This window comes from Procambarus clarkii, chromosome 60, assembly GCF_040958095.1.
Source record: "Procambarus clarkii isolate CNS0578487 chromosome 60, FALCON_Pclarkii_2.0, whole genome shotgun sequence".
NCBI lineage: Eukaryota > Metazoa > Arthropoda > Malacostraca > Decapoda > Cambaridae > Procambarus > Procambarus clarkii.
The window spans coordinates 2,793,785-2,937,963 of record NC_091209.1 but is presented as its reverse complement, the minus strand read 5'-3'; positions in this window follow the sequence as shown (position 1 = coordinate 2,937,963).

The window sequence follows — 144,179 nt, the reverse complement described above, 5'->3', positions numbered from 1 at the left end:
TTGAGCCTCTGCATCTCTCTCTTGAGCCTCTGCATCACCCTCTTAAGCCTCTGCATCCCTTTTTTGAGCCTCTGCATCACTTTCTTAAGCCTCTGCATCCCTTTTTTGAGCGTCTGCATCACTCTCTTGAACTCGTGAATCCCTCTCATGAGCCTTTGCATCCCTCTCCTGAGCCTTTGCATCACTCTCTTAAGCCTCTGCATTCCTCTCTTGAGATTCTGCGTCACTCTTAAGAGCATCTGCATCCCTCTCTTGTGCCTCTGCATCCCTCACTTGAGCCTTTGCATCCCTCTCTTGAGCCCCTGCATCCCTCTCTTGATCCTCTGCATCCCTCTCTTGAGCCTCTGCATCCCTCTCTTAAGCCTCTGCATCACTCTCTTATGCCTCTGCATCACTCTCGTAAGCCTCGGAATCACTCTCTTGAGCCTCTGCATCCCTCTCACGAGCCTTTGCATCACTCTCTTAAGCCTATGCATCCCTCTCTTGTGCATCTGCATCCCTCACTTGACCCTCTGCATCCCTCTCTTGAGCTTCTGCATACCTCTCTTGAGCCTCTGCATCCCTCTCTTGAGCCTCTGCATCCCTCTCTCAAGCTTCTGCATCACTCTCTTAAGCTTCTGCATCACGCTCTTAAGCCTCTGAATCACTCTCTTGAGCCTCTGCATCACACTCTTGAGCCCCTGCATCCCTCTCTTGAGCCTCTGCATCACTCTTTTCAGCCTCTGCATCACCCTTTTAAGCCTCTGCATCACTCTCTTGGGCCTCTGCATCCCTCTCCTTAGCCTCTACCTCACTCTCTTAAGCCTCTGCATCTCTCTCGTAAGCCTCTGAATCGTTCTCTTAAGCCTCTGCATCACTCTCTACAGCCTCTGCACCACTCTCTTCAGCCTTTGCATAACTCTTTTAAGCCTCTGCTTCCCTCTCTTGATCCTCTGCATCACTCTCTTGAGCCTCTGCATCACTCTCTCTTTATCGTCTGCATCACTCTCTTGAGCCTCTGCATCCCTCTCTGCATCACTCTCTTCGGCCTCTGCATCACTCTCTTAAGCCTCTGCTTCCCTCTCTTGATCCTCTGCATCACTCTCTTGAACCTCTGCATCACTCTCATGATACTTTGCTTTACTCTCTTGAGACTCTGCATCACTTTCTTGAGCCTCTACATCACTCTCTTGAGCCTCTGTATTACTCTGTTGAGCCTCTTCATCACTCTCTTATGCCTCTGCATCTCTCTCTTCAGCCTCTGCATCACTCTCTTGAGCCTCTGCATCCCTCTCTGGAGCCTCAGCATCCCTCTCTTGAATCTCCGCAGCACTCTCTTGAGCCTCTGCATCATTCTCTTGAACCTCTGCATCCCTCTCTTCAGCTTCTGCATCACTCTCTTAAGCCTCTGATTCCCTCTCTTGATCCTCTGCATCACTCTCTTGAGCCTCTGCATCCCTCTCTGGAGCTTCTACATCCCTCTATTGAGCCTCTGCTTCACTCTCTTGAGACTCTGCATCCCCCTTTTAAGCCTCTGCATCCCTTTTTTGAGCCTCTGCATCCCTTTCTTGAGCGTCTGCATCACTCTCTTGAACTCGTGAATCCCTCTCATGAGCCTTTGCATCCCTCTCCTGAGCCTTTGCATCACTCTCTTAAGCCTCTGCATTCCTCTCTTGAGATTCTGCGTCACTCTTAAGAGCATCTGCATCCCTCTCCTGTGCCTCTGCATCCCTCACTTGAGCCTTTGCGTCCCTCTCTTGAGCCCCTGCATCCCTCTCTTGAGCCTCTGCATCCCTCTCTTGAGCCTCTGCATCCCTCTCTTAAGCCTCTGCATCACTCTCGTAAGCCTCTGAATCACTCTCTTGAGCCTCTGAATCCTCTCTTGATCTCCTGCATCCCTCTCATGAGCCTCTGCATCCCTCTCTTGAGCCTTTGCATCACTCTCTTAAGCCTCTGCATCCCTCTGTTGAGCCTCTGCATCACTCTCAAGAGCTTCTGCATCCTTCTCTTGTGCATCTGCATCCCTCACTTGAGCCTCTGCATCCCTCTCTTGAGCTTCTGCATCCCTCTCTTGAGCCTCTGCTTTCCTCTCTTGAGCCTCTGCATCCCTCTCTTGAGCCTCTGCATCCCTCTATCAAGCCTCTGCATCACTCTCATGATCCTTTGCTTCACTCTCTTGAGACTCTGCATCACTCTCTTGAGCCTCTACATCACTCTCTTGAGCCTCTGTATTACTCTGTTGAGCCTCTTCATCACTCTCTTATGCCTCTGCATCTCTCTCTTCAGCCTCTGCGTCACTCTCTTGAGCCTCTGCATCCCTCTCTGGAGCCTCAGCATCCCTCTCTTGAACCTCTGCAGCACTCTCTTCAGCTTCTGCATCACTCTCTTAAGCCTCTGATTCCCTCTCTTGATCCTCTGCATCACTCTCTTGAGCTTCTGCATCCCTCTCTTGAGCATCTGCATCCCTCTCTGGAGCTTCTGCATCCCTCTCTTGAGCCTCTGCATCACTCTCTTGAGCCTCTGCATCACCCTTTTAAGCCTCTGCATCCCTTTTTTGAGCCTCTGCATCCCTTTCTTGAGCCTCTGCATCCCTCTCTGGAGCTTCTGCATCCCTCTCTTGAGCCACTGCATCACTCTCTCGAGCCTCTGCATCACCCTCTTAAGGCTCTTTATCCCTCTTTTAAGCCGCTGCAACACTTTCTTAAGCCTCTGCATCCCTCTCTTGAGCCTCTGCATCCCTCTCTTCAACTCCTGCATCCCTCTCTTGAGCCTCTGCATCCCTCTCCTGAGCCATTGCATCACTCCCTTAAGCCTCTGCATCCCTCTCATGATCCTCTGCATCACTATCATAAACCTCTGCATCACTCTCTTGAGCCTCTGCATAACTCTCTTAAGTGTCTGCATAACTCTCTTCAGCCTATGCATCCCTCTCTTGAGCCTCTGCAACACTATGCTCAGCCTCTGCATCACTCTCTAAAGCCTCTGAATCCCTCTCCTGAGCCTCTGAATCCCTCTCTTGAGCCTCTGCATCACTCTCTCAAGCCTCTGCATCACTCTCATGAGCCTCTACATCATTCTCTTGAGCCTCTGCATCCCTCTCTTAAACCTCTACATAATTCTCTTGAGCCTCTGCATCGCTCTCATGAGCCTCTGCATCACTCTCTTAAGCCTCTGCATCTCTCTCTTCAGCCTCTGCATCACTCTCTTGACCCTCTGCATCACTCTCTTGATCCTCTGCATCCCTCTCTTCAGCCTCTGCATCCCTTTCTTGAGCCTCTGCATCACTCTCTTGAGCCTCTGCATCACCCTCTTAAGCCTCTGCATCCCTTTTTTGAGCCTCTGCATCACTTTCTTAAGCCTCTGCATCCCTTTTTTGAGCGTCTGCATCACTCTCTTCAACTCGTGAATCCCTCTCATGAGCCTTTGCATCCGTCTCCTGAGCCTTTGCATCACTCTCTTAAGCCTCTGCATTCCTCTCTTGAGATTCTGCGTCACTCTTAAGAGCATCTGCATCCCTCTCTTGTGCCTCTGCATCCCTCACTTGAGCCTTTGCGTCCCTCTCTTGAGCCCCTGAATCCCTCTCTTGAGCCTCTGCATCCCTCTCTTGAGCCTCTGCATCCCTCTCTTAAGCCTCTGCATCACTCTCGTAAGCCTCTGAATCACTCTCATGAGCCTCTGAATCCTCTCTTGAACTCCTGCATCCCTCTCATGAGCCTCTGCATCCCTCTGATGAGCCTCTGCATCCCTCTCTTGAGCCTTTGCATCACTCTCTTAAGCCTCTGCATCCCTCTGTTGAGCCTCTGCATCACTCTCAAGAGCTTCTGCATCCTTCTCTTGTGCATCTGCATCCCTCACTTGAGCCTCTGCATCCCTCTCTTGAGCTTCTGCATCCCTCTCTTGAGCCTCTGCATCCCTCTCTAGAGCCTCTGCATCACTCTTTTCAGCCTTTGCATAACTCTCTTAAGCCTCTGCTTCCCTCTCTTGATCCTCTGCATCACTCTCTTGAGCCTCTGCATCACTCTCTTTATCGTCTGCATCACTCTCTTGAGCCTCTGCATCCCTCTCTGCATCACTCTCTTCGGCCTCTGCATCACTCTCTTAAGCCTATGCTTTCCTCTCTTGATCCTCTGCATCACTCTCTTGAACCTCTGCATCACTCTCATGATCCTCTGCTTCACTCTCTTGAGCCTCTGCATCACTCTCTTGAGCCTCTACATCACTCTCTGGAGCCTCTGCATCCCTCTCTGGAGCCTCAGCATCCCTCTCTTGAACCTCTGCAGCATTCTCTTGAGCCTCTGCATCATTCTCTTGAACCTCTGCATCCCTCTCTTAAGCCTCTGCATCACTCTCTGGAGCCTCTGCAACCCTCTCTTAAGCCTCTGCATCACTCACCTAAGCCTATGCCTCACTCTCTTCAGCCTCTGCATCCCTGTCTTGAGCCTCTGCATCATTCGCTTAAGCATCTGCATCATTCTCCTGAGCCTCTGCATCACTCTCTTGAGCCTCTGCACCCCTCTCTTAAGCCTCTGCATCACTCTCTTAAGCCTCTGCATCACTCTCTTTAGCCTCTGCATCACTCTCCTGAGCCTCTGCATCACTCTCTTCAGCACTGCTCCTCTCTCATAGGCCTCTGCATCACTCTCTTCACCCTCTGCATCCCTCTCGTAAGCCTCTGCATCACTCTCTTGATCCTCTGCATAACTCTCTTGAGTCTCTGAATCCCTCTCCTGAGCCTCTGAATCCCTCTCGTAAGCCTCTGCATCACTCACTTTAGCCTCTGCATCACTTTCGTAAGCCTCTGAATCACTCTCTTGAGCCCCTGCATCCCTCTCTTGAGCCACTGCATCACTCTCTCGAGCCTCTGCATCACCCTCTTAAGGCTCTTTATCCCTCTTTTAAGCCGCTGCAACACTTTCTTAAGCCTCTGCATCCCTCTCTTGAGCCTCTGCATCCCTCTCTTCAACTCCTGCATCCCTCTCTTGAGCCTCTGCATCCCTCTCCTGAGCCATTGCATCACTCCCTTAAGCCTCTGCATCCCTCTCATGATCCTCTGCATCACTATCATAAACCTCTGCATCACTCTCTTGAGCCTCTGCATAATTCTCTTAAGTGTCTGCATAACTCTCTTCAGCCTCTGCATCCCTCTCTTGAGCCTCTGCAACACTATGCTCAGCCTCTGCATCACTCTCTAAAGCCTCTGAATCCCTCTCCTGAGCCTCTGAATCCCTCTCTTGAGCCTCTTCATCACTCTCTCAAGCCTCTGCATCACTCTCATGAGCCTCTACATCATTCCCTTGAGCCTCTGCATCCCTCTCTTAAACCTCTACATAATTCTCTTGAGCCTCTGCATCGCTCTCATGAGCCTCTGCATCACTCTCTTAAGCCTCTGCATCTCTCTCTTCAGCCTCTGCATCACTCTCTTGACCCTTTGCATCACTCTCTTGATCCTCTGCATCCCTCTCTTGAGCCTCTGCATCCCTTTCTTGAGCCTCTGCATCACTCTCTTGAGCCTCTGCATCACCCTCTTAAGCCTCTGCATCCCTTTTTTGAGCCTCTGCACCCCTCTCTTAAGCCTCTGCATCACTCTCTTAAGCCTCTGCATCACTCACTTAAGCCTATGCATCACTCTCTTCAGCCTCTGCATCCCTGTCTTGAGCCTCTGCATCATTCGCTTAAGCATCTGCATCACTCTCTTGAGCCTCTGCATCACTCTCTTGAGCCTCTGCACCCCTCTCTTAAGCCTCTGCATCACTCTCTTAAGCCTCTGCATCACTCTCTTTAGCCTCTGCATCACTCTCTTGAGCCTCTGCACCCCTCTCTTAAGCCTCTGCATCACTCCCTTAAGCCTCTGCATCACTCTCCTAAGCCTCTGCATAACTCTCTTGAGTCTCTGCATCACTCTTGAGCCTCTGCATCCCTCTCTTGAGCCTCTGCATAACTCTCTTGAGTCTCTGAATCCCTCTCCTGAGCCTCTGAATCCCTCTCGAAAGCCTCTGCATCACTCACTTTAGCCTCTGCATCACTTTCGTAAGCCTCTGAATCACTCTCTTGAGCCCCTGCATCCCTCTCTTGAGCCACTGCATCACTCTCTTGAGCCTCTGCATCACCCTCTTAAGGCTCTTTATCCCTCTTTTAAGCCGCTGCAACACTTTCTTTAGCCTCTGCATCCCTTTCTTGAGCCTCTGCATCCCTCTCTTCAACTGCTGCATCCCTCTCTTGAGCCTCTGCATCCCTCTCCTGAGCCTTTGCATCACTCCCTTAAGCCTCTGCATCCCTCTCATGATCCTCTGCATCGCTCTCATAAACCTCTGCATCACTCTCTTGAGCCTTTGCATAACTCTCTTAAGTGTCTGCATAACTCTCTTCAGCCTCTGCATCCCTCTCTTGAGCCTCTGCAACACTATGCTCAGCCTCTGCATCACTCTCTAAAGCCTCTGAATCCCTCTCCTGAGCCTCTGAATCTCTCTCTTGTGCCTCTGCATCACTCTCTCAAGCCTCTGCATCACTCTCATGAGCCTCTACATCATTCTCTTGAGCCTCTGCATCCCTCTCTTAAGCCTCTACATCATTCTCTTGAGCCTCTGCATCGCTCTCATGAGCCTCTGCATCACTCGCTTAAGCCTCTGCATTTCTCTCTTCAGCCTCTGCATCACTCTCTTGACCCTCTGCATCACTCTCTTGAGCCTCTGCATCCCTCTCTTGAACCTCTGCATCACTCTCTTGAGCCTCTGCATCACCCTCTCAAGCCTCTGCATCCCTTTTCTGAGCCTCTGCATCACTTTCTTAAGCCTCTGCATCCCTTTTTTGAGCGTCTGCATCACTCTCTTGAACTCGTGAATCCCTCTCATGAGCCTTTGCATCCATCTCCTGAGTCTTTGCATCACTCTCTTAGGCCTCTGCATTCCTCTCTTGAGATTCTGCGTCACTCTTAAGAGCATCTGCATCCCTCTCTTGTGCCTCTGCATCCCTCACTTGAGCCTTTGCATCCCTCTCTTGAGCCCCTGCATCCCTCTCTTCAGCCTCTGCATCCCTCTCTTGAGCCTCTGCATCCCTCTCGTAAGCCTCGGAATCACTCTCGTAAGCCTCGGAATCACTCTCTTGAGCCTCTGCATCCCTCTCATGAACTCCTGCATCCCTCTCATGAGCCTCTGCATCCCTCTCTTGAGCCTTTGCATCACTCTCTTAAGCCTCTGCATCCCTCTCTTGTGCATCTGCATACCTCTCTTGAGCCTCTGCATCTCTCTCTTGAGCCTCTGCATCCCTCTCTCAAACTTCTGCATCATTCTCTTAAGCTTCTGCATCACGCTCTTAAGCCTCTGAATCACTCTCTTGAGCCTCTGCATCACTCTATTGAGCCCCTGCATCCCTCTCTTGAGCCTCTGCATCACTTTTCAGCCTCTGCATCACCCTCTTAAGCCTCTGCATCACTCTCTTGGGCCTCTGCATCCCTCTCCTTAGCCTCTACCTCACTCTCTTAAGCCTCTGCATCTCTCTCGTAAGCCTCTGAATCACTCTCTTAAACCTCTGCATCACTCTCTAGAGCCTCTACATCACTCTCTTGAGCCTCTGCATCACTCTCTCTTTATCGTCTGCATCACACTCTTGAGCCTCTGCATCCCTCTCTGCATCACTCTCTTCGGCCTCTGCATCACTCTCTTAAGCCTCTGCTTCCCTCTCTTGATCCTCTGCATCACTCTCTTGAACCTCTGCATCACTCTCATGATCCTTTGCTTCACTCTCTTGAGCCTCTGCATCACTCTCTTGAGCCTCTACATCACTCTCTTGAGCCTCTGTATTACTCTGTTGAGCCTCTTCATCACTCTCTTATGCCTCTGCATCTCTCTCTTCAGCCTCTGCATCACTCTCTTGAGCCTCTGCATCCCTCTCTGGAGCCTCAGCATCCCTCTCCTGAACCTCTGCATCCCTCACTTGAGCCTTTGCATCCCACTCTTGAGCCCCTGCATCCCTCTCTTGAGCCTCTGCATCCCTCTCGTGAGCCTCTGCATCCCTCTTTTAAGCCTCTGCATCACTCTTGTAAGCCTCTGAATCACTCTCTTGAGCCTCTGAATCCTCTCTTGAACTCCTGCATCCCTCTCATGAGCCTCTGCATCCCTCTCTTGAGACTTTGCATCACTCTCTTAAGCCTCTGCATCCCTCTGTTGAGCCTCTGCATCACTCTCAAGTACTTCTGCATACTTCTCTTGTGCATCTGCATCCCTCACTTGAGCCTCTGCATCCCTCTCTTGAGCTTCTGCATCCCTCTCTTGAGCCTCTGCATCCCTCTCTTGAGCCTCTGCATCCCTCTCTCAAGCCTTTGCATCACTCTCTTAAGCCTCTGCATCACGCTCTTAAGCCTCTGAATCACTCTCTTGAGCCTCTGCATCACTCTCTTGAGCCCCTGCATCCCTTTCTTGAGCCTCTGCATCACTCTCTTGAGCTTCTGCATAACCCTCTTAAGCCTCTGCATCACTCTCTTGGGCCTCTGCATCCCTCTGCTTAGCCTCTACCTCACTCTCTTAAGCCTCTGAATCACTCTCTTAAGCCTCTGCATCACTCTCTAGAGCCTCTGCATCACTCTTTTCAGCCTTTGCATAACTTTCTTAAGCCTCTGCTTCCCTCTCTTGATCCTCTGCATCACTCTCTTGAGCCTCTGCATCACTCTCTTTATCGTTTGCATCACTCTCTTGAGCCTCTGCATCCCTCTCTGCATCACACTCTTCGGCCTCTGCATCACTCTCTTAAGCCTCTGCTTTCCTCTCTTAATCCTCTGCATCACTCTCTTGAACCTCTGCATCACTCTCATGATCCTCTGCTTCACTCTCTTGAGCCTCTGCATCACTCTCCTGAGCCTCTACATCACTCTCTTGAGCCTCTGCATCCCTCTCTGAAGCCTCAGCATCCCTCTCTTGAAGCTCTGCAGCACTCTCTTGAGCCTCTGCATCATTCTCTTGAACCTCTGCATCACTCTCTTAAGCCTCTGCTTTCCTCTCTTAATCCTCTGCATCACTCTCTTGAACCTCTGCATCACTCTCATGATCCTCTGCTTCACTCTCTTGAGCCTCTGCATCACTCTCCTGAGCCTCTACATCACTCTCTTGAGCCTCTGCATCCCTCTCTGAAGCCTCAGCATCCCTCTCTTGAAGCTCTGCTTCCCTCTCTTGATCCTCTGCATCACTCTCTTGAACCTCTGCATCACTCTCATGATCCTTTGCTTCACTCTCTTGAGCCTCTGCATCACTCTCTTGAGCCTCTACATCACTCTCTTGAGCCTCTGTATTACTCTGTTGAGCCTCTTCATCACTCTCTTATGCCTCTGCATCTCTCTCTTCAGCCTCTGCATCACTCTCTTGAGCCTCTGCATCCCTCTCTGGAGCCTCAGCATCCCTCTCCTGAACCTCTGAAGCACTCTCTTGAGCCTCTGCATCATTCTCTTGAACCTCTGCATCCCTCTCTTCAGCTTCTGCATCACTCTCTTAAGCCTCTGATTCCCTCTCTTGATCCTCTGCATCACTCTCTTGAGCTTCTGCATCACTCTCTTGAGCCTCTGCATCACTCTCTTGAGCCTCTGCATCACCATTTTAAGCCTCTGCATCCCTTTTTTGAGCCTCTGCATCCCTTTCTTGAGCGTCTGCATCACTCTCTTGATCTCGTGAATCTCTCTCATGAGCCTTTGCATCCCTCTCCTGAGCCTTTGCATCACTCTCTTAAGCCTCTGCATTCCTCTCTTGAGATTCTGCGTCACTCCTAAGAGCACCTGCATCCCTCTCTTGTGCCTCTGCATCCCTCACTTGAGCCTTTGCATCCCACTCTTGAGCCCCTGCATCCCTCTCTTGAGCCTCTGCATCCCTCTCGTGAGCCTCTGCATCCCTCTTTTAAGCCTCTGCATCACTCTTGTAAGCCTCTGAATCACTCTCTTGAGCCTCTGAATCCTCTCTTGAACTCCTGCATCCCTCTCATGAGCCTCTGCATCCCTCTCTTGAGACTTTGCATCACTCTCTTAAGCCTCTGCATCCCTCTGTTGAGCCTCTGCATCACTCTCAAGTACTTCTGCATACTTCTCTTGTGCATCTGCATCCCTCACTTGAGCCTCTGCATCCCTCTCTTGAGCTTCTGCATCCCTCTCTTGAGCCTCTGCATCCCTCTCTTGAGCCTCTGCATCCCTCTCTCAAGCCTTTGCATCACTCTCTTAAGCCTCTGCATCACGCTCTTAAGCCTCTGAATCACTCTCTTGAGCCTCTGCATCACTCTCTTGAGCCCCTGCATCCCTTTCTTGAGCCTCTGCATCACTCTCTTGAGCTTCTGCATAACCCTCTTAAGCCTCTGCATCACTCTCTTGGGCCTCTGCATCCCTCTGCTTAGCCTCTACCTCACTCTCTTAAGCCTCTGAATCACTCTCTTAAGCCTCTGCATCACTCTCTAGAGCCTCTGCATCACTCTTTTCAGCCTTTGCATAACTTTCTTAAGCCTCTGCTTCCCTCTCTTGATCCTCTGCATCACTCTCTTGAGCCTCTGCATCACTCTCTTTATCGTTTGCATCACTCTCTTGAGCCTCTGCATCCCTCTCTGCATCACACTCTTCGGCCTCTGCATCACTCTCTTAAGCCTCTGCTTTCCTCTCTTAATCCTCTGCATCACTCTCTTGAACCTCTGCATCACTCTCATGATCCTCTGCTTCACTCTCTTGAGCCTCTGCATCACTCTCCTGAGCCTCTACATCACTCTCTTGAGCCTCTGCATCCCTCTCTGAAGCCTCAGCATCCCTCTCTTGAAGCTCTGCAGCACTCTCTTGAGCCTCTGCATCATTCTCTTGAACCTCTGCATCCCTCTCTTAAGCCTCTGCATCACTCACCTAAGCCTATGCATCACTCTCTTCAGCCTCTGCATCCCTGTCTTGAGCCTCTGCATCATTCGCTTAAGCATCTGCATCACTCTCTTGAGCCTCTGCATCACTCTCTTGAGCCTCTGCACCCCTCTCTTAAGCCTCTACATCACTCTCTTAAGCCTCTGCATCACTCTCTTTAGCCTCTGCATCACTCTCTTGAGCCTCTGCATCACTCTCTTGAGCCTCTGCATCCCTCTCTTGAGCCTCTGCATCACTTTCTTGAGCTTATGCACCACTCTCATGAGCTTCAACGAGAAACAAATAGATGATTGAAAATTAAGTATTTAAGGTTATTATCTAATCAATTATGTGTTTGTAAAATTTTTATCGTATATTTAATGAATTAATACCATTAAACTGGAAATTAACAAAAACGTGGAAAAACAGCAAAATATTGCCTAATTCGATGATATTTTGTTTATATCACATAAATAAAAAGGGGGATGATAAACGTCAAAATATACTAAATTTGATGATTTATAGTACGAAACAAAATGCAAGAAAACTTGCCTAAAATGCAATATTATGCGAAATTCTGAGATTTGAAGGCCAAATCACATATCGTGATACTACATGAAATAGTATCGAAATATTGGTAAAAATGAGTCTATTTACGTAATATAAAATTTCATGAAAAACATGCAAAGAGTCACTATTATACCAAATTTGAGGTTTTATCTTCGAATCATAAAGCGAGGTTTCGTATTATTTAGATCGAAGAAAAGACATATGACAATGTTGTTTCCAATACAAATGATAAAAACCAATGTGTTACCATTAGAATATACTAAAATGTTCCTGATTTTCCGTTTATATTACCGATGGAAGATATACACGTAAAACCGTTCTATTCCGGCTGAAACGTCGATATATGCAATAAAAACCGAACTTCTCCCCTTTTCAATATGTTTCTCAGTATTTCAACGAGAAACAAATAGATGATTGAAAATGAAGTATATAAGGTTATTATCTAATCAATTATGTGTTTGTATCCTTTTTATCGTATATTTAATGAATTGATAACAATAAACTGAAAATTCACAAAAACGTGGAAAAACAGCAAAATATTGCCTAATTCGATTATATTTTGTTTATATCACATAAAGGAAAAGGGGGATGATAAACGTCAAAATATTACTAAATTCAATGATTTTTAGTACAAAAACATGCTTAAAATGCAAAATATGCGAAATACTGAGATTTGAAGACCAAATCACATATCGTGATACAACATGAAATAGTATCGAAATATTGGTAAAATGAATATATTTGCGTAATATCAAACTACAAAAATAACGTGAAAAGAGTCACTATTATACCAAATTTGAGGTTTTATCTTCGAATCATAAAGCGAGGTTTCGTATTATTTAGATCCAAGAAAAGACATATGACAATGTTGTTTCCAATACAAATGATAAAAACCAATGTGTTACCATTAGTATGAACTAAAATGTTCCTGATTTTCCGTTTATATTACCGATGGAAGATATACACGTAAAACCGCTCTATTCCTGCTGAAACGTCGATATATGCAATAAAAACCGAACTTCTTCCCTTTTCAATATTTTACTCAGTATTTCAACGAGAAACAAATAGATGATTGAAAATGAAGTATTTAAGGATATTATCTAATCAATTATGTGTTTGTATCCTTTTTATCGTATATATAATGAATTAATAACAATACACTGGAAATTCACATAAACGTGAAAAAAACAGCAAAAAATTGCCTAATTCGATGATATTTTGTTTATATCACATAAAGGAAAAGGGGGGATGATAAACGTGAAAATATTACTAAATTCAATGATTTATAGTACGAAACAAAATGCAAGAAAACTTTTCATAAAATGCAATATTATGCAAAATTCTGAGATTTGAAGGCCAAATCATATATCGTGATACTACATGAAAAAGTATCGAAATATTGGTAAAAATGAATATATTTACGTAATATCAAACTACATGAAAAACGTGAAAAAATTCACTATTATACCAAATTTGAGGTTTTAACTTCGAATCATAAAGCGAGGTTTCGTATTATTTAGATCCAAGAAAAGACACATGAGAATGTTGTTTCCAATACAAATGATAAAAATCAATGTGTTTTCATTAGAATTAACTAAAATGTTCCTGATTTTCCGTTTATATTACCGATGGAAGATGTACACGTAAAACCGCTCTATTCCGGCTGAAACGTCGATATATGCAATAAAAACCGAACTTCTTCTCTTTTCAATATTTTGCTCAGTATTTCAACGAGAAACAAATAGATGATTGAAGATGAAGTATTTAAGGTTATTATCTAATCAATTATGTGTTTGTATCATTTTTATCGTATATATAATGAATTAATAACAATAAACTGGAAATTCAGAAAAACGTGGAAAAACAGCAAAAAATAGCCTAATTCGATGATATTTTGTTTATATCACATAAAGGAAAAGGGGGGATGATAAACGTGAAAATATTAGTAAATTTTTATGATTTATAGTACGAAACAAAATGCAAGAAAACTTTTCTTAAAATGCAATATTATGCGAAATTCTGAGATTTGAAGGCCAAATCACATATCGTGATACTACATGAAATAGTATCGAAATATTGGTAAAAATTAGTCTATTTACGTAATATAAAACTACATGAAAAACGCGCAAAGAAACACTATTATACCAAATTTGAGGTTTTATCTTCGAATCATAAAGTGAGGTTTCGTATTATTTAGATCCAAGAAAAGACATATGACAATGTTGTTTCCAATACAAATGATAAAAACCAATGTGTTACCATTAGAATGAACTAAAATGTTCCTGATTTTCCGTTTATATTACCGATGGAAGATATACATGTAAAACCGCTCTATTCCGGCTGAAACGTCGATATATGCAATAAAAACCGAACTTCTCCCCTTTTCAATATGTTTCTCAGTATTTCAACGAGAAACAAATAGATGATTGAAAATGAAGTATATAAGGTTATTATCTAATCAATTATGTGTTTGTATCCTTTTTATCGTATATTTAATGAATTGATAACAATAAACTGAAAATTCACAAAAACGTGGAAAAACAGCAAAATATTGCCTAATTCGATTATATTTTGTTTATATCACATAAAGGAAAAGGGGGGATGATAAACGTGAAAATATTACTAAATTCAATGATTTATAGTACGAAACAAAATGCAAGAAAACTTTTCTTAAAATGCAATATTATGCAAAATTCTGAGATTTGAAGGTCAAATCATATATCGTCATACTAAATGAAAAGTATCGAAATATTGGTAAAAATGAATATATTTACGTAATATCAAACTACATGAAAACCGTGAAAAAATTCACTATTATACCAAATTTGAGGATTTAACTTCGAATCATAAAGCGAGGTTTCGTATTATTTAGATCCAAGAAAAGACACATGACAATTACCGATGGAAGATGTACACGTAAAACCGCTCTATTCCGGCTGAAACGTCGATATATGCAATAAAAACCGAACTTCTTCTCTTTTCAATATTTTGCTCAGTATTTCAACGAGAAACAAATAGATGATTGAAGATGAAGTATTTAAGGTTATTATCTAATCAATTATGTGTTTGTATCATTTTTATCGTATATATAATGAATTAATAACAATAAACTGGAAATTCAGAAAAACGTGGAAAAACAGCAAAAAATAGCCTAATTCGATGATATTTTGTTTATATCACATAAAGGAAAAGGGGGGATGATAAACGTGAAAATATTACTAAATTTTTATGATTTATAGTACGAAACAAAATGCAAGAAAACTTTTCTTAAAATGCAATATTATGCGAAATTCTGAGATTTGAAGGCCAATCACATATCGTGATACTACATGAAATAGTATCGAAATATTGGTAAAAATTAGTCTATTTACGTAATATAAAACTACATGAAAAACGCGCAAAGAAACACTATTATAAATGTGTTCCAATACAAATGAAAAAAATCAATGTGTTTTCATGAGAATGAACTAAAATGTTCCTGATTTTTCGTTTATATTACCGACAGAAGATGTACACGTAAAACCGTTCTAATCCGGCTGAAACGTCGATATATGCAATAAAAACCGAACTTCTCCTCTTTTCAATATCTTATCAAGTATTTTAACGAGACAGAAATAGTTGATTGAAAACGAAGTATTTAAGTTTATCATCTAATCAATTATGTGTTTGTATCATTTTTATCGTATATTTAATGAATTAATACCAATAAACTGGAAATTCACAAAAACGTGGAAAAACAGCAAAATATTGCCTAATTCGATAATATTTTGTTTATATCACACAAAGGAAAAGTGAGATGATAAACGTCAAAATATTACTAAATTCGATGATTTTTAGTACGAAACAAAATGCAAGAAAACTTGCTTAAAATGCAATATTATGCGAAATTCTGAAATTTGTAGGCCAAATCACATATCGTGATACTACATGAAATAGTATCGAAATATTGGTAAAAATGAGTCTATTTACGTAATATAAAACTACATGAAAAACGTGAAAAAGTCACTATTTTACCATATTTGAGGATTTTAACTTCAAATCACAGAGCGAGGTTTCGTATTATTTAGAATCAAGAAAAGACATATGACAATGTTGTTTCCAATACAAATGATATAAATCAATGTGTTTTCATTAGAATTAACTAAAATGTTCCTGATTTTCCGTTTATATTACCGATGGAAGATGTACACGTAAAACCGCTCTATTCCGGCTGAAACGTCGATATATGCAATAAAAACCGAACTTCTCCCCTTTTCAATATCTTACTCAGAATTTCAACGAGAAACAAATAGATGATTGAAGATGAAGTATTTAAGTTTATTATCTAATCAATTACATGTTTGCATCTCTTTTATCGTATATTTAATGAATTAATTCCAATAAACTTAAAATTCACAGAAACGTGGAAAAACGGCAAAATATTGCCTAATTTGATGATATTTTGTTTAAATCACATAAAGGAAAAGGGGATGATAAACGTCAAAATATTGCTAAATTCGTTAATTTTTAGTACGAAACAAAATGCAAGAATTTTGCTTAAAAATGCAACATTTGAGAAATTTTGAGATTTGAAGGACAAATCACATATCGTGAGAAAACATGAAGTAGTATCGATATATTGGTAAAAACGAATATATTTACGTAAAATCACACCACATGAAAAACGTGAAAAAAGTCACTGTTTTACCATATTTGAGGATTTTAACTTCAAATCATAGAGCAAGGTTTCGTTTTATTTAGAACCAAGAAAAAGACATATGACAATGTTGTTTCCAATACAAATGATAAAAATCAATGTGTTTCCATTAGAAATAACTAAAATGTTCCTGATTTTCCGTTTATATTACCGACGGAAGATGTATACATAAAACCGCTCTAATCCGGCGGAAACGTCGATATATACAATAAAAACAGAAATTCTCCCTTTTTCAATATCTTAACAAGTATTTTAACGAGAAACAAATAGTTGATTGAAAATGTGGTATTTAAGGTTAATTTCTATTCAATTATGTGTTTGCATCATTTTTATCGTATATTTAATGAATTAATAACAATAAACTGAAAATTTACAAAAACGTGGAAAAACAGCATAATATTGCCTAATTCGATGATATTTTGTTTATATCACATAAAGGAAAAGTGAGATGATAAACGTCAAAATATTCCTAAATTCGATGATTTTTAGTACGAAACAAAATGCAAGAAACTTGCTTAAAATGCAATATTATGCGAAATTCTAAGATTTGAAGGCCAAATCACATATCGTGATACTATATGAAATAGTATCGAAATATTGGTAAAAATGAGTCTATTTACGTAATATAAAATTACATGAAAAACATGCAAAGAGTCACTATTATACCAAATTTGAGGTTTTATCTTCGAATCATAAAGCGAGGTTTCGTATTATTTAGATCCAAGAAAAGACATATGACAATGTTGTTTCCAATACAAATGATAAAAACCAATGTGTTACCATTAGAATATACTAAAATGTTCCTGATTTTCCGTTTATATTACCGATGGAAGATATACACGTAAAACCGTTCTATTCCGGCTGAAACGTCGATATATGCAATAAAAACCGAACTTCTCCCCTTTTCAATATGTTTCTCAGCATTTCAACGAGAAACAAATAGATGATTGAAAATGAAGTATATAAGGTTATTATCTAATCAATTATGTGTTTGTATCCTTTTTATCGTATATTTAATGAATTGATAACAATTAACTGAAAATTCACAAAAACGTGGAAAAACAGCAAAATATTGCCTAATTCGATTATATTTTGTTTATATCACATAAAGGAAAAGGGGGATGATAAACGTCAAAATATTACTAAATTCAATGATTTTTAGTACAAAAACAAGCTTAAAATGCAAAATATGCGAAATACTGAGATTTGAAGACCAAATCACATATCGTGATACAACATGAAATAGTATCGAAATATTGGTAAAATGAATATATTTGCGTAATATCAAACTACAAAAAAAACGTGAAAAGAGTCACTATTATACCAAATTTGAGGTTTTATCTTCGAATCATAAAGCGAGGTTTCGTATTATTTAGATCCAAGAAAAGACATATGACAATGTTGTTTCCAATACAAATGATAAAAACCAATGTGTTACCATTAGTATGAACTAAAATGTTCCTGATTTTCCGTTTATATTACCGATGGAAGATATACACGTAAAACCGCTCTATTCCTGCTGAAACGTCGATATATGCAATAAAAACCGAACTTCTTCCCTTTTCAATATTTTACTCAGTATTTCAACGAGAAACAAATAGATGATTGAAGATGAAGTATTTAAGGTTATTATCTAATCAATTATGTGTTTGTATCATTTTTATCGTATATATAATGAATTAATAACAATAAACTGGAAATTCACAAAAACGTGAAAAAACAGCAAAAAATTGCCTAATTCGATGATATTTTGTTTATATCACATAAAGGAAAAGGGGGGATGATAAACGTGAAAATATTACTAAATTCAATGATTTATAGTACGAAACAAAATGCAAGAAAACTTTTCTTAAAATGCAATATTATGCAAAATTCTGAGATTTGAAGGCCAAATCATATATCGTGATACTACATGAAAAAGTATCGAAATATTGGTAAAAATGAATATATTTACGTAATATCAAACTACATGAAAAACGTGAAAAAATTCACTATTATACCAAATTTGAGGTTTTAACTTCGATTCATAAAGCGAGGTTTCGTATTATTTAGATCCAAGAAAAGACACATGACAATGTTGTTTCCAATACAAATGATAAAAATCAATGTGTTTTCATTAGAATGAACTAAAATGTTCCTGATTTTTCGTTTATATTACCGACAGAAGATGTACACGTAAAACCGTTCTAATCCGGCTGAAACGTCGATATATGCAATAAAAACCGAACTTCTCCTCTTTTCAATATCTTATCAAGTATTTTAACGAGAAAGAAATAGTTGATTGAAAACGAAGTATTTAAGTTTATCATCTAATCAATTATGTGTTTGTATCATTTTTATCGTATATTTAATGAATTAATACCAATAAACTGGAAATTCACAAAAACGTGGAAAAACAGCAAAATATTGCCTAATTCGATAATATTTTGTTTATATCACATAAAGGAAAAGTGAGATGATAAACGTCAAAATATTACTAAATTCGATGATTTTTAGTACGAAACAAAATGCAAGAAAACTTGCTTAAAATGCAATATTATGCGAAATTCTGAAATTTGTAGGCCAAATCACATATCGTGATACTACATGAAATAGTATCGAAATATTGGTAAAAATGAGTCTATTTACGTAATATAAAACTACATGAAAAACGTGAAAAAGTCACTATTTTACCATATTTGAGTATTTTAACTTCAAATCACAGAGCGAGGTTTCGTATTATTTAGAATCAATTCGGATCTGTCACGGAAGGCATTTACCTCCGGACCAGGTCGGATGGGAAGCTCTTTAACCTCGCCAGGCTGAGAGCCAAGACAAAGGTTCGGCTGAGGTGTCTGCGCGACTTCCTCTTTGCCGACGACGCAGCAGTCACTGCCCACTCAGCTGAAGACCTCCAACGGCTCATAACCCGCTTCAGCGAGGCCTCTCAGGCTTTCGGACTCACCATCAGTCTGAAGAAAACACAAGTCATGGGACAAGGAGTGGACTCCCCACCTGACATCGGCATCTCTGATTCCAAACTGGAAGTTGTTCACGACTTCGTGTACCTGGGCTCCACAATCTCTGACTCCCTCTCTCTTGATACGGAGCTAAACAAACGCATCGATAAGGAATCTACTACCATGTCCAAACTGACAAAGAGAGTGTGGGCCAACAATAGGCTAACTGAGTATACTAAGATTCAGGTTTACAGATCCTGTGTCCTGAGCACTCTCCTTTATGACAGTGAGTCTTGGACACTCCGCGCCCGTCAGGAAAGACGGCTGAATGCCTACTACATGCGCTGCCTTCGACACATCTTGGACATCACCTGGCAGGACTAGGTGACAAACAACAACGTCTTGGGGAGAGCAAGAATCACCAGCATGTACACAATGCTGAAACAGAGACGAATGCGCTGGCTCGGTCACGTTGTGCGAATGGGCGACGGCAGGATCCCCAAGGATCTCCTGTATGGAGAGCTGAGGCAGGGAAAGCGTCCAGTAGGCAAGCCCCAGCTACGGTACAAAGACGTATGCAAAAGGGACCTGAAAGCCATGGACGTCGATCTTGCTATATGGGAGACACTGGCTACAGACCGTTCAGCCTGGAGGCAGTCTGTTCAACGAGGTCTCTCCAAGTTCGAGGAGTCACTTGCCAAGGAATCAGAGGCAAAGAGACAGAGAAGGAAAGCCGGTAACCAGGAAGACAGACCAGAATCGGACTTCGTTTGTGCTCGGTGTGGGATGGACTGCCACTCTCGGATTGGCCTCATCAGTCACACCAGACGCTGCACCAGGATTGACAACTAGGGCGCAACTCCATAGTCTCCCGAGACTGAAGGATGCCTACTACTATTTAAGGTTATTATCTAATCAATTATGTGTTTGTATCATTTTTATCGTATATATAATGAATTAATAACAATAAACTGGAAATTCACAAAAACGTGGAAAAACAGCAAAAAATAGCCTAATTCGATGATATTTTGTTTATATCACATAAAGGAAAAGGGGGGATGATAAACGTGAAAATATTACTAAATTTCTATGATTTATAGTACGAAACAAAATGCAAGAAAACTTGCTTAAAATTCAATATTATGCGAAATTCTGAAATTTGTAGGCCAAATCACATATCGTGATACTACATGAAATAGTATCGAAATATTGGTAAAAATGAGTCTATTTACGTAATATAAAACTACATGAAAAACGTGAAAAAGTCACTATTTTACCATATTTGAGAATTTTAACTTCAAATCACAGAGCGAGGTTTCGTATTATTTAGAATCAAGAAAAGACATATGACAATGTTGTTTCCAATACAAATGATATAAATCAATGTGTTTTCATTAGAATTAACTAAAATGTTCCTGATTTTCCGTTTATATTACCGATGGAAGATGTTCACGTAAAACCGCTCTATTCCGGCTGAAACGTCGATATATGCAATAAAAACCGAACTTCTTCCCTTTTCAATATTTTGCTCAGTATTTCAACGAGAAACAAATAGATGATTGAAAATGAAGTATTTAAGGATATTATCTAATCAATTATGTGTTTGTATCCTTTTTATCGTATATTTAATGAATTGATAACAATAAACTGGAAATTCACAAAAACGTGGAAAAACAGCAAAAAATTGCCTAATTCGATGATATTTTGTTTATATCACATAACGGAAAAGGGGGGATGATAAACGTGAAAATATTGCTAAATTCGATGATTTATAGTACGAAACAAAATGCAAGAAAACTTGCTTAAAATGCAATATTATGCGAAATTCTGAGATTTGAAGGCCAAATCACATATCGTGATACTACATGAAATAGTATCGAAATATTGGTAAGAATGAGTCTATTTACGTAATATAAAACTACATGAAAAACGTGAAAAAGTCACTATTTTACCATATTTGAGGATTTTAACTTCAAATCACAGAGCGAGGTTTCGTATTATTTAGAATCAAGAAAAGACATATGACAATGTAGTTTCCAATACAAATGATATAAATCAATGTGTTTTCATTAGAATTAACTAAAATGTTCCTGATTTTCCGTTTATATTACCGATGGAAGATGTACACGTAAAACCGCTCTATTCCGGCTGAAACGTCGATATATGCAATAAAAACCGAACTTCTTCTCTTTTCAATATTTTGCTCAGTATTTCAACGAGAAACAAATAGATGATTGAAGATGAAGTATTTAAGGTTATTATCTAATCAATTATGTGTTTGTATCATTTTTATCGTATATATAATGAATTAATAACAATAAACTGGAAATTCACAAAAACGTGGAAAAACAGCAAAAAATAGCCTAATTCGATGATATTTTGTTTATATCACATAAAGGAAAAGGGGGGATGATAAACGTGAAAATATTACTAAATTTCTATGATTTATAGTACGAAACAAAATGCAAGAAAACTTTTCTTAAAATGCAATATTATGCGAAATTCTGAGATTTGAAGGCCAAATCACATATCGTGATACTACATGAAATAGTATCGAAATATTGGTAAAAATTAGTCTATTTACGTAATATAAAACTACATGAAAAACGCGCAAAGAGTCACTATTATACCAAATTTGAGGTTTTATCTTCGAATCATAAAGTGAGGTTTCGTATTATTTAGATCCAAGAAAAGACATATGACAATGTTGTTTCCAATACAAATGATAAAAACCAATGTGTTACCATTAGAATGAACTAAAATGTTCCTGATTTTCCGTTTATATTACCGATGGAAGATATACATGTAAAACCGCTCTATTCCGGCTGAAACGTCGATATATGCAATAAAAACCGAACTTCTCCCCTTTTCAATATGTTTCTCAGTATTTCAACCAGAAACAAATAGATGATTGAAAATGAAGTATATAAGGTTATTATCTAATCAATTATGTGTTTGTATCCTTTTTATCGTATATTTAATGAATTGATAACAATAAACTGAAAATTCACAAAAACGTGGAAAAACAGCAAAATATGGCCTAATTCGATTATATTTTGTTTATATCACATAAAGGAAAAGGGGGATGATAAACGTCAAAATATTACTAAATTCAATGATTTTTAGTACGAAAACATGCTTAAAATGCAAAATATGCGAAATACTGAGATTTGAAGACCAAATCACATATCGTGATACAACATGAAATAGTATCGAAATATTGGTAAAATGAATATATTTACGTAATATCAAACTACAAAAAAAAACGTGAAAAAGTCACTATTATATCAAATTTGAGGATTTTATCTTCGAATCATAGAGCGAGGTTTCGTATTATTTAGATCCAAGAAAAGACATATGACAATGTTGTTTCCAATACAAATGATAAAAATCAATATGTTTTCATTAGAATTAACTAAAATGTTCCTGATTTTCCGTTTATATTACTGACGGAAGATGTATACATAAAACCGCTCTAATCCGGCGGAAACGTCGATATATGCAATAAAAACAGAAATTCTCCCTTTTTCAATATCTTAACAAGTATTTTAACGAGAAACAAATAGTTTATTGAAAATGAGGTATTTAAGGTTAATTTCTATTCAATTATGTGTTTGTATCATTTTTATCGTATATTTAATGAATTAATAACAATAAACTGAAAATTTACAAAAACGTGTAAAAGCAGCATAATATTGCCTAATTCGATGATATTTTGTTTATATCACGTAAAGGAAAAGTGAGATGATAAACGTCAAAATATTGCCAAATTCGATGATTTTTAGTACGAAACAAAATGCAAGAAAACTTGCTAAATATGCAATATTATACGAAATTCTGAGATTTGAAGGCTAAATCACATATCGTGATACTACATGAAATAGTATCGAAATATTGGTAAAAATGAATATATTTACGTAATATAAAACTACATGAAAAACGTGAAAAGAGTCACTATTATACCAAATTTGAGGTTTTAACTTCGAATCATAGAGCGTGGTTTCGTATTATTTAGATCCAAGAAAAGACATATGACAATGTTGTTTCCAATACAAATAATAAAAACCAATGTGTTACCATTAGAATGAACTAAAATGTTCCTGATTTTCCGTTTATATTACCGATGGAAGATGTACACGTAAAACCACTCTATTTCGGCTGAAACGTCGATATATGCAATAAAAACCGAACTTCTCCCCTTTTCAATATGTTTCTCAGTATTTTAACGAGAAACAAATAGATGATTGAAAATGAAGTATTTAAGGTTATTATCTAATCAATTATGTGTTTGTATCCTTTTTATCGTATATTTAATGAATTGATAACAATAAACTGAAAATTCACAAAAACGTGGAAAAACAGCAAAATATTGCCTAATTCGATTATATTTTGTTTAGATCCAAGAAAAGACATATGACAATGTTGTTTCCAATACAAATGATAAAAACCAATGTGTTTTCATTAGAATTAACTAAAATGTTCCTGATATTTCGTTTATATTACCGATGGAAGATGTACACGTAAAACCGCTCTATTCTGGCTGAAACGTCGATATATGCAATAAAAACCGAACTTCTCCCCTTTTCAATATCTTACTCAGTATTTCAACGAGAAACAAATAGATGATTGAAAATGAAGTATTTAAGGTTATTATCTAATCAATTATGTGTTTGTATAATTTTTATCGTATATTTAATGAATTAATACCAATAAACTGGAAATTAACAAAAACGTGGAAAAACAGCAAAATATTGCCTAATTCGATGATATTTTGTTTATATCATATAAATAAAAAGGGGGGATGATAAAGGTCAAAATATACTAAATTTGATGATTTATAGTACGAAACAAAATGCAAGAAAACTTGCCTAAAATGCAATATTATGCGAAATTCTGAGATTGGAAGGCCAAATCACATATCGTGATACTACATGAAAGAGTATCGAAATATTGGTAAAAATGAATATATTTTCGTAATATCAAACAACATGAAAAACGTGAAAAAAGTCACTATTATACCAAATTTGAGGATTTTATCTTCGAATCATATAGCGAGGTTTCGTATTATTTAGATCCAAGAAAAGACATATGACAATGTTGTTTCCAATACAAATGATAAAAATCAATGTGGTTTCATTAGAATGAACTAAAATGTTCCTGATTTTCCGTTTATATTACCGATGGAAGATGTAACCGTAAAACCGGTCTATTCCAGCTGAAACGTCGATATATGCAATAAAAACCGAACTTCTCCCCTTTTCAATATCTTACTCAGTATTTCAACGAGAAACAAATAGATGATTGAAAATGAAGTATTTAAGGTTATTATCTAATCAATTACGTGTTTGCATCATTTTTATCGTATATTTTATGAATTAATAACAATAAACTGGATATTCACAAAAACGTGGAAAGACGGCAAAATATTGCCTATTTCGATGATACTTTGTTTAAATCACATAAAGGAAAAGGGGATGACAAGCGTCAAAATATTGCTAAATTCGATGATGTTGAGTGCGAAACAAAATGCAAGAAAACTTGCTTAAAACGCAATATTATCCAAATTCTAAGATATGAAGGTCAAATCACATATCGTGATACTATATGAAATAGTATCGAAATATTGGTAAAAATGAATATATTTACGTAATATCAAACTACATAAAATACGTGAAAAAGTCACTATTATAAAACAATTTGAGGATTTTAACTTCGAATCTTAAAGCGAGGTTTCGTATTATTTAGATCCAAGAAAAGACATATGACAATGTTGTTTCCAATACAAATGATAAAAATCAATGTGTTTTCATTAGAATGAACTAAAATGTTCCTGATTTTCCGTTAATATTACCGATGGAAGATGTACACGTAAAACCGCACAATTCCGGCTGAAACGTCGATATATGCAATAAAAACCGAACTTCTCCCCTTTTCAATATCTTACTCAGTATTTCAATGAGAAACAAATAGATGATTGAAGATGAAGTATTTAAGTTTATTATCTAATCAATTACATGTTTGCATCTCTTTTATCGTATATTTAATGAATTAATTCCAATAAACTGAAAATTCACAGAAACGTGGAAAAACGGCAAAATATTGCCTAATTCGATGATATTTTGTTTAAATCACATAAAGGAAAAGGGGATGATAAACGTCAAAATATTGCTAAATTCGTTAATTTTTAGGTCGAAACAAAATGCAAGAAACTTGCTTAAAAATGCAACATTTGCGAAATTTTGAGATATGAAGGCCAAATCTCATATCGTGAGAAAACATGAAGTAGTGTCGATATATTGGTAAAAACGAATATATTTACGTAAAATCACACCACATGAAAAAAAGCCTCTGCATCACTCTCTTGATCCTCTGCATAACTCTCTTGAGTCTCTGCATCACTCTCTTGAGCCACTGCATCCCTCTCTTGAGCCTCTGCATAACTCTCTTGAGTCTCTGAATCCCTCTCTTGAGCCTCTGGATCCCTCTCGTAAGCCTCTGCATCACTCACTTTAGCCTCTGCATCACTTTCGTAAGCCTCTGAATCACTCTCATGAGCCTCTGCATCCCTCTCATGGGCCTCTCCATAACTCCCTTGTGTCTCTGAATCCCTCTCTTGAGCCTCTGAATCCCTCTCTTGAGCCTCTGAATCCCTCTCGTAAGCCTCTGCATCACTCACTTTAGCCTCTGCATCACTTTCGTAAGCCTCTGAATCACTCTCTTGAGCCTCTGCATCCCTCTCTTGAGCCTCTGCATCCCTCTCTTGAACTCCTGCAACCCTCTCTTGAGCTTTTCATTTAGTTCGATATTACGTAAATATATTCATTTTTAACAATATTTCGATACTATTTCATGTAGGATCACGATATGTGATTTGGCATTCAAATGTTAGAATTTCGCATAATATTGCATTTTAATCATGTTTTCTTGCATTTCGTTTCGTACCCATGGAGAAGTGAGGGAAGACCCAGGCTTACCTTTTAACAATAACTTCCCCTGAGTCTTAGAATTTAGCAATATTTTGACGTTTATCATCTCCTTTTCCTTTATGTGATTTAAACAAAATATCATCGAATTAGGCAATATTTTGCCGTTTTTCCACGTTTTTGTGAATTTTCAGTCTATGGGTATTAATTCATTATATATACGATAAAAATGATGCAAACACATAATTGATTAGATAATAACCTTAAATACTTCATTTTCAATCATCTATTTGTTTCTCGTTAAAATACTGAGTAAGATATTGAAAAGGGGAGAAGTTCTGTTTTTATTGCATATTCATATTGCATATATTATTATTGCATATATTATTGCATGTTTTTATTGCATTCCTGACGTTTCAGCCGGAATAGAGCGGTTTTCGTTTACATCTTCCATCGGTAATATAAACGGAAAATCAGGAACATTTTAGTTAATTCTAATGAAAACACATTGATTTTTATCATTTGTATTGGAAACAACATTGTCATATGTCTTTTCTTGGATCTAAATATTACGAAACCTCGCTCTATGATTTGAAGTTAAAATCCTCAAATATGGTTAAATAGTGATTTTTTTCACGTTTTTAATGTAGTTTCATATTACGAAAATATATTCATTTTTACCAATATTTCGATACTATTTCATGTAGTATCACGATATGTGATTTGGCCTTCAAATCTCAGAATTTCGCATAAATTTGCATTTTAAGCAAGTTTTCTTGCATTTTGTTTCGTACGAAAAATCATCGAATTTAGCAATATTTTGACGTTTATGATCCCCTTTTCCTTTATGTGATTTAAACAAAATATCATCGAATTAGGCAATATTTTGCCGTTTTTCCACGTTTTTGTGAATTTTCAGTTTATTGGTATTAATTCATTATATATATGATAAAAATGATGCAAACACATAATTGATTAGATAATAACCTTAAATACTTCATTTTCAATCAACTATTTGTTTCTCGTTAAAATACTGAGTAAGATATTGAAAAGGGGAGAAGTTCTGATTTTATTGCATATATCGACGTTTCAGAAGGAATAGAGCGGTTTTCGTGTACATCTTCCATCGGTAATATGAACGGAAAATCAGGAACATTTTCGATAATTCTAATGAAAACACATTGATTTTTATCATTTGTATTGGAAACAACATTGTCATATGTCTTTTCTTGGATCTAAATAATACGAAACCTCGCCGTTTTTCCACGTTTACGTGAATTTTCAGTTTAATGTTATTAATTCATTAAATACCTGCATAAATTTCGCTTTATGACCTGCATAAAGCGAAACCGTCGCTCTGCCGTCCAGTCCAAGTGGTTAGGCCATACGTGGCAAGGGTTCCGAGAGTTCTTCTACTCCCCGAACAAGAACTTTTATAAGTGCCTCTTGAATACATCCACCTTTTTTCCGGTAATATTTCTAATGCTTGCTGGGGGAGGGGGGGGGGTGATACTGAACAGCCGTGGACCTCTGATGCTCAGACAGTGCTCTCTGATTTTGCCTATGGCATCTCTACTCCTCATTGGTTCTATTCTGCATTTCCTTCTGTATCTTTCGCTCCAGTATGTTGTTATTCTACTGTGCAAATTTGGGACCTGACCTCCCTGTCTTCTATGTATATATTATTTGATACCTCTCTCTCCTCTCTTTTTCAGAAGAATACACTTTGAGAGCTTTGAAACGGCCCCAATAATTTAGGCGTTTTTTCTTTTTTATACGTGCCGTATATGTTCTCTGTAGTCCCTCTAATTCAGACATCTCTCCTGCTCTGAAAGAGGAAGCGAGTACAGAGCAGTAATAAAGACGAGACAGCACCAATTATTTAAATAGTATTAGCATTGCTGTGGGATCTCTGGTGCCACGTCTGTGGCACTCACACATCTGTGGCACTCACACGTCTGTGGCACTCACACGTCTGTGGCACTCACACTTCTGTGGCATTCGCACGTCTGTGGCACTCGCACGTCTGTGGCACTCACACGTCTGGGACACTCGCACGTTTGTGGAACTCGCACGTCTGTGACACTCGCATGTGTGTGGCACTCACGTCTCTGGCACTCAGACGTCTGTGGCACTCACGTCTCTGGCACTCGCACGTCTGTGGCAGTCGCACGTCTCTAACACTCACACTGCTTCTAACACGGATTTTCGCTCCATAATAAATACATTCCAGTCACCTAAAACAAAAAATTCGTGTTCTATACTATATTCCTTTTAGTACACATTACATTAATCTTCACTGAAAAAGAAGTTTTTAACTGGCTTGAGAGAAATATAGGCTCTCTGGGGGAAGAAGACTACAGCTTATGATATTCTGCAAAAGTACAACTCCTAATATAATTTTTTGGGCATCGCAGTCTTGAAGACTTTCAACGAGGAGCTGGATGGCACCAGTTGGTGCTGTATGCGTTCCCTGTTCTTCCCCCCTCTCTGCGTTGCCCTGTGAACGAAACCACGGTAGCAAGATGGTGGGTGTCAACACCACGCAGTACTCCAGCAGGTATATTTCCTTCAGTCCGCATGTTATCTGAGCGATCTTAAACTCCCCGAGGGCGTGGATGTAAGTCCGCCTCTCCTGGACGAACACCCTTCCCAAAGTCGGGAGTTGACTTTCTGAACCGTTTAACTCGCATCGTGGTCGTAGACTACGTTCTGTCACTTGGGCACGTGACAGAACGCAAGTCACCTGTCGCCAAGTGACTGTCACATTCTGTCACGTGGGCACTTGGTGGGTGAGCTGTTCTATGACCAGAATTCAGAAGTTGTCACTATAGGCTTCTCCGGGACCACCTGTGGTGCTCACATACATTTCAGAGCTTCACCTACGCCAAAAACAACCAACCAGTTGTCTAGGTATACCTCGGCCCCGCTAAGGTTTACAGTGGAGTAATGCTCCTGGTCTCCCACTTCTTCCGTTACGTCACAATCTTCCATAACAGCGTGTGAAAGGAAGGTAATTACCAGGATGAAGCACCAAGCCATTACGACTATATAGCACTTGGAAGGGCTACAAGAATTTAGGATAGGACAGAGGGAAGGAATAGTACCCAACCACTTGGGCGGTCGGGGGATTGAACGGCGACCTGATTAGCAATGTGAAGCGCCTTGTGTTTAAGTTGAACTTGCCAATTGCTGGGTTTTCATTGCCTAGTTTACGCAATTCAAAATATGTGGGTGTGTGGACCAAGAGCTGGAGCCAGGGCTGGCGCTCGCGAATGAAACTTGTATGGTATTCTGGAGCCAGAGGTGACGTCACACCTTCCTCGTAGCCATAATCCACCATATTCTAATATCACTATTAGAGTATGTCATTATCAGAGCCCATCCTCCTAAGGGCTTTGGTAGTAAATATAGTAACGATTAGGACCGTAGTATATATACCGACGGACAACGAAATTAGAGAGCAGAAATTGACACTATTGAGTTGGACAAACTGGAAAACTACTTTTTACTTGTATTGCAAAGACAAACTAAACTAACCTAACCTTCCTAGGATTGTGTGGCACGCACACACGCACGCACGTGTTTACCCCCGTCAAGACTGGTTTCCTTCAGGAGGTGACACGTCTACAAGCGAGTGTGGATGGCTTCCGTTCCTCTCTCCTGCTTGCTGCAACTATGGTGCATGAAGACACACATTGCCCTACGTTACTTCATCTGGTGGTCGAGCCCATCCAGCGGTTGAGACCTCTGGGCAACAGCAACAGTGTGAGGGCACAGCTTCTGTGAGGTTCAACAAGGCCCACCTAGATCAGTCGGCCCAGCTAGCTAGCATGTTTGGGCACACATTGGTTCAAGTGGGAACTGTGAAGTTGGTATCAGTTGCTGGGTTACCTTTCAGACCCTTCAGTGGTTAGGCTACATATATATACTCCCCTGAGGTTGCCCTGTGCCTTTCCTTGATGGACCATGTGGTTGGGTTGCAAGGCACTGTTCCACTGCTCCGGCTGCGTTATACTCACACCCGGTTTCATCATTGACTTACATCCGGCTTCGTCTTTGACTCGCCCTTCTGCACCTCTCCATACCCTGGCCACTTACTTCCTTGAACGTCTCCCACGTTCCCAGTAGTGACTAACTACACACGTGGAGTAACTTCACTTCTTTTACAACTGCATCTTTAATTAGGGAAGCTCTACAGCGCCATAATTGTACTCGAACCAGAACCAATGCCCCTAACTGCTTAAACTTGTCATGCGCGGTGACTGTTGTCGCTGACGAGTGTGGGTGTCGTAAAGATCTTTGGTCCATTTACTACGGTCAGAATATTTTGATGTCATAACTGATGATCCCACTGCCACTGATGGTCCCACTGTTACTGATGATCCCATTGCCACTGATGCTTTATACACGTATGAACACCTTGTTGACTGTAGGTGTGAGATTTTTCATCATAATATTCTAGTATTACATCGTCAACTTTAAACTGAAAGTCTAGATGGGCCTCCTGAGGAAGCACCTGCTTAGCTAACACGCTAAGTGTAGTAAGCAGCTCATTCGCCACTCTAGAGACCATAGAAAAAATGACTAGGCGCGAGCAAACGCCGAGACCTCAAAAAGTTTGAAATCTCTTATCCTAAGCCGTCGACCTTCGTCATTCGCTGGAGCGAATCTAATGAGTCACAGATTCTCTCGAGATATTTTGTTGTGTGGTGCTATGAAGTCAGCTCGGGGTGTAACGAAAGACAGCGTTCAACTTAACAAAACAATTTATTCAACAAAGTACTAACTACTACAACAACAACGAAAAATGTAACAACTGTTATATTAGCTTACCGCAGAATTTGTCTCGAGGTCGCTTGGGTCCTGGTCCTCACAATGGCGACACACGGGCCGCCCACAAAATCGCTATAGGACTGCCTCACAAGGCTTCTTCCAGTCCTGACTTGAGCACTTTAAATCGTCCTCAGGCTTCACACATAAATGCCTGCTTCATTACCTCCTCTTATTGGAGCACACAACTAGGGGTTCCTCCTTTGCCAGGAGCTCAGCAAAGCGCGACCCTCTCTCACGACCTCTGTTGCTCAAGTAAGGTCATGCCGTCGTCTTGCGAGCCTCGCGGGTTTTATATATATATATATATATATATATATATATATATATATATATATATATATATATATATATATATATATATATATATATATATATATATATATATATATATATATATATATATATATATATATATATATATATATATATATATATATATATATATATATATATATATATATATATATATATATATATATAATCTTTTCTCTGACCTCTCAATTAGGTCTCGTATGTGGAATAACTCTCTGATAGGTAGACTCGTTCCTCAGGCTACCTGGGGTCATAACACTTGTCAGCAGATTATAGCTAGTCAACACCTCACTCTGCCTCACCCACTACAACCACACTCTCCATCAATCCCGCACACATACGCAACTCACAATTATAACATGAAACAGTGCAAAACACTTAGCATTGTTACAATCTCTTCCCCTCCTGAATCTCCCATTTCACCTCATGATCGTTGTCACCTTCTCCAACACTGCCACCAAAGCTACCTTTTACAACACCCGGGGTCAAATCCTATCACCAATTCCAAGTTTACTATATTAACAGATGTTAGATATTGCATTATAATAATGGCCGGCGGAACTGCATATATATATATATATATATTATATAGGTATTACTAGAGTTACTAGTAAAACACCAAATTTAGTATCCACAAAATGAACGTATCCGTATTGATGAAAATGTTCCTGATGTTTCTCGCGGTCATTTCTGGAATTTTGTTAATTTCTTCATTTGAAAATCACGTTTATGAGGAGGGAAAAATATTTGGACCTATAATTGGCTCTATCGTTGGACCCGTAAATGGACCCGTCATTGGTTCTATCGTTGGACCCGTAAATGGACCCGTCATTGGGTCTATCGTTGGACCCGTTAATGGACCCATCATTGGCTCCATCATTGGACCCGTTAATGGACCCGTCATTGGCTCCATCATTGGACCCGTTACTGGACCCATCATTGGCTCCATCATTGGACCCGTTAATGGACCCGTCATTTGCTCCATTATTGGACCCGTTAATGGACCCATCATTGGCTCCATCATTGGACCCGTTAATGAACCCGTCGTTGGCTCTGTCGTTAGTGAAGATGGTAAGATGGCGGTGAAGATGACTGAAATATTCTTAATAATTCGTGCGTTGTTGATAATGGGCGGAGCTGTGGCAGGTTTCTTGATCATCAGCCGTTGGCTTCCTTACCACCCGCTAGATGATGAATGCAATGTGAAGGTAAGAGATTCCTCGAGTGGGGGGGAAACTGAAGCTTGTTCAAGTGGGGATGAAACTGAAGCTTGTTCAAGTGAGGATGAAACTGAAGCTTGTTCAAGTGGGGATGAAACTGAAGCTTTTTCAAGTGGGGACGACACTGAAGCTTGTTCAAGTGGGGATGAAACTGAAGCTTGTTCAAGTGGGGAAGAAACTGAAGCTTGTCCAAGTGGGGATGAAACTGAAGCTTGTTCAAGTGGGGATGAAACTGAAGCTTGTTCAAGTTAGGACGACACTGATGCTTGTTCAAGTGGGGATGAAACTGAAGCTTGTTCAAGTGGGGACGACACTGAAGCTTGTTCAAGTGGGGATGAAACTGAAGCTTGTTCAAGTGGGGAAGAAACTGAAGCTTGTTCAAGTGGGGATGAAAATGAAGCTTGTTCAAGTGGGGACGACACTGAAGCTTGTTCAAGTGGGGATGAAACCGAAGCTTGTTCAAGTGAGGATGAAACCGAAGCTTGTTCAAGTGGGGATGAAACTGAAGCTTGTTCAAGTGGGGATGAAACTGAAGCTTGTTCAAGTGGGGAAGACACTGAAGCTTGTCCAAGTGGGGATGAAACTGAAGCTTGTTCAAGTGGGGACGACACTGAAGCTTGTTCAAGTGGGGATGAAACTGAAGCTTGTTCAAGTGGGGACGACACTGAAGCTTGTTCAAGTGGGGATGAAACTGAAGCTTGTTCAAGTGGGGAAGAAGCTGAAGCTTGTTCAAGTGGGGATGAAAATGAAGCTTGTTCAAGTGGGGACGACACTGAAGCTTGTTCAAGTGGGGATGAAACCGAAGCTTGTTCAAGTGGGGATGAAACCGAAGCTTGTTCAAGTGGGGATGAAATTGAAGCTTGTTCAAGTGGGGATGAAACCGAAGCTTGTTCAAGTGGGGACGAAACGTTGACTTTCGACGAGTTACATTCGATAATCAATTACTTATGCCGTATTGGTTACGATTGTAGTGATTGTAGTGATGGAGAAGATGAAGTTTGCTTGAGTGGAGATGAAACTGATGAAATGTTGACTTTCGACGAGTTACATTGGATATTCAATTACTTATGCCGTAGTAGTTACGATACAGATTGTAGTGATGGAGAAGATGAAGTTTGATTGAGTGGGGAAGAAACTGATGAAACGTTGACTTTCGAGGAGTTACACTGGATACTGTCACAGGGGGTGGGCTGGGGCTCTGCTACCAGTCGGCTGCTAAGGGGCTCAGAAGGCAGAATACTCAGCCCCTCCGACTCTTGGGACTCACCGGAGTCTCCTGGTCCCACAGGAGAGGACCAGTAATACCCACCACCGCAGGTCTTTGCCCCCACCACTAGGGGAGCCACTGATTCACCCTGGAAGACCTTCAGTCAACCACGGGGAAACTGCCATTAGCAATTCCGGCCTAGACCCATGGAGAAGTGAAGGAAGACCCAGGCTTACCTTTTAACAATAACTTCCCCTGAGTCTTAGAATTTAGCAATATTTTGACGTTTATCATCTCCTTTTCCTTTATGTGATTTAAACAAAATATCATCGAATTAGGCAATATTTTGCCGTTTTTCCACGTTTTTGTGAATTTTCAGTCTATGGGTATTAATTCATTATATATACGATAAAAATGATGCAAACACATAATTGATTAGATAATAACCTTAAATACTTCATTTTCAATCATCTATTTGTTTCTCGTTAAAAAACTGAGTAAGATATTGAAAAGGGGAGAAGTTCTGTTTTTATTGCATATTCATATTGTATATATTATTATTGCATATATTATTGCATGTTTTTATTGCATTCCTGACGTTTCAGCCGGAATAGAGCGGTTTTCGTTTACATCTTCCATCGGTAATATAAACGGAAAATCAGGAACATTTTAGTTAATTCTAATGAAAACACATTGATTTTTATCATTTGTATTGGAAACAACATTGTCATATGTCTTTTCTTGGATCTAAATAATACGAAACCTCGCTCTATGATTTGAAGTTAAAATCCTCAAATATGGTTAATATCACTCTCTTGAGCCTCTGCATCACTCTCTTGAGCCTCTGCATCACTCTCTTGAGCCTCTGCATCACTCTCTTGAGCCTCTGCATCACTCTCTTGAGCCTCTGCATAGCTCTCTTGAGCCTCTGCATCACTCTCTTCAGCGTCTGCATCAATCTCTGAAGCCTCTGCATCCCTTTCTTGATCCTCTGCATCATTTTCGTAAGCCTCTGCATCACTCGCTTGAGCCTCTGAATAACTCTCTTGAGCCTTTGCATCACTCTCTTGAGCCTCTGCATCCCTCTCTTGAGCCTCTGCAACACTCTCTTCAGCCTCTGTATCACTCTCTTGAGCCTCTGCACCCCTTTCGTATGACTCTGAATCACTCTCTTAAGCCTCTGCATCACTCTCGTAAGCCTCTGCATCCCTCTCTTGAGCCTCTGCATCCCACTCTTGAGCCTCAGCATAACTCTCTTGAGTATCTGAATCCCTCTCTTGAGCCTCTGAATCCCTCTTATGAGCGTCTGCATCCCTCTCGGGAGCATCTGCATCGCTCTCTTGAGCCTCTGCATCCGATTCATAAGCCTTTGCATCACTCACTTAGGCCTCTGCACCCCTCTCTTGAGCCTCTGCATCACTCTCTTAAGCCTCTGCATCACTCTCTTCAGCCTCTGCATCCGTCTCTTGAGCTTCTGCATCATTCTCCTAAGCCTCTGTAACACTCTCTTGAGCCTCTGCATTACTCACTTTAGCCTCTGCATCGCTCTCGTGGGCCTCTGCATCACTCTCTTGAGCCTCTGCATCACTCTCTTGAGCCTCTGCATCACTCAATTAAGCCTCTGCTTCCTTCTCTTGATCCTCTGCATCACTCTCTTGAGCCTCTGCATCACTCTCTTGATCCTCTACATCACTCTCTCAATCCTCTGCATCACTCTATTGAGCCTCTGAATCACTCTCTTGAGCCTCTGCATCACTCTCCTAAGCCTCTGCATCCCTCTCTTCATCCTCTGCATCACTCTCTTGAGCTTCTGCATCATTCTCTTGAGCCTCTACATCCCTCTCTTAAGCCGCTATATCATGCTCTTGAACCTCTGCATCACTCTCATGAGCCTCTGCATCACTCTCTTGAGCCTCTGCATCACTCTCTTGAGCCTCTGCATCACTCTCTTGAGCCTCTGCATCACTCTCTTGAGCCTCTGCATCACTCTCTTGAGCCTCTGCATCACTCTCTTAAGCCTCTGCTTCCTTCTCTTGATCCTCTGCATCACTCTCTTGAGCCTCTGCATCACTCTCTTGATCCTCTACATCACTCTCTCGAGCCTCTTCATCACTCTATTGAGCCTCTGAATCACTCTCTTGAGCCTCTGCATCCCTCTCCTGAGCCTCTGCATCACTCTCTTCAACCTCTGCATCCCTCTCTTGAGCTTCTGCATCGTTCTCCTAAGCCTCTGTAACACTCTCTTGAGCCTCTGCATTACTCACTTTAGCCTCTGCATCGCTCTCGTGGGCCTCTGCATCACTCTCTTGAGCCTCTGCATCACTCTCTTGAGCCTCTGCATCACTCTCGTGAGCCTCTGCATCACTCTCTTGAGCCTCTGCATCACTCTCTTGAGCCTTTGCATCACTCTCTTAAGCCTCTGCATCACTCTCTTTAGCCTCTGCATCTCTCTCCTGAGCCTCTGCATCACTCTCTTAAGCCTGTGCAACTCTTTCTTCAGCGTCTGCATCACTCTCTTACGCCCCTGCATCCCTCTCTTGATCCTCTACATCACTCGCATGAGCCTCTGCATAACTCTCTTGAGCCTCTGCATCCCTCTCTTGAGCCTCTGCAACACTCTCTTCAGCCTCTGCATCACTCTCTTCAGCCTCTGCTCCTCTCTCATAGGCCTCTGCATCACTCTCTTCAGCCTCTGCATCCCTCTCGTAAGCCTCTGCATCACTCTCTTGATCCTCTGCATAACTCTCTTGAGTCTCTGCATCACTCTTGAGCCTCTGCATCCCTCTCTTGATCCTCTGCATCACTCACTTTAGCCTCTGCATCACTTTCGTAAGCCTCTGAATCCCTCTCGTAAGCCTCTGCATCACTCACTTTAGCCTCTGCATCACTTTCGTAAGCCTCTGAATCACTCTCTTGAGCCCCTGCATCCCTCTCTTGAGCCACTGCATCACTCCCTTGAGCCTCTGCATCACCCTCTTAAGGCTCTTTATCCCTCTTTTAAGCCGCTGCAACACTTTCTTAAGCCTCTGCATCCCTCTCTTGAGCCTCTGCATCCCTCTCTTCAACTCCTGCATCCCTCTCTTGAGCCTCTGCATCCCTCTCCTGAGCCTTTGCATCACTCCCCTAAGCCTCTGCATCCCTCTAATGATCCTCTGCATCACTCTCATAAACCTCTGCATCACTCTCTTGAGCCTCTGCATAACTCTCTTAAGTGTCTGCATAACTCTCTTCAGCCTCTGCATCCCTCACTTGAGCCTCTGCAACACTATGCTCAGCCTCTGCATCACTCTCTAAAGCCTCTGAATCCCTCTCTTGAGCCTCTGCATCACTCTCTCAAGCCTCTGCATCACTCTCATGAGCCTCTACATCATTCTCTTGAGCCTCTGCATCGCTCTCTTCAGCCTCTGCAGCACTCTCTTGACCCTCTGCATCACTCTCTTGAGCCTCTGCATCCCTCTCTTGAGCCTCTGCATCATTTTCTTGAGCCTCTGCATCTCTCTCTTGAGCCTCTGCATCACCCTCTTAAGCCTCTGCATCCCTTTTTTGAGCCTCTGCATCACTTTCTTAAGCCTCTGCATCCCTTTTTTGAGCGTCTGCATCACTCTCTTGAACTCGTGAATCCCTCTCATGAGCCTTTGCATCCCTCTCCTGAGCCTTTGCATCACTCTCTTAAGCCTCTGCATTCCTCTCTTGAGATTCTGCGTCACTCTTAAGAGCATCTGCATCCCTCTCTTGTGCCTCTGCATCCCTCACTTGAGCCTTTGCATCCCTCTCTTGAGCCCCTGCATCCCTCTCTTGATCCTCTGCATCCCTCTCTTGAGCCTCTGCATCCCTCTCTTAAGCCTCTGCATCACTCTCTTATGCCTCTGCATCACTCTCGTAAGCCTTGGAATCACTCTCTTGAGCCTCTGCATCCCTCTCATGAGCCTTTGCATCACTCTCTTAAGCCTATGCATCCCTCTCTTGAGCTTCTGCATCGTTCTCCTAAGCCTCTGTAACACTCTCTTGAGCCTCTGCATTACTCACTTTAGCCTCTGCATCGCTCTCGTGGGCCTCTGCATCACTCTCTTGAGCCTCTGCATCACTCTCTTGAGCCTCTGCATCACTCTCGTGAGCCTCTGCATCACTCTCTTGAGCCTCTGCATCACTCTCTTGAGCCTTTGCATCACTCTCTTAAGCCTCTGCATCACTCTCTTTAGCCTCTGCATCTCTCTCCTGAGCCTCTGCATCACTCTCTTAAGCCTGTGCAACTCTTTCTTCAGCGTCTGCATCACTCTCTTACGCCCCTGCATCCCTCTCTTGATCCACTACATCACTCGCATGAGCCTCTGCATAACTCTCTTGAGCCTCTGCATCCCTCTCTTGAGCCTCTGCAACACTCTCTTCAGCCTCTGCATCACTCTCTTCAGCCTCTGCTCCTCTCTCATAGGCCTCTGCATCACTCTCTTCAGCCTCTGCATCCCTCTCGTAAGCCTCTGCATCACTCTCTTGATCCTCTGCATAACTCTCTTGAGTCTCTGCATCACTCTTGAGCCTCTGCATCCCTCTCTTGATCCTCTGCATCACTCACTTTAGCCTCTGCATCACTTTCGTAAGCCTCTGAATCCCTCTCGTAAGCCTCTGCATCACTCACTTTAGCCTCTGCATCACTTTCGTAAGCCTCTGAATCACTCTCTTGAGCCCCTGCATCCCTCTCTTGAGCCACTGCATCACTCCCTTGAGCCTCTGCATCACCCTCTTAAGGCTCTTTATCCCTCTTTTAAGCCGCTGCAACACTTTCTTAAGCCTCTGCATCCCTCTCTTGAGCCTCTGCATCCCTCTCTTCAACTCCTGCATCCCTCTCTTGAGCCTCTGCATCCCTCTCCTGAGCCTTTGCATCACTCCCCTAAGCCTCTGCATCCCTCTAATGATCCTCTGCATCACTCTCATAAACCTCTGCATCACTCTCTTGAGCCTCTGCATAACTCTCTTAAGTGTCTGCATAACTCTCTTCAGCCTCTGCATCCCTCACTTGAGCCTCTGCAACACTATGCTCAGCCTCTGCATCACTCTCTAAAGCCGCTGAATCCCTCTCTTGAGCCTCTGCATCACTCTCTCAAGCCTCTGCATCACTCTCATGAGCCTCTACATCATTCTCTTGAGCCTCTGCATCCCTCTCTTAAGCCTCTACATCATTCTCTTGAGCCTCTGCATCGCTCTCATGAGCCTCTGCATCACTCTCTTAAGCCTCTGCATCGCTCTCTTCAGCCTCTGCATCACCTCTCTTCATCACCTCATCAGCCTCTCTTCAGCCTCTCTTCAGCACTCTCTTGACCCTCTGCATCACTCTCTTGAGCCTCTGCATCCCTCTCTTGAGCCTCTGCATCATTTTCTTGAGCCTCTGCATCTCTCTCTTGAGCCTCTGCATCACCCTCTTAAGCCTCTGCATCCCTTTTTTGAGCCTCTGCATCACTTTCTTAAGCCTCTGCATCCCTTTTTTGAGCGTCTGCATCACTCTCTTGAACTCGTGAATCCCTCTCATGAGCCTTTGCATCCCTCTCCTGAGCCTTTGCATCACTCTCTTAAGCCTCTGCATTCCTCTCTTGAGATTCTGCGTCACTCTTAAGAGCATCTGCATCCCTCTCTTGTGCCTCTGCATCCCTCACTTGAGCCTTTGCATCCCTCTCTTGAGCCCCTGCATCCCTCTCTTGATCCTCTGCATCCCTCTCTTGAGCCTCTGCATCCCTCTCTTAAGCCTCTGCATCACTCTCTTATGCCTCTGCATCACTCTCGTAAGCCTTGGAATCACTCTCTTGAGCCTCTGCATCCCTCTCATGAGCGTTTGCATCACTCTCTTAAGCCTATGTATCCCTCTCTTGTGCATCTGCATCCCTCACTTGACCCTCTGCATCCCTCTCTTGAGCTTCTGCATACCTCTCTTGAGCCTCTGCATCCCTCTCTTGAGCCTCTGCATCCCTCTCTCAAGCTTCTGCATCACTCTCTTAAGCTTCTGCATCACGCTCTTAAGCCTCTGAATCACTCTCTTGAGCCTCTGCATCACACTCTTGAGCCCCTGCATCCCTCTCTTGAGCCTCTGCATCACTCTTTTCAGCCTCTGCATCACCCTCTTAAGCCTCTGCATCACTCTCTTGGGCCTCTGCATCCCTCTCCTTAGCCTCTACCTCACTCTCTTAAGCCTCTGCATCTCTCTCGTAAGCCTCTGAATCGTTCTCTTAAGCCTCTGCATCACTCTCTAGAGCCTCTGCATCACTCTCTTCAGCCTTTGCATAACTCTTTTAAGCCTCTGCTTCCCTCTCTTGATCCTCTGCATCACTCTCTTGAGCCTCTGCATCACTCTCTCTTTATCGTCTTCATCACTCTCTTGAGCCTCTGCATCCCTCTCTGCATCACTCTCTTCGGCCTCTGCATCACTCTCTTAAGCCTCTGCTTCCCTCTCTTGATCCTCTGCATCACTCTCTTGAACCTCTGCATCACTCTCATGATCCTTTGCTTTACTCTCTTGAGACTCTGCATCACTCTCTTGAGCCTCTACATCACTCTCTTGAGCCTCTGTATTACTCTGTTGAGCCTCTTCATCACTCTCTTATGCCTCTGCATCTCTCTCTTCAGCCTCTGCATCACTCTCATGAGCCTCTGCATCCCTCTCTGGAGCCTCAGCATCCCTCTCTTGAATCTCCGCAGCACTCTCTTGAGCCTCTGCATCATTCTCTTGAACCTCTGCATCCCTCTCTTCAGCTTCTGCATCACTCTCTTAAGCCTCTGATTCCCTCTCTTGATCCTCTGCATCACTCTCTTGAGCTTCTGCATCACTCTCTTGAGCCTCTGCATCCCTCTCTGGAGCTTCTGCATCCCTCTATTGAGCCTCTGCATCACTCTCTTGAGACTCTGCATCCCCCTTTTAAGCCTCTGCATCCCTTTTTTGAGCCTCTGCATCCCTTTCTTGAGCGTCTGCATCACTCTCTTGAACTTGTGAATCCCTCTCATGAGCCTTTGCATCCCTCTCCTGAGCCTTTGCATCACTCTCTTAAGCCTCTGCATTCCTCTCTTGAGATTCTGCGTCACTCTTAAGAGCATCTGCATCCCTCTCCTGTGCCTCTGCATCCCTCACTTGAGCCTTTGCGTCCCTCTCTTGAGCCCCTGCATCCCTCTCTTGAGCCTCTGCATCCCTCTCTTAAGCCTCTGCATCACTCTCGTAAGCCTCTGAATCACTCTCTTGAGCCTCTGAATCCTCTCTTGAACTCCTGCATCCCTCTCATGAGCCTCTGCATCCCTCTCTTGAGCCTTTGCATCACTCTCTTAAGCCTCTGCATCCCTCTGTTGAGCCTCTGCATCACTCTCAAGAGCTTCTGCATCCTTCTCTTGTGCATCTGCATCCCTCACTTGAGCCTCTGCATCCCTCTCTTGAGCTTCTGCATCCCTCTCTTGAGCCTCTGCTTTCCTCTCTTGAGCCTCTGCATCCCTCTCTTGAGCCTCTGCATCCCTCTCTCAAGCCTCTGCATCACTCTCATGATCCTTTGCTTCACTCTCTTGAGACTCTGCATCACTCTCTTGAGCCTCTACATCACCCTCTTGAGCCTCTGTATTACTCTGTTGAGCCTCTTCATCACTCTCTTATGCCTCTGCATCTCTCTCTTCAGCCTCTGCGTCACTCTCTTGAGCCTCTGCATCCCTCTCTGGAGCCTCAGCATCCCTCTCTTGAACCTCTGCAGCACTCTCTTCAGCTTCTGCATCACTCTCTTAAGCCTCTGATTCCCTCTCTTGATCCTCTGCATCACTCTCTTGAGCTTCTGCATCACTCTCTTGAGCATCTGCATCCCTCTCTGGAGCTTCTGCATCCCTCTCTTGAGCCTCTGCATCACTCTCTTGAGCCTCTGCATCACCCTTTTAAGCCTCTGCATCCCTTTTTTGAGCCTCTGCATCCCTTTCTTGAGCGTCTGCATCACTCTCTTGAACTCGTGAATCCCTCTCATGAGCCTTTGCATCCCTCTCCTGAGCCTTTGCATCACTCTTTTAAGACTCTGCATTCCTCTCCTGAGATTCTGCGTCACTCTTAAAAGCATCTGCATCCCTCTCTTGTGCCTCTGCATCCCTCACTTGAGCCTTTGCGTCCCTCTCTTGAGCCCCTGAATCCCTCTCTTGAGCCTCTGCATCCCTCTCTTGAGCCTCTGCATCCCTCTCTTAAGCCTCTGCATCACTCTCGTAAGCCTCTGAATCACTCTCTTGAGCCTCTGAATCCTCTCTTGAACTCCTGCATCCCTCTCATGAGCCTCTGCATCCCTCTGATGAGCCTCTGCATCCCTCTCTTGAGCCTTTGCATCACTCTCTTAAGCCTCTGCATCCCTCTGTTGAGCCTCTGCATCACTCTCAAGAGCTTCTGCATCCTTCTCTTGTGCATCTGCATCCCTCACTTGAGCCTCTGCATCCCTCTCTTGAGCTTCTGCATCCCTCTCTTGAGCCTCTGCATCCCTCTCTAGAGCCTCTGCATCACTCTTTTCAGCCTTTGCATAACTCTCTTAAGCCTCTGCTTCCCTCTCTTGATCCTCTGCATCACTCTCTTGAGCCTCTGCATCACTCTCTTTATCGTCTGCATCACTCTCTTGAGCCTCTGCATCCCTCTCTGCATCACTCTCTTCGGCCTCTGCATCACTCTCTTAAGCCTATGCTTTCCTCTCTTGATCCTCTGCATCACTCTCTTGAACCTCTGCATCACTCTCATGATCCTCTGCTTCACTCTCTTGAGCCTCTGCATCACTCTCTTGAGCCTCTACATCACTCTCTGGAGCCTCTGCATCCCTCTCTGGAGCCTCAGCATCCCTCTCCTGAACCTCTGCAGCATTCTCGTGAGCCTCTGCATCATTCTCTTGAACCTCTGCATCCCTCTCTTAAGCCTCTGCATCACTCTCTGGGGCCTCTGCAACCCTCTCTTAAGCCTCTGCATCACTCACCTAAGCCTATGCATCACTCTCTTCAGCCTCTGCATCCCTGTCTTGAGCCTCTGTATCATTCGCTTAAGCAGTCTGCATCACTCTCCTGAGCCTCTGCATCACTCTCTTGAGAATCTGCACCCCTCTCTTAAGCCTCTGCATCACTCTCTTAAGCCTCTGCATCACTCTCTTTAGCCTCTGCATCACTCTCTTGAGCCTCTGCATCACTCTCTTCAGCACTGCTCCTCTCTCATAGGCCTCTGCATCACTCTCTTCAGCCTCTGCATCCCTCTCGTAAGCCTCTGCATCACTCTCTTGATCCTCTGCATAACTCTCTTGAGTCTCTGAATCCCTCTCCTGAGCCTCTGAATCCCTCTCGTAAGCCTCTGCATCACTCACTTTAGCCTCTGCATCACTTTCGTAAGCCTCTGAATCACTCTCTTGAGCCCCTGCATCCCTCTCTTGAGCCACTGCATCACTCTCTCGAGCCTCTGCATCACCCTCTTAAGGCTCTTTATCCCTCTTTTAAGCCGCTGCAACACTTTCTTAAGCCTCTGCATCCCTCTCTTGAGCCTCTGCATCCCTCTCTTCAACTCCTGCATCCCTCTCTTGAGCCTCTGCATCCCTCTCCTGAGCCATTGCATCACTCCCTTAAGCCTCTGCATCCCTCTCATGATCCTCTGCATCACTATCATAAACCTCTGCATCACTCTCTTGAGCCTCTGCATAACTCTCTTAAGTGTCTGCATAACTCTCTTCAGCCTATGCATCCCTCTCTTGAGCCTCTGCAACACTATGCTCAGCCTCTGCATCACTCTCTAAAGCCTCTGAATCCCTCTCCTGAGCCTCTGAATCCCTCTCTTGAGCCTCTGCATCACTCTCTCAATCCTCTGCATCACTCTCATGAGCCTCTACATCATTCTCTTGAGCCTCTGCATCCCTCTCTTAAACCTCTACATAATTCTCTTGAGCCTCTGCATCGCTCTCATGAGCCTCTGCATCACTCTCTTAAGCCTCTGCATCTCTCTCTTCAGCCTCTGCATCACTCTCTTGACCCTCTGCATCACTCTCTTGATCCTCTGCATCCCTCTCTTGAGCCTCTGCATCCCTTTCTTGAGCCTCTGCATCACTCTCTTGAGCCTCTGCATCACCCTTTTAAGCCTCTGCATCCCTTTTTTGAGCCTCTGCATCACTTTCTTAAGCCTCTGCATCCCTTTTTTGAGCGTCTGCATCACTCTCTTCAACTCGTGAATCCCTCTCATGAGCCTTTGCATCCCTCTCCTGAGCCTTTGCATCACTCTCTTAAGCCTCTGCATTCCTCTCTTGAGATTCTGCGTCACTCTTAAGAGCATCTGCATCCCTCTCTTGTGCCTCTGCATCCCTCACTTGAGCCTTTGCGTCCCTCTCTTGAGCCCCTGAATCCCTCTCTTGAGCCTCTGCATCCCTCTCTTGAGCCTCTGCATCCCTCTCTCAAGCTTCTGCATCACTCTCTTAAGCTTCTGCATCACGCTCTTAAGCCTCTGAATCACTCTCTTGAGCCTCTGCATCACACTCTTGAGCCCCTGCATCCCTCTCTTGAGCCTCTGCATCACTTTTTTCAGCCTCTGCATCACCCTCTTAAGCCTCTGCATCACTCTCTTGGGCCTCTGCATCCCTCTCCTTAGCCTCTACCTCACTCTCTTAAGCCTCTGCATCTCTCTCGTAAGCCTCTGAATCGTTCTCTTAAGCCTCTGCATCACTCTCTTGAGCCTCTGCATCACTCTCTTCAGCCTTTGCATAACTCTTTTAAGCCTCTGCTTCCCTCTCTTGATCCTCTGCATCACTCTCTTGAGCCTCTGCATCACTCTCTCTTTATCGTCTGCATCACTCTCTTGAGCCTCTGCATCCCTCTCTGCATCACTCTCTTCGGCCTCTGCATCACTCTCTTAAGCCTCTACTTCCCTCTCTTGATCCTCTGCATCACTCTCTTGAACCTCTGCATCACTCTCATGATCCTTTGCTTTACTCTCTTGAGACTCTGCATCACTCTCTTGAGCCTCTACATCACTCTCTTGAGCCTCTGTATTACTCTGTTGAGCCTCTTCATCACTCTCTTATGCCTCTGCATCTCTCTCTTCAGCCTCTGCATCACTCTCATGAGCCTCTGCATCCCTCTCTGGAGCCTCAGCATCCCTCTCTTGAATCTCCGCAGCACTCTCTTGAGCCTCTGCATCATTCTCTTGAACCTCTGCATCCCTCTCTTCAGCTCCTGCATCACTCTCTTAAGCCTCTGATTCCCTCTCTTGATCCTCTGCATCACTCTCTTGAGCTTCTGCATCACTCTCTTGAGCCTCTGCATCCCTCTCTGGAGCTTCTGCATCCCTCTATTGAGCCTCTGCATCCCTCTATTGAGCCTCTGCATCACTCTCTTGAGACTCTGCATCCCCCTTTTAAGCCTCTGCATCCCTTTTTTGAGCCTCTGCATCCCTTTCTTGAGCGTCTGCATCACTCTCTTGAACTTGTGAATCCCTCTCATGAGCCTTTGCATCCCTCTCCTGAGCCTTTGCATCACTCTCTTAAGCCTCTGCATTCCTCTCTTGAGATTCTGCGTCACTCTTAAGAGCATCTGCATCCCTCTCCTGTGCCTCTGCATCCCTCACTTGAGCCTTTGCGTCCCTCTCTTGAGCCCCTGCATCCCTCTCTTGAGCCTCTGCATCCCTCTCTTAAGCCTCTGCATCACTCTCGTAAGCCTCTGAATCACTCTCTTGAGCCTCTGAATCCTCTCTTGAACTCCTGCATCCCTCTCATGAGCCTCTGCATCCCTCTCTTGAGCCTCTGCATCACTCTCTTAAGCCTCTGCATCCCTCTGTTGAGCCTCTGCATCGCTCTCAAGAGCTTCTGCATCCTTCTCTTGTGCATCTGCATCCCTCACTTGAGCCTCTGCATCCCTCTCTTGAGCTTCTGCATCCCTCTCTTGAGCCTCTGCTTTCCTCTCTTGAGCCTCTGCATCCCTCTCTTGAGCCTCTGCATCCCTCTCTCAAGCCTCTGCATCACTCTCATGATCCTTTGCTTCACTCTCTTGAGACTCTGCATCACTCTCTTGAGCCTCTACATCACTCTCTTGAGCCTCTGTATTACTCTGTTGAGCCTCTTCATCACTCTCTTATGCCTCTGCATCTCTCTCTTCAGCCTCTGCGTCACTCTCTTGAGCCTCTGCATCCCTCTCTGGAGCCTCAGCATCCCTCTCTTGAACCTCTGCAGCACTCTCTTCAGCTTCTGCATCACTCTCTTAAGCCTCTGATTCCCTCTCTTGATCCTCTGCATCACTCTCTTGAGCTTCTGCATCACTCTCTTGAGCATCTGCATCCCTCTCTGGAGCTTCTGCATCCCTCTCTTGAGCCTCTGCATCACTCTCTTGAGCCTCTGCATCACCCTTTTAAGCCTCTGCATCCCTTTTTTGAGCCTCTGCATCCCTTTCTTGAGCGTCTGCATCACTCTCTTGAACTCGTGAATCCCTCTCATGAGCCTTTGCATCCCTCTCCTGAGCCTTTGCATCACTCTTTTAAGACTCTGCATTCCTCTCCTGAGATTCTGCGTCACTCTTAAAAGCATCTGCATCCCTCTCTTGTGCCTCTGCATCCCTCACTTGAGCCTTTGCGTCCCTCTCTTGAGCCCCTGAATCCCTCTCTTGAGCCTCTGCATCCCTCTCTTGAGCCTCTGCATCCCTCTCTTAAGCCTCTGCATCACTCTCGTAAGCCTCTGAATCACTCTCTTGAGCCTCTGAATCCTCTCTTGAACTCCTGCATCCCTCTCATGAGCCTCTGCATCCCTCTGATGAGCCTCTGCATCCCTCTCTTGAGCCTTTGCATCACTCTCTTAAGCCTCTGCATCCCTCTGTTGAGCCTCTGCATCACTCTCAAGAGCTTCTGCATCCTTCTCTTGTGCATCTGCATCCCTCACTTGAGCCTCTGCATCCCTCTCTTGAGCTTCTGCATCCCTCTCTTGAGCCTCTGCATCCCTCTCTAGAGCCTCTGCATCACTCTTTTCAGCCTTTGCATAACTCTCTTAAGCCTCTGCTTCCCTCTCTTGATCTTCTGCATCACTCTCTTGAGCCTCTGCATCACTCTCTTTATCGTCTGCATCACTCTCTTGAGCCTCTGCATCCCTCTCTGCATCACTCTCTTCGGCCTCTGCATCACTCTCTTAAGCCTATGCTTTCCTCTCTTGATCCTCTGCATCACTCTCTTGAACCTCTGCATCACTCTCATGATCCTCTGCTTCACTCTCTTGAGCCTCTGCATCACTCTCTTGAGCCTCTACATCACTCTCTGGAGCCTCTGCATCCCTCTCTGGAGCCTCAGCATCCCTCTCCTGAACCTCTGTAGCATTCTCGTGAGCCTCTGCATCATTCTCTTGAACCTCTGCATCCCTCTCTTAAGCCTCTGCATCACTCTCTGGAGCCTCTGCAACCCTCTCTTAAGCCTCTGCATCACTCACCTAAGCCTATGCATCACTCTCTTCAGCCTCTGCATCCCTGTCTTAAGCCTCTGCATCATTCGCTTAAGCATCTGCATCACTCTCCTGAGCCTCTGCATCACTCTCTTGAGAATCTGCACCCCTCTCTTAAGCCTCTGCATCACTCTCTTAAGCCTCTGCATCACTCTCTTGAGCCTCTGCATCACTCTCTTGAGCCTCTGCATCACTCTCTTCAGCACTGCTCCTCTCTCATAGGCCTCTGCATCACTCTCTTCAGCCTCTGCATCCCTCTCGTAAGCCTCTGCATCACTCTCTTGATCCTCTGCATAACTCTCTTGAGTCTCTGAATCCCTCTCCTGAGCCTCTGAATCCCTCTCGTAAGCCTCTGCATCACTCACTTTAGCCTCTGCATCACTTTCGTAAGCCTCTGAATCACTCTCTTGAGCCCCTGCATCCCTCTCTTGAGCCACTGCATCACTCTCTCGAGCCTCTGCATCACCCTCTTAAGGCTCTTTATCCCTCTTTTAAGCCGCTGCAACACTTTCTTAAGCCTCTGCATCCCTCTCTTGAGCCTCTGCATCCCTCTCTTCAACTCCTGCATCCCTCTCTTGAGCCTCTGCATCCCTCTCCTGAGCCATTGCATCACTCCCTTAAGCCTCTGCATCCCTCTCATGATCCTCTGCATCACTATCATAAACCTCTGCATCACTCTCTTGAGCCTCTGCATAACTCTCTTAAGTGTCTGCATAACTCTCTTCAGCCTATGCATCCCTCTCTTGAGCCTCTGCAACACTATGCTCAGCCTCTGCATCACTCTCTAAAGCCTCTGAATCCCTCTCCTGAGCCTCTGAATCCCTCTCTTGAGCCTCTGCATCACTCTCTCAATCCTCTGCATCACTCTCATGAGCCTCAACATCATTCTCTTGAGCCTCTGCATCCCTCTCTTAAACCTCTACATAATTCTCTTGAGCCTCTGCATCGCTCTCATGAGCCTCTGCATCACTCTCTTAAGCCTCTGCATCTCTCTCTTCAGCCTCTGCATCACTCTCTTGACCCTCTGCATCACTCTCTTGATCCTCTGCATCCCTCTCTTGAGCCTCTGCATCCCTTTCTTGAGCCTCTGCATCACTCTCTTGAGCCTCTGCATCACCCTTTTAAGCCTCTGCATCCCTTTTTTGAGCCTCTGCATCACTTTCTTAAGCCTCTGCATCCCTTTTTTGAGCGTCTGCATCACTCTCTTCAACTCGTGAATCCCTCTCATGAGCCTTTGCATCCCTCTCCTGAGCCTTTGCATCACTCTCTTAAGCCTCTGCATTCCTCTCTTGAGATTCTGCGTCACCCTTAAGAGCATCTGCATCCCTCTCTTGTGCCTCTGCATCCCTCACTTGAGCCTTTGCGTCCCTCTCTTGAGCCCCTGAATCCCTCTCTTGAGCCTCTGCATCCCTCTCTTGAGCCTCTGCATCCCTCTCTTAAGCCTCTGCATCACTCTCGTAAGCCTCTGAATCACTCTCTTGAGCCTCTGAATCCTCTCTTGAACTCCTGCATCCCTCTCATGAGCCTCTGCATCCCTCTGATGAGCCTCTGCATCCCTCTCTTGAGCCTTTGCATCACTCTCTTAAGCCTCTGCATCCCTCTGTTGAGCCTCTGCATCACTCTCAAGAGCTTCTGCATCCTTCTCTTCTGCATCTGCATCCCTCACTTGAGCCTCTGCATCCCTCTCTTGAGCTTCTGCATCCCTCGCTTGAGCCTCTGCATCCCTCTCTAGAGCCTCTGCATCACTCTTTTCAGCCTTTGCATAACTCTTAAGCCTCTGCTTCCCTCTCTTGATCCTCTGCATCACTCTCTTGAGCCTCTGCATCACTCTCTTTATCGTCTGCATCACTCTCTTGAGCCTCTGCATCCCTCTCTGCATCACTCTCTTCGGCCTCTGCATCACTCTCTTAAGCCTATGCTTTCCTCTCTTGATCCTCTGCATCACTCTCTTGAACCTCTGCATCACTCTCATGATCCTCTGCTTCACTCTCTTGAGCCTCTGCATCACTCTCTTGAGCCTCTACATCACTCTCTGGAGCCTCTGCATCCCTCTCTGGAGCCTCAGCATCCCTCTCTTGAACCTCTGCAGCATTCTCTTGAGCCTCTGCATCATTCTCTAGAACCTCTGCATCCCTCTCTTAAGCCTCTGCATCACTCTCTGGAGCCTCTGCATCCCTCTCCTGAGCCTTTGCATCACTCTCTTAAGCCTCTGCATTCCTCTCTTGAGATTCTGCGTCACTCTTAAGAGCATCTGCATCCCTCTCTTGTCCCTCTGCATCCCTCACTTGAGCCTTTGCATCCCTCTCTTGAGCCCCTGCATCCCTCTCTTGAGCCTCTGCATCCCTCTCTTGAGCCTCTGCATCCCTTTCTTAAGCCTCTGCATCATTCTCTTATGCCTCTGCATCACTCTCGTAAGCCTCGGAATCACTCTCTTGAGCCTCTGCATCCCTCTCATGAGCCTTTGCATCACTCTCTTAAGCCTCTGCATCCCTCTCTTGTACATCTGCATCCCTCACTTCACCCTCTGCATCCCTCTTTTGAGCTTCTGCATACCTCTCTTGAGCCTCTGCATCCCTCTCTTGAGCCTCTGCATCCCTCTCTCAAGCTTCTGCATCACTCTCTTAAGCTTCTGCATCACGCTGTTAAGCCTCTGAATCACTCTCTTGATCCTCTGCATCACTCTCTTGAGCCCCTGCATCCCTCTCTTGAGCCTCTGCATCACTCTTTTCAGCCTCTGCATCACACTCTTAAGCCTCTGCATCACTCTCTTGGGCCTCTGCATCCCTCTCCTTAGCCTCTACCTCACTCTCTTAAGCCTCTGCATCTCTCTCGTAAGCCTCTGAATCACTCTCTTAAGCCTCTGCATCACTCTCTAGAGCCTCTGCATCACTCACTTCAGCCTTTGCATAACTCTTTTAAGCCTCTGCTTCCCTCTCTTGATCCTCTGCATCACTCTCTTGAGCCTCTGCATCACTCTCTCTTTATCGTCTGCATCACTCTCTTGAGCCTCTGCATCCCTCTCTGCATCACTCTCTTCGGCCTCTGCATCACTCTCTTAAGCCTCTGCTTCCCTCTCTTGATCCTCTACATCACTCTCTTGAACCTCTGCATCACTCTTATGATCCTTTGCTTCACTCTCTTGAGACTCTGCATCACTCTCTTGAGCCTCTACATCACTCTCTTGAGCCTCTGTATTACTCTGTTGAGCCTCTTCATCACTCTCTTATGCCTCTGCATCTCTCTCTTCAGCCTCTGCATCACTCTCTTGAGCCTCTGCATCCCTCTCTGGAGCCTCAGCATCCCTATCTTGAACCTCTGCAGCACTCTCTTGAGCCTCTGCATCATTCTCTTGAACCTCTGCATCCCTCTCTTCAGCTTCTGCATCACTCTCTTAAGCCTCTGATTCCCTCTCTTGATCCTCTGCATCACTCTCTTGAGCTTCTGCATCACTCTCTTGAGCCTCTGCATCCCTCTCTTGAGCCTCTGCATCCCTCTCTTGAGCTTCTGCATCCCTCTCTTGAGCCTCTGCATCCCTCTCTTGAGCCTCTGCATCACACTTTTAAGCCTCTGCATCCCTTTTTTGAGCCTCTGCATCCCTTTCTTGAGCGTCTGCATCACTCTCTTGAACTCGTGAATCCCTCTCATGAGCCTTTGCATCCCTCTCCTGAGCCTTTGCATCACTCTGTTGAGCCTCTGCATTCCTCTCTTGAGATTCTGCGTCACTCTTATGAGCATCTGAATCCCTCTCTTGTGCCTCTGCATCCCTCACTTGAGCCTTTGCATCCCTCTCTTGAGCCCCTGCATCCCTCTCTTGAGCCTCTGCATCCCTCTCTTGAGCATCTGCATCCCTCTCTTAAGCCTCTGCATCACTCTCGTAAGCCTCTGAATCACTCTCTTGAGCCTCTGAATCCTCTCTTGAACTCCTGCATCCCTCTCATGAGCCTCTGCATCCCTCTCTTGAGCCTTTGCATCCCTCTCTTGAGCCCCTGCATCCCTCTCTTGAGCCTCTGCATCCCTCTCTTGAGCCTCTGCATCCCTCTCTTAAGCCTCTGCATCACTCTCGTAAGCCTCTGAATCACTCTCTTGAGCCTCTGAATCCTCTCTTGAACTCCTGCATCCCTCTCATGAGCCACTGCATCCCTCTCTTGAGCCTTTGCATCACTCTCTTAAGCCTCTGCATCCCTCTGTTGAGCCTCTGCATCACACTCAAGAGCTTCTGCATCCTTCGCTTGTGCATCTGCATCCCTCACTTGAGCCTCTGCATCCCTCTCTTGAGCTTGTGCATCCCTCTCTTGATCCTCTGCATCCCTCGCTTGAGCCTCTGCATCCCTCTCTCAAGCCTTTGCATCACTCTCTTAAGCTTCTGCATCACTCTCTTAAGCCTCTGCATCACTCTCGTAAGCCTCTGAATCACTCTCTTAAGCCTCTGCATCACTCTCTAGAGCCTCTGCATCACTCTTTTCAGCCTTTGCATAACTCTCTTAAGCCTCTGCATCCGTCTCTTGATCCTCTGCATCACTCTCTTGAGCCTCTGCATCACTCTCTTTATCGTCTTCATCACTCTCTTGACCCTCTGCATCCCTCTCTGCATCACTCTCTTCGGCCTCTGTATCACTCTCTTAAGCCTCTGCTTTCCTCTCTTGATCCTCTGCATCACTCTCTTGAACCTCTGCATCACTCTCATGATCCTCTGCTTCACTCTCTTGAGCCTCTGCATCCCTCTCTTAAGCCTCTGCATCACTCTCTGGAGCCTCTGCAACCCTCTCTTAAGCCTCTGCATCACTCACCTAAGCCTATGCATCACTCTCTTCAGCCTCTGCATCCCTGTCTTGAGCCTCTGCATCATTCGCTTAAGCATCTGCATCACTTTCTTGAGCCTCTGCATCACACTCTTGAGCCTCTGCACCCCTCTCATAAGCCTCTGCATCACTCTCTTAAGCCTCTGCATCACTCTCTTTAGCCTCTGCATCACTCTCTTGAGCCTCTGCATCACTCTCTTCAGCCTCTGCATCCCTCTCTTGAGCCTCTGCATCACTTTCTTGAGCTTATGCACCACTCTCGTGAGCCTCAACGAGAAACAAATAGATGATTGAAAATGAAGTATTTAAGGTTATTATCTAATCAATTATGTGTTTGTAAAATTTTTATCGTATATTTAATGAATTAATACCAATAAACTGGAAATTAACAAAAACGTGGAAAAACAGCAAAATATTGCCTAATTCGATGATATTTTGTTTATATCACATAAATAAAAAGGGGGATGATAAACGTCAAAATATACTAAATTTGATGATTTATAGTACGAAACAAAATGCAAGAAAACTTGCCTAAAATGCAATATTATGCGAAATTCTGAGATTTGAAGGCCAAATCATATATCGTGATACTACATGAAATAGAATCGAAAAATTGGTAAAATGAATATATTTTCGTAATATCAAACAACATGAAAAACGTGAAAAAAGTCACTATTATACCAAATTTGAGGATTTTATCTTCGAATCATAAAGCGAGGTTTCGTATTATTTAGATCCAAGAAAAGACATATTACAATGTTGTTTCCAATACAAATGATAAAAATGAATGTGGTTTCATTAGAATGAACTAAAATGTTCCTGATTTTCCGTTTATATTACCGATGGAAGATGTAACCGTAAAACCGGTCTATTCTAGCTGAAACGTCGATATATGCAATAAAAACCGAACTTCTCCCCTTTTCAATATCTTACTCAGTATTTCAACGAGAAACAAATAGATGATTGAAAATGAAGTATTTAAGGTTATTATCTAATCAATTACGTGTTTGCATCATTTTTATCGTAAATTTTATGAATTAATAACAATAAACTGGATATTCACAAAAACGTGGAAAGACGGCAAAATATTGCCTATTTCGATGATATTTTGTTTAAATCACATAAAGGAAAAGGGGATGACAAGCGTCAAAATATTGCTAAATTCGATGATGTTGAGTGCGAAACAAAATGCAAGAAAACTTGCTTAAAATGCAATATTATCCAAATTCTAAGATATGAAGGTCAAATCACATATCGTGATACTATATGAAATAGTATCGAAATATTGGTAAAAATGAGTCTATTTACGTAATATAAAACTACATGAAAAACGTGAAAAAGTCACTATTTTACAATATTTGAGTATTTTAACTTCAAATCACAGAGCGAGGTTTCGTATTATTTAGAATCAAGAAAAGACATATGACAATGTTGTTTCCAATACAAATGATAAAAATCAATGTGTTTCCATTAGAAATAACTAAAATGTTCCTGATCTTCCGTTTATATTACCGACGAAAGATGTACACGTAAAACCGCTCTAATCCGGCTGAAATGTCGATATATGCAATAAAACAGAAATTCTCCCCTTTTCAATATCTTATCAAGTACTTTAACGAGAAACAAATAGTCGATTGAAAATGAAGTATTTAAGGTTATTTTCTAATCAATTATGTGTTTGCATCATTTTTATCATATATATTAATGAATTAATAACAATAAACTGAAAATTTACCAAAACGTGGAAAAACAGTAAAATATTGCCTAATTCGATGATATTTTGTTTATATCACATAAAGGAAAAGGGAGATGATAAACGTCAAAATATTACTAAATTCGATGCTTTTTAGTACGAAACAAAATGCAAGAAAATTGGCTTAAAATGCAATATTATTCGAAATTCTGAGATTTGAAGGCCAAATCACATATCGTGATAATACATGAAATAGTATCGAAATATTGGTAAAAATGAATATATTTACGTAATATAAAACTACATGAAAAACGTGAAAAAAGTCACTATTATACCAAATTTGAGGATTTTAACTTCGAATCATAAAGCGCGGTTTCGTATTATTTAGATCCAAGAAAAGACATGACAATGTTGTTTCCAATACAAACGATAAAAATCAATGTGTTTTCATTAGAATTAACTAAAATGTTTCTGATTTTCCGTTTATATTACCGATGGAAGATGTTCACGTAAAACCGCTCTATTCCGGCTGAAACGTCAATATATGCAATAAAAACCGAATTTCTTCCCTTTTCAATATTTCACTCAGTATTTCAACGAGAAACAAATAGATGATTGAAGATGAAGTATTTAAAGTTATTATTTAATCAATTATGTGTTTGTATCATTTTCATCGTATATATAATGAATTAATAACAATAAACTGGAAATTCACAAAAACGTGGAAAAACAGCAAAAAATTGCCTAATTCGATGATATTTTGTTTATATCACATAAAGGAAAAGGGGGGATGATAAAAGTAAAAATATTACTAAATTCGATGATTTATAGTACGAAACAAAATGCAAGAAAACTTTTCTTAAAATGCAATATTATGCGAAATTCTGAGATTTGAAGGCCAAATCATATATCGTGATACTACATGAAAAAGTATCGAAATATTGGTAAAAATGAATATATTTACGTAATATCAAACTACATGAAAAACGTGAAAAAGTCACTATTATACCAAATTTGAGGTTTTAACTTCGAATCATAAAGCGAGGTTTCGTATTATTTAGATCCAAGAAAAGACACATGACAATGTTGTTTCCAATACAAATGATAAAAATCAATGTGTTTTCATTAGAATGAACTAAAATGTTCCTGATTTTCCGTTTATATTACTGACAGAAGATGTACACGTAAAACCGTTCTAATCCGGCTGAAACGTCGATATATGCAATAAAAACCGAACTTCTCCCCTTTTCAATATCATATCAAGTATTTTAACGAGAAACAAATAGTTGATTGAAAATGAAGTATTTAAGTTTATCATCTAATCAATTATGTGTTTGTATCATTTTTATCGTATATTTAATGAATTAATACCAATAAACTGGAAATTCACAAAAACGTGGAAAAACTGCAAAATATTGCCTAATTCGATAATATTTTGTTTATATCACATAAAGGAAAAGTGAGATGATAAACGTCAAAATATTACTAAATTCGATGATTTTAGTACGAAACAAAATGCAAGAAAACTTGCTTAAAATGCAATATTATGCGAAATTCTGAGATTTGAAGGCCAAATCAAATATCGTGATACTACATGAAATAGTATCGAAATATTGGTAAAAATGAGTCTATTTACGTAATATAAAACTACATGAAAAACGTGAAAAAGTCACTATTTTACAACATTTGAGTATTTTAACTTCAAATCACAGAGCGAGGTTTCGTATTATTTAGAATCAAGAAAAGACATATGACAATGTTGTTTCCAATACAAATGATAAAAATCAATGTGTTTCCATTAGAAATAACTAAAATGTTCCTGATCTTCCGTTTATATTACCGACGAAAGATGTACACGTAAAACCGCTCTAATCCGGCTGAAATGTCGATATATGCAATAAAACAGAAATTCTCCCCTTTTCAATATCTTATCAAGTACTTTAACGAGAAACAAATAGTCGATTGAAAATGAAGTATTTAAGGTTATTTTCTAATCAATTATGTGTTTGCATCATTTTTATCATATATATTAATGAATTAATAACAATAAACTGAAAATTTACAAAAACGTGGAAAAACAGTAAAATATTGCCTAATTCGATGATATTTTGTTTATATCACATAAAGGAAAAGGGAGATGATAAACGTCAAAATATTACTAAATTCGATGCTTTTTAGTACGAAACAAAATGCAAGAAAATTGGCTTAAAATGCAATATTATTCGAAATTCTGAGATTTGAAGGCCAAATCACATATCGTGATAATACATGAAATAGTATCGAAATATTGGTAAAAATGAATATATTTACGTAATATAAAACTACATGAAAAACGTGAAAAAAGTCACTATTATACCAAATTTGAGGATTTTAACTTCGAATCATAAAGCGCGGTTTCGTATTATTTAGATCCAAGAAAAGACATGACAATGTTGTTTCCAATACAAACGATAAAAATCAATGTGTTTTCATTAGAATTAACTAAAATGTTTCTGATTTTCCGTTTATATTACCGATGGAAGATGTTCACGTAAAACCGCTCTATTCCGGCTGAAACGTCAATATATGCAATAAAAACCGAATTTCTTCCCTTTTCAATATTTCACTCAGTATTTCAACGAGAAACAAATAGATGATTGAAGATGAAGTATTTAAAGTTATTATTTAATCAATTATGTGTTTGTATCATTTTTATCGTATATATAATGAATTAATAACAATAAACTGGAAATTCACAAAAACGTGGAAAAACAACAAAAAATTGCCTAATTCGATGATATTTTGTTTATATCACATAAAGGAAAAGGGGGGATGATAAAAGTAAAAATATTACTAAATTCGATGATTTATAGTACGAAACAAAATGCAAGAAAACTTTTCTTAAAATGCAATATTATGCGAAATTCTGAGATTTGAAGGCCAAATCATATATCGTGATACTACATGAAAAAGTATCGAAATATTGGTAAAAATGAATATATTTACGTAATATCAAACTACATGAAAAACGTGAAAAAGTCACTATTATACCAAATTTGAGGTTTTAACTTCGAATCATAAAGCGAGGTTTCGTATTATTTAGATCCAAGAAAAGACACATGACAATGTTGTTTCCAATACAAATGATAAAAATCAATGTGTTTTCATTAGAATGAACTAAAATGTTCCTGATTTTCCGTTTATATTACTGACAGAAGATGTACACGTAAAACCGTTCTAATCCGGCTGAAACGTCGATATATGCAATAAAAACCGAACTTCTCCCCTTTTCAATATCATATCAAGTATTTTATCGAGAAACAAATAGTTGATTGAAAATGAAGTATTTAAGTTTATCATCTAATCAATTATGTGTTTGTATCATTTTTATCGTATATTTAATGAATTAATACCAATAAACTGGAAATTCACAAAAACGTGGAAAAACAGCAAAATATTGCCTAATTCGATAATATTTTGTTTATATCACATAAAGGAAAAGTGAGATGATAAACGTCAAAATATTACTAAATTCGATGATTTTAGTACGAAACAAAATGCAAGAAAACTTGCTTAAAATGCAATATTATGCGAAATTCTGAGATTTGAAGGCCAAATCAAATATCGTGATACTACATGAAATAGTATCGAAATATTGGTAAAAATGAGTCTATTTACGTAATATAAAACTACATGAAAAACGTGAAAAAGTCACTATTTTACCATATTTGAGTATTTTAACTTCAAATCACAGAGCGAGGTTTCGTATTATTTAGAATCAAGAAAAGACATATGACAATGTTGTTTCCAATACAAATGATAAAAATCAATGTGTTTCCATTAGAAATAACTAAAATGTTCCTGATCTTCCGTTTATATTACCGACGAAAGATGTACACGTAAAACCGCTCTAATCCGGCTGAAATGTCGATATATGCAATAAAACAGAAATTCTCCCCTTTTCAATATCTTATCAAGTACTTTAACGAGAAACAAATAGTCGATTGAAAATGAAGTATTTAAGGTTATTTTCTAATCAATTATGTGTTTGCATCATTTTTATCATATATATTAATGAATTAATAACAATAAACTGAAAATTTACAAAAACGTGGAAAAACAGTAAAATATTGCCTAATTCGATGATATTTTGTTTATATCACATAAAGGAAAAGGGAGATGATAAACGTCAAAATATTACTAAATTCGATGCTTTTTAGTACGAAACAAAATGCAAGAAAATTGGCTTAAAATGCAATATTATTCGAAATTCTGAGATTTGAAGGCCAAATCACATATCGTGATAATACATGAAATAGTATCGAAATATTGGTAAAAATGAATATATTTACGTAATATAAAACTACATGAAAAACGTGAAAAAAGTCACTATTATACCAAATTTGAGGATTTTAACTTCGAATCATAAAGTGCGGTTTCGTATTATTTAGATCCAAGAAAAGACATGACAATGTTGTTTCCAATACAAACGATAAAAATCAATGTGTTTTCATTAGAATTAACTAAAATGTTTCTGATTTTCCGTTTATATTACCGATGGAAGATGTTCACGTAAAACCGCTCTATTCCGGCTGAAACGTCAATATATGCAATAAAAACCGAATTTCTTCCCTTTTCAATATTTTACTCAGTATTTCAACGAGAAACAAATAGATGATTGAAGATGAAGTATTTAAAGTTATTATTTAATCAATTATGTGTTTGTATCATTTTTATCGTATATATAATGAATTAATAACAATAAACTGGAAATTCACAAAAACGTGGAAAAACAGCAAAAAATTGCCTAATTCGATGATATATTGTTTATATCACATAAAGGAAAAGGGGGGATGATAAAAGTGAAAATATTACTAAATTCGATGATTTATAGTACGAAACAAAATGCAAGAAAACTTTTCTTAAAATGCAATATTATGCGAAATTCTGAGATTTGAAGGCCAAATCATATATCGTGATACTACATGAAAAAGTATCGAAATATTGGTAAAAATGAATATATTTACGTATTATCAAACTACATGAAAAACGTGAAAAAGTCACTATTATACCAAATTTGAGGTTTTAACTTCGAATCATAAAGCGAGGTTTCGTATTATATAGATCCAAGAAAAGACTCATGACAATGTTGTTTCCAATACAAATGATAAAAATCAATGTGTTTTCATTAGAATGAACTAAAATGTTCCTGATTTTCCGTTTATATTACTGACAGAAGATGTACACGTAAAACCGTTCTAATCCGGCTGAAACGTCGATATATGCAATAAAAACCGAACTTCTCCCCTTTTCAATATCATATCAAGTATTTTAACGAGAAACAAATAGTTGATTGAAAATGAAGTATTTAAGTTTATCATCTAATCAATTATGTGTTTGTATCATTTTTATCGTATATTTAATGAATTAATACCAATAAACTGGAAATTCACAAAAACGTGGAAAAACAGCAAAATATTGCCTAATTCGATAATATTTTGTTTATATCACATAAAGGAAAAGTGAGATGATAAACGTCAAAATATTACTAAATTCGATGATTTTTAGTACGAAACAAAATGCAAGAAAACTTGCTATAAATGCAATATTATGCGAAATTCTGAGACTTGAAGGCCAAATCAAATATCGTGATACTACCTGAAATAGTATCGAAATATTGGTAAAAATGAGTCTATTTACGTAATATAAAACTACATGAAAAACGTGAAAAAGTCACTATTTTACCATATTTGAGTATTTTAACTTCAAATCACAGAGCGAGGTTTCGTATTATTAGAATCAAGAAAAGACATATGACAATGTTGTTTCCAATACAAATGATATAAATCAATGTGTTTTCATTAGAATTAACTAAAATGTTCCTGATTTTCCGTTTATATTACCGATGGAAGATGTACACGTAAAACCGCTCTATTCCGGCTGAAACGTCGATATATGCAATAAAAACCGAACTTCTTCCCTTTTCAATATTTTACTCAGTATTTCAACGAGAAACAAATAGATGATTGAAGATGAAGTATTTAAGGTTATTATCTAATCAATTATGTGTTTGTATCATTTTTATCGTATATATAATGAATTAATAACAATAAACTGGAAATTCACAAAAACGTGGAAAAACAGCAGAAAATTGCCTAATTCGATGATATTTTGTTTATAGGCTCTTTATCCCTCTTTTAAGTCGCTGCAACACTTTCTTAAGCCTCTGCATCCCTCTCTTGTGCCTCTGCATCCCTCTCTTCAACTCCTGCATCCCTCTCTTGAGCCTCTGCATCCCTCTCCTGAGCCTTTGCATCACTCCCCTAAGCCTCTGCATCCCTCTCATGATCCTCTGCATCACTCTCATAAACCTCTGCATCACTCTCTTGAGCCTCTGCATAACTCTCTTAAGTGTCTGCATAACTCTCTTCAGCCTCTGCATCCCTCTCTTGAGCCTCTGCAACACTATGCTCAGCCTCTGCATCACTCTCTAAAGCCTCTGAATCCCTCTCCTGAGCCTCTGAATCCCTCTCTTGAGCCTCTGCATCACTCTCTCAAGCCTCTGCATCACTCTCATGAGCCTCTACATCATTCTCTTGAGCCTCTGGATCCCTCTCTTAAACCTCTACATAATTCTCTTGAGCCTCTGCATCGCTCTCATGAGCCTCTGCATCACTCTCTTAAGCCTCTGCATCTCTCTCTTCAGCCTCTGCATCACTCTCTTGACCCTCTGCATCACTCTCTTGAGCCTCTGCATCCCTCTCTTGAGCCTCTGCATCCCTTTCTTGAGCCTCTGCATCACTCTCTTGAGCCTCTGCATCACCCTCTTAAGCCTCTGCATCCCTTTTTTGAGCCTCTGCATCACTTTCTTAAGCCTCTGCATCCCTTTTTTGAGCGTCTGCATCACTCTCTTCAACTCATGAATCCCTCTCATGAGCCTTTGCATCCCTCTCCTGAGCCTTTGCATCACTCTCTTAAGCCTCTGCATTCCTCTCTTGAGATTCTGCGTCACTCTTAAGAGCATCTGCATCCCTCTCTTGTGCCTCTGCATCCCTCACTTGAGCCTTTGCATCCCTCTCTTGAGCCCCTGCATCCCTCTCTTGAGCCTCTGCATCCCTCTCTTGAGCCTCTGCATCCCTCTCTTAAGCCTCTGCATCATTCTCTTATGCCTCTGCATCACTCTCGTAAGCCTCGGAATCACTCTCTTGAGCCTCTGCATCCCTCTCATGAGCCTTTGCATCACTCTCTTAAGCCTCTGCATCCCTCTCTTGTGCATCTGCATCCCTCACTTCACCCTCTGCATCCCTCTCTTGAGCTTCTGCATACCTCTCTTGAGCCTCTGCATCCCTCTCTTGAGCCTCTGCATCCCTCTCTCAAGCTTCTGCATCACTCTCTTAAGCTTCTGCATCACGCTCTTAAGCCTCTGAATCACTCTCTTGAGCCTCTGCATCACTCTCTTGAGCCCCTGCATCCCTCTCTTGAGCCTCTGCATCACTCTTTTCAGCCTCTGCATCACCCTCTTAAGCCTCTGCATCACTCTCTTGGGCCTCTGCATCCCTCTCCTTAGCCTCTACCTCACTCTCTTAAGCCTCTGCATCTCTCTCGTAAGCCTCTGAATCACTCTCTTAAGCCTCTGCATCACTCTCTAGAGCCTCTGCATCACTCACTTCAGCCTTTGCATAACTCTTTTAAGCCCCTGCTTCCCTCTCTTGATCCTCTGCATCACTCTCTTGAGCCTCTGCATCACTCTCTCTTTATCGTCTGCATCACTCTCTTGAGCCTCTGCATCACTCTCTTCGGCCTCTGCATCACTCTCTTAAGCCTCTGCTTCCCTCTCTTGATCCTCTACATCACTGTCTTGAACCTCTGCATCACTCTTATGATCCTTTGCTTCACTCTCTTGAGACTCTGCATCACTCTCTTGAGCCTCTACATCACTCTCTTGAGCCTCTGTATTACTCTGTTGAGCCTCTTCATCACTCTCTTATGCCTCTGCATCTCTCTCTTCTGCCTCTGCATCACTCTCTTGAGCCTCTGCATCCCTCTCTGGAGCCTCAGCATCCCTATCTTGAACCTCTGCAGCACTCTCTTGAGCCTCTGCATCATTCTCTTGAACCTCTGCATCCCTCTCTTCAGCTTCTGCATCACTCTCTTAAGCCTCTGATTTCCTCTCTTGATCCTCTGCATCACTCTCTTGAGCTTGTGCATCACTCTCTTGAGCCTCTGCGTCCCTCTCTTGAGCTTCTGCATCCCTCTCCTGAGCCTCTGCATCACTCTCTTGAGCCTCTGCATCACCCTTTTAAGCCTCTGCATCCCTTTTTTGAGCCTCTGCATCCCTTTCTTGAGCGTCTGCATCACTCTCTTGAACTCGTGAATCCCTCTCATGAGCCTTTGCATCCTTCTCCTGAGCCTTTGCATCACTCTCTTAAGCCTCTGCATTTCTCTCTTGAGATTCTGCGTCACTCTTCAGAGCATCTGCATCCCTCTCTTGTGCCTCTGCATCCCTCACTTGAGCCTTTGCATCCCTCTCTTGAGCCCCTGCATCCTCTCTTGAGCCTCTGCATCCCTCTCTTGAGCCTCTGCATCCCTCTCTTAAACCTCTGCATCACTCTCGTAAGCCTCTGAATCACTCTCTTGAGCCTCTGAATCCTCTCTTGAACTCCTGCATCCCTCTCATGAGCCTCTGCATCCCTCTCTTGAGCCTTTGCATCACTCTCTTAAGCCTCTGAATCCCTCTGTTGAGCCTCTGCATCACTCTCAAGAGCTTCTGCATCCTTCTCTTGTGCATCTGCATCCCTCACTTGAGCCTGTGCATCCCTCTCTTGAGCTTCTGCATCCCTCTCTTGAGCCTCTGCATCCCTCTCTTGAGCCTCTGCATCCCTCTCTCAAGCCTCTGCATCACTCTCTTAAGCCTCTGCATCACGCTCTTAAGCCTCTGAATCACTCTCTTGAGCCTCTGCATCACTATCTTGAGCCCCTGCATCCCTCTCTTGAGCCTCTGCATCACTCTCTTGAGCTTCTGCATAACCCTCTTAAGCCTCTGCATCACTCTCTTGGACCTCTGCATCCCTCTCCTTAGCCTCTACCTCACTCTCTTAAGCCTCTGCATCACTCTCGTAAGCCTCTGAATCACTCTCGTAAGCCTCTGCATCACTCTCTAGAGCCTCTGCATCACTCCTTTCAGCCTTTGCATAACTCTCTTAAGCCTCTGCTTCCCTCTCTTGATCCTCTGCATCACTCTCTTGAGCCTCTGCATCACTCTCTTTATCGTCTGCATCACTCTCTTGAGCCTCTGCATCCCTCTCTGCGTCACTCTCTTCGGCCTCTGCATCACTCTCTTAAGCCTATGCTTTCCTCTCTTGATCCTCTGCATCACTCTCTTGAACCTCTGCATTACTCTCATGATCCTCTGCTTCACTCTCTTGAGCATCTACATCACTCTCTTGAGCCTCTACATCACTCTCTTGAGCCTCTGCATCCCTCTCTGGAGCCTCAGCATCCCTCTCTTGAACCTCTGCAGCACTCTCTTGAGCCTCTGCATCATTCTCTTGAACCTCTGCATCCCTCTCTTAAGCCTCTGCATCACTCTCTGGAGCCTCTGCAACCCTCTCTTAAGCCTCTGCATCACTCACTTAAGCCTATGCATCACTCTCTTCAGCCTCTGCATCCCTGTCTTGAGCCTCTGCATCATTCGCTTAAGCATCTGCATCACTCTCTTGAGCCTCTGCATCACTCTCTTGAGCCTCTGCACCCCTCTCTTAAGCCTCTGCATCACTCTCTTAAGCCTCTGCATCACTCTCTTTAGCCTCTGCATCACTCTCTTGAGCCTCTGCACCCCTCTCTTAAGCCTCTGCATCACTCCCTTAAGCCTCTGCATCACTCTCTTAAGCCGCTGCATAACTCGCTTGAGTCTCTGCATCACTCTTGAGACTCTGCATCCCTCTCTTGAGCCTCTGCATAACTCTCTTGAGTCTCTGAATCCCTCTCCTGAGCCTCTGAATCCCTCTCGAAAGCCTCTGCATCACTCACTTTAGCCTCTGCATCACTTTCGTAAGCCTCTGAATCACTCTCTTGAGCCCCTGCATCCCTCTCTTGAGCTACTGCATCACTCTCCTGAGCCTCTGCATCACCCTCTTAAGGCTCTTTATCCCTCTTTTAAGCCGCTGCAACACTTTCTTTAGCCTCTGCATCCCTTTCTTGAGCCTATGCATCCCTCTCTTCAACTGCTGCATCCCTCTCTTGAGCCTCTGCATCCCTCTCCTGAGCCTTTGCATCACTCCCTTAAGCCTCTGCATCCCTCTCATGATCCTCTGCATCGCTTCATAAACCTCTGCATCACTCTCTTGAGCCTCTGCATAACTCTCTTAAGTGTCTGCATAACTCTCTTCAGCCTCTGCATCCCTCTCTTGAGCCTCTGCAACACTATGCTCAGCCTCTGCATCACTCTCTCAAGCCTCTGCATCACTCTCATGAGCCTCTACATCATTCTCTTGAGCCTCTGCATCCCTCTCTTAAGCCTCTACATCATTCTCTTGAGCCTCTGCATCGCTCTCATGAGCCTCTGCATCACTCGCTTAAGCCTCTGTATTTCTCTCTTCAGCCTCTGCATTTCTCTCTTCAGCCTCTGCATCCCTCTCTTGAACCTCTGCATCACTCTCTTGAGCCTCTGCATCACCCTCTTAAGCCTCTGCATCCCTTTTCTGAGCCTCTGCATCACTTTCTTAAGCATCTGCATCCCTTTTTTGAGCGTCTGCATCACTCTCTTGAACTCGTGAATCCCTCTCATGAGCCTTTGCATCCATCTCCTGAGTCTTTGCATCACTCTCTTAGGCCTCTGCATTCCTCTCTTGAGATTCTGCGTCACTCTTAAGAGCATCTGCATCCCTCTCTTGTGCCTCTGCATCCCTCACTTGAGCCTTTGCATCCCTCTCTTGAGCCCCTGCATCCCTCTCTTCAGCCTCTGCATCCCTCTCTTGAGCCTCTGCATCCCTCTCGTAAGCCTCGGAATCACTCTCTTGAGCCTCTGCATCCCTCTCATGAACTCCTGCATCCCTCTCATGAGCCTCTGCATCCCTCTCTTGAGCCTTTGCATCACTCTCTTAAGCCTCTGCATCCCTCTCTTGTGCATCTGCATACCTCTCTTGAGCCTCTGCATCCCTCTCTTGAGCCTCTGCATCCCTCTCTCAAACTTCTGCATCATTCTCTTAAGCTTCTGCATCACGCTCTTAAGCCTCTGAATCACTCTCTTGAGCCTCTGCATCACTCTATTGAGCCCCTGCATCCCTCTCTTGAGCCTCTGCATCACTCTTTTCAGCCTGTGCATCACCCTCTTAAGCCTCTGCATCACTCTCTTGGGCCTCTGCATCCCTCTCCTTAGCCTCTACCTCACTCTCTTAAGCCTCTGCATCTCTCTCGTAAGTCTCTGAATCACTCTCCTAAGCCTCTGCATCACTCTCTAGAGCCTCTACATCACTCTCTTGAGCCTCTGCATCACTCTCTCTTTATCGTCTGCATCACTCTCTTGAGCCTCTGCATCCCTCTCTGCATCACTCTCTTCGGCCTCTGCATCACTCTCTTAAGCCTCTGCTTCCCTCTCTTGATCCTCTACATCACTCTCTTGAACCTCTGCATCACTCTCATGATCCTTTGCTTCACTCTCTTGAGCCTCTGCATCACTCTCTTGAGCTTCTGCATCACTCTCTTGAGCCTCTGCATCCCTCTCTTGAGCTTCTGCATCCCTCTCTTGAGCCTCTGCATCACTCTCTTGAGCCTCTGCATCACCATTTTAAGCCTCTGCATCCCTTTGTTGAGCCTCTGCATCCCTTTCTTGAGCGTCTGCATCACTGTCTTGATCTCGTGAATCTCTCTCATGAGCCTTTGCATCCCTCTCCTGAGCCTTTGCATCACTCTCTTAAGCCTCTGCATTCCTCTCTTGAGATTCTGCGTCACTCCTAAGAGCATCTGCATCCCTCTCTTGTGCCTCTGCATCCCTCTCTTGAGACTTTGCATCACTCTCTTAAGCCTCTGCATCCCTCTGTTGAGCCTCTGCATCACTCTCAAGTACTTCTGCATCCTTCTCTTGTGCATCTGCATCCCTCACTTGAGCCTCTGCATCCCTCTCTTGAGCTTCTGCATCCCTCTCTTGAGCCTCTGCATCCCTCTCTTGAGCCTCTACATCCCTCTCTCAAGCCTTTGCATCACTCTCTTAAGCCTCTGCATCACGCTCTTAAGCCTCTGAATCACTCTCTTGAGCCTCTGCATCACTCTCTTGAGCCCCTGCATCCCTTTCTTGAGCCTCTGCATCACTCTCTTGAGCTTCTGCATAACCCTCTTAAGCCTCTGCATCACTCTCTTGGGCCTCTGCATTCCTCTACTTAGCCTCTACCTCACTCTCTTAAGCCTCTGAATCACTCTCTTAAGCCTCTGCATCACTCTCTAGAGCCTCTGCATCACTCTTTTCAGCCTTTGCATAACTTTCTTAAGCCTCTGCTTCCCTCTCTTGATCCTCTGCATCACTCTCTTGAGCCTCTGCATCACTCTCTTTATCGTTTGCATCACTCTCTTGAGCCTCTGCATCCCTCTCTGCATCACTCTCTTCGGCCTCTGCATCACTCTCTTAAGCCTCTGCTTTCCTCTCTTGATCCTCTGCATCACTCTCTTGAACCTCTGCATCACTCTCATGATCCTCTGCTTCACTCTCTTGAGCCTCTGCATCACTCTCCTGAGCCTCTACATCACTCTCTTGAGCCTCTGCATCCCTCTCTGAAGCCTCAGCATCCCTCTCTTGAAGCTCTGCAGCACTCTCTTGAGCCTCTGCATCATTCTCTTGAACCTCTGCATCCCTCTCTTAAGCCTCTGCATCACTCACCTAAGCCTATGCATCACTCTCTTCAGCCTCTGCATCCCTGTCTTGAGCCTCTGCATCATTCGCTTAAGCATCTGCATCACTCTCTTGAGCCTCTGCATCACTCTCTTGAGCCTCTGCACCCCTCTCTTAAGCCTCTACATCACTCTCTTAAGCCTCTGCATCACTCTCTTTAGCCTCTGCATCACTCTCTTGAGCCTCTGCATCACTCTCTTGAGCCTCTGCATCCCTCTCTTGAGCCTCTGCATCACTTTCTTGAGCTTATGCACCACTCTCATGAGCCTCAACGAGAAACAAATAGATGATTGAAAATGAAGTATTTAAGGTTATTATCTAATCAATTATGTGTTTGTAAAATTTTTATCGTATATTTAATGAATTAATACCATTAAACTGGAAATTAACAAAAACGTGGAAAAACAGCAAAATATTGCCTAATTCGATGATATTTTGTTTATATCACATAAATAAAAAGGGGGATGATAAACGTCAAAATATACTAAATTTGATGATTTATAGTACGAAACAAAATGCAAGAAAACTTGCCTAAAATGCAATATTATGCGAAATTCTGAGATTTGAAGGCTAAATCACATATCGTGATACTACATGAAATAGTATCGAAATATTGGTAAAATGAATATATTTTCGTAATATCAAACAACATGAAAAAAGTGAAAAAAGTCAATATTATACCAAATTTGAGGATTTTATCTTCGAATCATGAAGCGAGGTTTCGTTTTATTTAGATCCAAGAAAAGACATATTACAATGTTGTTTCCAATACAAATGATAAAAATCAATGTGGTTTCATTAGAATGAACTAAAATGTTCCTGATTTTCCGTTTATATTACCGATGGAAGATGTATACATAAAACAGCTCTAATCCGGCGGAAACGTCGATATATACAATAAAAACAGAAATTCTCCCTTTTTCAATATCTTAACAAGTATTTTAACGAGAAACAAATAGTTGATTGAAAATGAGGTATTTAAGGTTAATTTCTATTCAATTATGTGTTTGCATCATTTTTATCATATATATTAATGAATTAATAACAATAAACTGAAAATTTACAAAAACGTGGAAAAACAGTAAAATATTGCATAATTCGATGATATTTTGTTTATATCACATAAAGGAAAAGTGAGATGATAAACGTCAAAATATTCCTAAATTCGATGATTTTTAGTACGAAACAAAATGCAAGAAAACTTGCTTAAAATGCAATATTATGCGAAATTCTGAGATTTGAAGGCCAAATCACATATCGTGATACTACATGAAATAGTATCGAAATATTGGTAAAAATGAGTCTATTTACGTAATATAAAATTACATGAAAAACATGCAAAGAGTCACTATTATACCAAATTTGAGGTTTATCTTCGAATCATAAAGCGAGGTTTCGTATTATTTAGATCCAAGAAAAGACATATGACAATGTTGTTTCCAATACAAATGATAAAAACCAATGTGTTACCATTAGAATATACTAAAATGTTCCTGATTTTCCGTTTATATTACCGATGGAAGATATACACGTAAAACCGTTCTATTCCGGCTGAAACGTCGATATATGCAATAAAAACCGAACTTCTCCCCTTTTCAATATGTTTCTCAGTATTTCAACGAGAAACAAATAGATGATTGAAAATGAAGTATATAAGGTTATTATCTAATCAATTATGTGTCTGTATCCTTTTTATCGTATATTTAATGAATTGATAACAATAAACTGAAAACTCACAAAAACGTGGAAAAACAGCAAAATATTGCCTAATTCGATTATATTTTGTTTATATCACATAAAGGAAAAGGGGGATGATAAACGTCAAAATATTACTAAATTCAATGATTTTTAGTACAAAAACATGCTTAAAATGCAAAATATGCGAAATACTGAGATTTGAAGACCAAATCACATATCGTGATACAACATGAAATAGTATCGAAATATTGGTAAAATGAATATATTTGCGTAATATCAAACTACAAAAAAAAACGTGAAAAGAGTCACTATTATACCAAATTTGAGGTTTTATCTTCGAATCATAAAGCGAGGTTTCGTATTATTTAGATCCAAGAAAAGACATATGACAATGTTGTTTCCAATACAAATGATAAAAACCAATGTGTTACCATTAGTATGAACTAAAATGTTCCTGATTTTCCGTTTATATTACCGATGGAAGATGTACACGTAAAACCGCTCTATTCCGGCTGAAACGTCGATATATGCAATAAAAACCGAACTTCTTCCCTTTTCAATATTTTGCTCAGTATTTCAACGAGAAACAAATAGATGATTGAAAATGAAGTATTTAAGGATATTATCTAATCAATTATGTGTTTGTATCCTTTTTATCGTATATTTAATGAATTGATAACAATAAACTGGAAATTCACAAAAACGTGGAAAAACAGCAAAAAATTGCCTAATTCGATGATATTTGTTTATATCACATAACGGAAAAGGGGGGATGATAAACGTGAAAATATTGCTAAATTCGATGATTTATAGTACGAAACAAAATGCAAGAAAACTTGCTTAAAATGCAATATTATGCGAAATTCTGAGATTTGAAGGCCAAATCACATATCGTGATACTACATGAAATAGTATCGAAATATTGGTAAGAATGAGTCTATTTACGTAATATAAAACTACATGAAAAACGTGAAAAAGTCACTATTTTACCATATTTGAGGATTTTAACTTCAAATCACAGAGCGAGGTTTCGTATTATTTAGAATCAAGAAAAGACATATGACAATGTTGTTTCCAATACAAATGATATAAATCAATGTGTTTTCATTAGAATTAACTAAAATGTTCCTGATTTTCCGTTTATATTACCGATGGAAGATGTACACGTAAAACCGCTCTATTCCGGCTGAACGTCGATATATGCAATAAAAACCGAACTTCTTCTCTTTTCAATATTTTGCTCAGTATTTCAACGAGAAACAAATAGATGATTGAAGATGAAGTATTTAAGGTTATTATCTAATCAATTATGTGTTTGTATCATTTTTATCGTATATATAATGAATTAATAACAATAAACTGGAAATTCAGAAAAACGTGGAAAAACAACAAAAAATAGCCTAATTCGATGATATTTTGTTTATATCACATAAAGGAAAAGGGGGGATGATAAACGTGAAAATATTACTAAATTTTTATGATTTATAGTACGAAACAAAATGCAAGAAAACTTTTCTTAAAATGCAATATTATGCGAAATTCTGAGATTTGAAGGCCAAATCACATATCGTGATACTACATGAAATATTATCGAAATATTGGTAAAAATTATTCTATTTACGTAATATAAAACTACATGAAAAACGCGCAAAGAGTCACTATTATACCAAATTTGAGGTTTTATCTTCGAATCATAAAGTGAGGTTTCGTATTATTTAGATCCAAGAAAAGACATATGACAATGTTGTTTCCAATACAAATGATAAAAACCAATGTGTTACCATTAGAATGAACTAAAATGTTCCTGATTTTCCGTTTATATTACCGATGGAAGATATACATGTAAAACCGCTCTATTCCGGCTGAAACGTCGATATATGCAATAAAAACCGAACTTCTCCCCTTTTCAATATGTTTCTCAGTATTTCAACCAGAAACAAATAGATGATTGAAAATGAAGTATATAAGGTTATTATCTAATCAATTATGTGTTTGTATCCTTTTTATCGTATATTTAATGAATTGATAACAATAAACTGAAAATTCACAAAAACGTGGAAAAACAGCAAAATATTGCCTAATTCGATTATATTTTGTTTATATCACATAAAGGAAAAGGGGGATGATAAACGTCAAAATATTACTAAATTCAATGATTTTTAGTACGAAAACATGCTTAAAATGCAAAATATGCGAAATACTAAGATTTGAAGACCAAATCACATATCGTGATACAACATGAAATAGTATCGAAATATTGGTAAAATGAATATATTTACGTAATATCAAACTACAAAAAAAAAACGTGAAAAAGTCACTATTATATCAAATTTGAGGATTTTATCTTCGAATCATAGAGCGAGGTTTCGTATTATTTAGATCCAAGAAAAGACATATGACAATGTTGTTTCCAATACAAATGATAAAAATCAATATGTTTTCATTAGAATTAACTAAAATGTTCCTGATTTTCCGTTTATATTACTGACGGAAGATGTATACATAAAACCGCTCTAATCCGGCGGAAACGTCGATATATGCAATAAAAACAGAAATTCTCCCTTTTTCAATATCTTAACAAGTATTTTAACGAGAAACAAATAGTTTATTGAAAATGAGGTATTTAAGGTTAATTTCTATTCAATTATGTGTTTGCATCATTTTTATCGTATATTTAATGAATTAATAACAATAAACTGAAAATTTACAAAAACGTGTAAAAGCAGCATAATATTGCCTAATTCGATGATATTATGTTTATATCACGTAAAGGAAAAGTGAGATGATAAACGTCAAAATATTGCCAAATTCGATGATTTTTAGTACGAAACAAAATGCAAGAAAACTTGCTAAATATGCAATATTATACGAAATTCTGAGATTTGAAGGCTAAATCACATATCGTGATACTACATGAAATAGTATCGAAATATTGGTAAAAATGAATATATTTACGTAATATAAAACTACATGAAAAACGTGAAAAGAGTCACTATTATACCAAATTTGAGGTTTTAACTTCGAATCATAGAGCGAGGTTTCGTATTATTTAGATCCAAGAAAAGACATATGACAATGTTGTTTCCAATACAAATAATAAAAACCAATGTGTTACCATTAGAATGAACTAAAATGTTCCTGATTTTCCGTTTATATTACCGATGGAAGATGTACACGTAAAACCACTCTATTTCGGCTGAAACGTCGATATATGCAATAAAAACCGAACTTCTCCCCTTTTCAATATGTTTCTCAGTATTTTAACGAGAAACAAATAGATGATTGAAAATGAAGTATTTAAGGTTATTATCTAATCAATTATGTGTTTGTATCCTTTTTATCGTATATTTAATGAATTGATAACAATAAACTGAAAATTCACAAAAACGTGGAAAAACAGCAAATATTGCCTAATTCGATTATATTTTGTTTAGATCCAAGAAAAGACATATGACAATGTTGTTTCCAATACAAATGATAAAAACCAATGTGTTTTCATTAGAATTAACTAAAATGTTCCTGATATTTCGTTTATATTACCGATGGAAGATGTACACGTAAAACCGCTCTATTCTGGCTGAAACGTCGATATATGCAATAAAAACCGAACTTCTCCCCTTTTCAATATCTTACTCAGTATTTCAACGAGAAACAAATAGATGATTGAAAATGAAGTATTTAAGGTTATTATCTAATCAATTATGTGTTTGTATAATTTTTATCGTATATTTAATGAATTAATACCAATAAACTGGAAATTAACAAAAACGTGGAAAAACAGCAAAATATTGCCTAATTCGATGATATTTTGTTTATATCATATAAATAAAAAGGGGGGATGATAAAGGTCAAAATATACTAAATTTGATGATTTATAGTACGAAACAAAATGCAAGAAAACTTGCCTAAAATGCAATATTATGCGAAATTCTGAGATTGGAAGGCCAAATCACATATCGTGATACTACATGAAAGAGTATCGAAATATTGGTAAAAATGAATATATTTTCGTAATATCAAACAACATGAAAAACGTGAAAAAAGTCACTATTATACCAAATTTGAGGATTTTATCTTCGAATCATATAGCGAGGTTTCGTATTATTTAGATCCAAGAAAAGACATATGACAATGTTGTTTCCAATACAAATGATAAAAATCAATGTGGTTTCATTAGAATGAACTAAAATGTTCCTGATTTTCCGTTTATATTACCGATGGAAGATGTAACCGTAAAACCGGTCTATTCCAGCTGAAACGTCGATATATGCAATAAAAACCGAACTTCTCCCCTTTTCAATATCTTACTCAGTATTTCAACGAGAAACAAATAGATGATTGAAAATGAAGTATTTAAGGTTATTATCTAATCAATTACGTGTTTGCATCATTTTTATCGTATATTTTATGAATTAATAACAATAAACTGGATATTCACAAAAACGTGGAAAGACGGCAAAATATTGCCTATTTCGATGATACTTTGTTTAAATCACATAAAGGAAAAGGGGATGACAAGCGTCAAAATATTGCTAAATTCGATGATGTTGAGTGCGAAACAAAATGCAAGAAAACTTGCTTAAAACGCAATATTATCCAAATTCTAAGATATGAAGGTCAAATCACATATCGTGATACTATATGAAATAGTATCGAAATATTGGTAAAAATGAATATATTTACGTAATATCAAACTACATAAAATACGTGAAAAAGTCACTATTATAAAACAATTTGAGGATTTTAACTTCGAATCTTAAAGCGAGGTTTCGTATTATTTAGATCCAAGAAAAGACATATGACAATGTTGTTTCCAATACAAATGATAAAAATCAATGTGTTTTCATTAGAATGAACTAAAATGTTCCTGATTTTCCGTTAATATTACCGATGGAAGATGTACACGTAAAACCGCACAATTCCGGCTGAAACGTCGATATATGCAATAAAAACCGAACTTCTCCCCTTTTCAATATCTTACTCAGTATTTCAATGAGAAACAAATAGATGATTGAAGATGAAGTATTTAAGTTTATTATCTAATCAATTACATGTTTGCATCTCTTTTATCGTATATTTAATGAATTAATTCCAATAAACTGAAAATTCACAGAAACGTGGAAAAACGGCAAAATATTGCCTAATTCGATGATATTTTGTTTAAATCACATAAAGGAAAAGGGGATGATAAACGTCAAAATATTGCTAAATTCGTTAATTTTTAGGTCGAAACAAAATGCAAGAAACTTGCTTAAAAATGCAACATTTGCGAAATTTTGAGATATGAAGGCCAAATCTCATATCGTGAGAAAACATGAAGTAGTGTCGATATATTGGTAAAAACGAATATATTTACGTAAAATCACACCACATGAAAAAAGCCTCTGCATCACTCTCTTGATCCTCTGCATAACTCTCTTGAGTCTCTGCATCACTCTCTTGAGCCACTGCATCCCTCTCTTGAGCCTCTGCATAACTCTCTTGAGTCTCTGAATCCCTCTCTTGAGCCTCTGGAATCCCTCTCGTAAGCCTCTGCATCACTCACTTTAGCCTCTGCATCACTTTCGTAAGCCTCTGAATCACTCTCATGAGCCTCTGCATCCCTCTCATGGCCTCTCCATAACTCCCTTGTGTCTCTGAATCCCTCTCTTGAGCCTCTGAATCCCTCTCTTGAGCCTCTGAATCCCTCTCGTAAGCCTCTGCATCACTCACTTTAGCCTCTGCATCACTTTCGTAAGCCTCTGAATCACTCTCTTGAGCCTCTGCATCCCTCTCTTGAGCCTCTGCATCCCTCTCTTGAACTCCTGCAACCCTCTCTTGAGCTTTTCATTTAGTTCGATATTACGTAAATATATTCATTTTTAACAATATTTCGATACTATTTCATGTAGGATCACGATATGTGATTTGGCATTCAAATGTTAGAATTTTCGCATAATATTGGCATTTTAATCATGTTTCTTGCATTTCGTTTCGTACCCATGGAGAAGTGAGGGAAGACCCAGGCTTACCTTTTAACAATAACTTCCCCTGAGTCTTAGAATTTAGCAATATTTTGACGTTTATCATCTCCTTTTCCTTTATGTGATTTAAACAAAATATCATCGAATTAGGCAATATTTTGCCGTTTTTCCACGTTTTTGTGAATTTTCAGTCTATGGGTATTAATTCATTATATATACGATAAAAATGATGCAAACACATAATTGATTAGATAATAACCTTAAATACTTCATTTTCAATCATCTATTTGTTTCTCGTTAAAATACTGAGTAAGATATTGAAAAGGGGAGAAGTTCTGTTTTTATTGCATATTCATATTGCATATATTATTATTGCATATATTATTGCATGTTTTTATTGCATTCCTGACGTTTCAGCCGGAATAGAGCGGTTTTCGTTTACATCTTCCATCGGTAATATAAACGGAAAATCAGGAACATTTTAGTTAATTCTAATGAAAACACATTGATTTTTATCATTTGTATTGGAAACAACATTGTCATATGTCTTTTCTTGGATCTAAATATTACGAAACCTCGCTCTATGATTTGAAGTTAAAATCCTCAAATATGGTTAAATAGTGATTTTTTTCACGTTTTTAATGTAGTTTCATATTACGAAAATATATTCATTTTTACCAATATTTCGATACTATTTCATGTAGTATCACGATATGTGATTTGGCCTTCAAATCTCAGAATTTCGCATAAATTTGCATTTTAAGCAAGTTTTCTTGCATTTTGTTTCGTACGAAAAATCATCGAATTTAGCAATATTTTGACGTTTATGATCCCCTTTTCCTTTATGTGATTTAAACAAAATATCATCGAATTAGGCAATATTTTGCCGTTTTTCCACGTTTTTGTGAATTTTCAGTTTATTGGTATTAATTCATTATATATATGATAAAAATGATGCAAACACATAATTGATTAGATAATAACCTTAAATACTTCATTTTCAATCAACTATTTGTTTCTCGTTAAAATACTGAGTAAGATATTGAAAAGGGGAGAAGTTCTGATTTTATTGCATATATCGACGTTTCAGAAGGAATAGAGCGGTTTTCGTGTACATCTTCCATCGGTAATATGAACGGAAAATCAGGAACATTTTCGATAATTCTAATGAAAACACATTGATTTTTATCATTTGTATTGGAAACAACATTGTCATATGTCTTTTCTTGGATCTAAATAATACGAAACCTCGCCGTTTTTCCACGTTTACGTGAATTTTCAGTTTAATGTTATTAATTCATTAAATACCTGCATAAATTTCGCTTTATGACCTGCATAAAGCGAAACCGTCGCTCTGCCGTCCAGTCCAAGTGGTTAGGCCATACGTGGCAAGGGTTCCGAGAGTTCTTCTACTCCCCGAACAAGAACTTTTATAAGTGCCTCTTGAATACATCCACCTTTTTTCCGGTAATATTTCTAATGCTTGCTGGGGGAGGGGGGGGGTGATACTGAACAGCCGTGGACCTCTGATGCTCAGACAGTGCTCTCTGATTTGCCTATGGCATCTCTACTCCTCATGGTTCTATTCTGCATTTCCTTCTGTATCTTTCGCTCCAGTATGTTGTTATTCTACTGTGCAAATTTGGGACCTGACCTCCCTGTCTTCTATGTATATATTATTTGATACCTCTCTCTCCTCTCTTTTTCAGAAGAATACACTTTGAGAGCTTTGAAACGGCCCCAATAATTTAGGCGTTTTTTCTTTTTTATACGTGCCGTATATGTTCTCTGTAGTCCCTCTAATTCAGACATCTCTCCTGCTCTGAAAGAGGAAGCGAGTACAGAGCAGTAATAAAGACGAGACAGCACCAATTATTTAAATAGTATTAGCATTGCTGTGGGATCTCTGGTGCCACGTCTGTGGCACTCACACATCTGTGGCACTCACACGTCTGTGGCACTCACACGTCTGTGGCACTCACACTTCTGTGGCATTCGCACGTCTGTGGCACTCGCACGTCTGTGGCACTCACACGTCTGGGACACTCGCACGTTTGTGGAACTCGCACGTCTGTGACACTCGCATGTGTGTGGCACTCACGTCTCTGGCACTCAGACGTCTGTGGCACTCACGTCTCTGGCACTCGCACGTCTGTGGCAGTCGCACGTCTCTAACACTCACACTGCTTCTAACACGGATTTTCGCTCCATAATAAATACATTCCAGTCACCTAAAACAAAAAATTCGTGTTCTATACTATATTCCTTTTAGTACACATTACATTAATCTTCACTGAAAAAGAAGTTTTTAACTGGCTTGAGAGAAATATAGGCTCTCTGGGGGAAGAAGACTACAGCTTATGATATTCTGCAAAAGTACAACTCCTAATATAATTTTTTGGGCATCGCAGTCTTGAAGACTTTCAACGAGGAGCTGGATGGCACCAGTTGGTGCTGTATGCGTTCCCTGTTCTTCCCCCCTCTCTGCGTTGCCCTGTGAACGAAACCACGGTAGCAAGATGGTGGGTGTCAACACCACGCAGTACTCCAGCAGGTATATTTCCTTCAGTCCGCATGTTATCTGAGCGATCTTAAACTCCCCGAGGGCGTGGATGTAAGTCCGCCTCTCCTGGACGAACACCCTTCCCAAAGTCGGGAGTTGACTTTCTGAACCGTTTAACTCGCATCGTGGTCGTAGACTACGTTCTGTCACTTGGGCACGTGACAGAACGCAAGTCACCTGTCGCCAAGTGACTGTCACATTCTGTCACGTGGGCACTTGGTGGGTGAGCTGTTCTATGACCAGAATTCAGAAGTTGTCACTATAGGCTTCTCCGGGACCACCTGTGGTGCTCACATACATTTCAGAGCTTCACCTACGCCAAAAACAACCAACCAGTTGTCTAGGTATACCTCGGCCCCGCTAAGGTTTACAGTGGAGTAATGCTCCTGGTCTCCCACTTCTTCCGTTACGTCACAATCTTCCATAACAGCGTGTGAAAGGAAGGTAATTACCAGGATGAAGCACCAAGCCATTACGACTATATAGCACTTGGAAGGGCTACAAGAATTTAGGATAAGACAGAGAGGAAGGAATAGTACCCAACCACTTGGGCGGTCGGGGGATTGAAACGGCGACCTGATTAGCAATGTGAAGCGCCTTGTGTTTAAGTTTGAACTTGCCAATTGCTGGGTTTTCATTGCCTAGTTTACGCAATTCAAATATGTGGGTGTGTGGACCAAGAGCTGGAGCCAGGGCTGGCGCTCGCGAATGAAACTTGTATGGTATTCTGGAGCCAGAGGTGACGTCACACCTTCCTCGTAGCCATAATCCACCATATTCTAATATCACTATTAGAGTATGTCATTATCAGAGCCCATCCTCCTAAGGGCTTTGGTAGTAAATATAGTAACGATTAGGACCGTAGTAATATATACCGACGGACAACGAAATTAGAGAGCAGAAATTGACACTATTGAGTTGGACAAACTGGAAAAACTACTTTTTTACTTGTATTGCAAAGACAAACTAAACTAACCTAACCTTCCTAGGATTGTGTGGCACGCACACACGCACGCACGTGTTTACCCCCGTCAAGGACTGGTTTCCTTCAGGAGGTGACACGTCTACAAGCGAGTGTGGATGGCTTCCGTTCCTCTCTCCTGCTTGCTGCAACTATGGTGCATGAAGACACACATTGCCCTACGTTACTTCATCTGGTGGTCGTGCCCATCCAGCGGTTGAGACCTCTGGGCAACAGCAACAGTGTGAGGGCACAGCTTCTGTGAGGTTCAACAAGGCCCACCTAGATCAGTCGGCCCAGCTAGCTAGCATGTTTGGGCACACATTGGTTCAAGTGGGAACTGTGAAGTTGGTATCAGTTGCTGGGTTACCTTTCAGACCCTTCAGTGGTTAGGCTACATATATATACTCCCCTGAGGTTGCCCTGTGCCTTTCCTTGATGGACCATGTGGTTGGGTTGCAAGGCACTGTTCCACTGCTCCGGCTGCGTTATACTCACACCCGGTTTCATCATTGACTTACATCCGGCTTCGTCTTTGACTCGCCCTTCTGCACCTCTCCATACCCTGGCCACTTACTTCCTTGAACGTCTCCCACGTTCCCAGTAGTGACTAACTACACACGTGGAGTAACTTCACTTCTTTTACAACTGCATCTTTAATTAGGGAAGCTCTACAGCGCCATAATTGTACTCGAACCAGAACCAATGCCCCTAACTGCTTAAACTTGTCATGCGCGGTGACTGTTGTCGCTGACGAGTGTGGGTGTCGTAAAGATCTTTGGTCCATTTACTACGGTCAGAATATTTTGATGTCATAACTGATGATCCCACTGCCACTGATGGTCCCACTGTTACTGATGATCCCATTGCCACTGATGCTTTATACACATATGAACACCTTGTTGACTGTAGGGTGTGAGATTTTTCATCATAATATTCTAGTATTACATCGTCAACTTTAAACTGAAAGTCTAGATGGGCCTCCTGAGGAAGCACCTGCTTAGCTAACACGCTAAGTGTAGTAAGCAGCTCATTCGCCACTCTAGAGACCATAGAAAAATGACTAGGCGCGAGCAAACGCCGAGACCTCAAAAAGTTTGAAATCTCTTATCCTAAGCCGTCGACCTTCGTCATTCGCTGGAGCGAATCTAATGAGTCACAGATTCTCTCGAGATATTTTGTTTGTGTGGTGCTATGAAGTCAGCTCGGGGTGTAACGAAAGACAGCGTTCAACTTAACAAACAATTTATTCAACAAAGTACTAACTACTACAACAACAACGAAAAAATGTAACAACTGTTATATTAGCTTACCGCAGAATTTGTCTCGAGGTCGCTTGGGTCCTGGTCCTCACAATGGCGACACACGGGCCGCCCACAAAATCGCTATAGGACTGCCTCACAAGGCTTCTTCCAGTCCTGACTTGAGCACTTTAAATCGTCCTCAGGCTTCACACATAAATGCCTGCTTCATTACCTCCTCTTATTGGAGCACACAACTAGGGGTTCCTCCTTTGCCAGGAGCTCAGCAAAGCGCGACCCTCTCTCACGACCTCTGTTGCTCAAGTAAGGTCATGCCGTCGTCTTGCGAGCCTCGCGGGTTTTATATATATATATATATATATATATATATATATATATATATATATATATATATATATATATATATATATATATATATATATATATACATATATATATATATATATATATATATATATTATATATATATATATATATATATATATATATATATATATATATATATATATATATATATAATCTTTTCTCTGACCTCTCAATTAGGTCTCGTATGTGGAATAACTCTCTGATAGGTAGACTCGTTCCTCAGGCTACCTGGGGTCATAACACTTGTCAGCAGATTATAGCTAGTCAACACCTCACTCTGCCTCACCCACTACAACCACACTCTCCATCAATCCCGCACACATACGCAACTCACAATTATAACATGAAACAGTGCAAAACACTTAGCATTGTTACAATCTCTTCCCCTCCTGAATCTCCCATTTCACCTCATGATCGTTGTCACCTTCTCCAACACTGCCACCAAAGCTACCTTTTACAACACCCGGGGTCAAATCCTATCACCAATTCCAAGTTTACTATATTAACAGATGTTAGATATTGCATTATAATAATGGCCGGCGGAACTGCATATATATATATATATATATTATATAGGTATTACTAGAGTTACTAGTAAAACACCAAATTTAGTATCCACAAAATGAACGTATCCGTATTGATGAAAATGTTCCTGATGTTTCTCGCGGTCATTTCTGGAATTTTGTTAATTTCTTCATTTGAAAATCACGTTTATGAGGAGGGAAAAATATTTGGACCTATAATTGGCTCTATCGTTGGACCCGTAAATGGACCCGTCATTGGTTCTATCGTTGGACCCGTAAATGGACCCGTCATTGGGTCTATCGTTGGACCCGTTAATGGACCCATCATTGGCTCCATCATTGGACCCGTTAATGGACCCGTCATTGGCTCCATCATTGGACCCGTTACTGGACCCATCATTGGCTCCATCATTGGACCCGTTAATGGACCCGTCATTTGCTCCATTATTGGACCCGTTAATGGACCCATCATTGGCTCCATCATTGGACCCGTTAATGAACCCGTCGTTGGCTCTGTCGTTAGTGAAGATGGTAAGATGGCGGTGAAGATGACTGAAATATTCTTAATAATTCGTGCGTTGTTGATAATGGGCGGAGCTGTGGCAGGTTTCTTGATCATCAGCCGTTGGCTTCCTTACCACCCGCTAGATGATGAATGCAATGTGAAGGTAAGAGATTCCTCGAGTGGGGGGGAAACTGAAGCTTGTTCAAGTGGGGATGAAACTGAAGCTTGTTCAAGTGAGGATGAAACTGAAGCTTGTTCAAGTGGGGATGAAACTGAAGCTTTTTCAAGTGGGGACGACACTGAAGCTTGTTCAAGTGGGGATGAAACTGAAGCTTGTTCAAGTGGGGAAGAAACTGAAGCTTGTCCAAGTGGGGATGAAACTGAAGCTTGTTCAAGTGGGGATGAAACTGAAGCTTGTTCAAGTTAGGACGACACTGATGCTTGTTCAAGTGGGGATGAAACTGAAGCTTGTTCAAGTGGGGACGACACTGAAGCTTGTTCAAGTGGGGATGAAACTGAAGCTTGTTCAAGTGGGGAAGAAACTGAAGCTTGTTCAAGTGGGGATGAAAATGAAGCTTGTTCAAGTGGGGACGACACTGAAGCTTGTTCAAGTGGGGATGAAACCGAAGCTTGTTCAAGTGAGGATGAAACCGAAGCTTGTTCAAGTGGGGATGAAACTGAAGCTTGTTCAAGTGGGGATGAAACTGAAGCTTGTTCAAGTGGGGAAGACACTGAAGCTTGTCCAAGTGGGGATGAAACTGAAGCTTGTTCAAGTGGGGACGACACTGAAGCTTGTTCAAGTGGGGATGAAACTGAAGCTTGTTCAAGTGGGGACGACACTGAAGCTTGTTCAAGTGGGGATGAAACTGAAGCTTGTTCAAGTGGGGAAGAAGCTGAAGCTTGTTCAAGTGGGGATGAAAATGAAGCTTGTTCAAGTGGGGACGACACTGAAGCTTGTTCAAGTGGGGATGAAACCGAAGCTTGTTCAAGTGGGGATGAAACCGAAGCTTGTTCAAGTGGGGATGAAATTGAAGCTTGTTCAAGTGGGGATGAAACCGAAGCTTGTTCAAGTGGGGACGAAACGTTGACTTTCGACGAGTTACATTCGATAATCAATTACTTATGCCGTATTGGTTACGATTGTAGTGATTGTAGTGATGGAGAAGATGAAGTTTGCTTGAGTGGAGATGAAACTGATGAAATGTTGACTTTCGACGAGTTACATTGGATATTCAATTACTTATGCCGTAGTAGTTACGATACAGATTGTAGTGGTGGAGAAGATGAAGTTTGATTGAGTGGGGAAGAAACTGATGAAACGTTGACTTTCGAGGAGTTACACTGGATACTGTCACAGGGGGTGGGCTGGGGCTCTGCTACGAGTCGGCTGCTAAGGGGCTCAGAAGGCAGAATACTCAGCCCCTCCGACTCTTGGGACTCACCGGAGTCTCCTGGTCCCACAGGAGAGGACCAGTAATACCCACCACCGCAGGTCTTTGCCCCCACCACTAGGGGAGCCACTGATTCACCCTGGAAGACCTTCAGTCAACCACGGGGAAACTGCCATTAGCAATTCCGGCCTAGACCCATGGAGAAGTGAAGGAAGACCCAGGCTTACCTTTTAACAATAACTTCCCCTGAGTCTTAGAATTTAGCAATATTTTGACGTTTATCATCTCCTTTTCCTTTATGTGATTTAAACAAAATATCATCGAATTAGGCAATATTTTGCCGTTTTTCCACGTTTTTGTGAATTTTCAGTCTATGGGTATTAATTCATTATATATACGATAAAAATGATGCAAACACATAATTGATTAGATAATAACCTTAAATACTTCATTTTCAATCATCTATTTGTTTCTCGTTAAAAAACTGAGTAAGATATTGAAAAGGGGAGAAGTTCTGTTTTTATTGCATATTCATATTGTATATATTATTATTGCATATATTATTGCATGTTTTTATTGCATTCCTGACGTTTCAGCCGGAATAGAGCGGTTTTCGTTTACATCTTCCATCGGTAATATAAACGGAAAATCAGGAACATTTTAGTTAATTCTAATGAAAACACATTGATTTTTATCATTTGTATTGGAAACAACATTGTCATATGTCTTTTCTTGGATCTAAATAATACGAAACCTCGCTCTATGATTTGAAGTTAAAATCCTCAAATATGGTTAATATCACTCTCTTGAGCCTCTGCATCACTCTCTTGAGCCTCTGCATCACTCTCTTGAGCCTCTGCATCACTCTCTTGAGCCTCTGCATCACTCTCTTGAGCCTCTGCATAGCTCTCTTGAGCCTCTGCATCACTCTCTTCAGCGTCTGCATCAATCTCTGAAGCCTCTGCATCCCTTTCTTGATCCTCTGCATCATTTTCGTAAGCCTCTGCATCACTCGCTTGAGCCTCTGAATAACTCTCTTGAGCCTTTGCATCACTCTCTTGAGCCTCTGCATCCCTCTCTTGAGCCTCTGCAACACTCTCTTCAGCCTCTGTATCACTCTCTTGAGCCTCTGCACCCCTTTCGTATGACTCTGAATCACTCTCTTAAGCCTCTGCATCACTCTCGTAAGCCTCTGCATCCCTCTCTTGAGCCTCTGCATCCCACTCTTGAGCCTCAGCATAACTCTCTTGAGTATCTAAATCCCTCTCTTGAGCCTCTGAATCCCTCTTATGAGCGTCTGCATCCCTCTCGGGAGCATCTGCATCGCTCTCTTGAGCCTCTGCATCCGATTCATAAGCCTTTGCATCACTCACTTAGGCCTCTGCACCCCTCTCTTGAGCCTCTGCATCACTCTCTTAAGCCTCTGCATCACTCTCTTCAGCCTCTGCATCCGTCTCTTGAGCTTCTGCATCATTCTCCTAAGCCTCTGTAACACTCTCTTGAGCCTCTGCATTACTCACTTTAGCCTCTGCATCGCTCTCGTGGGCCTCTGCATCACTCTCTTGAGCCTCTGCATCACTCTCTTGAGCCTCTGCATCACTCAATTAAGCCTCTGCTTCCTTCTCTTGATCCTCTGCATCACTCTCTTGAGCCTCTGCATCACTCTCTTGATCCTCTACATCACTCTCTCAATCCTCTGCATCACTCTATTGAGCCTCTGAATCACTCTCTTGAGCCTCTGCATCACTCTCCTAAGCCTCTGCATCCCTCTCTTCATCCTCTGCATCACTCTCTTGAGCTTCTGCATCATTCTCTTGAGCCTCTACATCCCTCTCTTAAGCCGCTATATCATGCTCTTGAACCTCTGCATCACTCTCCTGAGCCTCTGCATCACTCTCTTGAGCCTCTGCATCACTCTCTTGAGCCTCTGCATCACTCTCTTGAGCCTCTGCATCACTCTCTTGAGCCTCTGCATCACTCTCTTGAGCCTCTGCATCACTCTCTTAAGCCTCTGCTTCCTTCTCTTGATCCTCTGCATCACTCTCTTGAGCCTCTGCATCACTCTCTTGATCCTCTACATCACTCTCTCGAGCCTCTTCATCACTCTATTGAGCCTCTGAATCACTCTCTTGAGCCTCTGCATCCCTCTCCTGAGCCTCTGCATCACTCTCTTCAACCTCTGCATCCCTCTCTTGAGCTTCTGCATCGTTCTCCTAAGCCTCTGTAACACTCTCTTGAGCCTCTGCATTACTCACTTTAGCCTCTGCATCGCTCTCGTGGGCCTCTGCATCACTCTCTTGAGCCTCTGCATCACTCTCTTGAGCCTCTGCATCACTCTCGTGAGCCTCTGCATCACTCTCTTGAGCCTTTGCATCACTATCTTAAGCCTCTGCATCACTCTCTTTAGCCTCTGCATCTCTCTCCTGAGCCTCTGCATCACTCTCTTAAGCCTGTGCAACTCTTTCTTCAGCGTCTGCATCACTCTCTTACGCCCCTGCATCCCACTCTTGATCCTCTACATCACTCGCATGAGCCTCTGCATAACTCTCTTGAGCCTCTGCATCCCTCTCTTGAGCCTCTGCAACACTCTCTTCAGCCTCTGCATCACTCTCTTCAGCCTCTGCTCCTCTCTCATAGGCCTCTGCATCACTCTCTTCAGCCTCTGCATCCCTCTCGTAAGCCTCTGCATCACTCTCTTGATCCTCTGCATAACTCTCTTGAGTCTCTGCATCACTCTTGAGCCTCTGCATCCCTCTCTTGATCCTCTGCATCACTCACTTTAGCCTCTGCATCACTTTCGTAAGCCTCTGAATCCCTCTCGTAAGCCTCTGCATCACTCACTTTAGCCTCTGCATCACTTTCGTAAGCCTCTGAATCACTCTCTTGAGCCCCTGCATCCCTCTCTTGAGCCACTGCATCACTCCCTTGAGCCTCTGCATCACCCTCTTAAGGCTCTTTATCCCTCTTTTAAGCCGCTGCAACACTTTCTTAAGCCTCTGCATCCCTCTCTTGAGCCTCTGCATCCCTCTCTTCAACTCCTGCATCCCTCTCTTGAGCCTCTGCATCCCTCTCCTGAGCCTTTGCATCACTCCCCTAAGCCTCTGCATCCCTCTAATGATTCTCTGCATCACTCTCATAAACCTCTGCATCACTCTCTTGAGCCTCTGCATAACTCTCTTAAGTGTCTGCATAACTCTCTTCAGCCTCTGCATCCCTCACTTGAGCCTCTGCAACACTATGCTCAGCCTCTGCATCACTCTCTAAAGCCTCTGAATCCCTCTCTTGAGCCTCTGCATCACTCTCTCAAGCCTCTGCATCACTCTCATGAGCCTCTACATCATTCTCTTGAGCCTCTGCATCGCTCCCATGAGCCTCTGCATCACTCTCTTAAGCCTCTGCATCGCTCTCTTCAGCCTCTGCAGCACTCTCTTGACCCTCTGCAGCACTCTCTTGAGCCTCTGCATCCCTCTCTTGAGCCTCTGCATCATTTTCTTGAGCCTCTGCATCTCTCTCTTGAGCCTCTGCATCACCCTCTTAAGCCTCTGCATCCCTTTTTTGAGCCTCTGCATCACTTTCTTAAGCCTCTGCATCCCTTTTTTGAGCGTCTGCATCACACTCTTGAACTCGTGAATCCCTCTCATGAGCTTGCATCCCTCTCCTGAGCCTTTGCATCACTCTCTTAAGCCTCTGCATTCCTCTCTTGAGATTCTGCGTCACTCTTAAGAGCATCTGCATCCCTCTCTTGTGCCTCTGCATCCCTCACTTGAGCCTTTGCATCCCTCTCTTGAGCCCCTGCATCCCTCTCTTGATCCTCTGCATCCCTCTCTTGAGCCTCTGCATCCCTCTCTTAAGCCTCTGCATCACTCTCTTATGCCTCTGCATCACTCTCGTAAGCCTTGGAATCACTCTCTTGAGCCTCTGCATCCCTCTCATGAGCCTTTGCATCACTCTCTTAAGCCTATGCATCCCTCTCTTGAGCTTCTGCATCGTTCTCCTAAGCCTCTGTAACACTCTCTTGAGCCTCTGCATTACTCACTTTAGCCCCTGCATCGCTCTCGTGGGCCTCTGCATCACTCTCTTGAGCCTCTGCATCACTCTCTTGAGCCTCTGCATCACTCTCGTGAGCCTCTGCATCACTCTCTTGAGCCTCTGCATCACTCTCTTGAGCCTTTGCATCACTCTCTTAAGCCTCTGCATCACTCTCTTTAGCCTCTGCATCTCTCTCCTGAGCCTCTGCATCACTCTCTTAAGCCTGTGCAACTCTTTCTTCAGCGTCTGCATCACTCTCTTACGCCCCTGCATCCCTCTCTTGATCCTCTACATCAATCGCATGAGCCTCTGCATAACTCTCTTGAGCCTCTGCATCCCTCTCTTGAGCCTCTGCAACACTCTCTTCAGCCTCTGCATCACTCTCTTCAGCCTCTGCTCCTCTCTCATAGGCCTCTGCATCACTCTCTTCAGCCTCTGCATCCCTCTCGTAAGCCTCTGCATCACTCTCTTGATCCTCTGCATAACTCTCTTGAGTCTCTGCATCACTCTTGAGCCTCTGCATCCCTCTCTTGATCCTCTGCATCACTCACTTTAGCCTCTGCATCACTTTCGTAAGCCTCTGAATCCCTCTCGTAAGCCTCTGCATCACTCACTTTAGCCTCTGCATCACTTTCGTAAGCCTCTGAATCACTCTCTTGAGCCCCTGCATCCCTCTCTTGAGCCACTGCATCACTCCCTTGAGCCTCTGCATCACCCTCTTAAGGCTCTTTATCCCTCTTTTAAGCCGCTGCAACACTTTCTTAAGCCTCTGCATCCCTCTCTTGAGCCTCTGCATCCCTCTCTTCAACTCCTGCATCCCTCTCTTGAGCCTCTGCATCCCTCTCCTGAGCCTTTGCATCACTCCCCTAAGCCTCTGCATCCCTCTAATGATCCTCTGCATCACTCTCATAAACCTCTGCATCACTCTCTTGAGCCTCTGCATAACTCTCTTAAGTGTCTGCATAACTCTCTTCAGCCTCTGCATCCCTCACTTGAGCCTCTGCAACACTATGCTCAGCCTCTGCATCACTCTCTAAAGCCTCTGAATCCCTCTCTTGAGCCTCTGCATCACTCTCTCAAGCCTCTGCATCACTCTCATGAGCCTCTACATCATTCTCTTGAGCCTCTGCATCCCTCTCTTAAGCCTCTACATCACTCTCTTAAGCCTCTGCATCACCTCTCTTCATCACCTCATCAGCCTCTCTTCAGCCTCTCTTCAGCACTCTCTTGACCCTCTGCATCACTCTCTTGAGCCTCTGCATCCCTCTCTTGAGCCTCTGCATCATTTTCTTGAGCCTCTGCATCTCTCTCTTGAGCCTCTGCATCACCCTCTTAAGCCTCTGCATCCCTTTTTTGAGCCTCTGCATCACTTTCTTAAGCCTCTGCATCCCTTTTTTGAGCGTCTGCATCACTCTCTTGAACTCGTGAATCCCTCTCATGAGCCTTTGCATCCCTCTCCTGAGCCTTTGCATCACTCTCTTAAGCCTCTGCATTCCTCTCTTGAGATTCTGCGTCACTCTTAAGAGCATCTGCATCCCTCTCTTGTGCCTCTGCATCCCTCACTTGAGCCTTTGCATCCCTCTCTTGAGCCCCTGCATCCCTCTCTTGATCCTCTGCATCCCTCTCTTGAGCCTCTGCATCCCTCTCTTAAGCCTCTGCATCACTCTCTTATGCCTCTGCATCACTCTCGTAAGCCTTGGAATCACTCTCTTGAGCCTCTGCATCCCTCTCATGAGCCTTTGCATCACTCTCTTAAGCCTATGCATCCCTCTCTTGTGCATCTGCATCCCTCACTTGACCCTCTGCATCCCTCTCTTGAGCTTCTGCATACCTCTCTTGAGCCTCTGCATCCCTCTCTTGAGCCTCTGCATCCCTCTCTCAAGCTTCTGCATCACTCTCTTAAGCTTCTGCATCACGCTCTTAAGCCTCTGAATCACTCTCTTGAGCCTCTGCATCACACTCTTGAGCCCCTGCATCCCTCTCTTGAGCCTCTGCATCACTCTTTTCAGCCTCTGCATCACCCTCTTAAGCCTCTGCATCACTCTCTTGGGCCTCTGCATCCCTCTCCTTAGCCTCTACCTCACTCTCTTAAGCCTCTGCATCTCTCTCGTAAGCCTCTGAATCGTTCTCTTAAGCCTCTGCATCACTCTCTAGAGCCTCTGCATCACTCTCTTCAGCCTTTGCATAACTCTTTTAAGCCTCTGCTTCCCTCTCTTGATCCTCTGCATCACTCTCTTGAGCCTCTGCATCACTCTCTCTTTATCGTCTTCATCACTCTCTTGAGCCTCTGCATCCCTCTCTGCATCACTCTCTTCGGCCTCTGCATCACTCTCTTAAGCCTCTGCTTCCCTCTCTTGATCCTCTGCATCACTCTCTTGAACCTCTGCATCACTCTCATGATCCTTTGCTTTACTCTCTTGAGACTCTGCATCACTCTCTTGAGCCTCTACATCACTCTCTTGAGCCTCTGTATTACTCTGTTGAGCCTCTTCATCACTCTCTTATGCCTCTGCATCTCTCTCTTCAGCCTCTGCATCACTCTCATGAGCCTCTGCATCCCTCTCTGGAGCCTCAGCATCCCTCTCTTGAATCTCCGCAGCACTCTCTTGAGCCTCTGCATCATTCTCTTGAACCTCTGCATCCCTCTCTTCAGCTTCTGCATCACTCTCTTAAGCCTCTGATTCCCTCTCTTGATCCTCTGCATCACTCTCTTGAGCTTCTGCATCACTCTCTTGAGCCTCTGCATCCCTCTCTGGAGCTTCTGCATCCCTCTATTGAGCCTCTGCATCACTCTCTTGAGACTCTGCATCCCCCTTTTAAGCCTCTGCATCCCTTTTTTGAGCCTCTGCATCCCTTTCTTGAGCGTCTGCATCACTCTCTTGAACTTGTGAATCCCTCTCATGAGCCTTTGCATCCCTCTCCTGAGCCTTTGCATCACTCTCTTAAGCCTCTGCATTCCTCTCTTGAGATTCTGCGTCACTCTTAAGAGCATCTGCATCCCTCTCCTGTGCCTCTGCATCCCTCACTTGAGCCTTTGCGTCCCTCTCTTGAGCCCCTGCATCCCTCTCTTGAGCCTCTGCATCCCTCTCTTAAGCCTCTGCATCTCTCTCGTAAGCCTCTGAATCACTCTCTTGAGCCTCTGAATCCTCTCTTGAACTCCTGCATCCCTCTCATGAGCCTCTGCATCCCTCTCTTGAGCCTTTGCATCACTCTCTTAAGCCTCTGCATCCCTCTGTTGAGCCTCTGCATCACTCTCAAGAGCTTCTGCATCCTTCTCTTGTGCATCTGCATCCCTCACTTGAGCCTCTGCATCCCTCTCTTGAGCTTCTGCATCCCTCTCTTGAGCCTCTGCTTTCCTCTCTTGAGCCTCTGCATCCCTCTCTTGAGCCTCTGCATCCCTCTCTCAAGCCTCTGCATCACTCTCATGATCCTTTGCTTCACTCTCTTGAGACTCTGCATCACTCTCTTGAGCCTCTACATCACTCTCTTGAGCCTCTGTATTACTCTGTTGAGCCTCTTCATCACTCTCTTATGCCTCTGCATCTCTCTCTTCAGCCTCTGCGTCACTCTCTTGAGCCTCTGCATCCCTCTCTGGAGCCTCAGCATCCCTCTCTTGAACCTCTGCAGCACTCTCTTCAGCTTCTGCATCACTCTCTTAAGCCTCTGATTCCCTCTCTTGATCCTCTGCATCACTCTCTTGAGCTTCTGCATCACTCTCTTGAGCATCTGCATCCCTCTCTGGAGCTTCTGCATCCCTCTCTTGAGCCTCTGCATCACTCTCTTGAGCCTCTGCATCACCCTTTTAAGCCTCTGCATCCCTTTTTTGAGCCTCTGCATCCCTTTCTTGAGCGTCTGCATCACTCTCTTGAACTCGTGAATCCCTCTCATGAGCCTTTGCATCCCTCTCCTGAGCCTTTGCATCACTCTTTTAAGACTCTGCATTCCTCTCCTGAGATTCTGCGTCACTCTTAAAAGCATCTGCATCCCTCACTTGTGTTTCTGCATCCCTCACTTGAGCCTTTGCGTCCCTCTCTTGAGCCCCTGAATCCCTCTCTTGAGCCTCTGCATCCCTCTCTTGAGCCTCTGCATCCCTCTCTTAAGCCTCTGCATCACTCTCGTAAGCCTCTGAATCACTCTCTTGAGCCTCTGAATCCTCTCTTGAACTCCTGCATCCCTCTCATGAGCCTCTGCATCCCTCTGATGAGCCTCTGCATCCCTCTCTTGAGCCAGGGGAAGTCTAAGGCTCAGGAGAGGGATGCAAAGGCTCATGAGAGGGATTCACAAGTTCAAGAGAGTGATGCAGACGCTCAAGAAAGGGATGCAGAGGCTCAAAAAAGGGATGCAGAGGCTTAAAAGGGGGATGCAGAGTCTCAAGAGAGTGATGCAGAGGCTCAATAGAGGGATGCAGAAGCTCCAGAGAGGGATGCAGAGGCTCAAGAGAGTGATGCAGAAGCTCAAGAGAGTGATGCAGAGGATCAAGAGAGGGAATCAGAGGCTTAAGAGAGTGATGCAGGAGCTGAAGAGAGGGATGCAGAGCTTCAAGAGAATGATGCAGAGGCTCAAGAGAGTGCTGCGGAGATTCAAGAGAGGGATGCTGAGGCTCCAGAGAGGGATGCAGAGGCTCATGAGAGTGATGCAGAGGCTGAAGAGAGAGATGCAGAGGCATAAGAGAGTGATGAAGAGGCTCAACAGAGTAATACAGAGGCTCAAGAGAGTGATGTAGAGGCTCAAGAGAGTGATGCAGAGTCTCAAGAGAGTAAAGCAAAGGATCATGAGAGTGATGCAGAGGTTCAAGAGAGTGATGCAGAGGATCAAGAGAGGGAAGTAGAGGCTTAAGAGAGTGATGCAGAGGCCGAAGAGAGTGATGCAGAGGCTCAAGAGAGTGATGCAGACGATAAAGAGAGAGTGATGCAGAGGCTCAAGAGAGTGATGCAGAGGATCAAGAGAGGGAAGCAGAGGCTTAAAAGAGTTATGCAAAGGCTGAAGAGAGTGATGCAGAGGCTCAAGAGAGTGATGCAGAGGCTTAAGAGAACGATTCAGAGGCTTACGAGAGAGATGCAGAGGCTTAAGAGAGTGAGGTAGAGGCTAAGGAGAGGGATGCAGAGGCCCAAGAGAGTGATGCAGAGGCTTAAGAGGGTGATGCAGAGGCTGAAAAGAGTGATGCAGAGGCTCAAGAGAGGGATGCAGGGGCTCAAGAGTGTGATGCAGAGGCTCAAGAGAGTGATTCAGAGGCTTAAGAGCGTGATGCAGAAGCTTAAGAGAGTGATGCAGAAGCTTGAGAGAGGGATGCAGAGGCTCAAGAGAGGGATGCAGATGCTCAAGAGAGGGATTCAGGGGCTCAAGAGAGGGACGCAAAGGCTCAAGTGAGGGATGCAGAGGCACAAGAGAGGGATGCAGATGCTCTTAAGAGTGACGCAGAATCTCAAGAGAGGAATGCAGAGGCTTAAGAGAGTGATGCAAAGGCTCAGGAGAGGGATGCAAAGGCTCATGAGAGGGATTCACGAGTTGAAGAGAGTGATGCAGACGCTCAAAAAAGGGATGCAGAGGCTTAAGAAAGTGATGCAGAGGCTCAAAAAAGGGATGCAGAGGCTTAAAAGGGTGATGCAGAGGCTCAAGAGAGTGATGCAGAGGCTCAAGAAAGGGATGCAGAGGCTCAAGAGAGGGATGCAGAGGATCAAGAGAGTGATGCAGAGGGTCAAGAGAGTGATGCAGAGGCTGAAGAGAGAGATGCAGAGGCTTAAGAGAGTGATGCAGAGGCTCATGAGAGCGATGCAGAGGCTCAAGAGAATTATGTAGAGGTTTAAGAGAGGGATGCAGAGGCTCAAGAGAATGATGTAGAGGCTCATGAGAGTGATGCAGAGGATTGAGAGAGTGATGCAGAGGCTCAAGAGAGGGATTCAGAGGCTCAGGAGAGGGATTCAGAGGCTTTAGAGAGTGATGCAGAGGCTGAGCATAGTGTTGCAGAGGCTCAAGAGAGGGATGCATAGGCTGAAGAGAGTTATGCAGACACTTAAGAGAGTTATGCAGAGGCTCAAGAGAGTGATGCAGAGGTTTATGATAGTGATGCAGAGGATCATGAGAGGGATGCAGAGGCTTAAGGGAGTGATGCAATAGCTCAGGAGAGGGATGCAGAGGCTCAAGAGAGGGATGCAGGAGTTGAAGAGAGGGATGCAGAGGCTCAAGAGAGGGATGCAGAGGCTTAAGAAAGTGTTGCAGCGGCTTAAAAGAGGGATAAAGAGCCTTAAGAGGGTGATGCAGAGGCTCGAGAGAGTGATGCAGTGGCTCAAGAGAGGGATGCAGGGGCTCAAGAGAGTGATTCAGAGGCTTACGAAAGTGATGCAGAGGCTAAAGTGAGTGATGCAGAGGCTTACGAGAGGGATTCAGAGGCTCAGGAGAGGGATTCAGAGACTCAAGAGAGTTATGCAGAGGATCAAGAGAGCGATGCAGAGGCTTACGAGAGGGATGCAGAGGCTGAAGAGAGTGATGCAGAGGCCTATGAGAGAGGAGCAGTGCTGAAGAGAGTGATGCAGAGGCTCAAGAGAGTGATGCAGAGGCTAAAGAGAGTGATGCAGAGGCTTAAGAGAGTGATGCAGAGGCTTAAGAGAGGGGTGCAGATTCTCAAGAGAGTGATGCAGAGGCTCAGGAGAGTGATGCAGATGCTTAAGCGAATGATGCAGAGGCTCAAGACAGGGATGCAGAGGCTGAAGAGAGTGATGCATAGGCTTAGGTGAGTGATGCAGAGGCTTAAGAGAGGGTTGCAGAGGCTCCAGAGAGTGATGCAGAGGCTTAAGAGAGGGATGCAGAGGTTCAAGAGAATGATGCAGAGGCTCACGAGAATGCTGCAGAGGTTCAGGAGAGGGATGCTGAGGCTCCAGAGAGGGATGCAGAGGCTCCAGAGAGTGATGTAGAGGCTCAAGAGAGTGATGCAGAGGCTCAAGAGAGTGAAGCAGAGGATCATGAGAGTGATGCAGAGGTTCAAGAGAGTGATGCAGAGGATCAAGAGAGGAAAGCATAGGCTTAAGAGAGTGATGCAGAGGCCGAAGAGAGTGATGCAGAGAGGGATGCAGAGGCTCAAGAGAGTGATGCAGACGATAAAGAGAGTGATGCAGAGGCTCAAGAGAGTGATGCAGAGGATCAAGAGAGGGAAGCAGAGGCTTAAGAGAGTTATGCAAAGGCTGAAAAGAGTGATGCAGAGGCTCTAGAGAGGGATGCAGAGGCTCAAGAGAGGGATGCAGAAGCTCAAGAGAGGGATGCAGAGGCTCAAGTGAGGGATGCAGATGCACAAGAGAAGGATGCAGAAGCTCTTGAGAGTGATGCAGAGGCTCAACAGAGGGATGCAGAGGCTTAAGAGAGTGATGCAAAGGCTCAAGAGAGGGATGCAGAGGCTCATCAGAGGGATGCAGAGGCTCATGAGAGGGATGCAGGAGTTCAAGAGAGGATTCAGAGGCTCAAGAGAGTGATTCAGAGGCTTACGAGAGTGATGCAGAGGCTTAAGAGAGGGATGCAGAGGCTCAAGAGAGGGATGCAGAGGCTCAAGAGAGGGATTCAGGGGCTCAAGAGAGGGACGCAAAGGCTCAAGAGAGGGATGCAGAAACACAAGAGAGGGATGCAGATGCTTTTAAGAGTGACGCAGAATCTCAGGAGAGGAATGCAGAGTCTTAAAAGAGTGATGCAAAGGCTCAGGAGAGGGATGCAAAGGCTCATGAGAGGGATTCACGAGTTCAAGAGAGTGATGCAGACGCTCAAGAAAGGGATGCAGAGGCTCAAAAAAGGGATGCAGAGGCTTAAAAGGGTGATGCAGAGGCTCAAGAGAGTGATGCAGAGGCTCAAGAGAGGGATGCAGAAGCTCCAGAGAGGGATGCAGATGCTCAAGAGAGTGATGCAGAAGCTCAAGAGAGTGATGCAGAGGATCAAGAGAGGGAATCAGAGGCTTAAGAGAGTGATGCAGAAGCTGAAGAGAGTGCTGCAGAGGTTCAAGAGAGGGATGCTGAGGCTCCAGAGAGGGATGCAGAGGCTCAAGAGAGTGACGCAGAGGCTGAAGAGAGAGATGCAGAGGCATAAGAGAGTGATGAAGAGGCTCAACAGAGTAATACAGAGGCTCAAGAGAGTGATGTAGAGGCTCAAGAGAGTGATGCAGAGTCTCAAGAGAGTGAAGCAAAGGATCATGAGAGTGATGCAGAGGCTTGAGAGAGGGATGCAGAGGCTCAAGAGAGGGATGCAGAGGCTCAAGAGAGGAAAGCAGAGGCTCAAGAGAGGGATGCAGAAGCTCAAGAGAGGGATGCAGAGGCTCAAGTGAGGGATGCAGATGCACAAGAGAAGGATGCAGAAGCTCTTGAGAGTGATGCAGAGGCTCAACAGAGGGATGCAGAGGCTTAAGAGAGTGATGCAAAGGCTCAAGAGAGGGATGCAGAGGCTCATGAGAGGGATGCAGGAGTTCAAGAGAGGATTCAGAGGCTCAAGAGAGTGATTCAGAGGCTTACGAGAGTGATGCAGAGGCTTAAGAGAGGGATGCAGAGGCTCAAGAGAGGGATGCAGGGGCTCAAGAGAGGGACGCAAAGGCTCAAGTGAGGGATGCAGAGGCACAGGAGAGGGATGCAGATGCTCTTAAGAGTGACGCAGAATCTCAAGAGAGGAATGCAGAGGCTTAAGAGAGTGATGCAAAGGCTCAGGAGAGGGATGCAAAGGCTCATGAGAGGGATTCACAAGTTCAAGAGAGTGATGCAGACGCTCAAGAAAGGGATGCAGAGGCTCAAAAAAGGGATGCAGAGGCTTAAAAGGGGGATGCAGAGTCTCAAGAGAGTGATGCAGAGGCTCAATAGAGGGATGCAGAAGCTCCAGAGAGGGATGCAGAGGCTCAAGAGAGTGATGCAGAAGCTCAAGAGAGTGATGCAGAGGATCAAGAGAGGGAATCAGAGGCTTAAGAGAGTGATGCAGAAGCTGAAGAGAGGGATGCAGAGGTTCAAAAGAATGATGCAGAGGCTCAAGAGAGTGCTGCGGAGATTCAAGAGAGGGATGCTGAGGCTCCAGAGAGGGATGCAGAGGCTCATGAGAGTGATGCAGAGGCTGAAGAGAGAGATGCAGAGGCATAAGAGAGTGATGAAGAGGCTCAACAGAGTAATACAGAGGCTCAAGAGAGTGATGTAGAGGCTCAAGAGAGTGATGCAGAGTCTCAAGAGAGTAAAGCAAAGGATCATGAGAGTGATGCAGAGGTTCAAGAGAGTGATGCAGAGGATCAAGAGAGGGAAGCAGAGGCTTAAGAGAGTGATGCAGAGGCCGAAGAGAGTGATGCAGAGAGGGATGCAGAGGCTCAAGAGAGTGATGAAGACGATAAAGAGAGAGTGATGCAGAGGCTCATGAGAGCGATGCAGAGGCTCAAGAGAATTATGTAGAGGTTTAAGAGAGGGATGCAGAGGCTCAAGAGAATGATGTAGAGGCTCATGAGAGTGATGCAGAGGATTGAGAGAGTGATGCAGAGGCTCAAGAGAGGGATTCAGAGGCTCAGGAGAGGGATTCAGAAGCTTTAGAGAGTGATGCAGAGGCTGAGCATAGTGTTGCAGAGGCTCAAGAGAGGGATGCATAGGCTGAAGAGAGTTATGCAGACACTTAAGAGAGTTATGCAGAGGCTCAAGAGAGTGATGCAGAGGTTTATGATAGTGATGCAGAGGATCATGAGAGGGATGCAGAGGCTTAAGGGAGTGATGCAATAGCTCAGGAGAGGGATGCAGAGGCTCAAGAGAGGGATGCAGGAGTTGAAGAGAGGGATGCAGAGGCTCAAGAGAGGGATGCAGAGGCTTAAGAAAGTGTTGCAGCGGCTTAAAAGAGGGATAAAGAGCCTTAAGAGGGTGATGCAGAGGCTCGAGAGAGTGATGCAGTGGCTCAAGAGAGGGATGCAGGGGCTCAAGAGAGTGATTCAGAGGCTTACGAAAGTGATGCAGAGGCTAAAGTGAGTGATGCAGAGGCTTACGAGAGGGATTCAGAGGCTCAGGAGAGGGATTCAGAGACTCAAGAGAGTTATGCAGAGGATCAAGAGAGCGATGCAGAGGCTTACGAGAGGGATGCAGAGGCTGAAGAGAGTGATGCAGAGGCCTATGAGAGAGGAGCAGTGCTGAAGAGAGTGATGCAGAGGCTCAAGAGAGTGATGCAGAGGCTAAAGAGAGTGATGCAGAGGCTTAAGAGAGTGATGCAGAGGCTTAAGAGAGGGGTGCAGATTCTCAAGAGAGTGATGCAGAGGCTCAGGAGAGTGATGCAGATGCTTAAGCGAATGATGCAGAGGCTCAAGACAGGGATGCAGAGGCTGAAGAGAGTGATGCATAGGCTTAGGTGAGTGATGCAGAGGCTTAAGAGAGGGTTGCAGAGGCTCCAGAGAGTGATGCAGAGGCTTAAGAGAGGGATGCAGAGGTTCAAGAGAATGATGCAGAGGCTCACGAGAATGCTGCAGAGGGTCAGGAGAGGGATGCTGAGGCTCCAGAGAGGGATGCAGAGGCTCCAGAGAGTGATGTAGAGGCTCAAGAGAGTGATGCAGAGGCTCAAGAGAGTGAAGCAGAGGATCATGAGAGTGATGCAGAGGTTCAAGAGAGTGATGCAGAGGATCAAGAGAGGAAAGCATAGGCTTAAGAGAGTGATGCAGAGGCCGAAGAGAGTGATGCAGAGAGGGATGCAGAGGCTCAAGAGAGTGATGCAGACGATAAAGAGAGTGATGCAGAGGCTCAAGAGAGTGATGCAGAGGATCAAGAGAGGGAAGCAGAGGCTTAAGAGAGTTATGCAAAGGCTGAAAAGAGTGATGCAGAGGCTCTAGAGAGGGATGCAGAGGCTCAAGAGAGGGATGCAGAAGCTCAAGAGAGGGATGCAGAGGCTCAAGTGAGGGATGCAGATGCACAAGAGAAGGATGCAGAAGCTCTTGAGAGTGATGCAGAGGCTCAACAGAGGGATGCAGAGGCTTAAGAGAGTGATGCAAAGGCTCAAGAGAGGGATGCAGAGGCTCATCAGAGGGATGCAGAGGCTCATGAGAGGGATGCAGGAGTTCAAGAGAGGATTCAGAGGCTCAAGAGAGTGATTCAGAGGCTTACGAGAGTGATGCAGAGGCTTAAGAGAGGGATGCAGAGGCTCAAGAGAGGGATGCAGAGGCTCAAGAGAGGGATTCAGGGGCTCAAGAGAGGGACGCAAAGGCTCAAGTGAGGGATGCAGAAACACAAGAGAGGGATGCAGATGCTTTTAAGAGTGACGCAGAATCTCAGGAGAGGAATGCAGAGTCTTAAAAGAGTGATGCAAAGGCTCAGGAGAGGGATGCAAAGGCTCATGAGAGGGATTCACGAGTTCAAGAGAGTGATGCAGACGCTCAAGAAAGGGATGCAGAGGCTCAAAAAAGGGATGCAGAGGCTTAAAAGGGTGATGCAGAGGCTCAAGAGAGTGATGCAGAGGCTCAAGAGAGGGATGCAGAAGCTCCAGAGAGGGATGCAGATGCTCAAGAGAGTGATGCAGAAGCTCAAGAGAGTGATGCAGAGGATCAAGAGAGGGAATCAGAGGCTTAAGAGAGTGATGCAGAAGCTGAAGAGAGTGCTGCAGAGGTTCAAGAGAGGGATGCTGAGGCTCCAGAGAGGGATGCAGAGGCTCAAGAGAGTGACGCAGAGGCTGAAGAGAGAGATGCAGAGGCATAAGAGAGTGATGAAGAGGCTCAACAGAGTAATACAGAGGCTCAAGAGAGTGATGTAGAGGCTCAAGAGAGTGATGCAGAGTCTCAAGAGAGTGAAGCAAAGGATCATGAGAGTGATGCAGAGGCTTGAGAGAGGGATGCAGAGGCTCAAGAGAGGGATGCAGAGGCTCAAGAGAGGAAAGCAGAGGCTCAAGAGAGGGATGCAGAAGCTCAAGAGAGGGATGCAGAGGCTCAAGTGAGGGATGCAGATGCACAAGAGAAGGATGCAGAAGCTCTTGAGAGTGATGCAGAGGCTCAACAGAGGGATGCAGAGGCTTAAGAGAGTGATGCAAAGGCTCAAGAGAGGGATGCAGAGGCTCATGAGAGGGATGCAGGAGTTCAAGAGAGGATTCAGAGGCTCAAGAGAGTGATTCAGAGGCTTACGAGAGTGATGCAGAGGCTTAAGAGAGGGATGCAGAGGCTCAAGAGAGGGATGCAGGGGCTCAAGAGAGGGACGCAAAGGCTCAAGTGAGGGATGCAGAGGCACAGGAGAGGGATGCAGTTGCTCTTAAGAGTGACGCAGAATCTCAAGAGAGGAATGCAGAGGCTTAAGAGAGTGATGCAAAGGCTCAGGAGAGGGATGCAAAGGCTCATGAGAGGGATTCACAAGTTCAAGAGAGTGATGCAGACGCTCAAGAAAGGGATGCAGAGGCTCAAAAAAGGGATGCAGAGGCTTAAAAGGGGGATGCAGAGTCTCAAGAGAGTGATGCAGAGGCTCAATAGAGGGATGCAGAAGCTCCAGAGAGGGATGCAGAGGCTCAAGAGAGTGATGCAGAAGCTCAAGAGAGTGATGCAGAGGATCAAGAGAGGGAATCAGAGGCTTAAGAGAGTGATGCAGAAGCTGAAGAGAGGGTTGCAGAGGTTCAAGAGAATGATGCAGAGGCTCAAGAGAGTGCTGCGGAGATTCAAGAGAGGGATGCTGAGGCTCCAGAGAGGGATGCAGAGGCTCATGAGAGTGATGCAGAGGCTGAAGAGAGAGATGCAGAGGCATAAGAGAGTGATGAAGAGGCTCAACAGAGTAATACAGAGGCTCAAGAGAGTGATGTAGAGGCTCAAGAGAGTGATGCAGAGTCTCAAGAGAGTAAAGCAAAGGATCATGAGAGTGATGCAGAGGTTCAAGAGAGTGATGCAGAGGATCAAGAGAGGGAAGCAGAGGCTTAAGAGAGTGATGCAGAGGCCGAAGAGAGTGATGCAGAGAGGGATGCAGAGGCTCAAGAGAGTGATGAAGACGATAAAGAGAGAGTGATGCAGAGGCTCAAGAGAGTGATGCAGAGGATCAAGAGAGGGAAGCAGAGGCTTAAAAGAGTTATGCAAAGGCTGAAGAGAGTGATGCAGAGGCTCTAGAGAGTGATGCAGAGGCTTAAGAGAACGATTCAGAGGCTTACGAGAGAGATGCAGAGGCTTAAGAGAGTGAGGTAGAGGCTAAGGAGAGGGATGCAGAGGCCCAAGAGAGTGATGCAGAGGCTTAAGAGGGTGATGCAGAGGCTGAAAAGAGTGATGCAGAGGCTCAAGAGAGGGATGCAGGGGCTCAAGAGTGTGATGCAGAGGCTCAAGAGAGTGATTCAGAGGCTTAAGAGCGTGATGCAGAAGCTTAAGAGAGTGATGCAGAAGCTTGAGAGAGGGATGCAGAGGCTCAAGAGAGGGATGCAGAGGCTCAAGAGAGGTATGCAGAAGCTCAAGAGAGGGATGCAGAGGGTCAAGTGAGGGATGCAGATGCACAAGAGAGGGATGCATAGGCTTAAGAGAGTGATGCAAAGGCTCATGAGAGGGATGCAGAGGCTCAAGAGAGTGATTCCAAGGCTTACGAGAGTGATGCAGAGGCATAAGAGAGTGATGCAGAGGCTTAAGAGAGGGATGCAGAGGCTCAAGAGAGGGATGCAGAGGATCAAGAGAGGGAGGCAGGGGCTCAAGAGAGGGATGCAAAGGCTCAAGTGAGGGATGCAGAGGCACAAGAGAGGGATGCAGATGCTCTTAAGAGTGACGCAGAATCTCAAGAGAGGAATGCAGAGGCTTAAGAGAGTGATGCAAAGGCTCAGGAGAGGGATGCAAAGGCTCATGAGAGGGATTCACGAGTTCAAGAGAGTGATGCAGACGCTCAAAAAAGGGATGCAGAGGCTTAAGAAAGTGATGCAGAGGCTCAAAAAAGGGATGCAGAGGCTTAAGAGGGTGATGCAGAGGCTCAAGAGAGAGATGCAGAGGCTCAAGAAAATGATGCAGAGGCTCAAGAGAGGGATGCAGAGGCTCAAGAGAGTGATGCAGAGGGTCAAGAGAGTGCTGAAGAGAGGCTGAAGAGAGGCTGATGAGGTGATGAAGAGAGGTGATGCAGAGGCTGAAGAGAGCGATGCAGAGGCTTAAGAGAGTGATGCAGAGGCTCATGAGAGCGATGCAGAGGCTCAAGAGAATGATGTAGAGGCTTAAGAGAGGGATGCAGAGGCTCAAGAGAATGATGTAGAGGCTCATGAGAGTGATGCAGAGGCTTGAGAGAGTGATGCAGAGGCTCAAGAGAGGGATTCAGAGGCTTTAGAGAGTGATGCAGAGGCTGAGCATAGTGTTGCAGAGGCTCAAGTGAGGGATGCAGAGGCTGAAGAGAGTTATGCAGACACTTAAGAGAGTTATGCAGAGGCTCAAGAGAGTGATGCAGAGGTTTATGAGAGTGATGCAGAGGATCATTAGAGGGATGCAGAGGCTTAGGGGAGTGATGCAAAGGCTCAGGAGAGGGATGCAGAGGCTCAAGAGAGGGATGCAGGAGTTGAAGAGAGGGATGCAGAGGCTCAAGAGAGGGATGCAGAGGCTTAAGAAAGTGTTGCAGCGGCTTAAAAGAGGGATAAAGAGCCTTAAGAGGGTGATGCAGAGGCTCAAGGGAGTGATGCAGTGGCTCAAGAGAGGGATGCAGGGGCTCAAGAGAGTGATTCAGAGGCTTACGAAAGTGATGCAGAGGCTAAAGTGAGTGATGCAGAGGCTTACGAGAGGGATTCAGAGGCTTACGAAAGTGATGCAGAGGCTAAAGTGAGTGATGCAGAGGATCAAGAGAGGGATGCAGAGGCTCAAGAGTGATGCAGAGACTCAAGAGAGTTATGCAGAGGATCAAGAGAGTGATGCAGAGGCTTACGAGAGGGATGCAGAGGCTGAAGAGAGTGATGCAGAGGCCTATGAGAGAGGAGCAGAGGCTGAAGAGAGTGATGCAGAGGCTGAAGAGAGTGTTGCAGAGGCTCAAGAGAGGGATGCAGAGGCTCAAGAGAGTTATGCAGAGGCTCATGCGAGTGATGTAAAGGATCAAGAGAGGGATGCAGGGGCGTAAGAGAGTGATGCAGACGCTGAAGAAAGAGTTGCACAGGCTTAAGAGAGTGATGCAGAGGCTCAGGAGAGAGATGCAGAGGCTAAAGAGAGTGATGCAGAGGCTTAAGAGAGTGATGCAAAGGCTCAAGAGAGTGATGCAGAGGCTCAAGAGAGTGATGCAGAGGCTCACGAGAGTGATGCAGAGGCTCAAGAGAGTGATGCAGAGGCTCAAGAGAGTGATGCAGAGGCCCACGAGAGCGATGCAGGGGCTAAAGTGAGTAATGCAGAGGCTCAAGAGAGTGTTACAGAGGCTTAGGAGAACGATGCAGAAGCTCAAGAGAGGGATGCATAGGCTTAAGAGAGTGATGCAAAGGCTCATGAGAGGGATGCAGAGGCTCAAGAGAGTGATTCCAAGGCTTACGAGAGTGATGCAGAGGCATAAGAGAGTGATGCAGAGGCTTAAGAGAGGGATGCAGAGGCTCAAGAGAGGGATGCAGAGGATCAAGAGAGGGATGCAGGGGCTCAAGAGAGGGATGCAAAGGCTCAAGTGAGGGATGCAGAGGCACAAGAGAGGGATGCAGATGCTCTTAAGAGTGACGCAGAATCTCAAGAGAGGAATGCAGAGGCTTAAGAGAGTGATGCAAAGGCTCAGGAGAGGGATGCAAAGGCTCATGAGAGGGATTCACGAGTTCAAGAGTGTGATGCAGACGCTCAAAAAAGGGATGCAGAGGCTTAAGAAAGTGATGCAGAGGCTCAAAAAAGGGATGCAGAGGCTTAAGAGGGTGATGCAGAGGCTCAAGAGAGAGATGCAGAGGCTCAAGAAAATGATGCAGAGGCTCAAGAGAGGGATGCAGAGGCTCAAGAGAGTGATGCAGAGGGTCAAGAGAGTGCTGCAGAGGCTGAAGAGAGCGATGCAGAGGCTTAAGAGAGTGATGCAGAGGCTCATGGGAGCGATGCAGAGGCTCAAGAGAATGATGTAGAGGCTCATGAGAGTGATGCAGAGGCTTGAGAGAGTGATGCAGAGGCTCAAGAGAGGGATTCAGAGGCTTTAGAGAGTGATGCAGAGGCTGAGCATAGTGTTGCAGAGGCTCAAGTGAGGGATGCAGAGGCTGAAGAGAGTTATGCAGACACTTAAGAGAGTTATGCAGAGGCTCAAGAGAGTGATGCAGAGGTTTATGAGAGTGATGCAGAGGATCATTAGAGGGATGCAGAGGCTTAGGGGAGTGATGCAAAGGCTCAGGAGAGGGATGCAGAGGCTCAAGAGAGGGATGCAGGAGTTGAAGAGAGGGATGCAGAGGCTCAAGAGAGGGATGCAGAGGCTTAAGAAAGTGTTGCAGCGGCTTAAAAGAGGGATAAAGAGCCTTAAGAGGGTGATGCAGAGGCTCAAGGGAGTGATGCAGTGGCTCAAGAGAGGGATGCAGGGGCTCAAGAGAGTGATTCAGAGGCTTACGAAAGTGATGCAGAGGCTAAAGTGAGTGATGCAGAGGCTTACGAGAGGGATTCAGAGGCTTACGAAAGTGATGCAGAGGCTAAAGTGAGTGATGCAGAGGATCAAGAGAGGGATGCAGAGGCTCAAGAGTGATGCAGAGACTCAAGAGAGTTATGCAGAGGATCAAGAGAGTGATGCAGAGGCTTACGAGAGGGATGCAGAGGCTGAAGAGAGTGATGCAGAGGCCTATGAGAGAGGAGCAGAGGCTGAAGAGAGTGATGCAGAGGCTGAAGAGAGTGTTGCAGAGGCTCAAGAGAGGGATGCAGAGGCTCAAGAGAGTTATGCAGAGGCTCATGCGAGTGATGTAGAGGATCAAGAGTGGGATGCAGGGGCGTAAGAGAGTGATGCAGACGCTGAAGAAAGAGTTGCACAGGCTTAAGAGAGTGATGCAGAGGCTCAGGAGAGAGATGCAGAGGCTAAAGAGAGTGATGCAGAGGCTTAAGATAGTGATGCAAAGGCTCAAGAGAGTGATGCAGAGGCTCAAGAGAGTGATGCAGAGGCTCACGAGAGTGATGCAGAGGCTCAAGAGAGTGATGCAGAGGCTCAAGAGAGTGATGCAGAGGCCCACGAGAGCGATGCAGAGGCTAAAGTGAGTAATGCAGAGGCTCAAGAGAGTGTTACAGAGGCTTAGGAGAACGATGCAGAAGCTCAAGAGAGGGATGCAGAGGTTGAAGAGAGTGATGCAGAGGCTCAGGAGAGGGATGCAGAGGCTCAAGAGAGTGATTCAGAGGCTCAATAGAGTGATGAAGAGGCTCGAGAGAGTGATGTAGAGGATCAAGAGAGTGATGCAGAGGCTCAAGAGAGTGATGCAGAGGATCAAGAGAAGGAAGCAGAGGCTTAAGAGAGTGATGCAGAGGCTCAAGAGAGTGATGCAGAGGCTCAAGAGAGTGATGCAGAGGCTCAAGAGAGTGATGCAGAGGCTCAAGAGAGTGATGCAGAGGCTCAAGAGAGTGATGCAGAGGCTCATGAGAGTGATGCAGAGGTTCAAGAGCATGATATAGCGGCTTAAGAGAGGGATGTAGAGGCTCAAGAGAATGATGCAGAAGCTCAAGAGAGTGATGCAGAGGATGAAGAGAGGGATGCAGAGGCTTAGGAGAGTGATGCAGAGGCTCAAGAGAGTGATTCAGAGGCTCAATAGAGTGATGCAGAGGATTGAGAGAGTGATGTAGAGGATCAAGAGAGTGATGCAGAGGCTCAAGAGAGTGATGCAGAGGATCAAGAGAAGGAAGCAGAGGCTTAATTGAGTGATGCAGAGGCTCAAGAGAGTGATGCAGAGGCTCAAGAGAGTGATGCAGAGGCCCACGAGAGCGATGCAGAGGCTAAAGTGAGTAATGCAGAGGCTCAAGAGAGTGTTACAGAGGCTTAGGAGAATGATGCAGAAGCTCAAGAGACGGATGCAGAGGCTGAAGAGAGTGATGCAGAGGCTTAAGAGAGTGATGCAGAGGCTCAAGAGAGGGGTGCAGAGGCCTAAGTGAGTGATGCAAAGGCTTATGAATCGGATGCAGAGGCTCAAGAGAGCGATGCAGATGCTCCCGAGAGGGATGCAGACGCTCATAAGAGGGATTCAGAGGCTCAAGAGAGGGATTTAGATACTCAAGAGAGTTATGCTGAGGCTCAAGAGTGGGATGCAGAGGCTCAAGAGAGGGATGCAGAGGCTTACGAGAGTGATGCAGAGGCTTAAGAGAGTGATTCAGAGTCATACGAAAGGGGTGCAGAGGCTCAAGAGAGTGATACAGAGGCTGAAGAGAGTGTTGCAGAGGCTCAAGAGAGGGATGCAGAGGCTCAAGAGAGTGATGCAAAGGCTCAAGAGAGTTATTCAGAGGCTCAAGCGAGTGATGCAGAGGCTTACGAAAATGATGCAGAGGATCAAGAAAGGGATGCAGAGGCTTCAGAGATTGATGCAGACGCTGAAGAGAGTGATGCAGAGGCTCAAGAGAGCTATGCAGAGGCTCAAGAGAGTGATGCAGAGGCTCAAGAGAGTGATGCAGAGGCTCAAGAGAGTGATGCAGAGGTTCAAGAGAGTGATGCAGAGGCTCAAGAGAGTGATATTAACCATATTTGAGGATTTTAACTTCAAATCATAGAGCGAGGTTTCGTATTATTTAGATCCAAGAAAAGACATATGACAATGTTGTTTCCAATACAAATGATAAAAATCAATGTGTTTTCATTAGAATTAACTAAAATGTTCCTGATTTTCCGTTTATATTACCGATGGAAGATGTAAACGAAAACCGCTCTATTCCGGCTGAAACGTCAGGAATGCAATAAAAACATGCAATAATATATGCAATAATAATATATACAATATGAATATGCAATAAAAACAGAACTTCTCCCCTTTTCAATATCTTACTCAGTTTTTTAACGAGAAACAAATAGATGATTGAAAATGAAGTATTTAAGGTTATTATCTAATCAATTATGTGTTTGCATCATTTTTATCGTATATATAATGAATTAATACCCATAGACTGAAAATTCACAAAAACGTGGAAAAACGGCAAAATATTGCCTAATTCGATGATATTTTGTTTAAATCACATAAAGGAAAAGGAGATGATAAACGTCAAAATATTGCTAAATTCTAAGACTCAGGGGAAGTTATTGTTAAAAGGTAAGCCTGGGTCTTCCTTCACTTCTCCATGGGTCTAGGCCGGAATTGCTAATGGCAGTTTCCCCGTGGTTGACTGAAGGTCTTCCAGGGTGAATCAGTGGCTCCCCTAGTGGTGGGGGCAAAGACCTGCGGTGGTGGGTATTACTGGTCCTCTCCTGTGGGACCAGGAGACTCCGGTGAGTCCCAAGAGTCGGAGGGGCTGAGTATTCTGCCTTCTGAGCCCCTTAGCAGCCGACTGGTAGCAGAGCCCCAGCCCACCCCCTGTGACAGTATCCAGTATAACTCCTCGAAAGTCAACGTTTCATCAGTTTCTTCCCCACTCAATCAAACTTCATCTTCTCCATCACTACAATCTGTATCGTAACTACTACGGCATAAGTAATTGAATATCCAATGTAACTCGTCGAAAGTCAACATTTCATCAGTTTCATCTCCACTCAAGCAAACTTCATCTTCTCCATCACTACAATCACTACAATCGTAACCAATACGGCATAAGTAATTGATTATCGAATGTAACTCGTCGAAAGTCAACGTTTCGTCCCCACTTGAACAAGCTTCGGTTTCATCCCCACTTGAACAAGCTTCAATTTCATCCCCACTTGAACAAGCTTCGGTTTCATCCCCACTTGAACAAGCTTCGGTTTCATCCCCACTTGAACAAGCTTCAGTGTCGTCCCCACTTGAACAAGCTTCATTTTCATCCCCACTTGAACAAGCTTCAGCTTCTTCCCCACTTGAACAAGCTTCAGTTTCATCCCCACTTGAACAAGCTTCAGTGTCGTCCCCACTTGAACAAGCTTCAGTTTCATCCCCACTTGAACAAGCTTCAGTGTCGTCCCCACTTGAACAAGCTTCAGTTTCATCCCCACTTGGACAAGCTTCAGTGTCTTCCCCACTTGAACAAGCTTCAGTTTCATCCCCACTTGAACAAGCTTCAGTTTCATCCCCACTTGAACAAGCTTCGGTTTCATCCTCACTTGAACAAGCTTCGGTTTCATCCCCACTTGAACAAGCTTCAGTGTCGTCCCCACTTGAACAAGCTTCATTTTCATCCCCACTTGAACAAGCTTCAGTTTCTTCCCCACTTGAACAAGCTTCAGTTTCATCCCCACTTGAACAAGCTTCAGTGTCGTCCCCACTTGAACAAGCTTCAGTTTCATCCCCACTTGAACAAGCATCAGTGTCGTCCTAACTTGAACAAGCTTCAGTTTCATCCCCACTTGAACAAGCTTCAGTTTCATCCCCACTTGGACAAGCTTCAGTTTCTTCCCCACTTGAACAAGCTTCAGTTTCATCCCCACTTGAACAAGCTTCAGTGTCGTCCCCACTTGAAAAAGCTTCAGTTTCATCCCCACTTGAACAAGCGTCAGTTTCATCCTCACTTGAACAAGCTTCAGTTTCATCCCCACTTGAACAAGCTTCAGTTTCCCCCCCACTCGAGGAATCTCTTACCTTCACATTGCATTCATCATCTAGCGGGTGGTAAGGAAGCCAACGGCTGATGATCAAGAAACCTGCCACAGCTCCGCCCATTATCAACAACGCACGAATTATTAAGAATATTTCAGTCATCTTCACCGCCATCTTACCATCTTCACTAACGACAGAGCCAACGACGGGTTCATTAACGGGTCCAATGATGGAGCCAATGATGGGTCCATTAACGGGTCCAATAATGGAGCAAATGACGGGTCCATTAACGGGTCCAATGATGGAGCCAATGATGGGTCCAGTAACGGGTCCAATGATGGAGCCAATGACGGGTCCATTAACGGGTCCAATGATGGAGCCAATGATGGGTCCATTAACGGGTCCAACGATAGACCCAATGACGGGTCCATTTACGGGTCCAACGATAGAACCAATGACGGGTCCATTTACGGGTCCAACGATAGAGCCAATTATAGGTCCAAATATTTTTCCCTCCTCATAAACGTGATTTTCAAATGAAGAAATTAACAAAATTCCAGAAATGACCGCGAGAAACATCAGGAACATTTTCATCAATACGGATACGTTCATTTTGTGGATACTAAATTTGGTGTTTTACTAGTAACTCTAGTAATACCTATATAATATATATATATATATATATATGCAGTTCCGCCGGCCATTATTATAATGCAATATCTAACATCTGTTAATATAGTAAACTTGGAATTGGTGATAGGATTTGACCCCGGGTGTTGTAAAAGGTAGCTTTGGTGGCAGTGTTGGAGAAGGTGACAACGATCATGAGGTGAAATGGGAGATTCAGGAGGGGAAGAGATTGTAACAATGCTAAGTGTTTTGCACTGTTTCATGTTATAATTGTGAGTTGCGTATGTGTGCGGGATTGATGGAGAGTGTGGTTGTAGTGGGTGAGGCAGAGTGAGGTGTTGACTAGCTATAATCTGCTGACAAGTGTTATGACCCCAGGTAGCCTGAGGAACGAGTCTACCTATCAGAGAGTTATTCCACATACGAGACCTAATTGAGAGGTCAGAGAAAAGATTATATATATATATATATATATATATATATATATATATATATATATATATATATATATATATATATATATATATATATATATATATATGTATATATATATATATATATATATATATATATATATATATATATATATTTTTTTTTTTTTTTTTTTTTTTTTTTTATCCATATAGGAAGGGAGTACCACCTCTAGCTGGAAGAAGGGGGACCCATAGCCTCGGAGGAAACCACGCATAACGCATTAGAGGGAATGTTTAGATCCCCTCCAATACAGTTTCTGTGTGCTTTTCTCCTACCACCCCCTTCCTTGAATATTTTTTGTGCTTTATTATGCATTTGATGGTTACAAGATATACATGGGTTGATACAAAAATAATAATGCAATAATGCAAATATATATATATATATATATATATATATATATATATATATATATATATATATATATATATATATATATATATATATATATATATATATATATATATATATATATATATATATATATATATATATATATATAAAACCCGCGAGGCTCGCAAGACGACGGCATGACCTTACTTGAGCAACAGAGGTCGTGAGAGAGGGTCGCGCTTTGCTGAGCTCCTGGCAAAGGAGGAACCCCTAGTTGTGTGCTCCAATAAGAGGAGGTAATGAAGCAGGCATTTATGTGTGAAGCCTGAGGACGATTTAAAGTGCTCAAGTCAGGACTGGAAGAAGCCTTGTGAGGCAGTCCTATAGCGATTTTGTGGGCGGCCCGTGTGTCGCCATTGTGAGGACCAGGACCCAAGCGACCTCGAGACAAATTCTGCGGTAAGCTAATATAACAGTTGTTACATTTTTCGTTGTTGTTGTAGTAGTTAGTACTTTGTTGAATAAATTGTTTTGTTAAGTTGAACGCTGTCTTTCGTTACACCCCGAGCTGACTTCATAGCACCACACAACAAAATATCTCGAGAGAATCTGTGACTCATTAGATTCGCTCCAGCGAATGACGAAGGTCGACGGCTTAGGATAAGAGATTTCAAACTTTTTGAGGTCTCGGCGTTTGCTCGCGCCTAGTCATTTTTTCTATGGTCTCTAGAGTGGCGAATGAGCTGCTTACTACACTTAGCGTGTTAGCTAAGCAGGTGCTTCCTCAGGAGGCCCATCTAGACTTTCAGTTTAAAGTTGACGATGTAATACTAGAATATTATGATGAAAAATCTCACACCTACAGTCAACAAGGTGTTCATATGTGTATAAAGCATCAGTGGCAATGGGATCATCAGTAACAGTGGGACCATCAGTGGCAGTGGGATCATCAGTTATGACATCAAAATATTCTGACCGTAGTAAATGGACCAAAGATCTTTACGACACCCACACTCGTCAGCGACAACAGTCACCGCGCATGACAAGTTTAAGCAGTTAGGGGCATTGGTTCTGGTTCGAGTACAATTATGGCGCTGTAGAGCTTCCCTAATTAAAGATGCAGTTGTAAAAGAAGTGAAGTTACTCCACGTGTGTAGTTAGTCACTACTGGGAACGTGGGAGACGTTCAAGGAAGTAAGTGGCCAGGGTATGGAGAGGTGCAGAAGGGCGAATCAAAGACGAAGCCGGATGTAAGTCAATGATGAAACCGGGTGTGAGTATAACGCAGCCGGAGCAGTGGAACAGTGCCTTGCAACCCAACCACATGGTCCATCAAGGAAAGGCACAGGGCAACCTCAGGGGAGTATATATATGTAGCCTAACCACTGAAGGGTCTGAAAGGTAACCCAGCAACTGATACCAACTTCACAGTTCCCACTTGAACCAATGTGTGCCCAAACATGCTAGCTAGCTGGGCCGACTGATCTAGGTGGGCCTTGTTGAACCTCACAGAAGCTGTGCCCTCACACTGTTGCTGTTGCCCAGAGGTCTCAACCGCTGGATGGGCTCGACCACCAGATGAAGTAACGTAGGGCAATGTGTGTCTTCATGCACCATAGTTGCAGCAAGCAGGAGAGAGGAACGGAAGCCATCCACACTCGCTTGTAGACGTGTCACCTCCTGAAGGAAACCAGTCTTGACGGGGGTAAACACGTGCGTGCGTGTGTGCGTGCCACACAATCCTAGGAAGGTTAGGTTAGTTTAGTTTGTCTTTGCAATACAAGTAAAAAGTAGTTTTCCAGTTTGTCCAACTCAATAGTGTCAATTTCTGCTCTCTAATTTCGTTGTCCGTCGGTATATATACTACGGTCCTAATCGTTACTATATTTACTACCAAAGCCCTTAGGAGGATGGGCTCTGATAATGACATACTCTAATAGTGATATTAGAATATGGTGGATTATGGCTACGAGGAAGGTGTGACGTCACCTCTGGCTCCAGAATACCATACAAGTTTCATTCGCGAGCGCCAGCCCTGGCTCCAGCTCTTGGTCCACACACCCACATATTTTGAATTGCGTAAACTAGGCAATGAAAACCCAGCAATTGGCAAGTTCAACTTAAACACAAGGCGCTTCACATTGCTAATCAGGTCGCCGTTCAATCCCCCGACCGCCCAAGTGGTTGGGTACTATTCCTTCCCTCTGTCCTATCCTAAATTCTTGTAGCCCTTCCAAGTGCTATATAGTCGTAATGGCTTGGTGCTTCATCCTGGTAATTACCTTCCTTTCACACGCTGTTATGGAAGATTGTGACGTAACGGAAGAAGTGGGAGACCAGGAGCATTACTCCACTGTAAACCTTAGCGGGGCCGAGGTATACCTTGACAACTGGTTGGTTGTTTTTGGCGTAGGTGAAGCTCTGAAATGTATGTGGGCACCACAGGTGGTCCCTGAGAAGCCTATAGTGACAACTTCTGAATTCTGGTCATAGAACAGCTCACCCACCAAGTGCCCACGTGACAGAATGTGACAGTCACTTGGCGACAGGTGACTTGCGTTCTGTCACGTGCCCAAGTGACAGAACGTAGTCTACGACCACGATGCGAGTTAAACGGTTCAGAAAGTCAACTCCCGACTTTGGGAAGGGTGTTCGTCCAGGAGAGGCGGACTTACATCCACGCCCTCGGGGAGTTTAAGATCGCTCAGATAACATGCGGACTGAAGGAAATATACCTGCTGGAGTACTGCGTGGTGTTGACACCCACCATCTTGCTACCGTGGTTTCGTTCACAGGGCAACGCAGAGAGGGGGGAAGAACAGGGAACGCATACAGCACCAACTGGTGCCATCCAGCTCCTCGTTGAAAGTCTTCAAGACTGCGATGCCCAAAAAATTATATTAGGAGTTGTACTTTTGCAGAATATCATAAGCTGTAGTCTTCTTCCCCCAGAGAGCCTATATTTCTCTCAAGCCAGTTAAAAACTTCTTTTTCAGTGAAGATTAATGTAATGTGTACTAAAAGGAATATAGTATAGAACACGAATTTTTTGTTTTAGGTGACTGGAATGTATTTATTATGGAGCGAAAATCCGTGTTAGAAGCAGTGTGAGTGTTAGAGACGTGCGACTGCCACAGACGTGCGAGTGCCAGAGACGTGAGTGCCACAGACGTCTGAGTGCCAGAGACGTGAGTGCCACACACATGCGAGTGTCACAGACGTGCGAGTTCCACAAACGTGCGAGTGTCCCAGACGTGTGAGTGCCACAGACGTGCGAGTGCCACAGACGTGCGAATGCCACAGAAGTGTGAGTGCCACAGACGTGTGAGTGCCACAGACGTGTGAGTGCCACAGATGTGTGAGTGCCACAGACGTGGCACCAGAGATCCCACAGCAATGCTAATACTATTTAAATAATTGGTGCTGTCTCGTCTTTATTACTGCTCTGTACTCGCTTCCTCTTTCAGAGCCGAAGAGATGTCTGAATTAGAGGGACTACAGAGAACATATACGGCACGTATAAAAAAGAAAAAACGCCTAAATTATTGGGGCCGTTTCAAAGCTCTCAAAGTGTATTCTTCTGAAAAAGAGAGGAGAGAGAGGTATCAAATAATATATACATAGAAGACAGGGAGGTCAGGTCCCAAATTTGCACAGTAGAATAACAACATACTGGAGCGAAAGATACAGAAGGAAATGCAGAATAGAACCAGTGAGGAGTAGAGATGCCATAGGCACAATCAGAGAGCACTGTCTGAGCATCAGAGGTCCACGGCTGTTCAGTATCACCCCCCCCCTCCCCCAGCAAGCATTAGAAATATTACCGGAAAAAAGGTGGATGTATTCAAGAGGCACTTATAAAAGTTCTTGTTCGGGGAGTAGAAGAACTCTCGGAACCCTTGCCACGTATGGCCTAACCACTTGGACTGGACGGCAGAGCGACGGTTTCGCTTTATGCAGGTCATAAAGCGAAATTTATGCAGGTATTTAATGAATTAATAACATTAAACTGAAAATTCACGTAAACGTGGAAAAACGGCGAGGTTTCGTATTATTTAGATCCAAGAAAAGACATATGACAATGTTGTTTCCAATACAAATGATAAAAATCAATGTGTTTTCATTAGAATTATCGAAAATGTTCCTGATTTTCCGTTCATATTACCGATGGAAGATGTACACGAAAACCGCTCTATTCCTTCTGAAACGTCGATATATGCAATAAAATCAGAACTTCTCCCCTTTTCAATATCTTACTCAGTATTTTAACGAGAAACAAATAGTTGATTGAAAATGAAGTATTTAAGGTTATTATCTAATCAATTATGTGTTTGCATCATTTTTATCATATATATAATGAATTAATACCAATAAACTGAAAATTCACAAAAACGTGGAAAAACGGCAAAATATTGCCTAATTCGATGATATTTTGTTTAAATCACATAAAGGAAAAGGGGATCATAAACGTCAAAATATTGCTAAATTCGATGATTTTTCGTACGAAACAAAATGCAAGAAAACTTGCTTAAAATGCAAATTTATGCGAAATTCTGAGATTTGAAGGCCAAATCACATATCGTGATACTACATGAAATAGTATCGAAATATTGGTAAAAATGAATATATTTTCGTAATATGAAACTACATTAAAAACGTGAAAAAAATCACTATTTAACCATATTTGAGGATTTTAACTTCAAATCATAGAGCGAGGTTTCGTAATATTTAGATCCAAGAAAAGACATATGACAATGTTGTTTCCAATACAAATGATAAAAATCAATGTGTTTTCATTAGAATTACCTAAAATGTTCCTGATTTTCCGTTTATATTACCGATGGAAGATGTAAACGAAAACCGCTCTATTCCGGCTGAAACGTCAGGAATGCAATAAAAACATGCAATAATATATGCAATAATAATATATGCAATATGAATATGCAATAAAAACAGAACTTCTCCCCTTTTCAATATCTTACTCAGTATTTTAACGAGAAACAAATAGATGATTGAAAATGAAGTATTTAAGGTTATTATCTAATCAATTATGTGTTTGCATCATTTTTATCGTATATATAATGAATTAATACCCATAGACTGAAAATTCACAAAAACGTGGAAAAACGGCAAAATATTGCCTAATTCGATGATATTTTGTTTAAATCACATAAAGGAAAAGGAGATGATAAACGTCAAAATATTGCTAAATTCTAAGACTCAGGGGAAGTTATTGTTAAAAGGTAAGCCTGGGTCTTCCCTCACTTCTCCATGGGTACGAAACGAAATGCAAGAAAACATGATTAAAATGCAATATTATGCGAAATTCTAACATTTGAATGCCAAATCACATATCGTGATCCTACATGAAATATTATCGAAATATTGTTAAAAATGAATATATTTACGTAATATCGAACTACATGAAAAGCTCAAGAGAGGGTTGCAGGAGTTCAAGAGAGAGATGCAGAGGCTCAAGAGAGGGATGCAGAGGCTCAAGCGAGTGATTCAGAGGCTTACGAAAGTGATGCAGAGGCTAAAGTGAGTGATGCAGAGGCTTACGAGAGGGATTCAGAGGCTCAAGAGAGGGATTCAGAGGCTCAAGAGAGGGATTCAGAGACACAAGGGAGTTATGGAGAGGCCCATGAGAGGGATGCAGAGGCTCATGAGAGTGATTCAGAGGCTTACGAAAGTGATGCAGAGGCTAAAGTGAGTGATGCAGAGGCTTACGAGAGGGATTCAGAGGCTCAAGAGAGGGATTCAGAGACTCAAGAGAGTTATGCAGAGGCTCAAGAGAGGGATGCAGTGGCTCAAGAGAGTGATGCAGAGACTCAAGAGAGTTATGCAGAGGATCAAGAGAGTGATGCAGAGGCTTTTTTTCATGTGGTGTGATTTTACGTAAATATATTCGTTTTTACCAATATATCGACACTACTTCATGTTTTCTCACGATATGAGATTTGGCCTTCATATCTCAAAATTTCGCAAATGTTGCATTTTTAAGCAAGTTTCTTGCATTTTGTTTCGACCTAAAAATTAACGAATTTAGCAATATTTTGACGTTTATCATCCCCTTTTCCTTTATGTGATTTAAACAAAATATCATCGAATTAGGCAATATTTTGCCGTTTTTCCACGTTTCTGTGAATTTTCAGTTTATTGGAATTAATTCATTAAATATACGATAAAAGAGATGCAAACATGTAATTGATTAGATAATAAACTTAAATACTTCATCTTCAATCATCTATTTGTTTCTCATTGAAATACTGAGTAAGATATTGAAAAGGGGAGAAGTTCGGTTTTTATTGCATATATCGACGTTTCAGCCGGAATTGTGCGGTTTTACGTGTACATCTTCCATCGGTAATATTAACGGAAAATCAGGAACATTTTAGTTCATTCTAATGAAAACACATTGATTTTTATCATTTGTATTGGAAACAACATTGTCATATGTCTTTTCTTGGATCTAAATAATACGAAACCTCGCTTTAAGATTCGAAGTTAAAATCCTCAAATTGTTTTATAATAGTGACTTTTTCACGTATTTTATGTAGTTTGATATTACGTAAATATATTCATTTTTACCAATATTTCGATACTATTTCATATAGTATCACGATATGTGATTTGACCTTCATATCTTAGAATTTGGATAATATTGCGTTTTAAGCAAGTTTTCTTGCATTTTGTTTCGCACTCAACATCATCGAATTTAGCAATATTTTGACGCTTGTCATCCCCTTTTCCTTTATGTGATTTAAACAAAGTATCATCGAAATAGGCAATATTTTGCCGTCTTTCCACGTTTTTGTGAATATCCAGTTTATTGTTATTAATTCATAAAATATACGATAAAAATGATGCAAACACGTAATTGATTAGATAATAACCTTAAATACTTCATTTTCAATCATCTATTTGTTTCTCGTTGAAATACTGAGTAAGATATTGAAAAGGGGAGAAGTTCGGTTTTTATTGCATATATCGACGTTTCAGCTGGAATAGACCGGTTTTACGGTTACATCTTCCATCGGTAATATAAACGGAAAATCAGGAACATTTTAGTTCATTCTAATGAAACCACATTGATTTTTATCATTTGTATTGGAAACAACATTGTCATATGTCTTTTCTTGGATCTAAATAATACGAAACCTCGCTTTATGATTCGAAGATAAAATCCTCAAATTTGGTATAATAGTGACTTTTTTCACGTTTTTCATGTTGTTTGATATTACGAAAATATATTCATTTTTACCAATATTTCGATACTCTTTCATGTAGTATCACGATATGTGATTTGGCCTTCCAATCTCAGAATTTCGCATAATATTGCATTTTAGGCAAGTTTTCTTGCATTTTGTTTCGTACTATAAATCATCAAATTTAGTATATTTTGACCTTTATCATCCCCCCTTTTTATTTATATGATATAAACAAAATATCATCGAATTAGGCAATATTTTGCTGTTTTTCCACGTTTTTGTTAATTTCCAGTTTATTGGTATTAATTCATTAAATATACGATAAAAATTATACAAACACATAATTGATTAGATAATAACCTTAAATACTTCATTTTCAATCATCTATTTGTTTCTCGTTGAAATACTGAGTAAGATATTGAAAAGGGGAGAAGTTCGGTTTTTATTGCATATATCGACGTTTCAGCCAGAATAGAGCGGTTTTACGTGTACATCTTCCATCGGTAATATAAACGAAATATCAGGAACATTTTAGTTAATTCTAATGAAAACACATTGGTTTTTATCATTTGTATTGGAAACAACATTGTCATATGTCTTTTCTTGGATCTAAACAAAAAATAATCGAATTAGGCAATATTTTGCTGTTTTTCCACGTTTTTGTGAATTTTCAGTTTATTGTTATCAATTCATTAAATATACGATAAAAAGGATACAAACACATAATTGATTAGATAATAACCTTAAATACTTCATTTTCAATCATCTATTTGTTTCTCGTTAAAATACTGAGAAACATATTGAAAAGGGGAGAAGTTCGGTTTTTATTGCATATATCGACGTTTCAGCCGGAATAGAGTGGTTTTACGTGTACATCTTCCATCGGTAATATAAACGGAAAATCAGGAACATTTTAGTTCATTCTAATGGTAACACATTGGTTTTTATTATTTGTATTGGAAACAACATTGTCATATGTCTTTTCTTGGATCTAAATAATACGAAACCTCGCTCTATGATTCGAAGTTAAAACCTCAAATTTGGTATAATAGTGACTCTTTTCACGTTTTTCATGTAGTTTTATATTACGTAAATATATTCATTTTTACCAATATTTCGATACTATTTCATGTAGTATCACGATATGTGATTTAGCCTTCAAATCTCAGAATTTCGTATAATATTGCATATTTAGCAAGTTTTCTTGCATTTTGTTTCGTACTAAAAATCATCGAATTTGGCAATATTTTGACGTTTATCATCTCACTTTTCCTTTACGTGATATAAACAAAATATCATCGAATTAGGCAATATTATGCTGCTTTTACACGTTTTTGTAAATTTTCAGTTTATTGTTATTAATTCATTAAATATATGATAAAAATGATGCAAACACATAATTGAATAGAAATTAACCTTAAATACCTCATTTTCAATAAACTATTTGTTTCTCGTTAAAATACTTGTTAAGATATTTAAAAAGGGAGAATTTCTGTTTTTATTGCATATATCGACGTTTCCGCCGGATTAGAGCGGTTTTATGTATACATCTTCCGTCAGTAATATAAACGGAAAATCAGGAACATTTTAGTTAATTCTAATGAAAACATATTGATTTTTATCATTTGTATTGGAAACAACATTGTCATATGTCTTTTCTTGGATCTAAATAATACGAAACCTCGCTCTATTATTCGAAGATAAAATCCTCAAATTTGATATAATAGTGACTTTTTCACGTTTTTTTTTGTAGTTTGATATTACGTAAATATATTCATTTTACCAATATTTCGATACTATTTCATGTTGTATCACGATATGTGATTTGGTCTTCAAATCTTAGTATTTCGCATATTTTGCATTTTAAGCATGTTTTCGTACTAAAAATCATTGAATTTAGTAATATTTTGACGTTTATCATCCCCCTTTTCCTTTATGTGATATAAACAAAATATAATCGAATTAGGCCATATTTTGCTGTTTTTCCACGTTTTTGTGAATTTTCAGTTTATTGTTATCAATTCATTAAATATACGATAAAAAGGATACAAACACATAATTGATTAGATAATAACCTTATATACTTCATTTTCAATCATCTATTTGTTTCTGGTTGAAATACTGAGAAACATATTGAAAAGGGGAGAAGTTCGGTTTTTATTGCATATATCGACGTTTCAGCCGGAATAGAGCGGTTTTACATGTATATCTTCCATCGGTAATATAAACGGAAAATCAGGAACATTTTAGTTCATTCTAATGGTAACACATTGGTTTTTATCATTTGTATTGGAAACAACATTGTCATATGTCTTTTCTTGGATCTAAATAATACGAAACCTCACTTTATGATTCGAAGATAAAACCTCAAATTTGGTATAATAGTGACTCTTTGCGCGTTTTTCATGTAGTTTTATATTACGTAAATAGACTAATTTTTACCAATATTTCGATACTATTTCATGTAGTATCACGATATGTGATTTGGCCTTCAAATCTCAGAATTTCGCATAATATTGCATTTTAAGAAAAGTTTTCTTGCATTTTGTTTCGTACTATAAATCATAGAAATTTAGTAATATTTTCACGTTTATCATCCCCCCTTTTCCTTTATGTGATATAAACAAAATATCATCGAATTAGGCTATTTTTTGCTGTTTTTCCACGTTTTTGTGAATTTCCAGTTTATTGTTATTAATTCATTATATATACGATAAAAATGATACAAACACATAATTGATTAGATAATAACCTTAAATAGTAGTAGGCATCCTTCAGTCTCGGGAGACTATGGAGTTGCGCCCTAGTTGTCAATCCTGGTGCAGCGTCTGGTGTGACTGATGAGGCCAATCCGAGAGTGGCAGTCCATCCCACACCGAGCACAAACGAAGTCCGATTCTGGTCTGTCTTCCTGGTTACCGGCTTTCCTTCTCTGTCTCTTTGCCTCTGATTCCTTGGCAAGTGACTCCTCGAACTTGGAGAGACCTCGTTGAACAGACTGCCTCCAGGCTGAACGGTCTGTAGCCAGTGTCTCCCATATAGCAAGATCGACGTCCATGGCTTTCAGGTCCCTTTTCCATACGTCTTTGTACCGTAGCTGGGGCTTGCCTACTGGACGCTTTCCCTGCCTCAGCTCTCCATACAGGAGATCCTTGGGGATCCTGCCGTCGCCCATTCGCACAACGTGACCGAGCCAGCGCATTCGTCTCTGTTTCAGCATTGTGTACATGCTGGTGATTCTTGCTCTCCCCAAGACGTTGTTGTTTGTCACCTAGTCCTGCCAGGTGATGTCCAAGATGTGTCGAAGGCAGCGCATGTAGTAGGCATTCAGCCGTCTTTCCTGACGGGCGCGGAGTGTCCAAGACTCACTGTCATAAAGGAGAGTGCTCAGGACACAGGATCTATAAACCTGAATCTTAGTATACTCAGTTAGCCTATTGTTGGCCCACACTCTCTTTGTCAGTTTGGACATGGTAGTAGATTCCTTATCGATGCGTTTGTTTAGCTCCGCGTTTGTTTACGCGTTTGTTTACGTAAATAGACTCATTTTTACCAATATTTTGATACTATTTCATGTAGTATCACGATATGTGATTTGGCCTACAAATTTCAGAATTTCGCATAATATTGCATTTTAAGCAAGTTTTCTTGCATTTTGTTTCGTACTAAAAATCATCGAATTTAGTAATATTTTAACGTTTATCATCTCACTTTTCCTTTATGTGATATAAACAAAATATTATCGAATTAGGCAATATTTTGCTGTTTTTCCACGTTTTTGTGAATTTCCAGTTTATTGGTATTAATTCATTAAATATACGATAAAAATGATACAAACACATAATTGATTAGATGATAAACATAAATACTTCGTTTTCAATCAACTATTTCTTTCTCGTTAAAATACTTGATAAGATATTGAAAAGAGGAGAAGTTCGGTTTTTATTGCATATATCGACGTTTCAGCCGGATTAGAACGGTTTTACGTGTACATCTTCTGTCGGTAATATAAACGAAAAATCAGGAACATTTTAGTTCATTCTAATGAAAACACATTGATTTTTATCATTTGTATTGGAAACAACATTGTCATGTGTCTTTTCTTGGATCTAAATAATACGAAACCTCGCTTTATGATTCGAAGTTAAAACCTCAAATTTGGTATAATAGTGAATTTTTTCACGTTTTTCATGTAGTTTGATATTACGTAAATATATTCATTTTTACCAATATTTCGATACTTTTCATTTAGTATGACGATATATGATTTGACCTTCAAATCTCAGAATTTTGCATAATATTGCATTTTAAGAAAAGTTTTCTTGCATTTTGTTTCGTACTATAAATCATTGAATTTAGTAATATTTTCACGTTTATCATCCCCCCTTTTCCTTTATGTGATATAAACAAAATATAATCGAATTAGGCAATATTTTGCTGTTTTTCCACGTTTTTGTGAATTTTCAGTTTATTGTTATCAATTCATTAAATATACGATAAAAAGGATACAAACACATAATTGATTAGATAATAACCTTATATACTTCATTTTCAATCATCTATTTGTTTCTCGTTGAAATACTGAGAAACATATTGAAAAGGGGAGAAGTTCGGTTTTTATTGCGTATATCGACGTTTCAGCCGGAATAGAGCGGTTTTACATGTATATCTTCCATCGGTAATATAAACGGAAAATCAGGAACATTTTAGTTCATTCTAATGGTAACACATTGGTTTTTATCATTTGTATTGGAAACAACATTGTCATATGTCTTTTCTTGGATCTAAATAATACGAAACCTCACTTTATGATTCGAAGATAAAACCTCAAATTTGGTATAATAGTGTTTCTTTGCGCGTTTTTCATGTAGTTTTATATTACGTAAATAGAATAATTTTTACCAATATTTCGATACTATTTCATGTAGTATCACGATATGTGATTTGGCCTTCAAATCTCAGAATTTCGCATAATATTGCATTTTAAGAAAAGTTTTCTTGCATTTTGTTTCGTACTATAAATCATTGAATTTAGTAATATTTTCACGTTTATCATCCCCCCTTTTCCTTTATGTGATATAAACAAAATATCATCGAATTAGGCAATTTTTTGCTGTTTTTTCACGTTTTTGTGAATTTCCAGTTTATTGTTATTAATTCATTATATATACGATAAAAATGATACAAACACATAATTGATTAGATAATAACCTTAAATACTTCATCTTCAATCATCTATTTGTTTCTCGTTGAAATACTGAGAAACATATTGAAAAGGGGAGAAGTTCGGTTTTTATTGCGTATATCGAAGTTTCAGCCGGAATAGAGCGGTTTTACATGTATATCTTCCATCGGTAATATAAACGGAAAATCAGGAACATTTTAGTTCATTCTAATGGTAACACATTGGTTTTTATCATTTGTATTGGAAACAACATTGTCATATGTCTTTTCTTGGATCTAAATAATACGAAACCTCACTTTATGATTCGAAGATAAAACCTCAAATTTGGTATAATAGTGTTTCTTTGCGCGTTTTTCATGTAGTTTTATATTACGTAAATAGAATAATTTTTACCAATATTTCGATAATATTTCATGTAGTATCACGATATGTGATTTGGCCTTCAAATCTCAGAATTTCGCATAATATTGCATTTTAAGAAAATTTTCTTGCATTTTGTTTCGTACTATAAATCATAAAAATTTAGTAATATTTTCACGTTTATCATCCCCCCTTTTCCTTTATGTGATATAAACAAAATATCATCGAATTAGGCTATTTTTTGCTGTTTTTCCACGTTTTTCTAAATTTCCAGTTTATTGTTATTAATTCATTATATATACGATAAAAATGATACAAACACATAATTGATTAGATAATAACCTTAAATACTTCATCTTCAATCATCTATTTGTTTCTCGTTGAAATACTGAGCAAAATATTGAAAAGAGAAGAAGTTCGGTTTTTATTGCATATATCGACGTTTCAGCCGGAATAGAGCGGTTTTACGTGTACATCTTCCATCGGTAATATAAACGGAAAATCAGGAACATTTTAGTTAATTCTAATGAAAACACATTGATTTATATCATTTGTATTGGAAACAACATTGTCATATGTCTTTTCTTGATTCTAAATAATACGAAACCTCGCTCTGTGATTTGAAGTTAAAATCCTCAAATATGGTAAAATAGTGACTTTTTCACGTTTTTCATGTAGTTTTATATTACGTAAATAGACTCATTCTTACCAATATTTCGATACTATTTCATGTAGTATCACGATATGTGATTTGGCCTTCAAATCTCAGAATTTCGCATAATATTGCATTTTAAGCAAGTTTTCTTGCATTTTGTTTCGTACTATAAATCATCGAATTTAGCAATATTTTCACGTTTATCATCCCCCCTTTTCCGTTATGTGATATAAACAAAATATCATCGAATTAGGCAATTTTTTGCTGTTTTTCCACGTTTTTGTGAATTTCCAGTTTATTGTTATCAATTCATTAAATATACGATAAAAAGGATACAAACACATAATTGATTAGATAATATCCTTAAATACTTCATTTTCAATCATCTATTTGTTTCTCGTTGAAATACTGAGCAAAATATTGAAAAGGGAAGAAGTTCGGTTTTTATTGCATATATCGACGTTTCAGCCGGAATAGAGCGGTTTTACATGTACATCTTCCATCGGTAATATAAACGGAAAATCAGGAACATTTTAGTTCATACTAATGGTAACACATTGGTTTTTATCATTTGTATTGGAAACAACATTGTCATATGTCTTTTCTTGGATCTAAATAATACGAAACCTCGCTTTATGATTCGAAGATAAAACCTCAAATTTGGTATAATAGTGACTCTTTTCACGTTTTTTTTGTAGTTTGATATTACGCAAATATATTCATTTTACCAATATTTCGATACTATTTCATGTTGTATCACGATATGTGATTTGGTCTTCAAATCTCAGTATTTCGCATATTTTGCATTTTAAGCATGTTTTTGTACTAAAAATCATTGAATTTAGTAATATTTTGACGTTTATCATCCCCCTTTTCCTTTATGTGATATAAACAAAATATAATCGAATTAGGCAATATTTTGCTGTTTTTCCACGTTTTTGTGAGTTTTCAGTTTATTGTTATCAATTCATTAAATATACGATAAAAAGGATACAAACACATAATTGATTAGATAATAACCTTATATACTTCATTTTCAATCATCTATTTGTTTCTCGTTGAAATACTGAGAAACATATTGAAAAGGGGAGAAGTTCGGTTTTTATTGCATATATCGACGTTTCAGCCGGAATAGAACGGTTTTACGTGTATATCTTCCATCGGTAATATAAACGGAAAATCAGGAACATTTTAGTATATTCTAATGGTAACACATTGGTTTTTATCATTTGTATTGGAAACAACATTGTCATATGTCTTTTCTTGGATCTAAATAATACGAAACCTCGCTTTATGATTCGAAGATAAAACCTCAAATTTGGTATAATAGTGACTCTTTGCATGTTTTTCATGTAATTTTATATTACGTAAATAGACTCATTTTTACCAATATTTCGATACTATTTCATGTAGTATCACGATATGTGATTTGGCCTTCAAATCTCAGAATTTCGCATAATATTGCATTTTAAGCAAGTTTTCTTGCATTTTGTTTCGTACTAAAAATCATCGAATTTAGGAATATTTTGACGTTTATCATCTCACTTTTCCTTTATGTGATATAAACAAAATATCATCGAATTATGCAATATTTTACTGTTTTTCCACGTTTTTGTAAATTTTCAGTTTATTGTTATTAATTCATTAATATATATGATAAAAATGATGCAAACACATAATTGAATAGAAATTAACCTTAAATACCTCATTTTCAATCAACTATTTGTTTCTCGTTAAAATACTTGTTAAGATATTGAAAAAGGGAGAATTTCTGTTTTTATTGTATATATCGACGTTTCCGCCGGATTAGAGCTGTTTTATGTATACATCTTCCATCGGTAATATAAACGGAAAATCAGGAACATTTTAGTTCATTCTAATGAAACCACATTGATTTTTATCATTTGTATTGGAAACAACATTGTAATATGTCTTTTCTTGGATCTAAATAAAACGAAACCTCGCTTCATGATTCGAAGATAAAATCCTCAAATTTGGTATAATAGTGACTTTTTTCACTTTTTTCATGTTGTTTGATATTACGAAAATATATTCATTTTACCAATATTTCGATACTATTTCATGTAGTATCACGATATGTGATTTAGCCTTCAAATCTCAGAATTTCGCATAATATTGCATTTTAGGCAAGTTTTCTTGCATTTTGTTTCGTACTATAAATCATCAAATTTAGTATATTTTGACGTTTATCATCCCCCTTTTTATTTATGTGATATAAACAAAATATCATCGAATTAGGCAATATTTTGCTGTTTTTCCACGTTTTTGTTAATTTCCAGTTTAATGGTATTAATTCATTAAATATACGATAAAAATTTTACAAACACATAATTGATTAGATAATAACCTTAAATACTTCATTTTCAATCATCTATTTGTTTCTCGTTGAGGCTCATGAGAGTGGTGCATAAGCTCAAGAAAGTGATGCAGAGGCTCAAGAGAGGGATGCAGAGGCTCAAGAGAGTGATGCAGAGGCTCAAGAGAGTGATGCAGAGGCTAAAGAGAGTGATGCAGAGGCTTAAGAGAGTGATGTAGAGGCTTAAGAGAGGGGTGCAGAGGCTCAAGAGAGTGATGCAGATGCTTAAGCGAATGATGCAGAGGCTCAAGACAGGGATGCAGAGGCTGAAGAGAGTGATGCATAGGCTTAGGTGAGTGATGCAGAGGCTTAAGAGAGGGATGCAGAGGTTCAAGAGAATGATGCAGAGGCTCAAGAGAGTGCTGCAGAGCTTCAAGAGAGGGATGCTGAGGCTTCAGAGAGGGATGCAGAGGCTCAAGAGAGTGATGTAGAGGCTCAGGAGAGTGATGCAGAGGCTCAAGAGAGTGAAGCAGAGGATCATGAGAGTGATGCAGAGGTTCAAGAGAGTGATGCAGAGGATCAAGAGAGGAAAGCAGAGGCTTAAGAGAGTGATGCAGAGGCCGAAGAGAGTGATGCAGAGAGGGATGCAGAGGCTCAAGAGAGTGATGCAAACGATAAAGAGAGTGATGCAGAGGCTCAAGAGAGTGATGCAGAGGATCAAGAGAGGGAAGCAGAGGCTTAAGAAAGTTATGCAAAGGCTGAAAAGAGTGATGCAGAGGCTCTAGAGAGTGATGCAGAGGCTTAAGAGAGTGATTCAGAGGCTTAAGAGAGTGAGGTAGAGGCTAAGTAGAGGAATGCAGAGGCCCAAGAGAGTGATGCAGAGGCTTAAGAGGGTTATGCAGAAGCTCAAGAGAGTGATGCAGAGGCTCAAGAAAGGGATGCAGGGGCTCAAGAGAGTGATGCAGAGGCTCAAGAGAGTGATTCAGAGGCTTAAGAGCGTGATGCAGAGGCTTAAGAGAGTGATGCAAAGGCTTGAGAGAGGGATGCAGAGGCTCAAGAGAGGGATGCAGAGGCTCAAGAGAGGGATGCAGAAGCTCAAGAGAGGGATGCAGAGGCTCAAGTGAGGGATGCAGATGCACAAGAGAAGGATGCAGAAGTACTTGAGAGTGATGCAGAGGCTCAACAGAGGGATGCAGAGGCTTAAGAGAGTGATGCAAAGTCTCAAGAGAGGGATGCAGAGGCACAAGAGAGGGATGCAGATGCTCTTAGGAGTGACGCAGAATCTCAAGAGAGGAATGCAGAGGCTTAAGAGAGTGATGCAAAGGCTCAGGAGAGGGATGCAAAGGCTCATGAGAGAGATTCACGAGATCAAGACAGTGATGCAGACGCTCAAGAAAGGGATGCAGAGGCTCAAAAAAGGGATGCAGAGGCTTAAAATGGTGATGCAGAGGCTCAAGAGAGTGATGCAGAGGCTCAAGAGAGGGATGCAGAAGCTCAAGAGAGGGATGCAGAGGCTCAAGAGAGTGATGCAGAAGCTCAAGAGAGTGATGCAGAGGCTCAAGAGAGTGAAGCAAAGGATCATGAGAGTGATGCAGAGGTTCAAGAGAGTGATGTAGAGGATCAAGAGAGGGAAGCAGAGGCTTAAGAGAGTGATGCAGAGGCCGAAGAGAGTGATGCAGAGAGGGATGCAGAGGCTCAAGAGAGTGATGCAGACGATAAAGAGAGAGTGATGCAGAGGCTCAAGAGAGTGATGTAGAGGCTCTAGAGAGTGATGCAGAGGCTTAAGAGAGTGATTCAGAGACTTACGAGAGAGATGCAGAGGCTTAAGAGAGTGAGGTAGAGGCTAAGGAGAGGGATGCAGAGGCCCAAGAGAGTGATGCAGAGGCTTAAGAGGGTGATGCAGAGGCTGAAAAGAGTGATGCAGAGGCTCAAGAGAGGGATGCAGGGGCTCAATAGAGTGATGCAGAGGCTCAAGAGAGGGATGCAGAGGCTCATGAGAGGGATGCAGGAGTTCATGAGAGGGATGCAGAGGCTCAAGAGAGTGATTCCGAGGCTTACGAGAGGGATGCAGAGGCTCAAGAGAGGGATGCAGAGGCTGAAGAGAGGGATGCAGGGGCTCAAGAGAGGGATGCAAAGGCTCAAGTGAGGGATGCAGAGGCACAAGAGAGGGATGCAGATGCTCTTAAGAGTGACGCAGAATCTCAAGAGAGGAATGCAGAGGCCTAAGAGAGTGATGCAAAGACTCAGGAGATGGATGCAAAGGCTCATGAGAGGGATTCACGAGTTCAAGAGAGTGATGCAGACGCTCAAAAAAGGGATGCAGATGCTTAAGAAAGTGATGCAGAGGCTCAGAAAAGGGATGCAGAGGCTTAAGAGGGTGATGCAGAGGCTCAAGAGAGTGATGCAGAGGTTCAAGAGAGGGATGCAGAGGCTCAAGAGAGTGATGCAGAGGGTCAAGAGAGTGATGCAGAGGCTGAAGAGAGAAATGCAGAGGCTTAAGCGAGTGATGCAGAGGCTCATGAGAGCGATGCAGAGGCTCAAGAGAATGATGTAGAGGCTTAAGAGAGGGATGCAGAGGCTCAAGAGAATGATGTAGAGGCTCATGAGAGTGATGCAGAGGCTTGAGAGAGTGATGCAGAGGCTGAGCATTGTTTTGCAGAGGCTCAAGAGAGGGATGCAGAGGCTGAAGAGAGTTATGCAGACACTTAAGAGAGTTATGCAGAGGCTCAAGAGAGTGATGCAGAGGTTTATGAGAGCGATGCAGAGGATCATGAGAGGGATGCAGAGGCTTAAGGGAGTGATGCAAAGGCTCAGGAGAGGGATGCAGAGGCTCAAGAGAGGGATGCAGCAGTTGAAGAGAGGGATGCAGAGGCTCAAGAAAGGGATGCAGAGGCTAAAGAAAGTGTTGCAGAGGCTTAAAAGAGGGATAAAGAGCCTTAAGAGGGTGATGCAGAGGCTCAAGAGAGTGATGCAGTAGCTCAAGAGAGGGATGCAGGGGCTCAAGAGAGTGATTCAGAGGCTTACGAAAGTGATGCAGAGGCTAAAGTGAGTGATGCAGAGGCTTTCGAGAGGGATTCAGAGGCTCAGGAGAGGGATTCAGAGACTCAAGAGAGTTATGCAGAGGCTCAAGAGAGGGATGCAGAGTCTCAAGAGTGATGCAGAGACTCAAGAGAGTTATGCAGCGGCTTAAGAGAGTGATGCAGAGGCTTAAGGGAGTGATGCAGAGGCTTAAGAGAGGGGTGCAGAGGCTCAAGAGAGTGATGCAGAGGCTAAAGAGAGTGATGCAGAGGCTTAAGAGAGTGATGCAGAGGCTTAAGAGAGGGGTGCAGAGGCTCAAGAGAGTGATGCAGAGGCTCAAGAGAGTGATGCAGATGCTTAAGCGAATGATGCAGAGGCTCAAGACAGGGATGCAGAGGCTGAAGAGAGTGATGCATAGGCTTAAGTGAGTGATGCAGAGGCTTAAGAGAGGGTTGCAGAGGCTCCAGAGAGTGATGCAGAGGCTTAAGAGAGGGATGCAGAGGTTCAAGAGAATGATGCAGAGGCTCAAGAGAGTGCTGCAGAGGTTCAAGAGAGGGATGCTGAGGCTCCAGAGAGGGATGCAGAGGCTCAAGAGAGTGATGTAGAGGCTCAAGAGAGTGATGTAGATGCTCAAGAGAGTGAAGCAGAGGATCATGAGAGTAATGCAGAGGTTCAAGAGAGTGATGCAGAGGATCAAGTGAGGAAAGCATAGGCTTAAGAGAGTGATGCAGAGGCCGAAGAGAGTGACGCAGAGAGGGATGCAGAGGCTCAAGAGAGTGATGCAGACGATAAAGAGAGTGATGCAGAGGCTCAAGAGAGTGATGCAGAGGATCAAGAGAGGGAAGCAGAGGCTTAAGAGAGTTATGCAAAGGCTGAAAGGAGTGATGCAGAGGCTCTAGAGAGTGATGCAGAGGCTTACGAGAGTGATTCAGAGGCTTACGAGAGTGATGCAGAGGCTTAAGAGAGTGAGGTAGAGGCTAAGGAGAGGGATGCAGAGGTCCAAGAGAGTGATGCAGAGGCTTAAGAGGGTTATGCAGAAGCTCAAGAGAGTGATGCAGAGGCTCAAGAGAGGGATGCAGGGGCTCAAGATAGTGATGCAGAGGCTCAAGAGAGTGATTCAGAGGCTTAAGAGCGTGATGCAGAGGCTTAAGAGAGTGATGCAGAGGCTTGAGAGAGGGATGCAGAGGCTCAAGAGAGGGATGCAGAGGCTCAAGAGAGGGATGCAGAAGCTCAAGAGAGGGATGCACAGGCTCAAGTGAGGGATGCAGATGCACAAGAGAAGGATGCAGAAGCTCTTGAGAGTGATGCAGAGGCTCAACAGAGGGATTCAGAGGCTTAAGAGAGTGATGCAAAGGCTCATGAGAGGGATGCAGAGGCTCATGAGAGGGATGCAGGAGTTCAAGAGAGGATTCAGAGGCTCAAGAGAGTGATTCAGAGGCTTACGAGAGTGATGCAGAGGTTTAAGAGAGGGATGCAGAGGCTCAAGAGAGGGATGCAGAGGCTCAAGAGAGGATGCAGGGGCTCAAGAGAGGGATGCAAAGGCTCAAGTGAGGGATGCAGAGGCACAAGAGAGGGATGCAGATGCTCTGAAGAGTGACGCAGAATCTCAAGAGAGAAATGCAGAGGCTTAAGAGAGTGATGCAAAGGCTCAGGAGAAGGATGCAAAGGCTCATGAGAGGGATTCACGAGTTCAAGAGAGTGATGCAGACGCTCAAGAAAGGGATGCAGAGGCTCAAAAAAGGGATGCAGAGGCTTAAAAGGGTGATGCAGAGGCTCAAGAGAGTGATGCAGAGGCTCAAGAGAGGGATGCAGAAGCTCAAGAGAGGGACGCAGAGGCTCAAGAGAGTGATGCACAAGCTCAAGAGAGTGATGCAGAGGATCAAGAGAGGAAATCAGAGGCTTAAGAGAGTGATGCAGAAGCTGAAGAGAGGGATGCAGAGGTTCAAGAGAATGATGCAGAGGCTCAAGAGAGTGCTGCAGAGGTTCAAGATAGGGATGCTGAGGCTCCAGAGAGGGATGCAGAGGCTCAAGAGAGTGATGCAGAGGCTGAAGAGAGAGATGCAGAGGCATAAGAGAGTGATGAAGAGGCTCAACAGAGTAATACAGAGGCTCAAGAGAGTGATGTAGAGGCTCAAGAGAGTGATGCAGAGTCTCAAGAGAGTGAAGCAAAGGATCATAAGAGTGATGCAGAGGTTCAAGACAGTGATGTAGAGGATCAAGAGAGGGAAGCAGAGGCTTAAGAGAGTGATGCAGAGGCCGAAGAGAGTGATGCAGAGGCTCAAGAGAGTGATGCAGACGATAAAGAGAGAGTGATGCAGAGGCTCAAGAGAGTGATGCAGAGGATCAAGAGAGGGAAGCAGGGGCTTAAAAGAGTTATGCAAAGGCTGAAGTGAGTGATGCAGAGGCTCTAGAGAGTGATGCAGAGGCTTAAGAGAGTGATTCAGAGGCTTACGAGAGAGATGCAGAGGCTTAAGAGAGTGAGGTAGAGGCTAAGGAGAGGGATGCAGAGGCCCAAGAGAGTGATGCAGAGGCTTAAGAGGGTGATGCAGAGGCTGAAAAGAGTGATGCAGAGGCTCAAGAGAGGGATGCAGGGGCTCAAGAGAGTGATGCAGAGGCTCAAGAGAGTGATTCAGAGGCTTAAGAGCGTGATGCAGAAGCTTAAGAGAGTGATGCAGAAGCTTGAGAGAGGGATGCAGAGGCTCAAGAGAGGGATGCAGAGGCTCAAGAGAGGTATGCAGAAGCTCAAGAGAGGGATGCAGAGGGTGAAGTGAGGGATGCAGATGCACAAGAGAGGGATGCAGAGGCTTAAGAGAGTGATGCAAAGGCTCATGAGAGGGATGCAGAGGCTCAAGAGAGTGATTCCGAGGCTTACGAGAGTGATGCAGAGGCATAAGAGAATGATGCAGAGGCTTAAGAGAGGGATGCAGAGGCTCAAGAGAGGGATGCAGAGGCTCAAGAGAGGGATGCAGGGGCTCAAGAGAGGGATGCAAAGGCTCAAGTGAGGGATGCAGAGGCACAAGAGAGGGATGCAGATGCTCTTAAGAGTGACGCAGAATCTCAAGAGAGGAATGCAGAGGCTTAAGAGAGTGATGCAAAGGCTCAGGAGAGGGATGCAAAGGCTCATGAGAGGGATTCACGAGTTGAAGAGAGTGATGCAGACGCTCAAAAAAGGGATGCAGAGGCTTAAGAAAGTGATGCAGAGGCTCAAAAAAGGGATGCAGAGGCTTAAGAGGGTGATGCAGAGGCTCAAGAGAGTGATGCAGAGGCTCAAGAAAGGGATGCAGAGGCTCAAGAGAGTGATGCAGAGGCTCAAGAGAGTGATGCAGAGGGTCAAGAGAGTGATGCAGAGGCTGAAGAGAGAGATGCAGAGGCTTAAGAGAGTGATGCAGAGGCTCATGAGAGCGATGCAGAGGCTCAAGAGAATTATGTAGAGGTTTAAGAGAGGGATGCAGAGGCTCAAGAGAATGATGTAGAGGCTTCATGAGAGTGATGCAGAGGCTTGAGAGAGTGATGCAGAGGCTCAAGAGAGGGATTCAGAGGCTCAGGAGAGGGATTCAGAGGCTTTAGAGAGTGATGCAGAGGCTGAGCATAGTGTTGCAGAGGCTCAAGAGAGGGATAGCAGAGGCTGAAGCAGAGTTATGCAGACACTTAAGAGAGTTATGCAGAGGCTCAAGAGAGTGATGCAGAGGTTTATGAGAGTGATGCAGAGGATCATGAGAGGGATGCAGAGGCTTAGGGGAGTGATGCAAAGGCTCAGGAGAGGGATGCAGAGGCTCAAGAGAGGGATACAGGAGTTGAAGAGAGGGATGCAGAGGCACAAGAGAGGGATGCAGAGGCTTAAGAAAGTGTTGCAGCGACTTAAAAGAGGGATAAAGAGCCTATAAGCAAAATATCATCGAATTAGGCAATTTTCTGCTGTTTTTCCACGTTTTTGTGAATTTCCAGTTTATTGTTATTAATTCATTATATATACGATAAAAATGATACAAACACATAATTGATTAGATAATAACCTTAAATACTTCATCTTCAATCATCTATTTGTTTCTCGTTGAAATACTGAGTAAAATATTGAAAAGGGAAGAAGTTCGGTTTTTATTGCATATATCGACGTTTCAGCCGGAATAGAGCGGTTTTACGTGTACATCTTCCATCGGTAATATAAACGGAAAATCAGGAACATTTTAGTTAATTCTAATGAAAACACATTGATTTATATCATTTGTATTGGAAACAACATTGTCATATGTCTTTTCTTGATTCTAATAATACGAAACCTCGCTCTGTGATTTGAAGTTAAAATACTCAAATATGGTAAAATAGTGACTTTTTCACGTTTTTCATGTAGTTTTATATTACGTAAATAGACTCATTTTTACCAATATTTCGATACTATTTCATGTAGTATCACGATATTTGATTTGGCCTTCAAGTCTCAGAATTTCGCATAATATTGCATTTATAGCAAGTTTTCTTGCATTTTGTTTCGTACTAAAAATCATCGAATTTAGTAATATTTTGACGTTTATCATCTCACTTTTCCTTTATGTGATATAAACAAAATATTATCGAATTAGGCAATATTTTGCTGTTTTTCCACGTTTTTGTGAATTTCCAGTTTATTGGTATTAATTCATTAAATATACGATAAAAATGATACAAACACATAATTGATTAGATGATAAACTTAAATACTTCATTTTCAATCAACTATTTGTTTCTCGTTAAAATACTTGATATGATATTGAAAAGGGGAGAAGTTCGGTTTTTATTGCATATATCGACGTTTCAGCCGGATTAGAACGGTTTTACGTGTACATCTTCTGTCAGTAATATAAACGGAAAATCAGGAACATTTTAGTTCATTCTAATGAAAACACATTGATTTTTATCATTTGTATTGGAAACAACATTGTCATGAGTCTTTTCTTGGATCTATATAATACGAAACCTCGCTTTATGATTCGAAGTTAAAACCTCAAATTTGGTATAATAGTGACTTTTTCACGTTTTTCATGTAGTTTGATAATACGTAAATATATTCATTTTTACCAATATTTCGATACTTTTTCATGTAGTATCACGATATATGATTTGGCCTTCAAATCTCAGAATTTCGCATAATATTGCATTTTAAGAAAAGTTTTCTTGCATTTTGTTTCGTACTATAAATCATCGAATTTAGTAATATTTTCACTTTTATCATCCCCCCTTTTCCTTTATGTGATATAAACAATATATCATCGAATTAGGCAATTTTTTGCTGTTTTTCCACGTTTTTGTGAATTTCCAGTTTATTGTTATTAATTCATTATATATACGATAAAAATGATACAAACACATAATTGATTAAATAATAACTTTAAATACTTCATCTTCAATCATCTATTTGTTTCTCGTTGAAATACTGAGTAAAATATTGAAAAGGGAAGAAATTCGGTTTTTATTGCATATATTGACGTTTCAGCCGGAATAGAGCGGTTTTACGTGAACATCTTCCATCGGTAATATAAACGGAAAATCAGAAACATTTTAGTTAATTCTAATGAAAACACATTGATTTTTATCGTTTGTATTGGAAACAACATTGTCATGTCTTTTCTTGGATCTAAATAATACGAAACCGCGCTTTATGATTCGAAGTTAAAATCCTCAAATTTGGTATAATAGTGACTTTTTTCACGTTTTTCATGTAGTTTTATATTACGTAAATATATTCATTTTTACCAATATTTCGATACTATTTCATGTATTATCACGATATGTGATTTGGCCTTCAAATCTCAGAATTTCGAATAATATTGCATTTTAAGCCAATTTTCTTGCATTTTGTTTCGTACTAAGAAGCATCGAATTTAGTAATATTTTGACGTTTATCATCTCCCTTTTCCTTTATGTGATATAAACAAAATATCATCGAATTAGGCAATATTTTACTGTTTTTCCACGTTTTTGTAAATTTTCAGTTTATTGTTATTAATTCATTAATATATATGATAAAAATGATGCAAACACATAATTGATTAGAAAATAACCTTAAATACTTCATTTTCAATCGACTATTTGTTTCTCGTTAAAGTACTTGATAAGATATTGAAAAGGGGAGAATTTCTGTTTTATTGCATATATCGACATTTCAACCGGATTAGAGCGGTTTTACGTGTACATCTTTCGTCGGTAATATAAACGGAAGATCAGGAACATTTTAGTTATTTCTAATGGAAACACATTGATTTTTATCATTTGTATTGGAAACAACATTGTCATATGTCTTTTCTTGATTCTAAATAATACGAAACCTCGCTCTGTGATTTGAAGTTAAAATACTCAAATATGGTAAAATAGTGACTTTTTCACGTTTTTCATGTAGTTTTATATTACGTAAATAGACTCATTTTTACCAATATTTCGATACTATTTCATGTAGTATCACGATATTTGATTTGGCCTTCAAATCTCAGAATTTCGCATAATATTGCATTTTAAGCAAGTTTTCTTGCATTTTGTTTCGTACTAAAATCATCGAATTTAGTAATATTTTGACGTTTATCATCTCACTTTTCCTTTATGTGATATAAACAAAATATTATCGAATTAGGACAATATTTTGCTGTTTTTCCACGTTTTTGTGAATTTCCAGTTTATTGGTATTAATTCATTAAATATACGATAAAAATGATACAAACACATAATTGATTAGATGATAAACTTAAATACTTCATTTTCAATCAACTATTTGTTTCTCGATTAAAATACTTGATATGATATTGAAAAGGGGAGAAGTTCGGTTTTTATTGCATATATCGACGTTTCAGCCGGATTAGAACGGTTTTACGTGTACATCTTCTGTCAGTAATATAAACGGAAAATCAGGAACATTTTAGTTCATTCTAATGAAAACACATTGATTTTTATCATTTGTATTGGAAACAACATTGTCATGTGTCTTTTCTTGGATCTAAATAATACGAAACCTCGCTTTATGATTCGAAGTTAAAACCTCAAATTTGGTATAATAGTGACTTTTTCACGTTTTTCATGTAGTTTGATATTACGTAAATATATTCATTTTTACCAATATTTCGATACTTTTTCATGTAGTATCACGATATATGATTTGGCCTTCAAATCTCAGAATTTCGCATAATATTGCATTTTAAGAAAAGTTTTCTTGCATTTTGTTTCGTACTATAAATCATCGAATTTAGTAATATTTTTACTTTTATCATCCCCCCTTTTCCTTTATGTGATATAAACAAAATATCATCGAATTAGGCAATTTTTTGCTGTTTTTCCACGTTTTTGTGAATTTCCAGTTTATTGTTATTAATTCATTATATATACGATAAAAATGATACAAACACATAATTGATTAAATAATAACTTTAAATACTTCATCTTCAATCATCTATTTGTTTCTCGTTGAAATACTGAGTGAAATATTGAAAAGGGAAGAAATTCGGTTTTTATTGCATATATTGACGTTTCAGCCGGAATAGAGCGGTTTTACGTGAACATCTTCCATCGGTAATATAAACGGAAAATCAGAAACATTTTAGTTAATTCTAATGAAAACACATTGATTTTTATCGTTTGTATTGGAAACAACATTGTCATGTCTTTTCTTGGATCTAAATAATACGAAACCGCGCTTTATGATTCGAAGTTAAAATCCTCAAATTTGGTATAATAGTGACTTTTTTCACGTTTTTCATGTAGTTTTATATTACGTAAATATATTCATTTTTACCAATATTTCGATACTATTTCATGTATTATCACGATATGTGATTTGGCCTTCAAATCTCAGAATTTCGAATAATATTGCATTTTAGTCCAATTTTCTTGCATTTTGTTTCGTACTAAAAAGCATCGAATTTAGTAATATTTTGACGTTTATCATCTCCCTTTTCCTTTATGTGATATAAACAAAATATCATCGAATTAGGCAATATTTTACTGTTTTTCCACGTTTTTGTAAATTTTCAGTTTATTGTTATTAATTCATTAATATATATGATAAAAATGATGCAAACACATAATTGATTAGAAAATAACCTTAAATACTTCATTTTCAATCGACTATTTGTTTCTCGTTAAAGTACTTGATAAGATATTGAAAAGGGGAGAATTTCTGTTTTATTGCATATATCGACATTTCAGCCGGATTAGAGCGGTTTTACGTGTACATCTTTCGTCAGTAATATAAACGGAAGATCAGGAACATTTTAGTTATTTCTAATGGAAACACATTGATTTTTATCATTTGTATTGGAAACAACATTGTCATATGTCTTTTCTTGATTCTAAATAATACGAAACCTCGCTCTGTGATTTGAAGTTAAAATACTCAAATGTTGTAAAATAGTGACTTTTTCACGTTTTTCATGTAGTTTTATATTACGTAAATAGACTCATTTTTACCAATATTTCGATACTATTTCATGTAGTATCACGATATTTGATTTGGCCTTCAAATCTCAGAATTTCGCATAATATTGCATTTTAAGCAAGTTTTCTTGCATTTTGTTTCGTACTAAAATCATCGAATTTAGTAATATTTTGACGTTTATCATCTCACTTTTCCTTTATGTGATATAAACAAAATATTATCGAATTAGGCAATATTTTGCTGTTTTTCCACGTTTTTGTGAATTTCCAGTTTATTGGTATTAATTCATTAAATATACGATAAAAATGATACAAACACATAATTGATTAGATGATAAACTTAAATACTTCATTTTCAATCAACTATTTGTTTCTCGTTAAAATACTTGATATGATATTGAAAAGGGGAGAAGTTCGGTTTTTATTGCATATATCGACGTTTCAGCCGGATTAGAACGGTTTTACGTGTACATCTTCTGTCAGTAATATAAACGGAAAATCAGGAACATTTTAGTTCATTCTAATGAAAACACATTGATTTTTATCATTTGTATTGGAAACAACATTGTCATGTGTCTTTTCTTGGATCTAAATAATACGAAACCTCGCTTTATGATTCGAAGTTAAAACCTCAAATTTGGTATAATAGTGACTTTTTCACGTTTTTCATGTAGTTTGATATTACGTAAATATATTCATTTTTACCAATATTTCGATACTTTTTCATGTAGTATCACGATATATGATTTGGCCTTCAAATCTCAGAATTTCGCATAATATTGCATTTTAAGAAAAGTTTTCTTGCATTTTGTTTCGTACTATAAATCATCGAATTTAGTAATATTTTTACTTTTATCATCCCCCCTTTTCCTTTATGTGATATAAACAAAATATCATCGAATTAGGCAATTTTTTGCTGTTTTTCCACGTTTTTGTGAATTTCCAGTTTATTGTTATTAATTCATTATATATACGATAAAAATGATACAAACACATAATTGATTAAATAATAACTTTAAATACTTCATCTTCAATCATCTATTTGTTTCTCGTTGAAATACTGAGTGAAATATTGAAAAGGGAAGAAATTCGGTTTTTATTGCATATATTGACGTTTCAGCCGGAATAGAGCGGTTTTACGTGAACATCTTCCATCGGTAATATAAACGGAAAATCAGAAACATTTTAGTTAATTCTAATGAAAACACATTGATTTTTATCGTTTGTATTGGAAACAACATTGTCATGTCTTTTCTTGGATCTAAATAATACGAAACCGCGCTTTATGATTCGAAGTTAAAATCCTCAAATTTGGTATAATAGTGACTTTTTTCACGTTTTTCATGTAGTTTTATATTACGTAAATATATTCATTTTTACCAATATTTCGATACTATTTCATGTATTATCACGATATGTGATTTGGCCTTCAAATCTCAGAATTTCGAATAATATTGCATTTTAGTCCAATTTTCTTGCATTTTGTTTCGTACTAAAAAGCATCGAATTTAGTAATATTTTGACGTTTATCATCTCCCTTTTCCTTTATGTGATATAAACAAAATATCATCGAATTAGGCAATATTTTACTGTTTTTCCACGTTTTTGTAAATTTTCAGTTTATTGTTATTAATTCATTAATATATATGATAAAAATGATGCAAACACATAATTGATTAGAAAATAACCTTAAATACTTCATTTTCAATCGACTATTTGTTTCTCGTTAAAGTACTTGATAAGATATTGAAAAGGGGAGAATTTCTGTTTTATTGCATATATCGACATTTCAGCCGGATTAGAGCGGTTTTACGTGTACATCTTTCGTCAGTAATATAAACGGAAGATCAGGAACATTTTAGTTATTTCTAATGGAAACACATTGATTTTTATCATTTGTATTGGAAACAACATTGTCATATGTCTTTTCTTGATTCTAAATAATACGAAACCTCGCTCTGTGATTTGAAGTTAAAATACTCAAATGTTGTAAAATAGTGACTTTTTCACGTTTTTCATGTAGTTTTATATTACGTAAATAGACTCATTTTTACCAATATTTCGATACTATTTCATGTAGTATCACGATATTTGATTTGGCCTTCAAATCTCAGAATTTCGCATAATATTGCATTTTAAGCAAGTTTTCTTGCATTTTGTTTCGTACTAAAATCATCGAATTTAGTAATATTTTGACGTTTATCATCTCACTTTTCCTTTATGTGATATAAACAAAATATTATCGAATTAGGCAATATTTTGCTGTTTTTCCACGTTTTTGTGAATTTCCAGTTTATTGGTATTAATTCATTAAATATACGATAAAAATGATACAAACACATAATTGATTAGATGATAAACTTAAATACTTCATTTTCAATCAACTATTTGTTTCTCGTTAAAATACTTGATATGATATTGAAAAGGGGAGAAGTTCGGTTTTTATTGCATATATCGACGTTTCAGCCGGATTAGAACGGTTTTACGTGTACATCTTCTGTCAGTAATATAAACGGAAAATCAGGAACATTTTAGTTCATTCTAATGAAAACACATTGATTTTTATCATTTGTATTGGAAACAACATTGTCATGTGTCTTTTCTTGGATCTAAATAATACGAAACCTCGCTTTATGATTCGAAGTTAAAACCTCAAATTTGGTATAATAGTGACTTTTTCACGTTTTTCATGTAGTTTGATATTACGTAAATATATTCATTTTTACCAATATTTCGATACTTTTTCATGTAGTATCACGATATATGATTTGGCCTTCAAATCTCAGAATTTCGCATAATATTGCATTTTAAGAAAAGTTTTCTTGCATTTTGTTTCGTACTATAAATCATCGAATTTAGTAATATTTTTACTTTTATCATCCCCCCTTTTCCTTTATGTGATATAAACAAAATATCATCGAATTAGGCAATTTTTTGCTGTTTTTCCACGTTTTTGTGAATTTCCAGTTTATTGTTATTAATTCATTATATATACGATAAAAATGATACAAACACATAATTGATTAAATAATAACTTTAAATACTTCATCTTCAATCATCTATTTGTTTCTCGTTGAAATACTGAGTGAAATATTGAAAAGGGAAGAAATTCGGTTTTTATTGCATATATTGACGTTTCAGCCGGAATAGAGCGGTTTTACGTGAACATCTTCCATCGGTAATATAAACGGAAAATCAGAAACATTTTAGTTAATTCTAATGAAAACACATTGATTTTTATCGTTTGTATTGGAAACAACATTGTCATGTCTTTTCTTGGATCTAAATAATACGAAACCGCGCTTTATGATTCGAAGTTAAAATCCTCAAATTTGGTATAATAGTGACTTTTTTCACGTTTTTCATGTAGTTTTATATTACGTAAATATATTCATTTTTACCAATATTTCGATACTATTTCATGTATTATCACGATATGTGATTTGGCCTTCAAATCTCAGAATTTCGAATAATATTGCATTTTAAGCCAATTTTCTTGCATTTTGTTTCGTACTAAAAAGCATCGAATTTAGTAATATTTTGACGTTTATCATCTCCCTTTTCCTTTATGTGATATTAACAAAATATCATCGAATTAGGCAATATTTTACTGTTTTTCCACGTTTTTGTAAATTTTCAGTTTATTGTTATTAATTCATTAATATATATGATAAAAATGATGCAAACACATAATTGATTAGAAAATAACCTTAAATACTTCATTTTCAATCAACTATTTGTTTCTCGTTAAAGTACTTGATAAGATATTGAAAAGGGGAGAATTTCTGTTTTATTGCATATATCGACATTTCAGCCGGATTAGAGCGGTTTTACGTGTACATCTTTCGTCGGTAATATAAACGGAAGATCAGGAACATTTTAGTTATTTCTAATGGAAACACATTGATTTTTATCATTTGTATTGGAAACAACATTGTCATATGTCTTTTCTTGATTCTAAATAATACGAAACCTCGCTCTGTGATTTGAAGTTAAAATACTCAAATATTGTAAAATAGTGACTTTTTCACGTTTTTCATGTAGTTTTATATTACGTAAATAGACTCATTTTTACCAATATTTCGATACTATTTCATGTAGTATCACGATATTTGATTTGGCCTTCAAATCTCAGAATTTCGCATAATATTGCATTTTAAGCAAGTTTTCTTGCATTTTGTTTCGTACCTAAAAATCATCGAATTTAGTAATATTTTGACGTTTATCATCTCACTTTTCCTTTATGTGATATAAACAAAATATTATCGAATTAGGCAATATTTTGCTGTTTTTCCACGTTTTTGTGAATTTCCAGTTTATTGGTATTAATTCATTAAATATACGATAAAAATGATACAAACACATAATTGATTAGATGATAAACTTAAATACTTCATTTTCAATCAACTATTTGTTTCTCGTTAAAATACTTGATATGATATTGAAAAGGGGAGAAGTTCGGTTTTTATTGCATATATCGACGTTTCAGCCGGATTAGAACGGTTTTACGTGTACATCTTCTGTCAGTAATATAAACGGAAAATCAGGAACATTTTAGTTCATTCTAATGAAAACACATTGATTTTTATCATTTATATTGGAAAGAACATTGTCATGTGTCTTTTCTTGGATCTAAATAATACGAAACCTCTCTTTATGATTCGAAGTTAAAACCTCAAATTTGGTATAATAGTGACTTTTTCACGTTTTTCATGTAGTTTGATATTACGTAAATATATTCATTTTTACCAATATTTCGATACTTTTTCATGTAGTATCACGATATATGATTTGGCCTTCAAATCTCAGAATTTCGCATAATATTGCATTTTAAGAAAAGTTTTCTTGCATTTTGTTTCGTACTATAAATCATCGAATTTCGTAATATTTTCACTTTTATCATCCCCCCTTTTCCTTTATGTGATATAAACAAAATATCATCGAATTAGGCAATTTTTTGCTGTTTTTCCACGTTTTTGTGAATTTCCAGTTTATTGTTTTTAATTCATTATATATACGATAAAAATGATACAAACACATAATTGATTAAATAATAACTTTAAATACTTCATCTTCAATCATCTATTTGTTTCTCGTTGAAATACTGAGTAAAATATTGAAAAGGGAAGAAATTCGGTTTTTATTGCATATATTGACGTTTCAGCCGGAATAGAGCGGTTTTACGTGAACATCTTCCATCGGTAATATAAACGGAAAATCAGAAACATTTTTGTTAATTCTAATGAAAACACATTGATTTTTATCGTTTGTATTGGAAACAACATTGTCATGTCTTTTCTTGGATCTAAATAATACGAAACCGCGCTTTATGATTCGAAGTTAAAATCCTCAAATTTTTTATAATAGTGACTTTTTCAGGTTTTTATGTAGTTTGATATTACGTAAATATATTCATTTTTACCAATATTTCGATACAAGTTCATAAAGTATCACGATATGTGATTTGACCTTCATATCTTAGAATTTGGATAATATTGCATTTTAAGCAAGTTTTCTTGCATTTTGTTTCGCACTCAACATCATCGAATTTAGCAATATTTTGACGCTTGTCATCCCCTTTTCCTTTATGTGATTTAAACAAAATATCATCGAAATAGGCAATATTTTGCCGTCTTTCCACGTTTTTGTGAATATCCAGTTTATTGTTATTAATTCATAAAATTTACGATAAAAATGATGCAAACACGTAATTGATTAGATAATAACCTTAAATACTTCATTTTCAATCATCTATTTGTTTCTCGTTGAAATACTGAGTAAGATATTGAAAAGGGGAGAAGTTCGGTTTTTATTGCATATATCGACGTTTCAGCTAGAATAGACCGGTTTTACGGTTACATCTTCCATCGGTAATATAAACGGAAAATCAGGAACATTTTAGTTCATTCTAATGAAACCACATTCATTTTTATCATTTGTATTGGAAACAACATTGTAATATGTCTTTTCTTGGATCTAAATAATACGAAACCTCGCTTTATGATTCGAAGATAAAATCCTCAAATTTGGTATAATAGTGACTTTTTTCACGTTTTTCATGTTGTTTGATATTACGAAAATATATTCATTTTACCAATTTTTCGATACTATTTCATGTAATGTAGTATCACGATATATGATTTGGCCTTCAAATCAAAGTGATGCAGAGGCTCAAGAGAGGGATGCAGAGGCTGAAGAGAGTGATGCAGAGGCTCAAGAGAGTGATGCAGAGGCTAAAGAGAGTGATGCAGAGGCTTAAGAGAGTGATGCAGAGGCTTATGAGAGGGGTGCAGAGGCTCAAGAGTGTGATGCAGAGGCTCAAGAAAGTGATGCAGATGCTTAAGCGAATGATGCAGAGGCTCAAGACAGGGATGCAGAGGCTGAAGAGAGTGATGCATAGGCTTAGGTGAGTGATGCAGAGGCTTAAGAGAGGGTTGCAGAGGCTCCAGAGAGTGATGCAGAGGCTTAAGAGAGGGATGCAGAGGCTCAAGAGAGTGAAGCAGAGGATCATGAGAGTGATGCAGAGGTTCAAGAGAGTGATGCAGAGGATCAAGAGAGGAAAGCAGAGGCTTAAGAGAGTGATACAGAGGCCGAAGAGAGTGATGCAGAGAGGGATGCAGAGGGTCAAGAGAGTGATGAAGACGATAAAGAGAGTGATGCAGAGGCTCAAGAGAGTGATGCAGAGGATCAAGAGACGGATGCAGAGGCTTAAGAGAGTTATGCAAAGGCTGAAAAGAGTGATGCAGAGGCTCTAGAGAGTGATGCAGAGGCTTAAGAGAGTGATTCAGAGGCTTACGAGAGTGATGCAGAGGCTTAAGAGAGTGATGCAGAAGCTTAAGAGAGTGATGCAAAGGCTTGAGAGAGGGATGCAGAGGCTCAAGCGAGGGATGCAGAGGATCAAGAGAGGGATGCACAAGCTCAAGAGAGGGATGCAGAGGCTCAAGTGAGGGATGCAGATGCACAAGCGAAGGATGCAGAAGCTCTTGAGTGTGATGCAGAGGCTCAACAGAGGGATGCAGAGGCTTAAGAGAGTGATGCAAAGGCTCAAGAGAGGGATGCAGAGGCTCATGAGAGGGATGCAGGAGTTCAAGAGAGGATTCAGAGGCTCAAGAGAGTGATTCAGAGGCTTACGAGAGTGATGCAGAGGCTTAAGAGAGGGATGCAGAGGCTCAAGAGAGGGATGCAGAGGCTCAAGAGAGGGATGCAGGGGCTCAAGAGAGGGATGCAAAGGCTCAAGAGAGGGATGCAGAGGCTCATGAGAGGGATGCAGGAGTTCAAGAGAGGATTCAGAGGCTCAAGAGAGTGATTCAGAGGCTTACGAGAGTGATGCAGAGGCTTAAGAGAGGGATGCAGATGCTCAAGAGAGGGATGCAGAGGCTCAAGAGAGGGATGCAGGGGCTCAAGAGAGGGATGCAAAGGCTCAAGTGAGGGATGCAGAGGCACAAGAGAGGGATTCAGATGCTCTTAAGAGTGACGCAGAATCTCAAGAGAGGAATGCAGAGGCTCAACAGAGTGATGCAAAGGCTCAGGAGAGGGATGCAAAGGCTCATGAGAGGGATTCACGAGTTCAAGAGAGTGATGCAGACGCTCAAGAAAGGGATGCAGAGGCTCAAAAAAGGGATGCAGAGGCTTAAAAGTGTGATGCAGAGGCTCAAGAGAGGGATGCAGAGGCTCAAGAGAGGGATGCAGAAGCTCAAGAGAGGGATGCAGAGGCTCAAGAGAGGGATGCAGAGGCTCAAGAGAGTGATGCAGAAGCTCAAGAGAGTGATGCAGAGGATCAAGAGAGGGAATCAGAGGCTTAAGAGAGTGATGCAGAAGCTGAAGAGAGGGATGCAGAGGTTCAAGAGAATGATGCAGAGGCTCAAGAGAGTGCTGCAGAGGTTCAAGATAGGGATGCTGAGGCTCCAGAGAGGGATGCAGAGGCTCAAGAGAGTGATGCAGAGGCTGAAGAGAGAGATGCAGAGGCATAAGAGAGTGATGAAGAGGCTCAACAGAGTAATACAGAGGCTCAAGAGAGTGATGTAGAGGCTCAAGAGAGTGATGCAGAGTCTCAAGAGAGTGAAGCAAAGGATCATAAGAGTGATGCAGAGGTTCAAGAGAGTGATGTAGAGGATCAAGAGAGGGAAGCAGAGGCTTAAGAGAGTGATGCAGAGGCCGAAGAGAGTGATGCAGAGAGGGATGCAGAGGCTCAAGAGAGTGATGCAGACGATAAAGAGAGAGTGATGCAGAGGCTCAAGAGAGTGATGCAGAGGATCAAGAGAGGGAAGCAGAGGCTTAAAAGAGTTATGCAAAGGCTGAAGTGAGTGATGCAGAGGCTCTAGAGAGTGATGCAGAGGCTTAAGAGAGTGATTCAGAGGCTTACGAGAGAGATGCAGAGGCTTAAGAGAGTGAGGTAGAGGCTAAGGAGAGGGATGCAGAGGCCCAAGAGAGTGATGCAGAGGCTTAAGAGTGTGATGCAGAGGCTGAAAAGAGTGATGCAGAGGCTCAAGAGAGGGATGCAGGGGCTCAAGAGAGTGATGCAGAGGCTCAAGAGAGTGATTCAGAGGCTTAACAGCGTGATGCAGAAGCTTAAGAGAGTGATGCAGAAGCTTGAGAGAGGGATGCAGAGGCTCAAGAGAGGGATGCAGAGGCTCAAGAGAGGTATGCAGAAGCTCAAAAGAGGGATGCAGAGGGTGAAGTGAGGGATGCAGATGTACAAGAGAGGGATGCAGAGGCTTAAGAGAGTGATGCAAAGGCTCATGAGAGGGATGCAGAGGCTCAAGAGAGTGATTCCGAGGCTTACGAGAGTGATGCAGAGGCATAAGAGAATGATGCAGAGGCTTAAGAAAGGGATGCAGAGGCTCAAGAGAGGGATGCAGAGGCTCAAGAGAGGGATGCAGGGGCTCAAGAGAGGGATGCAAAGGCTCAAGTGAGGGATGCAGAGGCACAAGAGAGGGATGCAGATGCTCTTAAGAGTGACGCAGAATCTCAAGAGAGGAATGCAGAGGCTTAAGAGAGTGATGCAAAGGCTCAGGAGAGGGATGCAGAGGCTCCAGAGAGTGATGCAGAGGATTAAGAGAGGGATGCAGAGGTTCTAGAGAATGATGCAGAGGCTCAAGTGAATGCTGCAGAGGTTCAAGAGAGGGATGCTGAGGCTCCAGAGAGGGATGCAGAGGCTCCAGAGAGTGATGTAGAGGCTCAAGAGAGTGATGCAGAGGCTCAAGAGAGTGAAGCAGAGGATCAAGAGAGGAAAGCATAGGCTTAAGAGAGTGATGCAGAGGCCGAAGAGAGTGATGCAGAGAGGGATGCAGAGGCTCAAGAGAGTGATGCAGACGATAAAGAGAGTGATGCAGAGGCTCAAGAGAGTGATGCAGAGGATCAAGAGAGGGAAGCAGAGGCTTAAGAGTTATGCAAAGGCTGAAAAGAGTGATGCAGAGGCTCTAGAGAGGGATGCAGAGGCTCAAGAGAGGGATGCAGAAGCTCAAGAGAGGGATGCAGAGGCTCAAGTGAGGGATGCAGATGCACAAGAGAAGGATGCAGAAGCTCTTGAGAGTGATGCAGAGGCTCAACAGAGGGATGCAGAGGCTTAAGAGAG